The sequence below is a fragment of the Euleptes europaea genome, chromosome 1 (genome assembly GCF_029931775.1).
Source record: "Euleptes europaea isolate rEulEur1 chromosome 1, rEulEur1.hap1, whole genome shotgun sequence".
In the NCBI taxonomy this organism is placed as follows: domain Eukaryota; kingdom Metazoa; phylum Chordata; class Lepidosauria; order Squamata; family Sphaerodactylidae; genus Euleptes; species Euleptes europaea.
This window is the reverse complement of record NC_079312.1, coordinates 89,054,662-89,198,840: the sequence shown is the minus strand read 5'-3', so window position 1 is coordinate 89,198,840 and position 144,179 is coordinate 89,054,662. Positions and strand designations below refer to the sequence as shown.

Sequence of the window (144,179 nt, the reverse complement as noted above, 5' to 3'; positions counted from 1 at the left end):
GAACACAACCCTTCTTTCTTTTATCTTAAAATCTAATGGCAAGAGCAATGCTTAAGGATAGAATTAATTGTCACACTATCATCGTTATTTCATGAGAATCTATTAAAATTATATTTGCATACCTCGTAATGAAGTTGAAATATAAATCTGGTTTCTGGTGGGGGGAAAAACATGTATACTCATTACAGAGAAGAATCATTTACTGAGGTGAGTCAATATTTCACTGGAAAGATGGAAGAGGATTCATACTGTCAGCAGCTGAGGTTGTTTGCCCATTCCAGTGCCACCAGGTTTCAACAGGACCAACAGGCATGTCAAAAAGAAAGAAATGGCAGAATACGCGGTGATGGCCAAGCTGACGAATTTGTTGAATAAAAGACCTTTAGGAAAGTTGCAAAAAAATTGGAAATGCTATTTCGAGTATGCAAAATTGTAATTATGGTACATAGTATTAACCTTTCATTTTTATACCCATAATTTGAAAATTTGTTCTATCTATCACATTTTTAATACTGACCTTCCTCCAAGGTGTTCAGAGAAAGGGAGATATTTCTCCCCTCCTTCATTTTATCCTCACAACACAACTATGTGGACAGCTAGGCAAAGAAAACATGAATAGTCCAAGGCTGCGATGCTGCAAAGTTTGTAGCGAACACATCTGCTGACAAACTTACCATGTTCAAAGGTGAGCCGAACACTTGGTCTGTTTAGTTCATGCTGAGCAGCTGTGAGTGCCTGCCAAACTGATTTGCATTAAGTTTTCCTAAAAATTAGCCTGCGTAAAGATGGTGCCAATTCAAACTGATCGGCAGCCATTAGTGTCACTAAGGACTGCTTCAAAGAAAACCTAAGGGGTGGATTTTTATTGAAACAAAGCATTTATTGATGACTTATTCATATGAGTTGTGAGTGATTTACTTGTCTTTAAACAACTGCCTGCTGAGCAGAGCAGTAACACAACAAGGATGGGGGAATAGAAGAGCTTAATCAGGTTATATGAGAAACTGTATGCACGAGAAGCCAAATTGTGCTGTACTGCATGGTTAATAACGACAATAGTGAAATAACCTGGCAAGCACCTGCAAGCCTAAGTATTGAACCAATTGTCAAAAAGTCAGGTCTCTGTTCACAACTGGTGAACAGGAAGCAAGCTGAACCAGCAGGTGTTTGAGCATCCCTAGTCCAAGGTCACCTAGTAAGGTTCATGGGAGAGTGGAGATATGACCCTTAATCTCACTAGTTTAAATCCAGCTCTCTGACCAGGAGAGCCAGCGTGGTGTAGTGATTAATAGCAGTGGTTTGGAGTGGCGGTCTCTGATCTGGAGAACTGGGTTTGATTCCCCACTCCTTCACATGAGTGGTGGAGGCTAATCTGGTGAACTGGATTTGTTTCCCTGCTCCTACACATGAAGCCAGCTGGGTGACCTTGGGCTAGCCACAGCTCTTAGAGATCTCTCAGCCCCACCTACCTCACAGGGTGTCTGTTGTGGGGGGGGGGAGAAGGGAAGATGATTGTTAGCTGGTTTGATTCTCCCTTAAGTGGTAGAGAAAGTTGGCATATAAAAGAGCCAACTCTTCTTCTTCTAACCACTATACAAATTTGTTCTTCAGAGAAAGTCAGTAGATGAAACAGCTTATGCATATCATATTGACATGGAAACACTTCACAGTCTGGTCATTTGCAGTCACAAGCACCTACAGACTTACTGACATAGTACCACTTAATTTCTGCAAATCTTCATCAAAGAAATCTACAAATAGTATTCAACAAAGCTGAAGTCAGTAGGCTACATTGCTAGTGGTTATTTCCAATCACGATTGTTATTATTCACAGTACAGGTTGAGTATCCCTTATCCGAAATGCTTGGGATCAGAAGTGTTTTGAATTTCGGATTATTTTGGATTTTTGAATATTTCCATATATATATTGAGATATCTTGGGGATGGGACACGAGTCTAAACATGGAATTCATTTAAGTTTTATATACACCTTATACATATAGCCTGAAGGTAATTTTATACAATATTTTATACAGAATTTTTAATAATTTTGTGCATGAAACAAAGTTTGTGTACAATGAACCATCAGAAAGCAAAGATGGCGTCACTACCTCACCATAAATTTTGGATTTTGGATTATTTTTGGATAAGGGATTTTGGATTATTTTTGGATAAGGGATACTCAACCAGTAATAGTAATCATTTTCTTGCATGACTAGACCAGCTAAAATTTCCCATTAACTTCAATATTTCTGTGTTTACTTAGAACAATTTGAAGTCCAACCCTGCTGGCAACAAAGAAGTGTTAATTACAACACTATTGTCCTACTATTCATAGCCAATACAAAAGAACTTTCAACTCCATTCTTCTATCTGCTTCATGAAAATCATGCAAGGCCAAATAGATCAATGGACCATACATGGCGTGTGTCCCTCTTGGCATCCATTTCTCAGGCATTTCACAAATTAATCAGCTGTTTTCTTTCACATATATATTCAATACTTTTAGCATTGCCTGAAAGCCTGCCAATGCATCCTCAGGACTGTGAATTATTCAGCAAATACTCCCATGCCTGGGTGAAAGAAGAGCTGCACTAATTACAGATAAAAGAAAACAATTTTTTAATGTTTGGTAAGTCTATAAAAGTAATTAACCTATTAACCTTGCCCCTAGCCTTGCACAGGTACTAGAAATATCAGGTTGGGTTTCAGTTTCACTGAGTTCTTCTCTGTAACAACATCATAAGAAGCTCAATAGTCTCTGTTCAACTTAATTAATCCCAGGAGTCCAGCATGAAGATAAAAGCTTGGAAACAACTTGAATTTCTTAAAGATAAATAGAAGGATGGGGTGGAGTGGGGTGTGTATTATAGAAGAAGTTCTCCCCTGCCATGCCCCTCTGTATCTGCCCTTCTCATTGTTGTTATGCTTTCCAAAATCTTAGTACTGGACTGGGGCATGAGGAACTGGAAAATTTGTTCACTTACCATAAGTTTCCCTTCTCAGTGGTCCTAGGGTGGGGCAGTCTTGAACCACTGGAAAGAAAAGCATCCCTGGAGCAGGCAAAGTCATTAGCTTTTCTGATGACTCCTGATGGGAGAGGCTTCTCCTTGATTCCTAGACCAGTCCATAAGCAATACAACTCCAATGCCTATACTGCAAAATACCTTCCAACTTCAAAATAGCCTTTAATAGTCAGAAAGATTGCCCTGGGAATACAGAGAGAAATCCCACCATACATTAACTACCAATCCTTGAAACAGATTGTCAGATTATGCCAAGGAGGTCATCTCAAGGTCTCCATCAGGGTTCATATAAAAGGGAAGGGAAGAATGCCCCACCCTAAGACAACCAAGAAGGGAAATTCATGTTAAGTGAACAAAGTTTCCATTCTCTGGTGGTCCAGGGTGGGGCAGTCTTGATCCACTGGGATATAGAAAAGCAGGGTATGCCAGGGTGAGCTATCCTGGTGGTAGACCTGATGGAACCTAATGGAAGACCTCCTGCCTCAGAGGACAACCTATATTCATAATCTTGGGCACTTGCATGTTATGACATCTAGTACGCCCAGGTGGGGCCCCATGAAAGGTAACAAGACCTGACCTTGAGCAGCTTCCTCAAACAGACAGGATAGAGCCAGAGGGATAGGATTGGCAATAGGTTCTATCCCAAACACTTGGAGAAGTGATGAGGTCTGTGATGAGGAGGCTGGCACCCACAAGCTGAAACTAGAAACAAAGAATAAATCTACTTTTCTATGGTTATTTGAAGCCAGCTGGGAGAACCTGTATCCTGGTTACTTGATATAAGCAGAGACTGCTGAGTCAGTCCATTGGGCAACTGTTCCCTCTTTACATGGGCTGCCCGTATGGCCATGAGAAGGTTCACCATCCAAAATAAGCATCAGAGAAAGGAATTAGATTTTGTGAACACCTCACAATCAATATGTGGAGTAAGCTGGAAAAGATGCTCCTGCATCTGAATGATTCAGGTCAGAGCTTCCAGCAGATAGCCTGATAGCTATTCCATTAGGTCCCTCACGGGGACCACCTCCCTCAGAAGACCTCTTCAATGAGGAGGTACCCCCTCACTGGTGTTCATTGAAAACTAGGCCCTTGTGGTGCTCTCAATGTGAAAGAGACCCTTAGAAAATTTAACCCTGGATCTCCCCCTCGAAGGCTCTTTTAGTGGACAATGAGGCCTGATGTACTGGAGGGGGTGGGTAGAAGACTTGCCCTGGAGACAACCTCCTGACAAGAGGCCAGCAGCCACAAGCTAGCACAATTGTTTATTTTCAAAATTTATATCCTGCTTGTCCACTCTCATCAGTGCCATGGAGGCACCTTATTTGTGTCTCCAAGTGAAGGACTCTGTGAGAAGGATCGAAAAAGCATTTTCCCTGGAAAAACCTCCCGGGTGTGATGTACCATAGCATAAGCCACTTATGGGCATTGCCTGTTTGGACTGGCAGTGGCTGAGCAAGATCCTGGGTAGAGGACTTTCACATCACCTAGTATCTGGTCTTTTAACTGGAGACTCCAGGGATTGAACCCGGGACATTCTACAATGCAAAGCTATGCTCTACCTCAGGCCATGTTCTGCTAAAAAATTCCAGGTGCAAAAAGGAATGAATTTCCTTTAACACACTGGTAATTTACTTACTTACCTTAAACTTCCACAACAAATTTCCTGAATAGATAACAAAAGACATTGGTTCCCTTGAAGACTGCTGTCTGCTCTACTGGAAGTACACACCATATTACAGTTACTTGGAGTATATTATACAGATTTTATTTCATCCTTCTGTATTGGTGGAATCCAATTTTTATTGTATTTATAGCATTACTTTTATAATTCTGCAGTTCACCTTGAGTCTCAACAAAAAGGAAGACAATAAATAACCACAGAAGAAGCAGAAAGTCCAGAGATACAGGCTTATTGTTCTTCTTCAAAATGTATATGTTAGCTTAGGACCTTTTTTTGCCCATTATATGATTTCTAAACCAAGATAATCATTGCATAGGAAAATAGAATGTGTGCACATTCATTTATAAAAATTGGCATAGAGATTTATTTTGCAGGAAGCATGTTGATCGTAAAGCTGTTGCTTTCCTTTCCCATGCACTCATAACAAAATAAATATATGACCCATGCTTCGCAAATGACAACATATATCTCTTTTGTTGGGTAGATGGGGGTAAATGGACATTATAGAGGACATTTTTCACCTAAAGCAGCCATTGGAGTATCTGAGACGGTCTTTTCAATCTTCCTCTTCTTTGTGTATACAGGTAAATATTCATGAAGACAAATCTCCCAAATGTAACAGAGACAGCAGCAGAATGAAGAAAATATCTGCTTTTAGCCAGATTTGTAACTAAACTGCCATCCAAGATGCGGTTTTGGAAACTGTCCTTCTGCAGAGATAAGATTTAGAATCTCTGGCTATTCTGAATCACTTTCTTTAAATTCATTTAATTAAGTAAATGCAAATGCTTCACTATAGTTCCTTTCACATGTGTGGGTTTTGTTTTATCCCGAAATTTCACTGCCTAGTCAGCAGAGGACCCAAAGCAGGAATCAGAAAGGATTTGTACAACCACCTGCAAGGTTTAGCTTTTCATATTTTTGAAGCAGCTTCCTTTGTGCATTGCAGTGTGCGCTGTTGGCCTTTTGAATTTGCAATCCCTTTGTAATCTAAATCATATTTGTATTTAAATATGCATCTGTTTGGAAGATTTTCTGCCAGGCTGCCATTTGCATCTGAAATCCAACTTTTCTTCTTTCGGCCATGAACAACTGGCACGGTCCCAGGGTTTAATTCACACTCTGCTCACTCTTGCTATCACTTGCCAGGCGGCAGTCATGGATGAATGTTTTATTGTTTTACACACAGCTTGCCATTTCCTAACAAAGATTCATCTCAACCATGTCCCATTTGGACACATCAGAACTATTATGAATCTGACCCAAATTATTTGGGATTGGGCAGAAGCATTCTAATTTGATGGTTACAGTGGTGCCTCGAGTTATAGTTTTGTGTTTCCCAGGTAGCAAAAATGAACAATGCAGTCCTAAGCAGAGTTACACCTAGGGTTGCCAGCTTCAGGTTGGGAAATACCTGGAGATTTTGGGGGTGGAGCCTGAGGAGGGCGGGGTTTGGAGAGGGGGGTGACTTCAATGCCATGGAGTCCAATGTCCAAAGTGGTCATTTTCTCCAGGAGTACTGATCTCTATCGGCTGGAGATCAGTTGTGATAGCAGGAGATCTCCAGCCGCCACCTGGAAGTGCCCTTGTCCACTTGTCCACTACATGAATTTCTTCTGGTCCTATTTGAGACTGTGTTTCCTCCTTGCCACCTGGAAGATGGCAACCCTAGTTACACCCTTCTAAATCTACTGAAGTTACAGTTGAGGGTTGCTGTGAAAAAACTGCCAAACAACAAGACACACATTTACTAATCTGATTATAACAATTTGATTATATGGTGTCTTTATAGACACAGAAGAAATTATTGTATGCCATTTCTACTGTCATAGAACATATGTAATAGAAAGCACATATAAAAATAACTCCAGGCAATATGACATATTCCAGTTAGATTATTGTAGGGCTTTTGTACCTGGAGCTGCTTTGGAGAGTATTCAGAAACTTCATCTATTTTATAGTGCAGTGGCCAGGTGACTTAACAGGAAGTCACCATAATGAACATATTGTGCCTGTTTTGAAAGGTACACTCTGGCTTCCACTCTTTTTCCAGACACAATTCAAAATGCAGATTTACAATCTAGGGCATTTCCACACTGAGGTATATTGGTACTGTTGCTTTAAAGAGCACTTCCAGAGGCTCTCTAGAAAGGAGAGGCTCAGTTGTAGGGACCATAACTGGAGAAGAAGTTAGAGTTACTGAGGCCTAGTTGTGACCTGTTCTGTCAGTAGGGTTGCCACTTGCCAGGTCCCTCTTCGCCACCGGCGGGAGGTTTTTGGGGCAGAGCATCAGGAGGGTGGGGTTTGGGGAAGGGAGGGACTTCAATGCCATAGAGTCCAATTGCTAAAGTGGCCATTTTCTTCAGGTGAATTGATTATCAGCTGGAGATCAGTTGTAATAGCGGGAGATCAACCTGGAGGTTGGCAACCTTATCTGTCATGTGGCTGTGGTGTTCCAATAAACCACTACTGCCTCCAGCACTGATCCTTTCCCTCCCTAATGTCATAACACACACAGTAGAGCTTTGCTGTGGATACCCTATTGTTGCTGTGACATGGTTGTGCAGCTGCAATGGGATTTCAGATGATGGATTTCCCCAGATTTTCCCTTCCCCAATCCCTGTCATGGCCTCCCCCTCTCCCCCATGCCAGTGATCTTTTGTGAGGATTTTTTTTTAAAAAAACTGGCATTGAAGTAGCAATGTACCATTGCATTAGTCTGTCCAAAAATTAATTACCAATTTAAAACAAAAAAAAAAGCCTCCAGTAGCTTGAGTCAGGAAATGGCTACTGTCGAGACTGGAGAAGGGAAAATGGCTGCCATGTGGGCAGGATTGGGAAAGTCTAGAGTTTCCCAATCATATGGCAGCCATCCCAGCTTTGCTTCAGACTTTCCCAAGACATCACAGCAAAGCGTGTCTGAGAAAGATTGGATAAAAGATGGGGGAAATCTGGAAGGAGGGTTGCCAGGTCCCCCTGGCCAATGGCGGGGGTGGGGTGGGGGATCTTACCAGGTTTAAAATGAGGTTTAGGACTGGTCATTGCCTGCATGGTGACATCACTTCCAGAAGTGACATCATCACATTGATGACATCAAGGCCAAAGCCTCATTTTAAGCCTGGTAAGACACCCACCAGCCAGCTCGACGGCACCAGAGGGAGGGGGCCCACAGCAGGGGATCCCCCGCCCATGACAGGGTCTGGCAACCCTACCTGGAAGGTGCACAAATACAACACAATGATGTGGGGGAATCAGGAAAAAAAAACCACTTCCCAACAGCATAAATCCCAGGACAAATACTCGATGAGGAAGAGCTCCATAAAGCCATTAATGCTTGGAGCAGGAAATCCAAAGGACCCCATCCTCCCATCCACTTATATAATCAATTACTCTGTTCCAGGTGCCCTTAGCTTCTCAGATGATTTGGGTGATGACTAGTATTGCCAACCTCCAGGTGGTGGCTGGAGTTCTCCCATCATTACAACTGATCTCCAGGCGACAAAGAACAGTTCCCCTGGAGAAAATGGCCACTTGGGAAGGTAGACTCTAGGGCATTATACCCCACTGATGACCTTCCGCCAAACCCACCCTCCTCAGGCTCCACCCCCAAAATCGCCAGGTATTTCCCAACCCAGAGCTGGCAACCCTACTGGTGACCACACATAGGGCCTTCTCTGAAGTGGTGCCATTAGAATATCCACTCCAGACAGACTGCTTGGAGCCTATTATGCTATCAAGAGTAGCTATATTTTATATTGTTTTGTTTGATTTTGTTTTTTTATAATATTTGTAAAGGCTCCCATTATATATAAAAAACGAGAGAAATAAATCAAAATATAATAAATGAAATAAATAAGAGGAGTTGAAAAAAAACAAAAACAAATCTAACTGTTGTTAGACGTGAAATGTCGGAAGTAAATTATATTGGTACAAATTCCAAGGATATGGAGGACCCATAGGCACCCAAAGACACCCACAATTTAAAAAATGCAATAGCAAAAATGTGAAACAATGCTCCTGCAGCTGTCCCCTTTTTATCATGGAGCTCCGGACTGCCTGATTGTACTAATTCTAACTCAGTAGAAATGCACACGAACAGAGCCTCCACTCTGTACTTACCTGCATTGCTGCCTGTAATTAACTCAAATTTCAATTGCAGAAAAATTGGAACACAATTCACACAGAGACAATTACCTCTTGCATTTACAACCATTATACAAAATAAAATCCATATGCATTTTGTTGCTTTACTCCAGCTGAATTGCATTTTACAGACAAAAACAAGAAAAGAAAAGAACATCAGTTACCAATGATTTAAACAAATATACCCACTTTATCAGATGGCAGCTATAAATAGCCCACTCCACAGAAACAATTTCTCTCAAGCAGAGTAAGTGGCTGACTACAATTAAGTCTTAGCTTGAAACTTAGCAGAAATGCTGAGGTAAACAGGATTTTTTTCAGTCTTTAACAGGCCATCCTGAGTAGAGTTACACCCTTAGAAGCCCATTGAAATCACTGCGACTTCCCCCTCCCCAACCAATGGCCTCCTCGCCATTTCTATTTTTCCTAAGTGAAATGATATTTAGGACCAGCAGGTTATCCAGGTCCAAATACTTGAAGCTTAAACATATATGGTTGGCAGTTGTCTGGGAGAAAGGTAGGCTTACAAATGGGCTAAATAAATCCATACTTAAAAAAAATGCACTATGTACGTCAAAATCTTTATCATGTTCATTCTCACAACAGTGGCATGATGGAGATCACCATCATCCCTATTTTACCTGGAAGATTGACCTATGGAAGGCTACTCAGCAGGGCGGTACATGTAAGGGACTTCAGCCAAGGTCCAATACTCTGTCCGTTGGACAATGCTTTCCCAGTTGATTTTCCTTAAATCCATTGGGTTGGATTCAGTGCAAAATTTCTTTTTGCACTAGAATTTTTGTACAGGTGGAAATGCAAGAAAACATCTCAGTAACCACTTGCACTAAGAAAACTTATTGTATCCACTTGCGTTTTCACTTGTGCACGATCTTGTGCAACTAATTTCTGGGCACTACAATATACACTACAATATGCTAGGTGTACCACAAGATCTTGCACAGGCCAAAGTGTGCTAAGTCTGTTTATATTTTTTCTTACACATCACTGTATCAACACCCTAGTTTTAATTAGCCTCTTCCGTGTACACTTCCTAGAAGTTACTTCGTACAAGTCTTTGTAGTTGACTTCATCCATTGGCTTGCACTCTGGGAAATCAATCTCCTTCATGCTTTTCTGAGTGATTGGATATTTTTCAGTGTTCCATAAGCCCAATGATAAATTCCAGGTGGCTGTCTATGTTAGTTTCTACAATAAAATGACAAAGAGTCAATAAAATGACAAAGGGAGAAAGTCACACTCTGCAGGTAGAAATCCTTCCACCCAGAGAAACATGGGCTGGACTGAATCTAGCACTGTAAGACAGAGCTGAAGGGTGTTTTTTGTTTAGTTTTTGTTTTTTGAGGGAAAAATTAGCCCTAGTGTTAAATCATTTCCATTGTGGATTGACTAGATTTAAGTCCCAAGACCAAAGATATTTTTAAATACCTTAAGTAAGTGATTTGAAGTAAATCCCATTCCATCCATGCTGCTGGATTTATGTGTATCAGAGAGATTTCATAGTGATTTTCCATTATTTGTAAACTACCTATATATACATTATATGGAAATACAGAGAGGACAACAATGGTGAAATATTAAGTATGTGATAACTAGGCACACACTTATACGATTCTGTATGTTAAGCAATAACATGAGACATGATTTCTATCCTGGAAGTTGTACTCCAAATCCTAACGTGTACACAGACTCTAGGAATAAAAACATAATGGGCTGTAGGGAATATTTCTGAATTACATTGTCTTCAGTGTGAAAAATGCTAGTTTAATGAGAAAAACACACGGTTGGTTTATCTGTCGGTGGTGTTGCAAAACCTTTATAGTAGATAACAATTCTTTCCCTCTACTCCTGTAAGAAACCAGGGCTTGTTTGCTGTTTAGGACTGTCAAAGCTACAAAAAGTAAATTTTGGATCATGAAACTGGCATGCTGTTTGACACAAACTGTCACATCTGCCAGAGAAGCAGTTTCTTTAAAAAAGCACACCCTCATATTTAGCTGAAAGAGTGGGTATTAAGCACATTTTCAAAATGTAGCATGCAGTGGTTTTGGGCAGAGATCAGTGCTTTTCATGTGGAACGAGGAGAGTGTGCCCTGCGTTCAAGGATAAATAATGAATGAAACAGCTGCTGCCAGTCCTCTGAAAATATAAAGCGAGTGACACATAGGAAAATGTTTATTCTGGAAATGATTGTTTCCCTCAATTATTCTGTTTGCTCTGTAATCACATAAATACAGACAATCTTGCCTGAGCAACCCTTCAGCTCACCATGCTGATGTCTTAGCAAACTGAGCAAAAAAATGCCGAAAGCAAGGAACATGTGGCTTAATTTTTTTCCTTTTGCACCAGTCCTTATTGATTAGCGAATCATAGCACCAAAGATCTAGAAGCGTCAAAACATCATATCTTCTGAACCTCTGACACTAGACTATCAGCATCTTCCTCAAATCAATAGACATAATCCACATCAAATCCCATATTCAAGACACATACTACTGGAGAATCCAGCCATTCCCCCAGAGTCCTCACCCATCTCTACCCAAAATTGATCTGAGGAAGAAGTTATTTCTATCTGAAAATCTGGGGGAAAGTTAGAACAGGTTTACACGAGGCAGCTGCTATACAATCCTCCAGGCCTACAGTGGGCTGGATATACATGGAAGTATCACTTTTATGAAATGGGGACTTGATGTGAGTGGTAGATTTCAGCACTGGCAGTAGTACATATGTTTCACCATGTTCATGTTTACTGCTGCACAGACATTAAAGTTGCATTTCAACCAAATGGCACTTCCATGTGAACATTATAACAGTTTTTTCCTTAGCTCTTTCATAACGTTGCCTTCTAAGGAAAAAACTGTTATAATGTTCACATGATTTTACCTTATCAAATTCCTATATAGCTGATATCTAATAGCTCTTTCATAACGTTGCCTTCTATTAGATATCAGCTATATGAGAATTTGATAAGGAAAAATAATTTCTAATTGACTTATGTTTGCCTCAGTAATGATTTTTAATATTTTAATACATTAAGCATTGATTTCACATATAATACATTTATATTAGGATTAAAGAGCACTTACTGAAGAAGTCATTGTATGAAACAAGTTTATACCTGGGAACTTGTTTGAATTTGATCAAAGGAAGACTATATGTGGGTAGTACAACTTGCATAAGCTCACCACTTGTGTGTGTGTGTGTTAAGTGCCGTCAAGTTGCTTCCGACTCATGGCAACCCTATGAATCAATATCCTCCAAAATGTAAGCTCGCCACTTAGTATTGGTTAAATTCGTATAATTGGAAATTTGAACTGATTGTGATAAGACTGTACTTTATATTTCGAATTTATTTTGAAATATTTTATTTGACTTGTGGTTCGAATGGTACAATACAGAACACTATCTGTAACCCAGAACACTACCTGTTGAAGGTTTTTTTTTTTGTATATTTGGTTGGGACTACCACTGTATTAACTGTGATGTGTCATTTGTAAGTTTTCTGTTTCAATTATAAATGTAAACAGTTGAAATCTAAGTTGTATATGATTTGGAACTTTCCCTGGTGAATTAGCAACCTGAATACAGGTAATTTCATTTAAAGAGATATGTGTTAGAAATCATTAACAAATAATACTTCCAGACAGAGGGTACTACTTGACAGAGGTTTGTTTACTGGACATTTTAGTACCTTCGTTCCCCTTTAGGATTATTGGTTTGCACTTTAGGGACCAACAAGAGTTTAAGTGTGGTCTCTAAGGTGGTACTGGACTCGAATCTAATTGTTCTACTGCAGACCAACATGGCTACCCACCTGAAACTGTGAGCATTATAGTTGGGTCTGCATGAACCTATTAATAAGAACCAGAACATACAGAAATGCACACATTCTGTCCATTTCCCCACCCTTCACATACCATTAGGAAAAGAACAAGTTCATTGTGGTTTTGGTGGTCCCAGAGAATAAGAAGTGTGAAATAATATTTTTACTGGGCAAGGTTTTAGCTCCCTGTGCCTAGGAGAGTAATGGTGCTATCTTAAACAGAGATATGCCCTTCTAAGACTTACATGGATTTGGAAAGGTATAGCTCTGTTGAGGACTGCACTATTGGCCTGATAAAAAATGCTGCTATATGTATTTTGTATTGACCGTAGGAGAGCCAGCAGGGTGTACTGGTTAAGAGCGGTGTACTCTAATCTGGAGAACTGGGTTAGATTCCCCACTCTTCCACATGAAACCTGCTGGGTGACCTTGGACCAGTCGCAGTTCTCTCAGAACTCTCTCAGTCCAGGCAGAGACAGGCAATGGCAAACCACCTCTGAATGTCTCTTGCCTTGGAAACCCTATAGGGTCACCATATGACATATGTCATGCACGCACACACAGGAGAACACTGTGCAAAGATCTGCAAAGCCATGTATAAACAAGGCAGCGTACCTCTCTGCTTTCAGGTGCTGGGGGAATAACAACTGCTATGAAGACTCGGGAAATAATGAATTAACTATTCTATGTCATTAAGTGTAGTTTTCTGAACAGGAATAATCTGAAAAGGAAGATGCCCTGGGGCACTTGTTTGCATCCCGTCTTCTTTCAGGACTAGCTCACAGCTATTGGGATGGCAGTCTCCCAGCCAGCTGGACAAACACCACACCATGCCAGATTAGATTAAGCAGTAGGTAGCTCAAACTGCCAGCCTCCTGTCAACCCAAGATAGATAATTCCATGAAGCTAGGACTTTTTGCTTTTCTGTATAATACAGATTGAGGCATGATAAATAGAACTGAAATGGTCACATACTGAGCATTTTTCAACTGTATAAAGAGAATGCATACACAATACCTCTTCGTTCATTTAAACTTTGCTCTCCATTGTTGAGCATGTGTTTGTGCAGTGAAGTACAATTATATTAATACATATAATTCTACTAACTCATAATATGTAAGAAGTTCTTAGGTGTCCATTGCTGTGGGTTCCCATAATCTTGAAAACATTTTCCAGCCATGGAGAGGTGCCACTGGTGAGCTGGTGTGGTACAATGTTACCATGCTGGGTTAGGGAGAGAGAGATTGGAGTTCAAATCCCAGCTCAGAACAAATTTATGGGGTGAGACTGAACCAGTCTCTGTCTCCCATTGGTGTCTCTCTGAATGGCACACAGTAATGGGGGAAGCATTTCTGTTGCCAAGGAAGAAACTCACTACCCCTAGACAGATACCTAGAGGCTGGTTCAGGGGCTGTCCTGTCCATTGGCACCTGGACTCATGACTTCCACCAGACTTACTGCTGTGCTGCTGCCACCTTTGCTGAAGCCCTTGTATGCTGGCCTGCTAATGGGCACTGCACTTCCATTCCTATCAGAAGTGGAGCAGTCCAGTCCAGACCAAAGGAGGCTGAAGAAAACACACACTGGGAAGCCAGCCTTACTACCACCGCTACAAGCGCCTTGCTGTTCCCCAAACACAGATATGTACAAGGCCAGCTGACGTGAAGCTACTGGAAAGTCGATGTTTGTGCTACTTCTGTAGGGTTGCCAGGTCCCCCCCTCCGGCGGGAGGTTTTTGGGGCAGAGCCTGAGGAGGGTGGGGTTTGGGGAGGGGAGGGACTTCAATGTCATAGTCCAATGGCCAAAGCAGCCATTTTCTCCAGGGGAACTGATCTCTATCAGCTGGAGATCAGTTGTAATAGCGGGAGATCTCCAGCTAGTACCTGGAGGTTAATCCATTAGTCTTTGCTGAGGGCAGCAGAAGAGAAAGCTGGGGGGCGGGGAGGAAGATGATGAGGTGAACCTCAAACCCACTCTCCTTTCCTGCACCAAGGCCACAAAGGAGCTGGCAACCTGCTCACCTGTCAGGGACTTCGACTGGCGGAGGGTAGCTCAAGTGCCGAACATGACAGTATTCTTTTATTGAATAAATGTTTGTGCCATTGCTCCAGAATCCTGCTCAAAGCATCTTACTAGTAAAAGCAATACCATAAAATCATAGCAAACCATCAATATGAAAGCAAAACCAGATATTAAAAACAAGCCAGGAGCATTAAAAACAACATAAAACAGACCTGGGACCAGAAGCAGACCATAAAATACCTAAAAGGATAAAAAAAAATCTTAGCTAAAAGCCTGGGTCCTTTGATGTTCATGAGCACACTGAAATCACTGCATTTGAATTTTTCATTACCAAAAGATTTGGATTTTCTCTTGGCCATTTGGATAAATGAAGTCATGTTGCATTAGTGTTTTTCCCTGCTGTAGAAGTTTAAATCAGAGTAGTAGCAACATTTGGGAAGCACTTCTTGCATTTCTGCAGCAGCAAGCCACCCCTTTGAATGCTTCCAGGAATGGGGCCGGATGTTACAGACGTGCCATCCAGGCAAATTCCACAGACTGTATGTTCAAAATTAGGGATGGGGTGTGTGTGAGGAGGATGGCCAGGAGGAACTTGGAATGCTTTCAGCCAAATAGTAATGGAGCAGAAATACTTTCAAGCTCTGTATTAATAGGCACATTACTTTCTGTTTCAAACACAGAACTTGCTTTTGAAAACCCGGGCCTTTAATGACCACCATGTTCCATCATTTGCAGAGATTTGGATCCTTGCCAAAGCCTGCTGATGTAGCTGGAAATACTTCAATTGACACAAATGGCCTCTGGCTCTGAAATCCTACGAGTGGAACAGTCATGTTTAATTGAATGGGCTTGATTACCCGTGGCAGCAATGCTGGCTCCTTTGGTGTTTTAGATAATGCCTCATAACTCAAAACTCCTTGCAGTTGTTTGCCTCTATTTTATGCGAAAGCCACTGTCTTGGCTACAGTAGGGAATAAGCCCCATGCCCCCATGACTAAACCAACAAGCATTGCTTCCGTCCCATCAAGATCTGGTACAAAATGGACAGATTCCATATTTCACTGTTAACTGAAGAAGTGCACCATTGTCCATACTCTGGTTGATCCAATGAAAGAGCTCAATCATACGCATCCTTGAAAAATAACGTTACCCTTGAAAATCCTTTTGATGTTAATTTGAATCACCTCTCACCGATCTTTCCCATCCCCCACCCCAGACAGTTTCAGGTCAGGACAATGGTGCATGAGGAGGCTGAAGCCCCTACCCTACTGTGCCATAGTGCTGATCTGAATGGGCAGGAGAATTGAGGAGAACTTGCAACTCACACCCGACTGTTACTCAAGAGAGGGATCCCAGATCATCAGCACAGCATAAATGAAGTTTGAACCAACATAGCACTACTGTTGCCCCACCGAATTTGGAGATGTCTTCCTCTAACGACTCGAACTGGATCTCTTATATAGAATCAAAAATAAGGTCCATCGGCATCACTATAGATTCCCTCTTTCTACTTACTGAATCTGCTGCCTTTTCAATTATAAGAGCCAATTTATTTTAACATGAGCTCCATTTATTATGAGTCTGCTACTAAGACATGCTCACCTCTCCACCATGAAATATTCCCTAAATCTGGTGAAACTGCCACGTATTTATATCAACTGTATACTCCAGAAATGTGCAGGGCTTTTTCTCTAGCCAGACTTAATGTATTACCATCAGCCTTACTAACTCGCCGTCATACTGGTGTCCCCCTTCCCGATAGACTGTGTCCTTGCTCTACGGAAGAGACGGAAACTATTCAGCATGTTCTTCTTCGGTGCCCTCTGTATCACAGATTACGATTAAAACTCTGAAATGCTAGTCTGATTCAGTTGGAAGGATTTTCTAACTGTTCAAAGGTTCTCACCCTTCTTAATAACCAGGACCCTAAAATCATAGAAATTGTGGCTAATTTTTTTGTTGGTGTGATGGCAATTCGCTCTTCCTTTTAATAAGTTATGTTATGTCCTTACTGTACTTGGATGAATGTTGGATATGCCAATAAAGGTATCTGAACTGAACTGGAGATGTCTTCTGTGATGCGGACCCAGTGACATTGCCTGCCTGGCCCCGTCCACCATCACTTCTTCTACAGTCCCATGCCTCTGCTATGGAGTTCCTGCCTCAAGTCCCACTACTGAGCCCAGCTTGCTGGGAATGAGGGCGGGCTATAAACAGAAGGGACAAATTAATAAAACAAATGCCTACTCGAGGCAAAAAAGGCAGCGACACAGAGATGGCATTTCTCAGTATCATTTGCATTAGACCTTGAAGCTAGATTGAGACTTTCTTGCAAAGGGAGGTTCTAAGTATCCAGCGAGGTATTGTGATTAGACATGGAATGGCAAAACTAGATTATGAATTCCTGTTTGGGCTATGAAGCCTAACTGGACAACTTGGGGCCAGTCGCGCTCTCTCTCTGCCCCTCTCAACCTACCCTACCTTTCAAGACTGTGAGAAAAACAACAAAAAGCCCCTTCTCCCAGTAGCTCTCTGCAATTAGTCCAGAATTGTGCTAATACTTCATGTGTATATGTTTCACTCACTCCATTTTTGGTTTGCTGTCTGGAAACATTTTTTGTTGGTGTCTCTTTCCTCCAAGTGCAGGCCTCTAGTTCTTTTTTGGCATTAAGGATGCTGCATGAAAAGCGAACCTACCCTGAGCGAGAGGAATTAAAGTGCAACTGGAAATGTATTTTTTTGTCTTTATGAACACAAACCATTAACGAGAAATTGGGGGATTTTCTTCGTTTGCCAATCGTTTCTCCTGAGTAGCAGCTGCTTTCTTTAATTAATAGTCTTCGGTGCTTCTCGCTGCTGGCTGTTGATAAGCTCTGGGCAGAAGACCTGAAGCGATGAACACACTATTGATTTTATTATTGATTGCCCTCTTCCTCCCCACACTGCTGTTATTGCACATGCAAATAGATGGTAATGGCTCAACATTATGACTGCTCTATTTGAGTGACATAGAGCCATTGTGCCTTACCGGTGTCTGGTCTCCCCCAACTACCCAAGTGCCACAGAGCGGGGTAAGAGCGATGGAGGTTTTCTTGAAAGAAATTTAGCCCTGCCTCCCAGAAGACTATTAGAGAGATCGCTTGCTCACAGGACCTGGAAGAATGATAGCTCTGATGTTAGCTATTGTGACAAGCTGCCTAAGGGCATGTCTGCTTGGCAGCTTCCGATATTATCAGATTAGCACAATAGCACAAGAGAAGTGCTGAAAAAGTCCCTTGGTAAAAGAAAGTACATTTCTTCCACTTTGAAATCAGAGGGTTTTGCATATTCCCTCTGTGGTGTGGTACAATGGGCACATAATGCAGATCAAAGGAATACAAGTAAGCCTCCAACAAGTGTGTTAATCTGTATTAGCAAGAGAGTCCTATGTTATGGTACAGCCCCCAATGTATGAGATGGTTTGGAAAAGAGCAGGAGTTTATGTGAGAGGCGTGGAGGGACAAAACACTGCTCCCAGTGCGCACAGAACATATATTTACCATGCACAACACTATCAGGCCAAGAAGTACAGTTTAGAGGAAAGTTTAATGTGGTGGGCTAACAATTTTTGTCACTGTGTTCTACTCTGACAGTCTCCAGAGGGCACAGATGCACACTCCGCATCACTCCACCCGCACGGTTGAAAAGTGGAATAAACTGGAAGTAAACTGTATGTGACAAAAACAAACCTGATCAACCCCTTCCCTCTTTTCTCCCTATGGTAAGGGGTTTTGCCTAGAGCCAACAGTCTCAGGTGGCCTGTTGACATACGCAGCCCTCCCAGAGATAAAACACATTTAAGCTGAGGGTACTCATTGGATACTCACTCTCAGGTTCTTTTGTTTATATGCTTTAGAGAGCTTCCAAAATGTAGGCTTTGCCCCTTCCTATTGCCACAATGCCATCTGCAAGATTAAACCATGCTCCCAAGAGCACCCAGCTTGACAGCTTGGCTTCAGTTCCCCAGTCCCATTATTTCCAAGGATAATGTGCGGACAAGAGACTCCAACCACAACAGGAACCCAAGAGTCACAAAAGATAGAACCTATACGAATGCTGCAATGTGAGAACAGAATTGTATAGAAAGAGGTAATGTCAAGACAGACTGGAAGAATTAAAATAAGGTCTTCCTACACAATAGTTTGCCATTCACGCTAGTAAAACCCTTACAAAGCGAGAAATGTGAACAGAGAAGAAAACCAGCTTAAAGCAACTGGTGAAGTGGGGGGGAAACCAATATATAAGCCTTCATCTGTTTGATGGCAACAAATGTAAAACACACTGTCATTGGGGTGGGGAAAAATGTATTTCAGGGTTATGCACTACTGATAATTGAACCTGATATCTAAAATCACAGTTTATAAAATTGCTATCTTTGTATAAAACACAGATGTGATGATATTGTAGCAACTATAACAGGTACCTGGGCCACATGGCGCAAGCCGATGGGCTGCTGGCATCCTCATGCAAGTATGAAAAAAAGCCTCGTTTTCAACACTGGTAATAAGTCTCCTTTTATCTTCTTATCTCCTATAAGAAAGCCTCTGGTACGCAAGGACAGCTGGTCCCTTTCACAGCCTCTGTTCAAGATACTGGGCTACACAAAGGCTTGCCGTAAGGGAAAGAGAACAGGTGCTTTCATGGCATGACTTTATATACACTCCAAAGCATCGTGACTTTTTATATAAGGCAACAGTAACATTTCTGGGTGTGTTGGGGGAAGATGAAAAAAATGCATTATGCATTCATGAAAATCAGCTGCAGGAACTCCACATAAAAGAGGTTTTGGTGGGGAAGGGAATTCCTAATGACTGCCAACTTCACATGTGAACTCTTCGAATGAATACTCTTTTTACTACCCCATCTCACCTGGTGCACAATGAGCAACATTTGATTAATCACGGACTTAATTATTGTAATCCTTTTTCATAGCACCAGATTGGCAGCCCAAACGCCATCCTCAGACCCCTGTTGCACTGCTGATGGTGGCAGGGTGCTCCCACTGCTGGACAGTAGCCTACACCTCTTCTGCAGAGGAGATACAAGTGAATGAAAGTCGAAAGAAGGACCAAAGAAAGCACCAGCACTTATAAGGACCACCATGGTATGGCCGACTAGAGCGGTGGAAGGAACACAAAAGGGATTACCCCAGGAGCAGGTTCAAGTCTCCTCCTGCAATGAGCTCTCTCAGCCCCACCTACCTCACAGGGTGCCTGTTGTGGGGAGGGGAAGGGAAGGTTTGATTCTTCCTTAAATGGTAGAGAAAATTGGCATATAAAAACCAACTCTTCTCGCCTTATGCTCCAACCATCGCCAATATACATATGGCAGAATTTGAATGGCTGCACTTATATAATAATAATCCATATAGTGAAGAAATTTTTGGATACAGGAGATATATAGATGATATGATTTATATTCTATCATCTGATCTGGACTTTGGTGCATTTTTGGATTGGCTTAATAGCCGGTCTGTTCTTAAATTTACTGGACAGATGGATCCATGGCAACTTCCATTTTTAGATACTTTAGTACATCACAATACCTCTAATGTGCTATCAATCAGCTCTTTTAAGAAACCTACTGACCGAAATGCCCTATTGCACTTCAACTCCCATCATCCCAAACATCTTAGGGAAAATTTGCCTTATGGCCAGTTTATTAGGTTAAGACGGAACAACTCCAATGATGCCAATTATAGTACAGGAGCTAATGCCTTATCTGTAGCATTGGCTAATAGAGGTTACCCTTCCACCATTATTAGAAAGGCTAGAGAGAGAAAACTGAGTCTAGAAACAGGAGAGATCTTATTTATAATAATTCTAACAAGAATACATGTAATACCTCTCTCACCTTTGCATTTCAGTTCACTCACCTTTCCAATCATATTTCAGGCATCATGCGGCAACATTGGCATTTGCTTTCTGACATATCTGGCTGTCAGGACATGCCCAAAATAGGTTATCGCAGAACGTTGTCTATTCGAGACAAATTGATACACACAGACGATTCGGATCGTACACATCATGCAAAAACCATAAGTCATTTTCATTGTCATGAATGTGCTGCTTGTAAGTTAGAGAATTTAAAAGGATAGACTCTGATTTTGTGTTAAGACTTAGGGACTTTTCCTCCCAAGAAGAACTTCAAATTAAGGATTGGTTTATGTACTATAAATTAAGGGATGTATTTAGTAAAGATAATAGGTTGGGTTTTAATCAAACCAAATCTAAATTTGAGATTATACTATCTAAGGGAAATAAAGGATTGATAGGAAGGATTTATAAAGTACTTATAGAAATGAATTTAGAACAGCAAAGGATTAAACCAGTGATGGTGAAATGGATGAGGGATCTAGGTTACAATATAGATTTGGAGATATGGGAAAATCTGTGGAAAAAGGAATTTAAATTTACTATTACGAATGAAATAAGAGAAAATTTATATAAAATGTTTTATAGATGGTACATAACCCCAGTATTATTAAGTAAAATGAAAAAAGATGATAAGGCTCTCTGTTGGAAATGTGGAACAGATATAGGTACATTCATGCACGTTTGGTGGTTTTGTAAAAAAATTAGGAGGTTTTGGCGTTTGGTTTTGAATGAAACTAATAATCTGATTAAATAAAAAATAAAAAAAGATCCTGCCTTTTGTTTATTGGGTATTCAAAAAAAAAAGATTTAGATAAAGGTGACAGAGTCATATGTCAATATAGCTTTGCCGCAGCAAGAATTACTATTGCTAAAAAATGGAAGCAAATAAATAAACCTTCAATTAAAGAGTGGAGAGAAAAACTATGGATGTATATGCGGATGGCCAAAATTACAGATTCTTTACATGGTAAAGATATGGATGAATTTAAACACACGTGGTTAAAGGCCGCCTCATATTGGGATAAATTGGCAAAAACGGATTTTAAAGGTATAGTTAATGAATTATAGTTCAATGTGATTTTTAATTAATGATTATAATAATAGGTTTTTATATACTGTCATAACACTTCGCCGGAAGTCCAATGGTGAAGGGCACATAGGTGGGTGGTAGGGTATGGGGCACTATAGGCCTTTTTAAAAAAAAGAAAAGATAGTAAATATTAATGTATTAGCATTGGTCGTAATAGTGCACTGTATATGTTTTTGTGTATTTTATGGGTTTTTTGTGTATTGGATTATGATTTTATTATTATTACTATTTTTTTCTTTTTGTATGTTTTATTATAAAAGCAATAAAAAAATTATAAAAAAAAGACAAGGACTTTTCCAATTGTGAAACTAAATATTGTGTGTACTGCCTTATTTGTCCGTGCCAAAAAATTTATTTGGCTCCAGTACACGCCCCATTAAGGCTAGGATCTTGGAACATTGCATAGATCCAGAATATGCGCTGGCAATTGTTTGGCTCCTGTTGTTGACCATTTTCTCAAATTTCATCATGATGCAAATGATCTCCGCTTTTTTGTTGTTTGGAGGCAAATGTTATGATAGAGGCAAATGTTATGATAGAAGAGACACTGAACGTTTACTTAGACAGAAAGAGGCTTATTTTATTCATTTGTTTAAATCCCTGGTGCCATTTGGCTTGAACCAGGATAATGATTTATCATGCTTTATATAATTCTGTTATGTCTCTTTAAGAACCTCCTGCAACATTGCATCACACCTGTGAAACATCTTACACTTAAGCTGCTCTGTTGTGGAGTTAGGGCTGCTACTCATTGTATACTATTTGGGAACGTTGTTAATTATTGAACTTGTCTGTGCAACCATGTACTGGAGAATGAATATCCTTGTTTGGAAATCATAAGATATGAAATATTAATTCTACATGGTATGCTTCTTTTCTTCATCCCTATGGGAGATTATTACCACTGGCTTTGAAAGCTTGCATTGAAACAAGTGTACTTGTTAAGACTCAAACTGTAAATAAATCATTGTTTAATATTTATGAAATATTGCATATAATTAGACTTGGTTGTTCTATATATTTTAATTTTTTTATATACAGAAACGGGACTGAGGAAGACTTGAAACGATCGTATCCCTGTTTAACTTCTCTTCTTTTGGACTTCCAAGCTGGATTGACTGTGACTGATACTCTTTTGTAGACATTCACCTTTGGATTGATTGTTACTCTCTTGTAGACACTTACCTTGGATTGATAGTTACTGTATATTATGTGATGTTTGCTTATGCTTATTACACTTTTTGAGTATTTGGCTATAGTGATTTGTTCAGTACCTGGAGGTTGGCAGCCCTAATGAGGCCAGAGAGATGTAGTTCCATGCCACACTTCCTGTTGTCTGACATGTGGGTATCTTGGGCCAGCTATGAATGTCACAACCCCCACCCCTCAACACTATATACCTCCCAGCCAGGGAGGGTGTAATTGGCTGCAGACTTTGTAGGTGTCCTAAACTGTGCCAGGATTTGGTGTTTGAGGGAGGGGTGAACGTGGGGGGGGGGTTGCATTGTATTGTCACTCTCTTCATAAGTGGGACTTGTAAAAAACTGGGTCAGCATTGTGTGTGGGGGGGAGGTCATGGGAATGGGGAGGCTTAAGATGCTGCTTACAGCTGAGTCTGCCCTCCAACACTCACTTGTACACCAATGCTGGAGTTGCATACGCCTGACACAGCTTGGTACCATATCTTCCAGGTTTGCCAACGTAGAGGTCAGTTGCCATTCTAAATTGATCAAAGGCAAGATTGAAGATGAGGCTCCAAATTGCTTCTAGACCTTAATGTCTGTAAAATAGAGGAAAGGTGCTTTTTATAATAGTCTATGTTCCCAGAGTTGAAAGCAAATTATGATAATTTTACAGATTTGAAATGCATCTAAATGCTAATCTTTTTGAGACTAGGAACTAGGAATTTGAATGCTCCTGTTTATTAATATTTAGTCAACACACATTTTCTATAGCTTTTTTGTCATGCATATATTGTTTTACAAGATTCAGATACATCCGAAATGACAAAAACAAGTCTATAGAACTCACAACATTAGCTATATCCACTACGGACTTAGTTACCAGCTAATTCCTCTCTCATACCTCTTTGTCCTTCCCATACTTGCTTGATCACCAATGCAACTTGGAAACACCATTGTTAGGTTATTTTCAGGGTAGGGTTGCCAGCTCCATGTTGGGAAATACCTGGAGATTTGGGGGTGGAGCCTGAGGAGGGCGGGATTTGGAGAGACTTCAATGCCATACAGTCCAATTTCCAAAGCAGCCATTTTCTCCAGGGGAACTGATCTCTGTCGCCTGGAGATCAGTAGTAACAGCGGGAGATCTCCAGCCACCACCTGGAGGTTGGCAACCCTATTTCAGGGAATACTGCTTTTGTACACCTGCTAGTTTATGTTATTTACAGCTTTTGCCACAGTTGTATACATACTCAGGCAAGTATTGAACCAAGCATGTAGGCCTATGGTGTCCTAGTAGAGATCTATCTGACTTTGATTTCACTAGAAGAAATGAAAGAACAAAAGATGAATGCAAATCAGGCAATTTGATATGAATTCACATTATGGCATGACATAAATAACTAACCCATAAGTCCAAGCAAGTAGGGAAGTATGAGAATAGGTCAGCAGACATGCTCACTCACACATCATCTTACAATATAATGTCATAGTAAGGTCAAAATGTATGATGTGTGGCCATTGTAGTTATATATAGTTTTTGGTGCATGTGTGTGAATCTTGATGTAGAAAAAAGTCATACTAGCTCTTTACATGAAATCCAACTAATAAATATTTAGGGTGGTTTCTTTGTAACTTCTAAACTAGCAAGCGTTCAAAACTAGCAAGGCATTTTCTAGTTCTCGACATCTTTTGAATATGGATACAACTGAGATAGTTTTCTGTTTCCTAGCATATACGGACAGCGCAGCTGTATAAAAAATGCCTAATTTTAGGGACGGCTCAAGAGACCAAAGGCAACGACATACCATGTTTTGCTTCACATTCAGAATTGGAACTGGATCATGACAATGAACTGTTGTCTGGAGATAGAGTCCCCGTCTCTCACGACAGCTGCAAGGAGTCTAGCACCAGAGCAATTGCCAATATTTCCACAGAGGCAAAATAAGCATGAGCAATAACGTTCACGCCTAGCCTGCTCACAGTGAAGAATGAGGATTGCCAACATGTGCACCTTATTGGAGAGAACAAAAGCACAACAGACCTTGAGAAATAAAGCACAGGAGGCTGATTATTTACTAAGGGAAAGGTCAGGAGTGGGAAATACATTTATTGAGTCTTAATAGTTTCCCCATTTGATTGGTCGTAGATGGAAGGGAAGCCCACCTGAAAAGTAGTGCCTTAAATGCAAATGAAGATGTTGGATTAATTTTTTTTAAGTGGCAATGCAAGAGGAAAAAGTGTATTTTGAGAAAGCTGGTCTTGAAAAGTATACACAACAGGTGAAAGTTAACATTTAATATTATTTCATATGCCATTTTAAGCCACCAATTGGACTGTTTCCTCTCTGTTACTTACATAGCACTTCTTATGGGAAGAAAACATCACTATTAGGACCAGTCTGTGCTGTTGTGCTACATGTATTCTAGATTTTGGGTGAATGCCTGTCACACCTACGGACCATGCTTAAGGCACAACTGGGAATCCATGTGACCCCCTGAGTCAGAGAATTTCTTATAATTTTGGATTTAATTATAGCACCTCACTTGCAGCATATTCCTTACATTAAATATATATATATATGCTCCAGCTCAATGATATTCAGTGGCTTGTGACTCTTTGACATGCTACTTGTGGCTCTTTTGACCACTGTTCCCCATGGTAGCATCTCTGTAGGCAAAGCCCTTGCCTAGTGGGGCTTGTGGATTGCAGTTGGTTCCCACTTTGAAAGAACTGGTAATGGATAAACAGATAAGCGGTGAGCCCCCCTGCAGTGTAGCCCTCATGCCAGGGTAGGGTTTCCAACCTCCAGGTGGTATACAGTACCAGAAGGGGAGTGGTAGCTGGAACACACAATTATATAAAGTACCACTGATACACTGATGTTAAGGACTGGTGTGGACTGATGTTAAGTTTTAAGGCAGTAATGTATTAATGTATGTAATTTTTTGTTGAAAATTCTGTTTTAAAGCCACAGGAGCAAAATCAGAAAGTCAAGATTTTCCTGTATAGCAGCAACAGACTTCTGATGAAGCTAATGCAATTAGCGGAACAAGGATAAGATTTGCGAAACCTTGTAAACTTGCATCGATTGTTTTGTTGCAACTCGTATAGATTGTTTTGTTGCATAACTTGAACTATTTGTTGGAAATCATATTTTTGAAATTATATAAACTGTTACACTGAATCTATCAGTGGTACTTTATGTATATATGTGTGTAACCTCCAGGTGGGGGCTGGAGATCTCCCGCTATTACAACTGATCTCCAGCTGACAGAGATCAGTTCACCTGGAGAAAATGGCCGCTTTGGCAATTGGAGTCTATGGCATTGAAGCCCCTCCGTTCCCCAAACCCTGACCTCCTCAGGCTCTACCCCAAAAACCTCCCGCCGGTGGCGAAGAGGGACCTGGCAACCCTATTCCAGGGATGGCAGTAAATGAGGCTCTTTTGGCTGATGGTAAGTGCAAATGTGGCTCTCCATAAGCTGCAGAGTGAATAACTGTAAAGTAGGTAATGATTAACTCTAATCCACAGATGATTATGTCTCTGCCTTCTGTTGCCTGGTCTGTAACGTTTAACATGTATTTATTTTCTTATATGACTTTTTAGCCAACTGGTGATCAAGGTGACAAACTATCTTTCTAAAACTATCATTAAAATTAGCACCATAAAGCTAACACAGAGAATTTAAAAATCAAATTTGCACAATCAACAGAATCCTGTGAAAGCCTTTACAGATATGAAAATAATCATAACACTTGGGACCGGTCCAAGGGCTCTGTGTACCCTTCCAAGGCAACTTGTGCCTCACTTGCCCACTGATGCTGATCAACACAGCAGGAGAAAGTGGGTGGGTGAAAGTGATGTCACTAAGATGAGAGTGGTGTAACTTCCAGGCAATGCTGTAGGAATCCCCACAAATCTCTATGGTAAAGACCATAGAGATTTGGGAGTTCCTAGAGTGTTGCCCTTCACTCTCAGGTTAGCAGTCATCCTCATCTTCTCCCACTGAGCTGTCCGCATCAGTAGACAAATGATCCCCAAGCTTCCTGTCTAGTTGGCCAGACTGCTAGCAGCTAGGGTATATGCCTCAAGCCACCCTTGGCCTGGTGACCCCAGTGCACTCTGAGCCAAGTGGCTGGCCGGGTGACCTGTGCATGCCCTGAGCCACCAGCTGGTCTAATGACCTGGACAGCAGCGCTGGGTCTGGGGGGTTCCACAGGGGTGCCAACTTTCAGTGCCCTTGGCACCATAGGGCTACCTAGTGGGCAGACCACCCCTGATAACAGCTGAGCAGATCAGCTGAACTGAAAAACTTGAGACAAAGGAAAGGGGCTTGGAAGACAGAGCAAAATTATGCTGCAACAACAATCAGTCTGAGAAAAGACAAAAAATGTGAATAAGAACTGAAAGCGCGTGAAAGGAGATGAAAGAGATGAAAGGATGAATTCCATCGGAGCTGCCAAGGTGAAAGCAAACACAGTAAATATGTGGGAACAAATAAAGGAAAAAAATCAAAGGTTTAAACACTGAGTTTATGAGCTGCAATGGCAGAAGAGTAGAATTATAAATAGCCATATTGTAATAGGTACTTCCTCCAATTTGTGACCAAAAGTAGAGACACATTTTCAAATGAGAATTGTACTTAAAATCATTAGCTAGGTATATGCCATCAGAACTGTGGTAAATATGTGTGCCTCATTTTATTTTTCTACGCAAGCTATATTTTTATACTGATAACAGTATATACGCCAACATACTATTTTTAGAATGTTCCTTTGATTTGACTGAAGGATCTTATTAAAAAATAAGTATGTAGAGAGGCTGCCAGAGGTAGGGCAGGAGGGAGAGGTGAAGATAGGGGAGGGAGATATAGGTAGTTTGGTTGGTAGGTGGGTAGGAAGGAAACAAGGAAGCAAGAAAAGGGAAGAGGCTGTAGGGGCTTTCAGGGAAGGGAAAGAGGAAATAATGGGGTACGGCAAAAATGAGATGCTGCTCACAAGTCCGTTGGGTTCCCCACTTGTTCTCTTATAAACGTCCTGTACCTTAAAACGAAACTACATGTGACATAGGGGTTGTGGGGTCTCCTGATATTTATTTTTACTGTAAGGTAAGCATGTGTGTGCGTGCACATGCGCACATGCATGCACATGCACAACTGTGCATGATCAGAATTTAATTGGAGCAGTGACATTGAAAGCAGGAGGTTTGACTCTTTCTTGTGCATCTTTTTTCTGATTTAATGTCAGAATACAGCTGCAATTTTTCTTTTGATCAGGCAAATAATGGGGAGGATTTCCTTCCTCTTCCAGTGCATCTGCTCTGATTAAATTTGAAATCTTCACTTTAAAAGTAAATTTAAAAACTGAGAAATTTGATCACAGATCTTCACCAATATATGTAGTTGTTATCCTTAGTTTGAGAAGAAAGTTTCAAGTTTGAAAAGAAACTATTAGGTAGACACAAGAAAAATACAAGCTGGTTACTTGTATTTTTCTTGTGTCTACCTAATAGTTTTGTGTGGGAGAGAAAACTCCATTTTATTACTTAGATTTGTCAAGGTTAAACCTAAAGGTTAATAAGCTATACCATTTTAAGTTGTACAATATTAGAAATTAAAATCAGGTCCCTTCCCAAACACATATGATCTGAAAGGGCATATGATACACGTGGGAAAGGCAGGAAATGTGTGGGAAAGGAGAGGGAGGATGAAGGGGATCTAACAGCAAAAGACCCCAAAGAAAGGCTGCAACCTGATCCAACAGGAAACACAAACAGAACTGGTCCTTGTTTTCCAAGCCTGAAAAGCTGATCCCAGAAGCCAGGGCTGCACAAATGAAGCTCCAGTTAGAGTTTCTACAGTCTCCCTGTTCAGGAGGCAGAGAATGGCAGGGACCAGAGATCTGGATGCAGTCTCTGTTTACCTGTGAAACGGATGCTGCTGCTATTTCAGATTCTGATAGGGGCTTGAGGGCATGCACCCCTGCCTCATGGATGAGTTTTTCAGTGAACAGGCATATTTCTCTTGTTGGACTGGCACAAATGGCCTTCAAGGACCACTTGAATAATGTAAGTAGGGAAAAGGTATCTGTGATCTTGGGAGGTATAGTGCTCAACAGATATGGAACAACAAAAAGTACATATTCACTACTAACTTAAATTGTTTATATCTATTTGGCAGAACTGAGCTGGCCACCAAAACTTAGAAATGCCCAGATTTCAGTAGCAGTTGCTTGAATCTTTCCCTATAAATGTACTGATGGCCTCTTGGAGAGGAACTTTTAAGACTTGATAGAGGGCCCAGAAAGAAATATTGTGTGTGTTAAGTGCCGTCAAGTCGCTTCCGACTCATGGCGACCCTATGAATGAAATTCCTCCAAAATGTCCTATCTTTGACAGCCTTGCTCAGATCCTGCAAATTGAATGCTGTGGCTTCCTTTATTGAGTCAATGCATCTCTTGTTGGGTCTTCGTCTTTTCCTGTTGCCCTCAACTTTTCCTAGCATGACTGTCTTTTCCAGTGACTCTTGTCATCTCATGACGTGACCAAAATACAATAGCCTCAGTTTAGTCATTTTAGCTTCTAGGGTCAGTTCAGGCTTGATTTGATCAATAACCCACTCATTTATTTTTTTGGCAGTCCACAATATCTGTAACACTCTCCTCCAACACCACATTTCAAAGGAATCTATTTTCTTCCTATCAGCTTTTTTCACTGTCCAGCTTTCATACCAATACATAGTAATAGGGAATACGATGCCATGAATTAATCTAGTCTTGGTGGCCAGTGACACATCCTTACACTTCAAAATATTTTCTAGCTCCTTCATGGCTGCCCTTCCCAGTCTCAATCTCCTTCTGATTTCTTGGCTGCAGTCTCCCTTTTGGTTGATGGTGGAGCCAAGGAATAGAAAGTCGTGAACAATTTCAATTTCCTCATTGTCAACCTTAAAGTTGTGTAATTCTCCTGTAGTCATTACTTTTGTTTTCTTGATGTTCAGCTGTAGTCCTGCTTTGGCACTTCCTCTTTTAATTTTCAGCAGTAGTCGTTTCAAATCTTCACTATTTTCTGCCGATAATGTAGTGTCATCAGCATATCTCAAATTATTAATGTTCCTCCCTCCAATTTTCACTCCACCTTCATCTAAATCTAATCCAGCTTTCCTAATTATATGTTCTGCATATAGATTGAAGAGATAGGGAGATAAAATACATCCTTGTCTGACACCTTTGCCAATTGGAAACCATTCCGTTTCTCCATATTCTGTTCTAACTGTGGCCTCTTGTCCAGAGTAGAGTACAGGTTGCGCATCAAAACGATCAGATGTAGTGGCACGCCCATTTCCTTTAAAACCAGCCATAGCTTTTGATGATCCACACAGTCAAAGGAAATATTACATTTAGATTAATACCTGTCTTGACTTCAGTTCTGGTGTGAGGCCTCATTTAGCTAAGGTTGCCAACCTCTAGGTGGAACCTGGAGATCTCCCAGAATTACCATTGATCTCCAGACTACAGAGAAAATGGCAGCTTAGTAAGGTGGACTCTAAAGAATTATACCTATCTGAGGCCTTTCCCCTCCCCAAACTGCACCCTCCCCATGCTTCACTTACAAAGTCTCCAGAAATTTCACAACCAAGAGTTGGCAACCCTTCATTTACCCCACATTTGTGATTCTTACTATAGTTAAACTTACTACAGTAAGTTTAATGGGTCATATTAGAGATACAACAGAATGTGAAGCTAGGTGTTAGAATACAGGAGGAGGAAGAAGACAACCACCACCACCACAGGCAAATCATGAAAGGGACGATGACCTTAGGCAGATCATGAGAGGGAAGGCTTTACAGAAAGGAATCTTCTGGGCATGGAGTAGGGGTAACTGGGGGTGTGGGGGGAATTGTGAATTTCCTGCATTGTGCAGGGGGTTGGACTAGATGGCCCTGGTGGTCCCTTCCAACTCTTATGGTTCTTCTATGATTCTAAGAGTTGGTTTTTATATGCTGACTTTCTCTACCTTTTAAGGGGTCTGAGTGTTAAAGCAGCTGCGGCGATGCAGCGCTTCCAGGAGTAAAACTGGAAGTGCTGCCATTGTGTGCGTGCACCGGCATACACCCACGGCCACCCCAGCCCCGCTCCCTAAAACCTCCCACTGATTAGGAGGGGGGCTCTTTGAGTAGGGTTGCCAGGTCCCTTTTCACCACCGATGTGAGGTTTTTGGGGTGGAGCCTGAGGAAGGCAGGGTTTGGGGAGGGGAGGGACTTCAATGCCATAGAGTCCAATTGCCAAAGCGGCCATTGTCTCCAGGTGAACTGATCTCTGTGGGCTGGAGATCAGTTATAATAGCAGGAGATCTCCAGATAGTACTTGGAGGTTGGCAACCCTGTCTTTGAGGGGCATATTGGAGAAGGCAGTCTTGAAGGTAAGAATGTCCCAGACTATTCAGGGCTTTAAAAGTAAATACTAACACCTTGAACATGATCCAGAAAACAACTTAGAGCCAGTGCAGCTGCCAGAGCAGCTCATGAGGACCTGTGCAGCTGCATTCTGAACCAGCTGCAACTTCCAGAGCAGCCTTAAGGATAGCCCTGCGTAGAGCAAAATGCAGTAATCAAGACTGGAGGTGACCATTGCATGAATGACTGTGGCTAGATCCGGGTAAGACAAGTAAGGCAGGAGTTGCCGGGCCCAACGAAGATGGAAGAAGGCCATTTTGGCAACATTACTGACCTGGATCGCTAATGAAAGAGAGACATCCAAAGTCACACCTAAGCTCCTGACAGAGGAAGATGGTATCAATTGTACTTGTCAAGAGCGAGGAGTTGGATTGCCTGACTCGGGCCTCCCTGGCCCAGCAACAAAACCTCAGTCTTAGATGGATTTAGTTTCAAATGGCTCTGATTTAACCATCTCACCATGGTCTCCAAACACCTGGCCAGGGTATCCGGTAGAGTACCCAGCCGGCCATCCACCAACAGAAAGAGCTAGGCGTCATCTGCATATTGATGACAACTCAGCCCAAAACTCCAGACCAGCTTGGCGAGGGGGAGCATGTTGATGTTAAAGAGGAGAGGATCGCCCAAGATTGCCCTTGCCCAAGAATGGAACGTCGGCCACCAGGCAGAAAGTTGTTTAGGTCTGTGGGGTCCAGGGATGTGTTCTTCACCGTAATCCTCTATTAAGAAGACATGTTTCTCCAGGCCTGGTGGCAACCCTGTATGTATCAGTGCAGCTAAAGGTGATAGCCATGACCAGTTTTTAAATATATTTTAAAAACTATTAATATGCAATTTCTACTCCCTTAAAATGTTTTTTTGAATCTCTATGGCTAGTGACTTGTGGGAAATAAAATGCAGCAGTGACATCTGGTGATCATATTTAGTAATGCAGTGAAGAAACCCTTTTGACTTCAGCATGGTGAAGTGATTTGATGGTTTAATTTTATAATATAACTTTTTTTTTAATTTATAAGCAAGATCATCTCATTTCAGGACTTTTCTGCTGTGCTACCTTTCCATTGCCCTCTCCCCATATGCTACAAAGATTTGGTAGGCAGTTCAATTTGCCCCAGATTTCATGTTCTGTATTTATTAATTTGTATTTATTAAAATATTTATACCCTGTTTTTCCTTGTGGTTCAAGGCAGCTGTAGGACTGCAAGGCCTGAATTGTAAGTTGTTGTGACACCTCATTCTCAAATTTCTTAAAATCCTACATTTTCTCCAGGTGAATTGATCTCTATTGGCTGGAGATCAGTTGTAATAGCAGATCTACCGCTAGTACCTGGAGGTTGGCAAGCCTAGCATATACAGATACGTTGGGCCCAAGGTTTTTTTGAAAAATGACTGGCAAGAAGCTCCGTGGCCTCAGTTTGAAATTGCAGTGATGTGAGAGCTGCTCTAAGTCTAAAAGTTGTTACATCTACCAGATAAGAAGCTCTGAGATATTATGTTATGTAGATCTAGTCTTCTGAGCAGGTCTGCACCAGTTAGGTAACAATTATAGAAACTAATGGAATAAAGCATTTCAGGGATCTCCGAATTAGCAAAGTTCTGTACTTCCATGGATGAGCAGGGTTTACACCTGGAGCAGCCTGACAAGAATCAGCAGCTGACATCACTATTGTTGTATCGGGTTCACTGCCCTAGTGCTTTCCTGTTGGCCGGGCCCCTTGACAGCATGACTTTCCCGCAAGCTTCATCATTCTAGTATGGGTAAACCAAGTCTGTTCCAGCTATACAGGTTTGTAGTTGACGCAATGGTAGCTGGTGGTGGTAGATCCTGATGTATGTAATGCAACTATCGGTTATACGTGTGTGCATAAAATCAGTAATTTGGTTAGCAGAATTGTTTCCAAGCCCAGTTGTTCCACTATTTCTTCCTCATGATAAAAGACATTCCTAGTCCTTGGCATCCAGCCTGCCTGTCGCTGCGTTGGTATGTTATTCTGTCCTTGTTACTGCTACTTGTATTGGCAGAAGGGTGACACATTAACTTATAAGTCCTACTGGTTTAATTCCAAGTAAAATTCTCTAGGATCAAGTTATTCGTCTAGCCTCCTCTATGGCTTCCGCCCTGTTGATATGCCTTAACGCATGACTTACAGTTTCTTTATAAGGCTCTCTTACAGAGCAAGAGTGTTAAGTATTAAGAAAGCCTTGGGGACTGCTTGGTTTAAGGGATTTCCTCTCTCACCCAGAGTAGGCAGAACCCCTTTAAAACTTCCATTCCATTCCTAAATTTGCATGGCATGCCAGAACACTGAAGTCATATTGATATCAGTCCAAATGGCAAGCTCTTCTGAAAGTACTGCTAAATGGCTTGTTTTTAAAAATGCTGTTTTTGCCAAGGCTTCTGAAAAAGAATGCGTCCAGAAGGTCTACTCCTGAACGAGAACAGCCTTTCCCATACATGCAAGCAACAGCTGGTGATCTTTGTAGTTAAGTCTTTACGCTACTTGGAAGCTGATTGACGGTAAAGACAGGATTTAATTTCTCTGTGCCTTCAGACATCTGTCAAGATTAGTTATGATGCAAGGGTATAAAGCAAGGCCACGAATCCAACAACTGTGCCTCAGAATATTAGGCATTGTTTCTGGTTTTGTAAAACTCATCAGGGCACTTTCATACAGCCGAAATAATGCACTTTCAATCCTATCTCAATGCACTTTTGAAGGCGGATTTTACTGTGTGAACTGGCACGTCCACTTGCAAACGATCGTTGAGGTGCAGTGAAAGTGTATTGAAAGTGCATTATTTGGGCTGTGTGAAAGTGCCCAGATCTCTCAGTCTGAAATAACATCTATGTAATCAGAGGCATGTGAGTCTTATGTCCCAACTTTCAAGTCTTTGACTAAACATCATCATGAAAGCAGAACAGACCCACAACTACCGGAAATTTTCACTTTTCCAGGCAAACTTTTGTGACATATGTAGAGTAGAAAATGTGTAAGGTTTCCACAAAACCTTCATAAATATCTTTCAAGTGGGTATTTAGCAATTCAAGTCTCAGCTGTTCTTCCCTCCTATACATTCCTGAGGCACAGATGAAGACAGAAAAGGTACTTGTGCAAATCGTATTTGAGGAAAGCAGTGGGAAAGAGGGATTCTAATGACAGTGTATTCTTTAGGAAATCTACCCTTACATAACATGCCTGGCAGTCCCAGTTTGCAATGTGGTTGCTGCTCCCTTCCATGATCACATTAGTTCTGTATCACAAAAAATGGGCTGGATTTTGCAGTTACTTCTGAACTCCTTATCTGCATCCCAGGGAAAGGAACTGTTGCTGTGGGAAGTACCTATATGATGCAGAACTCGCAAGCTGGATCAGAAAGTGAAGAGATGTACAGTTCCCATCATCCCCAGCAGGAAGTCATGCGGGGGAAACATAAAACAGTCATTGCGGGATTACATTTTAACGTCCTTCCCTCCCATTGGCTACTCCTCCCCATAAAGGTAAGGTAGGGAGAGACAATTGCCTAGAATGGCCACTTGTGCATGTATGCATGTGGACTTGCCAACCTCCAGTCCTGGAGTCCTGGAGATCTCCCACAATTACAACTAGGGTTGCCAACCTCCAGGTAGTAGCTGGAGATCTGCTGTTACAACTGATCTCCAGCCGATAGAGATCAGTTCACCTGGAGAAAATGGCTGCTTTGGCAATTAGACTCTATGGCATTGAAGTCCCTCCCCTCCCCAAACCCCACCCTCCTCAGGCTCCACCCCCAAAACCTCCCACCAGTGGCAAAGAGGGACCTGGCAAGCCTAATTACAACCGATCTCTAGACTACATAGATCAGTTCCCCTGGAGAAAATGGCAGCTCCATAGAGTTCCATGGGGCTACACCTGACGTTTTGCAGGCGTAACTCGGCGCCTGCAAAAAGAGGCGTTCCTGGGCCAAAAGGGATTAGGAAGCTGACTCAGCTCCGCCCCTGGGAATGCCCCTTTGATACCAGCACGAGCCCCTGCACTAGGAAAACGCCGCTGGTGAGGTTGTGTCAGCGCCCAAGCATGGTGCTGCTGCACAGCTTCCTGAAGCTGGCCAAAGTGCCCCTGCGCCAGAGTTAGTGCCACTTTAACTGGCACAAGTGGCACTAACGCCAGTGCAGAGGTCATGCCAGCTCCTATCTCCTTTCTCGTCCCCCCTCCTGTTAGTATTTGGCTGCCCTTCTGAAAGAAGCAAAGATTCTTACATGACATCTGTTACAGTAAATCAGGGGTGGGGAACCTCAGGCCCGGGGGCCGTATGTGGCCCCCGAGGACATTTTTTGTGGCCCTCGGGAGCTCTGGGGCCCTACTGCAGAGGCGGGGCGCAGGGCGGCCTTCCCAGAGGGTGCTTACAGTGGTGCTGTGGCGCCCTTTGGACCTCCTCTCACCGACTGTCGGCTGTTGAGCAGCGAGAGGGAGGGGGAAAGAGGCTGGCGGCTCCCGGCGGCAGAGCATGCATGCAGGAGCCAATTGGGCTTCGGGGGGGGGGCCTTTTGTGGACTCAGGGGAGGAAAGGGCATGGAGACTGGGGCCCAGTCGCGCGGGGCTCTGTGCGCCGCCGGGTGTGTGTGTGGGCAGGGGAGGCTGGGGCCCGGTCGCGCGAGGCCAGCGGGTGTGTGTGTGTGGGGGGAAGGCTTTTCCCTCTTTTTCTTTCACTCTTTCTCCTTTCTCTCCCTCTTTTTCTGTCTCTTTCTTTGTCTCCCTCCGTCCTTTTGTCTCCCTTCATCCTTTTCTTTCTTTCTCCCTCTCTCTCCAATTCTTTCTCCCTTTCTCTCCCTTCCTCCATTTTCCTCTTTCTCTGTTTTCCTTCCTCCCTTGCCGATCGACTGTGGGCTGTGCCCCCATGGCACCTCGTTTGCTCGGGCGCACTGCTGGCTGCCCTTCCGCCTGGGAGGGGGGAGGGGGGGCACCCTGCAGGCCTTCTCTGTGTGGCCTCCCCTGGGGTTGCCAACCTCAAGGTGGTGGCTGGAGACCTGGCAACCCTAGCCTCCCCCCCCCACCGGGAGATCTACACCTGGTATGGCCCCTGAATGATGTCATAAATGTGCAAATGGCCCTTGGCAGGAAAAAGGTTCCCCACCCTGCAGTAAATATTTCCAGTCCATGGAATTTCAGTATTTGGTGAAAAGTTGAAAAGCATCAATAGTTTTTTTTTTTTTTAAAGCTCTGCAAAATTAACACAGCAAGTAGCAAGGAGGCTCAAACAAATTAACTCAGAGGCTAAAATAAAAATTCTGATAGGTTGATATGAAAAAAGAAAAAATGAATGAAAATTGGGAGACATTTCATTTTCTAGAAATGCTATTTGGGAAGAAAATGAATGTGTGGCTAGATCAAAGGATAAAACAATATTCTGGAAGTCAGATACCAGAAACCACCAATGAGGCAAACCGTTACTGATAGAACAGTTTGGGAGAATCTTTTCTGTACGGCCTTTAATATCATTGTCAGGTTCTTCCAAAATAGATCAGAAAGCATGGTATTTTTATCCTCCCAAACCTTAGAGGACATAGTCACTGAATATCAGCATTATTATCTTACTTAGAAATAGAAATATCTTCATTGCTGGCCACCGTTTATGTAAAATTCTTACTTTACAAGTTTGATGAGTGGGCCAAGGTAATATCTTTGCTGAGGAACAAGAGGTGCTCATGGCAGATTTTTCAGAAAGAGAAAAGTGCTTTGTTTTAGATCATTTCTAAATATTCCAGATGCAAAAAGGGCCACTTGTATGTTTCCTTTGTTGGTTAAGATAATTGTTTTAATTCAGATAACAGGGGATACACAGTTAGGACTGCAGGCTGTTGCATCTGATTAATTTTTAAAAATATATATTCAATTTTTCTTGTTAAAAATCTGCAAGGTTGCTCAAAACCTTAAAGTAAAACTATACTAATAAACAACAAGAATAAAATTTTAAAAAAGCAACACCAGCAGTACAAATTGAACAGTCAAGCAGGTACAACAGACAATTAGATCACTATTAAAATTTTGGACAAATGGAATGGACTTAGTCTGGCACCTAAAGTATGGCACAATGGTGCCAGGCAAATATTTCTGGTGAGGCAATTCCAAAGCTGGGTACCACAGAATGTCTTCTTGGCCAAGTTCACAGGATAGTCCTTCATTTGGGCTTTTAAAGGTCAGAAACAGTATCAGAATTGTGCCTGGAAACAAATTAGAAGCCAACATATTGGAGAAGTATGAACACTACAGTAAACCCCATAGTCTGGCTGCCTCATTTTAAAGGGCAGAAACAATAGATAATTAAGCCAGGATGTTACTGGACATAGATAGTTCCTCAGTGGAACAGGCTTCCTCAGGAAGTGGTGGTCTGTTCTTTGGAGATTTTAAAGCAGAGGCTAGATGGCCATCTGACAGCAATGCTGATTCAGTGAACCTAGGCAGCTCATGAGAGGGAGGACAGGAAGGGTTGCATCAGTGCTTGGCTCTTGTGGCCCTTTCTTACATGCCCAAAGTAAAGTTGATTGCCACTTCAGGGTCTGGAAGCAATTTTCCTCCAGGCCACATTGGCCAGGGATCCCAGAGGAGTTTTCTTGGGGCATGGAGCCGGGGTCTCTGGGGGTGTGGGGGGAGGTAGCTGTGAAATTTCTGCATTGTGCAAGGGGTTGTACTAGATGACCCAGGTGGTCCCTTCCAACTCTATGTTTCTATAGATAATCATGGCCAGACAATCTCTTTCTAGGGGGAACATGGCTAGTAAGTAGGTAAAAGGCATCTAATACTACAGGTGTCAGCTAAGCAATCATATGTGAAGCTGAAACTAAAAGCACCCATAAATACATTGATCATTATGGAGGAATGTAGCGCAGCTGCAGCACCGTGTTAATGCTGAGCTTTAATTAGCTTTATAAATCAGAACAGGGGAATCAAACTACTAGACATCTTACCTAGTGGATGGGTGATACAGATGCATATTGGCTCCTTTCCTTTATATCTTATGTATGTGATGTACAAATGAGTTAAAGGAGAATTCATTTTTCATCCACCTACAGTGAGCAACAATTTTTTTTCACTTTTTAAATATGTTCTGTTTTTCTTTGGAAAAGTATGACAGACATTCACTGTTCTCTGAGAAATTACTGCATAAAGAATAATCAGTCTACACATTTTGACAAACCTAAAATTAGTATTTTAGGAGAAAACCCCAAAAAAATTCTGATCAGAATACTGAATAAATTAAATTTCTTATTTTAGGGTTCATCTCTCAGAATATAGCTAGAACTACTTCCAATTTACCAAATTAAAGGCCAATCTGAAACCAATGGAAAATCTGCAGACATGATGAGATAAACAAGCCCCCCCTCTTAAAATCCTGAAAGCAAAGATGAGGGTAACTATAGTTCATATCTTGATAACTTCTCAGAATAGGGTTGAGGTCAGCTCTTGGTGTTTCCAAAAAGACCTCTGATATCTCCTTAGAGCATAAATTAGCAAAATTACCTGTGAAGATGAGCGTGCATTTAGATATTTTTAAACAGCTTAACGGCCTAAACTTGGAAGCCAAGAATCCCCTTCCAAAATACTTTATGGTTTGCTCTTTGAGACAAAGACCATGCCACTTGTGTAGGGTTTCTTGTGCAAATTCTAAGAACAAAATGCCAGTGGCAGCTAAAGGGAATGTAAAAAACAGACTGAGAGTGCATCTTCAATCTGGCCTATCTAAATTTGCAGAAGTGAAGGCTCTCCAATGCCATTTTGACTTAATCCAGCTGACTTAAAAGCCAGGTATTTCTAAAGAATGATAACTGACACTTCTATAGCTCCAGAAGATGTCTGTTGTACTCTTAAATGGCTGTTAAAAGGAAAGTTCCTTTCAATTTGAGATTCTGAAGAATGAGTAGTGGAGAATTTACTACCTTCTTTATTCCAAGGATCTTTTTACAACGAAATAACACCTAATTCTCTGAAACCACATGTCCTTTCTTTTAAAGTACCATTGACTTAATCAGCAAACAAAACAAAGGCATTTTTAGGTGGTAATACGAGGCATGCAACAGAAAAGGCGGGATTTTTTGCTGCAGCAAGTGCGTGTCAAAATTTTTAATGTGCATGAGTTGTTTGTTTTTTACTTTCTCATTATATAGCTGAGTCCTCAGACACGTTATATTTATATTGTTACATCTGTCATATTGGTATAAACGTGTTGTGTTTCTTTTTATACCAAAGTCTTCAGAAACTTGATCATGATATGGGAATAATAAAATCCAGAATTGTATCACTGGAATAACTGCTCGACAGATAGGCACCGTGAGAACTGACATTGCCCATTATGCAGAAGCTGTTTTTCATTCCCACAGCTTCCTGAAGCTGGTCCTGTTACAGCAAACCCACAGACTTCGCAACACTTCTTCCATTGTCTGTACAAAAGACACAGAGGACCTTGTACTTGATGGCCCAAGTTTTCCTTCCTCTCTCTGCCGCCCCTTGACAGCCAGAGCAGCTCTAAGAGAAACTTTAACAGAAGAAAGCGGCTACCAGTTAATGGGTGAGTGTTCCACCCACCCATGTCAGTCAAATGGCACAGAAAAAAAAGAAAAAGAAAAAAAGGAGGGGTGGCAATAAAAGGACAGCGTCTCTGAGGGAAGGAGCCTTTACAGCAAGAGGACGTGTGAAGCACAGCAACTCAAGGCGTTTCCCATTCCATATCAAAAACAGACTCTAGGGCTGAAACACTATCCGGGCTCCGATAAAATGGACTCCATCCAAGCATTTGAGAAGCTCCGGACAGCTGCGGCCAGGGTGAGAAGTCTCACAGCACAGCGTTAAACAAGAAAATGTTGTCTAAAATCTAAGCCAGCTCTTACCTAGAACCGAGTTGAACAACCCTCAAGGCCATGAACAATGTTGGCGAGATCTCTCGGAAGAGCGGCCTGGACAACTCGAAGCTTGAAGAAAACCCGGCTCCGAGGCTTTGTATCATGCCTGACTGTGTAGAAGAGTGTGAAGAAATCAAGAAGGCCGCCTCAAATATTGTGGGGGTTCACGTCGGCTTGGAACAAAGCCAGACGAGCAGCTGCAGTGAAGCTCCTCTCTCCAGCAAGGATACCTCAACGAGTTCCCTGCAGTGCCACTTTGCCCGTCTAAAGCAGCAAATGGCCAGGCAGAAGGCAGAGTATGAAGCTAAGCTTACAAGGTAAACATCCAATCTGTGAACGTTCTACAACTTTCCTGTTTGGGTTTCTCCGATGCAGAATTCCGCAATGAAAAGTAAGGCATACTGGCTCACAATTTCCAAGTACATCTACAGTTTGTTTATTAAAATTCTAGTAAGAATTAAAATAATTTTCTCTCTTCTACTTTGGGTATAAGCTACAGATTAAAAAAAAAAAAAAGCCCTAGCCAATTTAAAGGACCAATTTGCATGATTGCATTTTGCCCACTGGAGGCAGGGATAGATGTACAATTAAACTACTACAGCATAAACATGAAAGCCATATGTACTAGGGGATAATATTTACATTCAAATGAAAGAAACTGCCTGAGTAAATGCTTTTTGGAGCTGGCGGGGGTATAATCAGCAGGATAACATACTCTTTTGTTTCACTTTTTTTGTCTTCATTTACCACCATCTCTTAATTTCTACTGCTTAAACTGGGCTAGTGGCAATGTACCCCTGTGGTCCACATGGTTATACCAAAGTGTTTGCAATAATGGAAATTTATTCATTTCAAATGGTGATGAGCATGGAGGTCATAAAAACTTTGCTGTCATAGATTATCACTCTAATGCCTTTGGAGCATGCTAGACCAGGGCACACATATTCTTTTTTGAAGATAAGCTGCCTCTCCTGTTTATATTACTCAGAGCTCAAAAGAGCATTTGAAAAGCACTATGCTTGAAAAATTACTGTATTTCAAGATACAGCTGAGGAAAGAGGGTTGCACAGCTACCACATCTGTTTTTTCCCCAACAGCCTGGAGCAGCGGAACAAAGAACTGCAGTTAGAGATTAAGGATCTGCATTCAAAACTGGGTCAGCAACGGAAGTGGTATCATTTGGTAGAAATTAAAATACGCAGTGCAGAAAGAGCTCGGGAAGATGCAGAGAGAAGAAATGCGACTCTCCAGAGGGAAATGGAACAGTTTTTTGATACTTTTGGAGAATTAACAAATGAACTAAAGGCACCCGAGCGAAATGCTCAGAGTTTTTAGAAACAAACTGGTCTCCATCTTAATTGAAGAAAATCTGTTTTATAACTGTTTCAATCTATATGCAAAGTTAAAAATCCTTCCCCCCCAAAACAATAAAATCATAACATTACAGAACCCTTTCTCTTACTTACATTTTAAAATACAATAAATACTTAAATAGTCTATTGAAGAGTACAATATGCAGATACTTAATTTGCATTCTTATTGTAGAATTCAGCCTGTAGAGAAGTAGATTTTTAACACTAAGATTAACATGGAAAAAAGAACAGGGGAGACTGGGTATGAAGGAGGAATATGAATGATGAGGTGCATTTTGGGAAAAGAAGAGTTGGTTTTTATATGCCGACTTTCTCTACCACTTAAGGGAGACTCAAACCAGCTTACAATCACCTTCCCCTCCCCTCCCCACAACAGACACCCTGGGAAGTAGGTGGGGCTGAGAAAGCTCTAACAGAGCTGTAACATACAGAAATGGTATATTCTTCAAAGGAAGGCTCGGAAGAAAGCGATAAAGGATGCTAGCAAAGAAATGAAGTACTTGGGGGGGGGGGATGCTTAGGTTTCTGCAATGCTCCTGTCAGGATCTCTCATCTGGAGAAACTCCTTTGCTACAAAATAGGCTATATTAATGACTGCTTTTGGTACAGACCCCATGTAACAATCCCAGCCTTGTCAGGATACCAAACCATTACTTCACACTGCACACTTTTAAGCTTTGAGCCAGAATGACTTAAGGCCATGCTGCATAAAGACAGAGGTCTGTTTTCCGCCTCTCTGTAGAAGTTATGGAAATAGTGCTGTGGGACAGACAATGCCACTATTATATATAAAAAAAAAAGTACTCATGGCAACAGTTTGCTGCACTTTGAAAGCTGGGGGTGGGGAAGACATCCAAATGTACTGACTTATTTGTTGTGTGTGTGTGTGTGTTTTTTAACTAATTGTAAGCTGTTTTGAACAATTAAAACAAAGTAATAAGATTTATCAAACTGAGCTCACATTTCCCAAGTAGACAAAATAATTCAAAACGCAGAAACAACAGAGACCTAAACAACCCCTGGGCCTAAAGGAAGCTGTCCCAGGCTCCAGTACAAGAAAGGAGGTCCACAGCTTTCCAAGTTAAATGGATTCGGAAAGAGAGTTGACCCCCCATTAAAGCCCCTCTTGAACTGAGAATCCTGGAAACTAAAAACTCTGATTTTCCACAACCAAGCTCACTTTCACAGTACAAAACCTGAAAATTTTTACAGAACAAGTTATCAGTGGTTTTTTTTTTTTAAATAGAGTGCAAGCATAAACTTCGGTTGGGTCCTCAAGTTTGAATCCTGAAAAACATACTAAGAGTATTAAGACTCTAGATGCAAAGGCTTATCCTCGGGTTACCATGAAGGTTTGTAACTCCCTATTAAATGAGAAGTGCGAATTTTGGGTTATTTTCTGAAATGAATAAATATTTTCCATTTATAACTGACTGCCATGCTGTAGACCTGCCACAGCTACAGAAACTGGAGAAATAAAAAAGATCAATCTGCATTCCCACTCTCTCATTTTGTACTTTTTTTTGTGACAGTCAAAGAAAAGGGTTCTGAATGTATTTTTTGAAATATATGCAATCCATCAATGTGAAATATATGCAATCCATCAATCCATCAATCTATTCCAAACACTGAATGTTACTATTCTGCATAAATAAGAACCAGTGAAAATAATATTGTCCATGGATCATGTAGTCCATGCCTTTAAATACTCAATACCATTATTGCAGCATTGGTATTCTTGTTTTGCATGATCTGTCTGGAAGCTCACACCATGTCTTGAGTTTTCTGATTTTTTGAAAACCAAACAGTTAAAGTTGATGAGAATGTCCTCCAAAGCCCCCTAATATACTTTTAAAAGCATGAAAAGTTTTGACTGCAAGACACAGACACCAACAAACCAGAATTCTTACATACACTTTAAGTCCACATTTATTTCATTTTTACAGTGGTTTTATTACTGATGTTGTAAGACAAGACTATTGGGGAAAATGACAACCCAAATTTAAGTAAGGCCAGAAGCTTTCACTTAAAAGTTTACTAACAACAACATTCTTTTTTTAAAAAATTGAGTTCGGTTGGGGGAGGCCACTCATCTTTTCGAAGTGACCATGATACACGTCCATTTCCCACAGAACATTTCCTTATTGCACAAGCATCAAGAATGAAATGTCAGAGCCTCGTTTAGTAGGCAGAACAGGCCACTTTATATATCTAAACATTTAGACTTCAAAGGATTCGTCGGAAAACACATCTCAAACTGACTGAAAATAAACGGCCAGAGACTCCAAACAGGATACAGATATTAGGGCTTGATGCTAATTTTCTGTGATAATTTGTAAATGTAATAATCTGAATACAGGCACATACATTGTAACACACATTTACAGGAAATAAGCAATACTGTAAAGATGAAGGCTTATGAAAAAAAATCTGGAAAAGATTATAAAATGCAGGTATGAGGAAAAAATTTAAGGCCATTTTTAGAAAACATTTTAACACACAGTATTGAACAGGTCACCCCCTTCAGGTTACAGGCATTATGTACTGGGACCTTCTATGTAAGTACCCCTGTAATGAATGAAAGCTACTGAAGTTAGTGTATGTGGACAGAAGTTACACAGCACAAGACATTCTGATGATTTATTTCCCAACACATGGAATCAAATTATTTTTGGAGTGTCTAGTGTCACTGGAAGCCAGGAGGAAAATATACAGGAAATTCTAGTGGCTGAGGTTTCTATCTATAACTAATATGGCTATCTTAATTTCTAAAATGACAATCTTTGGGCTGGCTCACATAATCACTTTTGATGCTTCTTTTCAACCCACAGAAATGTTTTGGGGCTTACCGACTGAAAATACCCAGTGAAGCGATTGCCTGGATGTGCTGCCCACTAAGGATGTAGTCCCTGGATTTAGCACACCACAACCAATGTTCCCAAAAACATGCCAGTACCAACTTTTAAGGCCATGTGCATTGACCTCTTGAAAGCCCTAGAAACATTTCAGAATAGTCACCCAGGCCATGACCATGTGCCACTATCAAATATTTTAATTTTCCAGAAGATAAATAATTGGCATAATGCTCAAATTCCTCTAAAAACCCTAGAACAGTTTTACTGCACTGAATGGCATTGCATATTGCCTTTAAGTATTTATTGACTTTAAAAAAGTATAATACTTAAATTTACTAGTAATGCCTGGCCCTTGAAAGTAAGTGTAGTACATTACACAGCAAAAATCTCCAAAGAGGCAACAGCCTTCTGTAGAAATCTACCCTTTCTGCAATAATCCACATTATTTTTTTGAAAAGCAAAACCCCCAAACGCTGGAAAAGCACAACAGCTAAATGCAAATGACCAGCCATTTAAAAATACATGTATATAAAATGTCAACCATATTGCTATGCCAACTCTTGTTGAAAAATTCATCTAGGCATCAAAAATTCATTTAAAAAATTGTGCACATTTTGTTTTTGTTTTAGTCACCACTTGTTTCCTCTAGAAGATGATAGCACCTCATTGTATTATCTGCTATGATAAAGCCTGGAAGTACACAGCTTCAGCAACCAGTGAAATGTGGTCATCATTAACACATATAGTTCGCCGCCATTGTGAATGATGAAGGATGACTGATCTGTTCTCTGTATTTCAATCTAAGGCACACAGTGCAGCACTAAAGCCCTATCTGCAAACATGCACGTGCACTTGTAACAGCAATACCACCACTGGCAGGACCAGGGCTTCTCAGGAAGATTAGATCCTCTTTAGACAGGTTTGACTTATGCAATCTACAGTGCATATACAATAAGGGGCTGGTTCTCTAGGTACCTCTACACTATAATAGCAAAAACCTAACTTGTTGATGAATAGCAAAACAAAGTTAGTTAAATAAAAAGCAACAAAACTACAATGAAGGACCTGATTGCTCAACTCTACAGAATTTGAAATGTGCCTTTATAGTGGAGAAAACAAATATACCCCAGCTAATATTTATAGCATGTTAAGTTTTAATCTATTAAAATGTATGCCCAAAACTTTTGAAAATAGTTTCATTTTTAAAAAGTAACATGCTGGCTAGAGTACCTCCCATCCCCCCAACCCCACAAAGGGCCAGATGCAGTCCACTCTGTGTTCAATGCCCACTGGTGCAGGGATCCTCCCCCATAGGAAATATGAAAGTCCAATTCCCCCCTCCTCCACTCCATGGCATGCATGTGCATTCAGTATGTCAGGCTTTTACAGACAATGGGAAACTTGAGAATACCTTCTGCATTCCCATCCAGTTTTACCCCTCTGTTCAGAGAAGGAATGGGAGCTCACAGCTGGTTTTCTTCATAAAGCTGAAGGAACAAACTAGATAATACAGGAAAGGTGCACAAGCTTCTTGCTTCCATAATAACCTGGTGCAATGCTTATGATCATGTCCATGCATAAACATCAAGGGCAGATGGGAAAATATGGCTCTCGTGCCCCGTGTGGATTCCTCCATTCAGAGGCATCGCATCTGCAATGAACTGAAGTCTATATACTTTTTAATATGTAAAAATAGTGTTAACAATAGAAAGGAGGCATGGTTGTGTTTAGAAGAATCCTAAAGTGCTTCAAAAATAAGAAATGAAACTAATTGCTGTGCAAAAATGCAGGCACTCTTTCAGAAAAATTAAGCAGCAGCATGACAAAGTAAAAAGTTTTTATCTTAAATACATACACATTTTAAAATCTTAAATACATTTTCAGTATTTCCTTTTTTAGTCAATTCTGAATATGGGAACAAATTGAATTTGGGAACCAACTTAAAACAATCCAAGACAGACTTTCTTATTTTACTTTTTAAAAATTCATATAGGTATTAAAATGGATGACACAGGCTTATCTATAAAACCCACAATGGGACTCAACATTATAAATATAAATTATAATTGTTTTATAGCTCAACAACGAGAATGTGGGGTCTCCTCTTGTCTTGTAAAGATATTAAGAGAAGATGGCTTATAATTTTCTAATATAAGAGATTCTCAACATGCATAGAGGCCAAAACACAGCAATTATTACATAAACGTTTCTTTATAAAGAGAACTTAACAAATTATCTTAAATTCTGGTTCACTGTTCATCAGACCCAACATGTAAAAAATGATGTAAGTAACATTCATGGTGAAGTAATGAATTTAACGATCAGGTAAGTCAGCTGTGAGAATTTAAGCTGAGTCCAAGTTCTGTACCTGGAAAGAGATGCGCACATCACATTCATTTCAAGTAAGATATTTAAGTGTGCACATCGCCAGAAAAGAACTTGGCTCTAACAGTATCACTAAGTGTAGCATCAAGCCCTGATCAATTCCATAATACATACATTTTCATCTATTATGTGTGGAATTTACAGACACCATCAATATTGGATTTACAAAGATCAATCAAGAATTTTTTTAACAGTTCTGCCTCTACGTGTTTTATGCCCCGTTACGCTCTATATTGCTGCAAGACTGAACCAATATTCCATGTAGAAGGGTCAAGAAAGGCTGAATCTGCACTTGAAATTTTTCAGACACTTATAAGAAATGCTATGCAGTATACATCTTACAAGAAGTGCTATGCAGTATACATCTGTCATATTATAAGGGCCATCAATTTTGTTTGGAAAACAGTCTCAGTCTAGAGACGCTATGGCTTGGTGAGCTTAACTCAACCCAGCACAAGGTCACAAAATACATACATATTTTTCTTTTTACACTCAGAGCGCTGAATTGTGGTCCATACATCTTACATACCCAGGAAACTAGATCCAAAGAATTACCTTGGCTAGCTCTAAATGCCCAAGGGAGCACCGGACTTGCATTTGGAAAACTGCAGCTCCCGCCCCTGACAAATCTTTTGAGACTGAAGGGAATTAAAAAAAGAAAAGAAAAAGGCTGCGATATGGCCAGGGGGAAAGAAATCTGCTTCTTAGGTTGAGAAACTTCTGCAGGCACACCCAAGCCTCAGTTAGTACTTTGGATCCCGGTCTCTCCCTCCAAATTCATATAAAACCAAGAACAGCAACAGAAACTGATTTAACGTTAAGCAGCCTATGCTGCAATGAGGGACTTGAAAGGATGAGTCAGTGAGGGAACAGGACTCTTTTTTTTAAAAAATCATGCACATGGGTACTTTGTCAATTTAAAAGCAAATGATCAGGTTCATAAAGGTACCCTTTTAACAAGGCTTAACCACCCTGTGTTCTTTAAGAATTTGAGTTTCTCTGAAGTAAGACAGCAATATTCCAAAGGTTGTGTATAACCTAAGGACTCAGAGCTTTCCCACACATTACAGGAAGCTGCAACAATAAGAACGAGTGACTTACACGCTCTTTTAGCGCTTCTTCTGTAACATGCAGCATGCATCTCCCTACAGAAAGCCCTACGTGAGCCCTTTTCTGCAGCTTCCTGCAATTTACAAGGAAAAGCTATATTACCCCTGTGCAGACACCTGCTTCTCATAAATAAGCATGTTCACACTGAATCATTTCCTCAAAACATATTTTGCAAATGGTTCACACTGAGAAATGGATCGTTACTAATTTCTGTAATATTTCTGAGGAAATGACAAAGGCACATGCAAAAACAAAACAGCTTTTAAATTTACTCCATTTCTGCAATGCCATTCAACTATGTATGTTTTATATATTATTTTAGAATATAGAAATTGAACATTTAATAGCCAATTATCTTCATACCCCTTTTCAGGTGAGCAGTTAAGTACAGGAAGTATAGCTATTGACAAATTATGACTATTCAAACATTTCACTGTAATGTCAGAATATACTGTACTAGTCAGGCTCATGATGGGATGTTAGTACTTAAAGACTATATTCATTGACATACACAAATCAATTCTTTTTAGAAATGTGAATATTTAAATCTCAGACATACCAAAACAACAGGAGAGGAAAATACTTGGAATTAATACACTTGATCCTAAAAATAAGAAATGCTCTAACTGAAAAATATTATAGGCCTCAAGGCTAGACGTTTAAAAATAACATGGATAAGTTAAAATCCATTTTACATTAGTGCTTACATTCTCTTTGTGGCAACAAGATCAGTTGTGCAAATTTATGCTTCAGGCTTAGACCTCAGTCTTAATTCTTACTCATCAGTAGTCCATTCAGTCAATTATAAATCCAAACTCCGAACTATTTGATGAGTTAGCTCTAGAATTGAACCATCATCTATTCTTAGGAACAGTGCAGATGCAACACACTGCAAACACTAACTGTATTGAAAAAGCCAAGAGTGGGCCACGGTGCCTCATACATTCTCAACTCTATGACAACTGTCTTATCACTTCAATTCTCTCCCTTCCTCATCTTTCCTAACCACTGTTCAGCCTTCGTACGAACCAGTCACAAGAATCAACATTTGCTGTAGATAATGTTCTACAACACATCACTGTGTTGTAGAACATGATCTAAACCAGGACACAGTGATTTGCAAATCTGAATTGCCTATTCATCCACTGAGTCAAAACTCCTGGCCAAGATGCTATTCTTCAAAACTGAGAGAACAAGGTAATTAACTTTTAAAATAAGTTTATATAACCAAGAGCAGAGACGTATACACAGCCTAAGTAGTAGGGGAATATATAGCTCTGAGCTGTTACGGAAATTGTTTCAGCTGAGACTCCTACAGAGTGAGAGTGCATGAAGAGAAAAAAAAAATTACCAACTGAATTCCTGAAATCGAAATCGAAGTCAGTGATGTTGCCTCCACTCACATACTTAGCCCAGAGCTTACAGTGTATATACACAGTCTTTTCTTGCCTCAAAAATATCCACTCTTGGTTTCCTCTTCCCTCCACAATCTGCAACTTCTCTCATTTCAGCAACGATTTACAAAATTAGATGTATTAAATAAAAAATAACTGTAGCACAGTGGAAGAAGGCACTTTATGTTACCCTTTGATTTAGTTTATCAATAAATGCTGGGAGCAAGTTGAGAGCTGACCTTTTACATTTCAAGGGTGATCTGCTCCCACCTTCCATTTTCTGAATCTCGCTGCCTGGCAAAGAACTAGCCAGTAATAAAACCATCTAATGTTAATTTAGCACTGAAGCTTCGGGAAAAAAATGTAGAAGGTGAAAAATTAGTACAGGCGTTTAAAGCAGAACAAAAACTATGGCAGTTTCTTTGCTTACCTCTGTATGAACCGAAGAGCTGTCTGCTCATCAATTATAGTTTTGGGCATTTTCAGCAGGTAAAATACAACAGGGATACAGAGTTGTAAACAGAATTTCTGTAAGCAGTTACCTTGCCATACCTACTTCTTGGGCTTCAATTTCAGCTAATATAACCATGTATAATGTGAAGAATGTAGCTGCTTTTTTACAATTAGAAAGACTAGAAAGAAACAGGGCTCTACGAATCATGGCTGTCCTGGCTAAATTGGGTCATGGAGTCTTGTAATTCAAACTAGCTCTCTAACAGCTTCCCCTTCTCTATGCCTCAAATTGTTACACTACTCTGCCTTTTGCAAAGGTGAAGCGTTTGGTTGAAGTGCTGAACGGAAGGTGATCAGTTCTACATGCCCTAAACCCCAAGGGCAGGAACCAGAGCAGAGAGACACAGCAAGATGGTGTTTTGGAGTAGAGTTGGAACACTGCTGAGTTGGCACCTCCCTCCTCGGGTCTCACAGAAGGGAGGTGCAAACCACACAGCTTGGCTTTGCCCAGCATACCCTAAGCCCTTGTCCTCATATATTATACTATTTTAATGGGCTTGTACGACCTGACACTCATACTGTTCGCCTCGCCTTTCATGATGTCTCAGTAGATACCAGGGTAATCCCTCCTTCAACTGCTCTCTCCCCAACTTAACCCAAACTCTCACATGGTACTTCTATTTCAATGCTGGAGCTATTAGAAGCTTCCTTTTTCTATTAGGGATCAGTGAAAACTCTTATATTCTGTTGCTGCTATGCAGGGCAGCACAACACACAGAGAGAAAGTAGAATAATAGAGCAGGGCAGCACAACACACACAGAGAAAGTAGAATCATAAGAGTTGGAAGGGGCCATCTGGTCCATCTACCTGCTTAATGCAGGATCAGCCTAGAGCATCACTGACAAGTGTTCGTCCAGCTGCTGCTTGAAGACTGCCAGAGAGGGGGAGCTCACCACCTCCCTAGGCAGCCAATTCCACTGCTGAACTACTATAAAAAATGTTTCCTAATGTCCAGCCGGTACCTTTCTGCCCATAATTTATAAGTAACTATGTTTCAATTAGATTGTTTCAGAGGGTAGCTGTGTTGGTCTGCAGTAGAAGAGCTAGACTCAAGTCTTTGGCTTTCTTCATTAATTTTGTCATCTGAAGCCAGCTGGTGGCACACACTTTCAGTTCCTGCTTTCTATCTATTTTTCTGATTTCAGTTGTGCTAATTAGATAACAAGAATGGTTAATATCTTTACTAAAAAGTTAAAGTGCTCAAAGCCAGGGCATGGTTGGCCGCCTTTAAGTTACAACTTAAGGTGCACTTTAGCACTGAGGGGCTCTTAGCTTCTCGGAAGTATGACCCTTTTAAATCCTCATGGAAAAACATCTTAGATGAGAAATTGTCATTGTTGAGCTTCTCGCAGGATATGTTATTAGATCTTGGGAAAACTGAAGCTTTCACCAAAATTAAAAAGCGCATTAAAGAGCTTGATTATAACAGCACAAATTTTCGTGCTCACCGCGTTTGTTCATCTCAGTTTTTCGGAATACCACCACCACACGGTTTGCCCGCTTATACTTACTATTTGACAACTCCTCATCTTTCTAGAGCCTTCTGTTTAGCTAGACTGAATGCTAACCCCTCTGTGGTTATGCAGGGCAGGATTTTGAATATACCATACCCAGACAGGACCTGTCCTTGCTCTTCTGGCTTTATTGATTCATTAGCTCATGCCCTCTTGGAATGCCGTTTTTATGAGGAACTTCGATCACGTTATATCTCTCCCCTTTTAACATATAAATCTAATGCCTCTTTCTGACATAATGCCTTTTTTTAATTAAGAGACAGGGATCCCTAGGCTACATTGTCAGCGGCAAGATTTATTTCAGTCCTTATATCCCTCAAACATTAGATTTATGCTGCTCAAGATCAATGGATCAAGGAGCTTCTAAGGGATAAAGGAAAGGAAAAGGTTAAAGTTAAAAAAATGCACTGCCATGTTAAAAAAAACATACATGGCCATACATTACTCATCTTTCCTACAGTGGATAGTTTTACTTCTACACTGTCTTCAATGCATTCAAAATTTAGTTTCGTAGCCAATACACATGTGCCATTAAGCAGAATCAAAGTGATAAGCTTTTCACTAGAACTTTAAACAGAAAAAAACACGTCAAACAGGAATGAGTGGAGGGTTGCATTTTTCATTCAGCATATTCTAGTTTTCACTGAAAACATTACCATCAGGTAACGTCAACAAATTGGGGGGGGGGAGTAGTTTTTTCTCTGGTTGGTTTTTAGCTCTGAAACAATGGTAGTTATAAGCAAACTATCTCCATTCAGATATAGACATTTTTGAATCAAACCTTCGGAGCCGAACTGTCAAGCATATTGCTCTTTCATTGGATTTTCTCATCTAGCTCATCTCCATTATCTTTTTCTCTTTTCCTTCTCTTCTTCCACTGCCAAATTTAGGTTTGGGACTTGAGCCTACATTTTGTACTTATGATACTTTGAACCATAATGCTTACAGATCCGTCTACGCAAATACAAGGAAATAAACAAGGATGGGATACAAACAGTGAGGCTTCCACAAATGTACAGGAGTTTTTCAGCCCTCCTCCTTAACCCAGTTTCTCACACTCCTAAAAGTTAGTGGACCCTCAATATAGCGTTGGATGTGATGTGAGGGGGCTGCAATCAGAAATGTACATGAGGCTATGAGGATCCCAGCTGATAAATTCACAAGGGCTCTTTGAAATATTCAACTGTTACTATCATTAAACACATTTACTTGGAATCAAGATCTATAGCAATTAAAGATATGTCTATATAAATATGTATGAGAACAGGACACTCCATTTCTTTGGAATCACAATAATCTAAGAACAAATTTACAGATGAACACACTGCTTACTGAAGGCCAACAAATGATGTTGCATATATCAAAACAGCTTTCACACATACAGCACAATATTTTCAAGAGAGGCAAGTCACATGTTCAGCTGTGCATCAAGCAACATGATACCAATGGGTTTACATGCATATGTGAAATAGCTTCAAGATTCAATAAAACTCTAGAGAAGAAATTGTGTCAGCTCTGCAGTGGCAAAAACAGAAAAAGAATGCAGCATTGTATTAGATGTGATCTGGAGGGTATTTGTTGAAGTCACTATTGCCCATGAAAGTCACACCACAAAGAACTAGTTAGTTTGTAAAGTGCTGGTGCCAGAGAAGAAAGGTGGCATATGCAATCTGTCTTTGGTTGTTGAGAATAACAAAGATATGCCAACCTTTTAACTTAGAGACACACACCCTTTCCCACACACACACACACACACGATTTTTCAGCATTCAGGAATAACTGGTTAAAATGCATGATTGTTTCACCATTTTATTCCACCTACCACACCATCTCCAACCCACGCAAGCACAAATTCTTTGTAAATACTTGCTGGATGGGTTTTGTTCATGATCAAGATGTAATTGATTATCATTTTTTGAGCTAGAAGTCTCCCCCACCAACCCTCTCCAATAAACTAGCTAAAAAGTTGACTGTTTTCCCTTGAAATTTGCAACTGTGGAGGGCAGGGGGGGACAACACACAATTATGTTTTAAGAATTGCCCTTAAAAACTTAGTCATTTTTTACGTGGTGCAGTACTTAAAATAGTATTTCTCACTTTTTGCAATAATAGCGCAGCCCTTCAATTTATTCTGGATGTATGTTTAGGAGTATTTATATACTGTGTAATGGTCCCTTTAACACACAACAGAAGCAAGTACTTGTAATGTTTACTCCAAAACCCTCTTCATGACCTTCATAATCGATCAGCTTTTGAACTGCAACATCACAGTAGGAAAAAGAGGGGCCATCCCAGTAGGATATAAAAAAAATGGCAAGGATTTCTACACATGAGAATGGATTACTTATAAAAAGGCAAACAATCTTAATCAAAAAACATACACTAAATGCATAGATGCATGCAAGAGTTAAGAAAAAATCCTCCATGACATACTTTTGCTTACTCTACCTACTCCCCAAATAAAAGAATTAAAATGCACATTCAGAGAGTCACATTCAGATGTAAAGACAAAGCAAAAATTCACAAGCTTGCAATTCTTCTATGGGAAAAAGCATACAAAATTATTGAGAGATGAAGAGCAAAAGGCCTCAAGAAAAGAGTGCTATGCATAAAAACAATTGCTTCGACATTTTACAGTACTGAGAATTCCAGTAAGATACACCAATATGGCAAATGTCTGTTATCACACATTTCAGAAAGAGGATATACATTCAACAACACCTACAATGGCTTTTTTTTGTGAATCTGTATTAGTTATGGGTATATTTCAGAAGTCTGACAAAGTATCCATGAACTCATCAGTTCATGAGATATTTAACTGCTCACCTGATATAGGTCAAAACAGAAATCGGTTACAGTAATGTGCATATTTGTGTTGCCTCTGAAATACAAAGTTGCTTTCATCTTATAATATTAAGCAGACAGTCTTATTGCAACTGAGTGAAATCACAGGCATTACTTTAAAGGAACATGCAGAACATGGAGTTTTTCTACTTGGTTCCATACACTTACAAGCAACTCAGGACCAACAGAAGCAAAAGTTGCTTTGCTAATGTTGTATCTGCAAAACTGATCACCGGCATCCTTCAAGCGTTCCTGTCAGGGCGTCGAGGCTGCTGTCTGTATCTGAAGCCAATGTTTGTTCTGTTGACATGGATGAAATGTCATTGATAGATGATGATTGGGAAGGGCTGGTGTTGCTATTCACTGCTGCATCTGTGCTAAGTAAACCAAGCATAAGAAAATCTGAGGCAAGACATGGTTAAATACACAGGTGACATTGTTAGGATCTATAATACATTCCAACTCCCACCGGCATGGCTTAGGACTTTATTTATGAAAATAACATATGTGAAGATACACTGAAATACTGGAAGGTTTTTCCTCCAGAGCAAACAGCTGCGTAGCTTCCAGTACACATAGGAAGCAAAAGCCCTATGATTTGAACAAAGCTAGAAAAGGAAGCCTGTATGTTGTGAATGATTTAGAGGCATAATTTAAAAGTGGTACATTTCAGTTTTTTTCTTTCTTTCGAAGTCTTCATAAAAATTTACATTGTCAAAATATGGTATTTCATATGAGCAGACTTCTTTTATTATGTTAAAAGTAAGGCTGTCTGCACTTAATGTTCACAACAGAAAAGATAGAGTTATGCTTCTGTTCAAATGGTACTGCTACTCATATGGTATCTGTTGTATACACAAGTTTCTCAAGGAACCTTCCAGACTTGGACCATGACACATATTTCTCCTCCCTTTTTGGCTAGAAGCAGCTCAGTCAAGGGGTGGAAACAGCGCTTCATCCCCATTGTTCTAGAAACCAGACCGGGCAAGACAAGCTGACATTCCACTGTGGAATGAAGCTGACAAACCTTGAGCCATTGCAGAATGGGCACGAACATTCAACAGGCACCACTTCTTTTTTATAACACATGAATACTGGGCATGAATCACCTTGCCAGGATCTGGGAAGAAGCTTTCCATCGCTTTTTGCATGACAGAGGAAAGGGCACTTTTTTCAGGAATGCTTGTACCCCCCATGTAAGTGAAAAGTGCGAGCTCTCTAGCCATCTACCAAATGCAAGGCTTGCTCATTTGCATCTTGGAGATGCATGAAGACACTACCTCCTTCCCTGGAGGTTTTTAAGCAGAGGCTAGATGGCCATCTGTCAACAATGCTGATTCTATTACCTTCAGCAGATGATGAGAGGGAGGGCATCTTGGCCATCTTATGGGCATGGAGTAGGGGTCACTGGGTGTGTGGGGGGGAGGTAGTTGTGAATTTCCTGCATTGTGAAAGGGGTTGGACTAGATGACCCTGGTGGTCCCTTCCAACTCTATGATTCTATGATTCAACCTTTTGTTTCGTCTAGCATTCCCTCAGTGATTCCTCCTCCATGCCCAATATTTCAATTGTTGTTTTTATATGTATTTTAGCTTGGGTTCTAATTGTTTTGTTAACTGATGAGCCAGAAAGCTAGCCAGATGGTCAGTTTCCTGACAAACTGCTCCAGTGCCAATGCTGCATCCCTCCCAAGGCACATTAAAACAGAAGGGATACCAGTCTGTTTAAGAATCCTTGCCCAACTGTGCTTTTTCCCCAGTTGGGTCCTTGTGCTTCAATCCAGTCAAAAATTAAAAAGTAATTCCCTGAAGGATCAACAATAATATTACCATGAAGAAGTCCAATCCAGGCAAATTACGCTGATGAAAACATTGAGATCACTCCAGCTCCAAAGAACAAGAAGCTAGTAGCTCATCATTCTACAATGGCCAAAACCAAAATTATTTAAATAAATGAGGCTGTCTCAACTCCTTGACTGAAGTACGTCACACTAAAAAATTAGCTGAGAACAATGCTTCAAATTAGAAGTTCTAAAAGGTTCTACAAGTTGATCTACCCATGGTAAAGTCCATTTGTTGGACTGCGCAGAGGCCATGAAGGGAAGAACACATATCAGCTACTTCCATTCATGTTGCTTTAGTACAATGAAAACACCTTTGTAATTTTAATTTTCAAGTCCACCTATGTGTAGAAGACCATGTGGACTTATCTATTACCCACAGCATTCCCCAGAAGATCAATCCCAGAGAAAGAAGGATAGTGCTTCCATTCATCATTGTTATGGAGATGCAAAATCCTGAGAAAACAGTTAACTTCTTCCTCCATAACACTGAGGAAAGCAATCACACATTTTCCTTCTGTTATCATTAAGGATCTGTTCATTATGGACAAAGAGCATGCCTATCCACACAATACAGGTTCATTCGAAGCAAGGTGAAAAAGCTTTCTGTTTTCTCCCAAGCTCTCTTCCTGACACCTCAAAGCAATGAGGAACAGCATGGGTTAACCAGTGTTAGAACAATACTTAAACTCATAAAGAGTAACACATCTTTTCCTGCTATCCAGGATTCCCACTTGAAACTTGCTTAATCGTATGGACGAGGCTATTTCAATCATCTCCCAGCCCCATAGGTCTTAACTCCTCCAATCCTCTTTCCTTAATCATTATTAAGATTTCCACATACTTCAGTAACTTACTTTATGTACTGCAAGTACTTGTGTACTCTGAAACCAAGAAAACTGCAGGAAACATAATTTTAATGATATCATTTGATAAATTTCCATTATTAAACAACTGGGGGCGGGGGGGGGGAGAGACTATTACGTCAATGACTAACCTGAAGGCTGTTCTTTTACCAAACCATTCTTATTTCTTTCTTCCCAATCCATTACTTCTTTATATATTAATTCTTTATTTTAAAAAAAGGAGAGAAAAAGAAATATTATAAAAGTACTTTCAATACTAATCTTGAGTCAAAACAGATTAAGACAAGATACGACTGCATCTTCATTGTCATGTATCTGTCTGCAATGTTAACAGAGCTAAGAGGTTTAGTTTTTTCTTGTTTATTTATCACCATCAAGTCACAGATGATTTATGATGACCCATGGGGTTTTCATGGCAAGGGACGTTTGAAGGTGGTTTGCCACTGCCTGCCTCTGCATAGCAACCGTGGACTTCCTTGGTGGTCTTTCATCCAAATGCTAGCCAGGGCTGACCCTGCTTAGCTTCCGAGATCTGATGAGATTGGGTTAGCCTGGGCTATGCTGGAGAAGGCTAAGAGGTCTTATTATGTATAACTGAATAATCACTAACATTATATAATTAGTTTTATTTTCAGGCAATGCTAAGAAGAATATCCTTTCAGCAATAATAAAGGAAAGAACAAGACTAAATTAGAACATTACCTTTAGCTGTTACACAAATTACTTTATTAAGACGTCTATTATGATTGCTATACAAACTTTAACCTGCAACTGTCCAGTTTTCAATATCAGGTACTGGAAACTTCAGAAAGGAGACAGAGGTTTCCCATAGCTACTTTGCTAGGCCCATCCAGTCAACTAGCCAGTAAAAATTCCTTGTTAACTGTGCAAAATTGATAGCTAAATTTCAAATGAAAACTGGGACGTATGTTAGAAACCAAACCATACAGCTTTAGAGCTTGCTTTGTTGTCCCAGAATAATCATAGACCACTAGGGGAAAAAAACAGGTTGTTCACCTCTAACTGGTGTTCTTCCAAGTGGTCATCTATGCAATCGCACTACTGGGAACTTGCATGTGCCCAGAGAAACTTCCAGAACCTTTTAACGCTAAGCCAAAAGGTACTTTCAATGATAACTCTGTCCATCTTGGGAGAAGGGCTCTACTTTGCATATCCCAAGTAAGCACCTGCCCACACTCCAGTCCCCAGTGGTGTGGCTGCAGAGACCATGGCAAAAACACTATACTGCAAGTAATAAAATACGCAAACCTCATCAAATACAAACAAGATACATATGGTATAGCCATTATCTCAACTGGCCTTCTACTTGTTTGTCAATCCAGTTTTCATGGGACTGGGTATTCACAGAATTCCTGCTTAGTGCAACAAATACCACTCTTACTGGTTTCCTGATAATTATATAATGTAGTTTTCAATCATTTATCATGTAGATGGTAGTATACCAGTAATATTTCTAGCCCTGAGGAGAGACTGCTGCCATCAAGAGCAGAGCTATTACCACCCCCTCTGACCCCCTGCCCACCCTGTGGATTAGTCTGTTGATGGCAGTTTTGTTGTTAAATAACCTGGGTTAGAATATTCCTGGTACTTATTTGCTTTGTTTTATTTACTTCATTTATAGCTTGCCTGTCTCACCCAATAGGGACCCTAAGCAGCTTACATTGTTCTCTTCTCCTCCATTTTATCCCCATAACAACCTAGTGAGGAAGCTTAGGATAAGAGTATCTAAATGGCCCAAGATCATCCTGTGACCTTCCATGGCAGAGTTAGGATTCAAACCTGGCTCTCCCAGATTTTAGTCCGACACTCTAATCAATATATCACATTGGCTCTCTTCAGTAGTTTTACCGTTGTTTGACATTGTAAGTGGCTTTGAGTCCACCTGGAATGGGAAAAACCTGGTTAAAAGTATCCACATAAATGAAGTGTGTATCATAAACTTTGGCTACCTTTCCATTCTTCAATGGCATGTTCTCTTTCTTCCAACTGTGCATCATAGATCTGAGGTGGTGGCTACAGAAAGCAAAGTTTACAATATAAGTTTTTCCATTTCAACAAGAAGAAGATAAGATTCTGTAAAGAGAGAAGAGTTGGAGAACACAGAGGAAACTAGAGGAATATTCCTTTGGAAAGTCTGCCTGTGCAAATTTGACTGCAATGAAGGGGAGCTCTGCAAGATCCTGTTCTTCCTCATGCTATCAACATTCCCTCTTTACTACATTTGTAGAGTCATCATGGAACAATTTTTTTTTTTTTAAATTCATGGTCGTTTTTAATGAAACACAAACTGAAAATGCCTTGGACCCAGAGGTGCACAAGCAGAAACATATCTGGACTTAATGCAGTTCCACTCACACAAGATCTTGTGCTTTGCTCCATATATCATACAGTGCCCTGAAATTATTTGCAAAAGGTCTTACTCAAGCACAAATTCAAGGTAGGATACAGTAAGCCTGACTTAGTGCAAGCAGCTGCCACAGTCTTTTTCTGGCACTTCTGCTTATGCAAGAGCTCTAGCACAGTTGAATTGCATCAACAAAATTTCTCTAAATATAAAGATAAATTAACTCGCAAAGATTTATACAAACCTGGTAATACACTGTATTGCAGTTACTTTAGCATATATGCATAAATGTGCTAATACGCGAGGTAAAAATCCAAGTAGCTATGCTGATTTCTGTTATGGTTACCTCTAGGTTTGATTACTGCAATAGTCTTTATACAGAGTTGCCTTTAAAGACACCTTGGAAACTTCAATTAGTGCAAAATGAGGGCGTCCATCTTTCAGTTAAGACAAGCTGATCTGATAATATTACATCTTGAGGACAGATGTAATATTATCAGATCAGCTTGTCTTAACTGAAAGATGGACTAATTGAAGTTTCCAAGGTGTCTTTAAAGGCAACTCTGTATAAAGACTACTACAGTAATCAAACCTAGAGGTAACCATAACAGAATTGAAAGCTAACTGCATTTTGGGCTCCCACCAAGGTGCTGGTTCTTACTTGTAAAGGCCTTATTGTCATGTAGCCTACACAGCTGAAAGACTGCCTCTCTTTATGAACCCATCCACCAGTAGTATTCTTCTCATCAGTTCCCACCATAAGATCTATAAAATCTGCCAAGGCTAAACACAGGCTTCTTCTGACATGGCCCCACTTTATGGCAGGGTTTGCCAGATGTAGCGAGGAAGGCAATATCATTACCATGTCTCAGACTCAGGGAATTATACCTCATACCAGTCCTTTCTTTGCTCAACTCTTCCACTTCTGTAATTTATGATAGACTAACATGGCTACCCCTCTGGATGTTTTTCAAAGGAAGATCGCCAAATTGATGTTTTAGTATGCTAAAAATTTGAGGTTTTCTGAAGATTTATGGAGCTGTTTGAACTTATGCTATTTGAATGTTGGCTGTCATGTTTGTCTTTTAAAGTGGTTTTTTTTTGTATACCTTTAGACATCTAGTTTCACAAGCTACTTTGGGCCTGTTAAGGTAAGGTAGGATAGAAATATTTTAAATAAATAAAGTATGCCATTAGTTTTCCATCAAGACAAGTAATACTTTTCAACAAACTTACTGCTTCAGCTTCAGCAGGATCATACCAAACTGTGATGTATGGATGTCGCAGAGCTTCATCTACTGATATTCGTTTGTCTGGATCTACCACTAGCATTTTTGATAGCAAATCTCTAGCTTGACTTGCTAGAAAACAAAGTGGAGAAAGATGTGATGGGAGCTAAAGTCTTGAAACACAGAGACAAAGTACAAAACACGTATTAATGAGGAAGACATAGTATAATTAAAAAATCTAAGCCATTAAGAGGGAAAATATAAAATCTTGAAAATATCACCATATCAAATACAGGCTGAGTATCCCGTATCCTGACTGCTTGGGACCAGAAATGGTCCATGTTTTGGATATTTCCATATTTTGGATTTTTTTGCATATACATAAATGAGACATCTTGGGGATGGGACCCAAGTCTAAACACGAAATGCATTTATGTTTCATATATACTTTATATACATAGCCTGAATATAATTTTAAACAGTATTTTTAATAATTTTGTGTACATTGAACCATCAATGACACTGCTGAGGACCTGTGAGTAATGCCTGCATGCCGGCTCAAAAGGTCTGGTTTTTGGATCAGTCCGGATATCGAATGTCTGGATAAGGGATACTCAACCTATAATCACAAATCTAATATAAGGAACAAGCGTAATATAACAATACAGTATCTTCCTAGTGTATACTCAAATAGTAAAATGGCACACAAAACAAGATGCAGTATCAAACCAGAAAGATTTAATTTTCAGTATCAGAGGCCTTCCACAGAGGTATAGTGATTGGTTTGCTAATTCATAATCAATATTATTAACTAGCTAGATTCTGAAGTCTGAACCTTCAGACCCTATTAGTACAAACCACTACAAACCACTATTTATTTCACTAGAACTTCTTCAAGAACAGAAGCATGATTCAATGACTACTAACACCAACACCCATTAATTGAAAGCTAAGGCATAAGATTACCACCTCTGAAATGCTCTAAGGCCATTTTCACACAGGTTATTTGCCCTGGGCCTGGTGCTGTTGCGAAGCAGGTTTTTTTTCCCCTGATACCCCTCAGCATCATGATGCATTTGTGTACCTCTTGGGGTTTCTTTGCCCTGCAGCAGCCATTTTCTCCCCCAAACACGGAGGCTATTTATTAAAATCAGCAGTTGAATATCAATTCAATATGAATATCAATTCAGCTGAAGGACATATCTCCCCCCACTGCTGGGGAACTGGAGCAGGAAACCCGTGGGGAAACCTGCCATCTAGAAGCCCTGTTGCTGTTGTGCTGTATAGGCAACCACAGCTGCAACAGGAGAACCACAAAAGCTTGTCCTTGTGTGGAAAACACCTAAAACAAGAGTGAGCAATTCCCAGTCACTAGCATGGTAACCTCAGGGCCGTCTTAACAGCATTATAGGCCCCCAGGGCAAAGCAGTGCACTGGGGCCCCTGCCTACACAACCACTCACAGGAATAAAAATGCAAATGGTCGATAACATTAAAGATATATTTATTGGTGCTTCCATAATGAACAAATCCTTTCTTACACTTTACTTCAGTATTTATTCTTAATTCCAACCCAAATTAACATTAATATTGCTCACATTAATATTTAGGATTGCCAACCTCCAGGTACTAGCTGGAGATCTCCTGCTATGACAACTGATCTCCAGCCAATAGAGATCAGTTCACCAGGAGAAAATGGCCGCTTTGGCAATTGGTCATGATGGCACTGAAGTCCCTCCCCTCCCCAAACCCTGCCCTCCTCAGGCTCTAATCCAAAAACCTCCTGCCAGTGTCGAAGAGGGACCTGGCAACCCTATTAATATTGTTCATTATCTTTAGTAGAACACATGATAAATATGCAAGTCACAGCATACATAGATTAGCATGGGGACCATATGTTTGTGGGGGCCCCAGGCAACTGCCCAGCGGGCCCATGCATTAGGATGGCCCTGGGTAACCTCAACTCTGTTGCAATCTTAAGTAGAAAAAACCTCTACATAATATCTGCCTAACAACAATGTGAAACTGGCAAATATATTTTCATGCTGCACACACTTTAAGTGAATAGATATTTAAAACACATACAAATGAAATCTTACTTTTTAGTTTGTCACGGTCAGATTCTGAAGGAAATATCCAGTCTGGGAAGAGCTCTTCAAATTTGATACCTGGATATTTTGGCCTGTTTTCTACATAGTTGCGCACAGTAGGTTGTAGTTTTTTCATAAAGTCTGCTGAAGGTGTACCTAATTGTTCAATAACTTTATTCCACTGGTCAATGTCTGTAATGTCTTGTTTAGGAAAATAAACTTTCTTCCAAATCTGTTTAGTACAAAGATTTGGAATGCAAGACTGCAGAGTGGTTGTCTTAAAACATAGAGGGTCTTTAAACGTTTTTGGAAACACTAAGTCTGGAAAGTTCTTAGATTAATTGCAATTCTTTCATCAACATACACTAAACCAGATATTGGGAACTCAAGTATTCCTTAAGTAAGAAAATTTGGAATTCAGCTTCACATATGGTAAAGTTAGACACAGCAATTAATGACATACTTAAAAGTGTTCAGAGGTTAAATATTCAGAGTTTGATAAAAATTCATTATGAATTAGAATTTTTTGAAGAGTTATTTAGAAGAAATAGAGAAGATGCAGGTTCAACCCAACAATTATATTAAACTGTCAACATTTAGATCCATCTTGAACTATTTCCAACCTTTTAAACTTTCAGTAAATACAGTCATGACTTCCGGCTGGGCAAGATGGCGGAGTGACCGCACCTTCAGGAGCGGGAGTGAAATTACCTGCATTGTGGTTATAAACTACTGACTTTAACCCCGGGTTAGAATATTTTCTTCAAGACACCCACCTCTCAAGACAGAGGAGGAACGTCGCTACCCATTACGGGTCCTGGACGTACCAGCAGGCAACTTCAGGCAAGTCCTAAACAACTCCGACCTCCCAACCGACTACCCCCCCTCTCTTTTTTTTCCTTTCCTTCTTTTCCTTTCTCTTCCCTTCCCCTCCCTCCCCCTCCCTTTCCCTAAGCGATAATACCCTCTTTGTATGCAAAAAAAAAACTAGATATAAGGTATTGGATATAAACTGAAAAGAACTCCACTAACTTTATTTCTTTTCATTTTTTCTGAGGGATCGTTCGGCCGAGAGTGGAAAGGGGTGGGGACCGACTAGCGCAAGCCTCGGAGCGGAGACCAGTAAAGCCGACGGCGGCGCCTGCTCACGAGGAGGCGGTGTTTGGAGCGGCATAACAGCGGCGGCAGAGCTTGAGAAGGCATTTCAGCGGAGTAGAAGGGAGCTCAAGGGCAGCAGAGACGGCGCTGACTCTCGCCCCAGCGGCACTTGTAGCAGTACGGCGGCAGCTCTGGAGGAGCTGAGGCGTTACTGGCAGAACTTGGGCTGATAGACGGCGGCACCCGAGAAGCGGCTTCATAACCAGAGACTGAGTAGGAGGCAGCAACAATTGCGAGGGCATACTAACTGCTTTGTATTTTGGGAACTTCCGGGGAGGTAGAAACTACAACTCCCAGAAGGCTTTGCGGGCAATGTTGGTCCAGATCTAAAAACTATAGTTAGAAGAATCCAGCCTTGCCTACCAGATCATATACTTTCTATATTTGTAAAGACCATAATGACAACAAAGACCTTACTCAGGATTAATTAGGGGTAATTGATTGACTGTATATTATTTATTTATATTAAGACTACAGCAATTACATTGAACCAATTGGTACAAGTTAAATATTTAAACTAGGTGGAATAATACTTTAACTTCTAAATAAGCTCAATTAATATTTAAATTTAAAGTTATTAATTGTTATACAGATTAACTGTGCATGTCTGGCACCTACACAGAATTACAAACTAGAAGGAAAATATATAGGTATAATTTAATGAAGAAAAACAGAAAAACGGAAAAAAACACTACTCCAACCCCAAGAAAAGACCAAGAAGAGGAAGAGAAGGAAGAAACATCAGAAGGCCCTGACGAAACTGTCAGCCATAAACCTCAACAAAAGAAATACAGTCAAACACAAACAAACATGGAAAAAGCAATGGAAAAACTAGCTATCCAACTAACGGCCCTAACAGCTCAATTGACAGGAACGGAAGAAAGATTGCAGGCGAAAGTGGACCAGATAAACACCAAGATGGACAAAGTAAATAATGAATTGGAAAGGTTGACTAAAGAGTGCAACTCTGTCAGAATGGATGTCAGGAATGTGCAGATGGAAATGAAGACAGTAAAACAAGAATTGGTCACAGGATTCCAGGATATAAAACAAAAAATAGAGGAGAACACTAAGGACATTCTAGATAATAGAGAAGATATAAAGAAAATTAAAGCAAGACAATTGAGAACAGAGAGATCACAATCAGACCACAAGATATGGAAAGAAGAAACAGAAAATAGACTAGCTACAACTGAGTTGCAAGCAAGAGAGAACAATCTTCGCTTTCAAAGCGTTTCTGAAGATATGCCACAGGAAAGACTAGAAGAAGAGATGACCCAACTGCTCGCTACATACCTGGAGACTGAAGAAGAGGCTATTGATATTAGAGAAATATATAGAGTCAATTCCAAATATAGTACAATGAAGAAAATACCAAGAGAAGTCTTAATAAAATTTGCGGACAAAAGAATAAAAGAAGACATATTAAACAAACAAAGAGTGGAACCATTAATCTACAAGGGAAAAGAAATTCAGACCTTCCCAGACTTACCTTTTTCAGTAAGAAAAAAAAGACGTGACTTTGATTCAATACGCAAATTCTTACGCGCACGGGAAATCAGATACAGATGGGTTGGCCCATATTTTCTAAGTGTTCTACTCCCTACTGGCAGAATATTGATTCGAAACATAGAAGAAGCTGAAGAACTAGAGGAAGAACTAAAAATGAAAAAAAAGACCAAGGACGATAGACCAGGCAGGTCAAGTTCACCCTCAAATAGGGATAAAAACTCGGCCACAAATCAAGAAGACTTACTGGATGAGGCGGCGGATTATAAATGAAAAACAACATAATGGAAGGTCTAGAAATATTGTCCATCAATATAAACGGCTTGAACACAGCATAAAAAAGAAAGAAAACATTCCACGCACTTTTTAAATTTAGTGCAAATATAATATGCCTTCAAGAAACCCACATAAAAAGAAAATATAACCATTTACTGAATGATAGGCGTCTTGGAACTGTTTATACATCTTCAGCATTGGAAAAAAAAAGAGGCATAGCAATATATATTCGAGATTCTACTATCAAAGTACTGGAAGTAATGAAAGATACAAAAGGCAGACAATTAACTTTGAAGCTACAATTACCAACAGGAGAAATAAAAATATTAACGTCTATATACGCGCCCTTGACATCAAAAGAAGAATTCTTTACAGACCTCTTTACAGCATTAGAGGAACAATCAGAATACGAGATCATTGTGGTTGGGGACATGAACGGAGTCCTGGACAGCAAAATGGATAGGTCAAAAAATCAAAAGAGCGGTAAACTCCCAAAAAATGTCAAAATAGACATGCAACGTCTTAATTTACAAGACATCTGGAGAATCAAGAACCCAAACACCAAAGACTATACATTCTATTCTGATAGACACAGGTCCTTCTCGAGGATTGATATGTGCTGGATCTCAGACACCCTGGTAAAGAACTTAGAACATATTAAAATACTTCCTAGAACTCTATCAGATCATAGCCCAATAGTAATAAAATGGCGAAAAAAGATGACGACAACATTCCGGTGGAGACTAAGTGATACATTATTCAGCAAGAAGACAGAACTAGATACATGCCGTACAGAACTTAAGGAATTTCTACAGAGAAACGAAACCCCAGGTATGAGCTCAACTACGATTTGGGAATGTTCAAAGGCCTATATGAGGGGCATTTTTATATCTATAAATTCCAAAAATAAAAAAGAACGAGAAAAGGCTTTGACAGAACTGCAGACCAACCTGGCACATCTAGAAAAAATTCATCAACAAACAAACAGTAAGAAAACTTTGAAAGAAATTAAAAAGATCAGACATGCAATCGATCTACTTTACACAGAGGAGATGGCGAAGAAACTAAAATTTGTAAAACAAAAGCACTTTGCACATGCTAACAAACCAGGGAAATACCTGGCATCCATGATCAAAATAGAAAATCGGAAAAGAGCAATAATTTCAACAAAAATAAATGGGAAGATAACACATAAAGAAGATCAAATATCACAACACTTCCTAGAATACTTCAAAGAACTCTATAAGAAAAGACTACAGAATGAACAAACGGAGGACATAACAAATTATATTCAGCAGAACCATCTTAATCAACTCTCTAAGGACAATATAACTCTTTTAAATCAAGATATTACAGTTGAAGAGGTACAACAGGCAATTAGGAAGTTGAAGAACGGGAAGACACCTGGGCCTGATGGGTTTACAGCCATGTACTATAAATCGTTCATAGAAGAAATTGCACCACTATTAGCAAAAGTAATGAACGGTATATGTAAGACAGATAGAGTCCCTGACACTTGGAAAGAAGCATATATAACACTTATTCCAAAAGAAGGGGCTGACCCAATGCTACCTGCATCGTATAGGCCAATATCTCTTCTTAACACAAACTATAAAATATTTACAACAATAATAGCACAGAGACTGCTAACCTATGCGGATATCTTGATCAGTCCGGATCAGACTGGATTTATACCTAAACGTCATATGGTAGATAATATTAGGTTTCTGATCAATGCGAGAGAGTTGGTAAAACGCAGAAAAGAAAAACTGGCATTTATATTTGTGGACGCAGAAAAAGCTTTTGACAATGTGTCATGGAAATTTATAAGACAAGTAATTTATAGTATCAGTAATGATGGCAACCTACTCCATTGGATTTCCAGTATTTATACAGATCAACAGGCTAAGTTGTTAATAAACGGAGCACTAACAAAAGACATAAAAATAGAGAAAGGAACCAGACAAGGATGCCCTCTATCACCACTACTATTTAACTTAACACTGGAAATATTAGCGAATAAAATTAGAACAAATCAGAAAATAACCGGCTTACAAATACAAGGAGAAGAATTTAAAATAAAGGCATACGCAGATGATGTTCTATTTACAATTGCGCGACCAGAAATAAGTATCAAAGAGCTTATGACTGACATTCAAAAATATGGAGAGCTGTCAGGTTACAAACTGAATAAAGTTAAAACAAAAGTTTTTCTGGAACATACAACCAAAGAAGAGGAAGCAAATATAATTACTCTCTCAGGATGTACGATATCAACTAAACCAATAAAGTATTTAGGGATAACATTTCCAAAAGATAATCAAGACCTGTTTACGCATAACTATCAAACGGTATGGAATAAGATTGAGGTCGATCTTCAAACCTGGACTAGGCTAAAAACTTCCTGGCTAGGTAGAATAGCTATAGTTAAAATGAATATCCTGCCAAGATTAAACTTTCTATTCCAGACGTTACCCATCAAAATTGCAGATAAAATACTAACATCCTGGCAACGAAAAATCAATAGATTTGTTTGGGACAAGAAACACCCCCGAATAAAATTTAAAATCATGACGGACGAAAAGAAAAGAGGGGGAATGGCACTTCCAAACCTAATTATGTATCACCGAGCGGCAACATTGGTATGGATCAAAGACTGGATCATGCAGATTAATGAAAGAAATACTAAACTGGAACTTGCAGGACTGCAATGTGGAGTACACTATCAGCTTTGGGGGAAAAACTGGAAGAAAAACCTAGAAGAAATTAAGGGTCATCCAACTGTAGAAAACATGGTGACTACCTGGCAGAAACTTAAACCAAGATTGAGTTCTAACGGATCATTGTTGATAGCACCCCTTAACGTATTTGGTACGATAATGGACAGAAAACAATACGGGACAATACAATATCAAGACCTGGTGAAAACAGATGGTACAATTAAAACGTTGTTGGAGATACAAGAGGAATATCACCAGATGCCATGGCTAACCTATCACCAACTAATCTCAAGATTCAAGGAAAATTGCATAACCAGGGGAGCACTGAAGCCAAAAACAGAGTTTGAACAGATGATAAGTAAAACCTCTCAACATCTACTAGGTAAAATCTATAAGCTCTTGGTGACATACGATACGGAAGATGAACAAGTGAAGTCATGCCAGGTTAAATGGATGGAAAATCTGAATGAAATTATAACAATCGATGAATGGGAACAACTATTTCGCAGAAATCTCAAGTTCACTCTATGCCAAGGGATTCATGAAAACTGGTTGAAAATGTTACATAGATGGTACCTGACGCCGAGTGATATTCAAAACATGAATAGCTCGACATCTGGTCTATGTTGGAAATGTTGCAAAGCCAGGGGCACTTTTTATCATTGCTGGTGGACTTGTAAATCAGTCCAGAAATTCTGGAAGAAAATACACAAGAACATAGAAGGCATTCTCGGTTACAAAATTATATATGACCCTAAACTATACCTACTGAATAAAACTCCAGACAGCATCGACAAGGACCAACAAGACATGTTAAAATACTTAGTTACAGCTGCAAGGATAGTTCTAGCATCGCTATGGAAAACTAATAGAATTCCACAAATCGAGACTTGGATTGATAAAGCATACGAATATATCACAATGGCACAATTAACTGAAACACTACAGAAAGAAACTCAAAAACAAAATAGAGATAAATGGAAATCCTTCTACGAATATATTAAAACCAAAAAATGATAACAAAACTTTATAAGACACAGCAGATTCATAATGGAGATCGAATATAACCTATCAAAAAGTTAATGTATTATTACAACCTATCAGGGGGCGGTATTAGATATGCCAACGTTGTATAACATTAATACACGTATTTATCTCTCTTTCTATATATATATATATATCTTTTCTTTTCTTTTAATTTTATTCCCCTGCCCCTTTTTCCTTCTGTATCCCATTTTCTATTAAAAAACAATAAAAATATTTATTAAAAAAAAAAGTAAATACAGTCATACATACGGAAGACGGCACATGACCACCAATGATGGAATAAGGAGGCTGCCTGAAATTATGTCCCCTTTTGTGGCTTTTTGTGTAGATCAGTGGTTCTTAAAGTGGCAGTACCCCCCCTGGGGTGGTGGAATTAACTAGGGGGCACTAAGAGGCAAGGGGGCAGCAGGGGGGCGCTAGAGGGGGCCCCTTCAACTGTGTTGTTGGATAGGGTAGGGGGCGCTGGGGTTGAATTTGTGGAACCAAGGGGGTGGTGGCCCAAAATGTTTGGGAACCGCTGGTGTAGACCAACATCTAGGAATGTGCTTGTACAATCCACAGCAGTAGGATCTTTAGATGCACTGTGTTGGGCCTGAAGTGTGAGATCCCTCAACAAAGCTGCAGATCTATTTCTAATGCCACTCACTGGAAAACGGTTCAGTGCCCTTCATGCTTGGTTACCTTTTGGTGCTCTGGAAGCATCACAATGAAAAAGGTCTGACTTATGAAGGAGAAGGGCCACATAACAAATCATACCGCTAACTGAAAAAGCCATGACATGCAATTTACTGGCTAGTCCTCTTAGCGGTTCTGTCTTTGTAAGATTAGCAAACCATTACTGCTGGAAAGCCTCAGAATGGCTTCACTAAAACTGTCAACTGGTTTGATCTGTAGATGAAGATACAATCACTTGTGTCTAACAAAGATTCTGTCCATCCTAAGTTCTCACGGCCATGAGTACAGTCTGAAAAAAGTGTGGGATTCCTAACAAGATCAATTGATGTTATAACAATTAATAATAGGTTCTCTCTTGATACTTTTGTGGGGCTAATGACAGTGTTGAGGAACCTACAAAACATGATGATTTATTAATTAGTTCAAAAGAGATTGAAAGTACCTGAAAATTACTGACTAATTTCATCCAACAGCTCATATGAGGTCACAGCAAAATCAGTCATCCTAGGTTAGCATCTTAAGAAAGGCTAAATGGATGGACCAAACTTCTGACAGCATGTTTTCACTAGAGCCTGATGGAATTCTGAAGAGCTTCTATTGCGTGCAGTGAATTGACCACATGAACAACTATCTAACATATCTTACTATCACTATGTGAGATGCGGTAAAATGATGCAAGAAGAATGTTGGAATTTGCACAAGGTGAATGCTCAGAGGTTAAAATTAAGACACACCAACTGGTAGTAAAAAAGTTGAACCACCAGGTTCCGCCCCCCTTCTTTCTCAAATCCTTCTAAATTCTAAACTGCAAAGGCTAGCAAGCTAGCCTTTCTTATGTTAATAAATGCGGCCCACTGACCTGGGAACATAAGCGATTACAGCAACCAGAATTTTCCACTTAGAACATGAAAAGGGTCTGTGCGATATACAGAGGAATACTTCAGCAAACTGGGTAAAATAAAAGCACATGAAAAGAGGCCATCAAAATGGCAGAGAAGGGGGAAAAGATACTACCAGCAGCCTGAACAAGGAACTTTGAAATTTTAAGATTAACCTATCTCTTTTATTTATCATCTTAAATTAGGTAAGTTTAGAATTAGAAAGAGAGAGGAGGATGTTTTTACTCCCATATTATTTTCTTTTACTCAGATATTGTGGCTCAACTCTACACTTTTTCTTTTTGTAACCAATAGCTATATAACGAAATATTTTTTTAAAAAAATTCTGTATACAAATATAAAGCCACAACTTGGCTCTCACTTACAAAGACACAGATGGAAAGCAAGGAGTTGCCTGTCAAGAGTTTTAATTTCCAAAGTTTCCCTACTTCCAGGGTGGAACAGAAATTATTTCTACTTTGGAAAAAATGGTCTCTTAACAGAGACTGCAACAGTGGGTCTGGGGGTCCAGGTTACCAGACAAATGCCCTGCTAGCTAAATACCTGGTGGTGGCAGCAGAGAGTATTCTTAGATGTGCTGTGAAATGATGCTTAAGAGGAAAACCACTCATTGTGGGGACTGCTTCATCACACAATATACTCCAGGTCAATCCTGAACATTAATGAGGTGTAGACAGAAGTTCTAAACTTCATTACAAACCTTGTTTCATTACAGCACCAAGTCCCAAACCCAAATATCTGGGGACTTGTTTTCACTGGTGTAGTAGTTCTTGGAACTTTTTTCTTGGGTCTGCTATATTTACCCTCTACTAACTGTTTCAGAACTGAACTACTTGGCAGGGAGTCTCTCTCTCACACACACACGGTACCCCTGCCAGATAAACTATTATTTGAAGTGCTTGCCAACTCTGCAAGATAGCTTTTCAAGGAACCGAGGATGACGATCATCCTGAATCAGCCAAGGATCGTTTCATAGTAGGAATTGGGGCAGCTGAAGTCATCAACAGTGGTTTTCCCCTTTAGATTGAGCTAAAGTACCAGGTGGCCCATTTCAACTTATGGAAGTACAGGCTCTGCTATCAGGATCCTGTGACAATGCGAACATTTTTTTCCTTACCTATTTGGATAAATGTTATGATTCAGGCAGAGGCTACTTAAAACTAAAATCTGAACACCACAAAGAGAGCAATTTAAAAAAGTAAATTATTGAGCCATTTGTAGAATGCGAAGTTTTCTGTCACATCAATAAGTTAAACTGTTTGCAACATGTTTTCTTCCTGTGCATTAGACCAATCAACAAGTAATGAAAATTGTGTCAAATTGGGTGAAAAAGAGATGCTTTTAAGTGTGCATGCCTGAAACTTGAGTAGCTAGGCCACTGATGGTATATTTTGGCAAAGATATTTAGTGCTAGTAACGTGAGCACCAGCAGAGTCCAATTGGTTGCATCCACTATGCTGCTGTAGGTTTTGCAGATCTAGGACTACACAGAACCCACAATGAACTAGATACACTTAGAACTTCCTAGAACCATAAAATCATAGAGTTGAAAGGGGCCATGCACGCCATCTAGTCCAACCCCCTGCTCAATGCAGGATCAACCTAAAGCATCCCTGACAAGCATTCATCCAGCCACTGCTTGAAGACTGCCAGTGAGGGGGAGCTCACCACTTCCCTAGGCAGCTAATTTCACTGCTGAACTACTCTTACTGTAAAACTACGTTTACTGGATGCTTAGCAGCGTTTGGCTCCCGGGACACATCAAGGAAGTTGAAGTCACCCATAACTACAAGGTCATGTTGCTTGGATACACTGTCAAGGTGCTCAAAGAGGGCAGCATCCACCTCCTCATCCTGGTCAGGCAGTCTGTAGTAGACTTCAACCTCAATACTGTTTGTCCTTTCATCCCTTATCCTCACCCATATACTTTCCACTGGGCTATCCCCCGCCTCCTCCAGTATTTCCTGACAAGTAAACCCCTCCTCACATACGGCACCATGCCTCCTCTTTGGCCAAAGTACTGCTGTGATCAACTTTTCCATATAACTACGAATTATGAAGATTTCTTATTTACTATTAATAAAATGCTTTCAGATAACAAATGATATCGTAAAATAAGCACATGCTAAACAGCACACACAAAGACAACTTCACACACACACACACACCAGGAACTTTGTATCCACACCAAAACACATTATTACTGAAGAATTCTTCAAATCTAGATTCAAAAGCAACTCTGTTATTCAAGGAACTCGGCTTACACAATTTAAGAATTTTTGGTGCAAACCATATATTGTATTACTGAATTGCTATACTTTTTTCATAAAAGCTTTCAGTTTCTGCTGTCAGGTGCCATAACGATTCCCTACATACAGGATGGTCCTACTTCCAGAAAAAATGGCGAAATTCTTCACGATGGGTAGCTGTGTTAGTCTGTCACTAGCAGTGGAAAAGGGTAGGAGTCCAGTAGCACCTTAAAGACTAACAAAATTTATGGCAGGGTATGAGCTTCCGTGAGCCACAGCTCATTTCTTCAGATATCTGAAGAAATTTCCCCAGCAGGCAAGATTCAAACTGATGTATGAACAAGAGAAGTCTCTCACCTGTTTCACCTTCTCTATTTAGTCATGAAAGTTAATGATGTATGTAGAAATCTATACATTATTTACTCATAACAGAGATGTGACTGACACTGCAGTTCCATAGATCTGTTATTTAATAATACAAGTGAATGAGCAAAGCAAGAAAGAAGTAACCATTAGACTTATGGAACTCGAACAAGCAAAATTCATACACTGCACAAAAATTTATTAAGCATGGGGGAAATCCCTTGATTTTTATGTGAGAAACACCACATGCATAAAAACAGCAAATATGGAAACTAGTATCACCATGCAACTAAGTGGAGACACACATACATGAAGAATTGTGTTAGGTTGGTCATAAGGCATTTGCGGGTAAAATAATACATATGGGAGAAAATTGAAAAATGAAAATCAAGATTGTTTTATTACTTGTGTTATTAGGTTAACACATGATCAACCATTATTATTTCATGAAATCAAGCATTGTGAATTATATTTTTCTAACCTGTATGCCTTTACTATCCACTTGAAAATAAAACAGGATAAGAACTGACAAAACCATTGTTTTGAGCTTATTTCCATTGTGCAGAGAAATGCAACAACCACAACAACAAAAGTCAAACAGTATAAAGTTTGAGCATTAAATTTTGTTGAATTTTCAGTTTAAACTATAACCTAATCATGGCAACTAAGTTAAGGAAATTTGCAGCATAGTTTTAAGACCGCAAACTGATGGTTCCTAAAAATAATACTTAATGTTCAAAAAGTGAGGTTAAATGTGATCAAGGACAAGAATAAAAGTAGAGGTGCTTGGTTAATATAACAAATTTCAAACACGACTGGCATATCTGTTCAGGAAAGAGAAGTATTATGTAGCGGGCAGGGGACTAGCATCTTTTACGTCCACAAGTAAAATAGCTCTTTGGTGAATGTGAAATTAGGATTCAAATATTATTAGGGAAGGATACGATCAGTGCCTTGGAATATCACACAACCTTTCACCAATTCTCCCATGATGCAACCAACTGACCAGATATCAACTGAAAGTAAAAGTGATATGATAAAATTATGAAGTGTCATGAAGAAAAGTGAAAAACAAAAAACACATTTACATTAAAGCACAGCAATGCGGAAAATGAAACTGCTAACACAGGTATTTAAACAATAATAACAACATTTAACCTTTACTGAATATCAAAATACTAGTGTTCAAAATACTACAGCCTCCTATTAAGCCCCTCAATTTGTCAGTACTTTGCTTAATGCTATTTTATCATTTGTACATCATGCTCCCTGAAAGCACGGTGAAGGATACAATCTCTTCCTGGGAACACGACCTTATGGAGGACCATTTCGGCCATTATGCACCCAACAGACCAGATATCCACTATCAAATGTTAAGTGTAATAGGGACAAAAATTAAAGATTTACAAATGCATTTTAATATGGTAAACACACATTGAACATTTAAAGCTATACAAGGTAAACTAGTCATCTACAATCTATATGAAAAATTTACCAGATTTCCCTATAAATTATACAAACGGCTATAAACTATGGGCCTGATTCCAACAAAACTATGTTTACAAAACTATGTTCTATTGAAATTAGTGGGACTAAGGCTGCAATCCTAAAAACTTTCCTGGGAGCAAGCCCCACTGAATAAAATAGGATTTATTTAAGATGACTCTTAAATTAGACAGGATTAATTTATCCTGCTGATTTCAATGGGAGTTTTGCAGTAACTTTCTCTGGATCAGAATCTATATCTATAGAATAGGTTTACTCAAATCGGTACAGTGCTTCAGATTCTGAGTGTTGTAGTAAAATATCCATAAACGATCAGAATTTGTTTTCTACAAGAATGTCTACCTCAAGCCTCATTCTTTGGGTAACTGATAACAATCATGGGGGAAAAACTGATCATGAAACCAAGCTGGAAACCTGGAAGCTACAAATTTGATGGGGCAGTGAGTAATATTCTGTTGCATCCACAGAGGAGGAGGGGACCTTTCCATTCTTTCCAGAAGGGACTGACAGGCAGCATTACACAGCTGTTCAGTGACCAATCAGCATCCCTGACACTGACGACACCTCTCGATAACCACTGCAAAGGGGATGAGGGCCCCCTACCTCTTTGTGGATGATTGGCAACAGCACAGTGATTAAGTACTACCTGCAGTCCTACCTCACTGGTTGCAGATTTTAAAATAAAGCCAATTATCCAGATTGCCATTCCAGCAACATTACCTCAAACAATCATCCCACAGTGGCAGTCAAGCTGGAATTAGTAAGCCTAACAAAGTTGGCACTCTCAGGCCACTGTGAGATGACGAAGAAACACTGATCATGTAAATCACAGATAAAAGTAACGGAATTTACAGCCTGTAACTTACCATTCTCTTTGTATCCCATGCCAAGAATAACCTCTGGCGCTCTGTAATACCGTGTTACTACATATGGGGTCATCATGAAATTAGTACACGCTGTCCTTGCAAGTCCAAAGTCAAGGATTTTGAGAGTACAGTCTGATTTTACTACTATATTGCTGGGTTTTAAATCCTACAAAAATAAAGTGTATCAATTAATGCAAAGAACAATACATTATATGACCCACAAAAATCAGCAGTTTGAGTGATTTGTAAGTGAAAAGACTGCATAGGATAAAAGAAACACCCTTCATTGGTTTTATTGTTTCCTGCCAGCAAAAACAAAACAAATAAAGAATTTCCACAGGAGATGCAGAGTAAGCTAGTTGGGACCTGATGACACACAGTTCCATTTTATCCTAAGAGCTCTTGAATCTTTGGCCAAAATCATGAATCTGGTTTGGGTAGTCATCAACAAGTAGATGATACCCAGCTTTATATTTCATTATTTAAGCTCAGAGCAGCTGTGTTGGTCCGGGGCCAGTGTCTAAAGGCGGTGGTCAAATGGCTGAGGGCAAACAAGCTGCAACTTAATCCAGACAAGACTGCGATGATGCTGGCTGGGAAGGCAGAGGATTTGGCTGGTACTGATTTTCCTGTTTTAAGCGGGATTAAGAGTTTGGGAGTGCTCTTGGACCTGGCCATGTCGATAGATATACAGGTTGGCACTGTTACTAGGAGTACCTTCTCTCGGAAGCCTCAAAATGCAGCAGCAAGAATCGTTACCTGTAGCTAGACAATTGGAACACATAAGTCTAGTGCTGTGTCAACTGCCCTGGTTACCTGTGTTCTTTTGAGCCCAATTCTAAGTTAACAGCCTAGAGCTCTCATAATTTTTGAGCCACATCTGCCAGCATACTCTCATACCCCAGCTGCACTCTTCACACACAGCCTCTTCTCCTTTCAGTGCCTTCTCTCAGACTGTTCGTGTCAAGAAACTGGTCTTTTAATGCAGTTTCTTGTTCCATTCAAACAATGGTTCAGGCTGGGGCCTAGCAAAGAGGGAAGTTTATTTTACAGAAACACAGCAAGTTGTTGATATTGCACAGCCTTAGATAAGGGAGATGGGATCCCAGGTGCTATTCACACCGAATGTAATCAGCTCCAAGGACACCGGGGCTGGGAAAGAACATTCTAACTATTAACGCCTGAGATCATCTAGTGAAAGAGAATCTTTGTTGAGGGGGCTGGGCACCGCTGCAGAGTGCCCAGTCACGCTGGCTAATTCCTCTGACCCCAGGTCACATGGCCAGCAACAGTTTTTGTTGGTCAAGTGACACTGACCATATATATGATTGGCTAACCAGGATCAGGCCAATGTACATCTTTGAGCATATAGCTTAGATTCTTCATTCTAGTTTTGGTCCTTGCTCCCTGCTTGGACCGGAGCTTTGGCCCAGCTGAATACCCTGTGCCTTGTGTCTGGTCTTGCAAGCCGGAAACCTTGTTTTGGACTTTGATTCCTGAAAGAACTCAGCCTTTTGGGTAACATCTTGGTATCTGAAGCTATGCTTATAACTGTGTAGTCAGTTTTTTAAAATTGGCTTTGTTATTTTATCCTCACTGTTCACTGCTCTTTTTATTCTAATTCTTGCACAATTTTAATAAATCACTTTAATTATATTTTCTGGTGTCTTTGAATTCAGGAGGCTTCACACTGAATCCAGTACTTTGGCGTTTATTGGCTATGGCTACAAAATTAATTGTTTTCTGAAACTCATCTTGTAAGTGTCCTACCTTTCTTGATCTTAGCTCCAGGAGGGTCAGAGGCTTTCCTTTGGTCTCTGGCTGACTGGGGACAGGCTACCTACTGAAGCATGTGGAGTCACCCTTCAGTTTTTTGTAATTTGTTTAGTTTAGCTGCACCATCCCGAGGCTGTCTTGGATCAGACACGCTCAACAGTTCATTTGGCAAAAGTCATGTTGCAGACTGTTTCTGCGGAAAGACCAGTCCTTTGGAATGGCTTACCAGTGACTGCAGAGGGCATTCTCATGTTCTACATCCAGAACCAGCTTGTTTTAAAGGGTAAATTGTTTTGGCAGATATGGCTGCACTATTTTATCTGGAGTGCTCTTTTTTATGTTGCTGATTGATTCTGATATGGTGCTTTACATGTTTTCAACTTGTTGCTTTATTAGCTGCCTGAGTCCTAGGAGTTAAGGCAGGATAAACATTTTAAATAAACAAATAAATGGAGCAAGCATTGAATTCTGTCCATTTTGCATTTTTATCTTGCCCTTACTCCAGGTAGCTCAGGCTATTAACTTCCTAATGTTATGGGGTAACAGTTTATCTTAGTCAAGCATGCTAGTTCCCATACCAAACCACTTCTTATTCTCTGCCATGCAATTTAATGAGAGCTAGAGAACAACTTTTCCACCCAGCTACTTCCTACTTACGTTGGTATTGCTTGGCAAGTCTGGTCACTCAAGAAATGGTGGGAGAGAAAGAGAGGTCTCCTTTTTCAGAACTGACATATCAGTGTTTTTGGTGCTGGGAGTGGAGAACCTTCCCTTCCTCCAGTACCAGGGCATAGTTTCCACCCAGATGAGAAGGGGATCTGAGGGGAAAATTCAGACTCCCTTGTACTTCTGATATCATCAGTAAAAAGGATGATATCCACCTTGATTCTTAATAGACTTGGAATAAGGTGAACTATTTTCCAAATGTTGCTTTGGAAAACAGTTCAATTACGAAATGAAAGTGGGGTGCAAAGGAAGACTGCCCATCCACTACTAGAAGGAAGGAATGGCTGAACTAAGTTCAGGAGGACCCTTTCCTCAACTCCTGACCTGTATAAGAGCTTATCAAGAAGCTGTAAAATGTTTATTTTCTCTAGCCCTGGCCACTCTGTGGTATGGTACAAAGTCCTAAGATTTCTATAACACTTGCAGCATATGCTATGTCATTAAATCAGTATATTTTTTCCTAGCTAATTTCTCTAAGGGGAAAAAATAATTACTCTGAATGAATCAGACAGAACAAGTCATAAAACCCATTTACAGGCCTATGAGGTAAAGGTAATGGCAGGAAAGACTTTCTTCTCTGCCACCACTGCATCAGCAGACTCTCATCCAGCTCAACTGTTCAAAGTGGTGCATGCCTTGATAATATCTGTGAGCTGTAGCAGAACATCTGCTTGGCATGCAGAAGGTCCCAGGTTCAATCCCCGCAATCTCCAGTTAAAGGGACTAGGCAAGTGGGTGATGTGAAAGACCCCTGATTGAGACCCAGGATAGCAGCTGCCAGTCTGAGTAGACAACACTGACTTTGATGGACCAAGGGTCTGATTCAGTATAAGGCAGCTTCATGTGTGTTCATGTGTGTACCTAAGTCTGACCCTGCAGGCGATGAAAATTTCGCCCCTGCTGTGATGTCTTGCAAGGTTTTTTTTCTGACAATATGTCTCTCATTTGTTCTGACCAGGAGACCAAGCTGAGGGCAAATCTGGTACCTAAGGTGTCAGAAGCACCTGCTTGCCCTTTTGTTATGGATAATTTCTGATTGAGCCTCCCTATGGAGGCTAACAGGGTCCTTGGAAGTGTGAGGGCCACCACGTGTACTCTAGACCCATGCCCATCATGGCTGTTAAAATCCTGCCAGGAAAAGGTATTGGAGCCCATTTGTGAAAATCATCAACTCAACTGATAGAGAAGGCTCTCCCTAGGTCTTTGAAGGAAACAGTTATTAGACCTCTGCTTAAAAAAACTTCACTGACTAGGGACGAGGTCACCAATTACAGGCCAGTCTCCAATTTGCCTTTTCTAGGGAAGGCAGTAGAATGCTTGGTGGCAGAGAGGCTCCAGGGTTTCCTGAATGACACATCTGCCCTTGACCCATTTCAATCTGGTTTCAGGCTTGGGTTTGGTACCAAGACAACTCTAGTTGCACTTTTGTTCTTATGAGTGGATGATCTCAGTTTAAAGTTGGATCTTCCCTGTTGGTACTGTTGGACCGCTCAGCCTGACTGCTGTCAAGTGCTAGCCATTAGGAACCTATGTTGCCCATTTCGAAAAGCTACATTGGCTACAGGTCTGTTTTCAAGTTAGTTTCGTTTATTTGATTTTTACCCCGCCCTTTCCTGACCAAAGTCAGGCTCAGGGCAGCTGACAACCAATAAAATATACAGTTAAAATACACTACAGAGACATTTAAAATCCTTATCAACGTTAAAATTCAAGACAGAACTCCTACAGAACTAATGCTAAAAATAATTATGGGGAGAACAATCGAGGAAGTGGAGGGAGAAAAAGGAAAGGGAAAAGAAAGAGAAGGGAGGAGGGGAAGGAAAGAAAAGAAAAAGGAAGGGGAGGACAGGGCAGGGGAGGACGTTCAATTCAAGGTGCTGGTTATGACCTTTAAAGCCCTTCACAACCTAGAACCCTCGTATTTGAAGGACCAACTCCTTCCATATGTCCCTGTGAACCAACTATGGTCATTAATCAGCCATCTGTTGGTTGTCTCACCACTTAGGGTGGCCCATGAGATGTGGAATGGTATAGCATAGCCCGAGCTTGTCAGATCACGGAAGCTAAGTTGGGTTGGTGCTTGGAAGAAAGACCTCCAAGGAAGACTCTGCAGAGGAAGGCAATGGAAAACCACCTCTGCTTAACCACCACACTTGCCTTGAAAACCCCACCAGGGGTTGCTCTAAGTTGGCTGCAACTTGATGGCACTTCATATACACACAGGGTGGCCTATCTGGAATCAACAAAAGCCCAGGCCTTTTCCATTGTGGCTCCAGCTCTGTGGAATGGGATCCCTGAAGAGGTGAGAGGGGCCCCCTCCTTGGAGATGCTCAGGAGGCATTGCAGGGCCTGCCTATTTGCCAGGGCATCTGAGCAATTATTTCAATTATTATCATAAGCTGTCTTTAACCAATAAATAAATGAAGAAAATAAAATGAAGAAAACAGCAACTTTGGAGATAGATTTTTGAGTTAGCCCCCTTTCCATCTGTCCTTTTTCATGCTCTCTTCAAATTCCCCATCATCCTCTATCCCAACATCTAGCTCAAAGAACTCTTTTCATGTCCTAAAGGGCAACTTAACAGTGCTGTAGGGTTTTAGAGCCCTAGGAACCCTGATGATAGTGACTGTGGGCTGTACAGAGTCCCATCATGCTCTTCTTGCTCTCATGTTACTTATCTCATTCCTTAAAAGGTCAGTGTTTAAGGCCGCGAATCGTAAATGTTCACCTCACTTCTTCCAGGTACCCTTTAAGAACTATTTCCTTGCCAGATTATTTCCGACGGTTAGAAATCCATAAATTTTATTGGCAAGGTGTAGTGCCTCAGGCTCAGCCAAGACACAAAGGAGATACAATAAAATTATTGCAGAAGAACACAAATGCCCATTTTGTCTGGAACAAGCAGACTCTCTAGCCCACATTGTTTAAGCTTGTTCACAAAATAATATTGCATGAAATAAATATATAACTCCCTGGATAAAACAGCTAATGACACTTTCTGAGAAGCAGATACTGCTCTATCTGCTATCAAGTAGACCGGTGAATTGCATGAGAGATGTGGCAACTTTTCCTTTCATAGTGTCAAGAAAAAATTAATCTTCATTTCCCCTTTTTTTTTTAAAAAAGTGTGAAATGGCAGATGAATAGCCAATGGCTGTTCAGTCTAAGGAAAGGATTTTTTTTTTAAAGGTCAGGAGCAGCAGAACACTATTGTAGTAACAAGTTTTCTGCTACTCTCCTGCAGGCTATTGCCACATGTGACTACCGTATATACCCATGTATAAGCCGACCCGCGTATAAGCCGAGGTGCCTAATTTCTCCCCAAAAATGGGGAAAAATTAGGCACCCGCGTATAAGCCGAGGGTCGGTTTATAATCCCTCCCCCCCCCTGCAGGCTTACCTGACAGGGCTCCCGGCGAAGGCGGTGGTGGCGGCGGCAGGCCCCCCACAGGAGGCTTCCAGGGCGGGGGGAGGCAGGAGCGCCCGGCAGCCGGCTTCCCCTGGCCCTTCCAGGGCGGGGGGAGGCAGGAGCGCCCGGCTGCCGGCTTCCCCTGGCCCTTCCAGGGCGGGGGGAGGCAGGAGCGCCCAGCTGCCGGCTTCCCCTGGCCCTTCCAGGGCGGGGGGAGGCAGGAGCGCCCAGCTGCCGGCTTCCCCTGGCCCTTCCAGGGCTGGGGGAGGCAAGAGCGCCCGGCAGCCGGCTTCCCCTGGCCCTTCCAGGGCGGAGGGAGCCAGGCGCGCTCGGCTGCTGGCTTCCCCTGGCCCTTCCAGGGCGGGGGGAGGCAGGAGCGCCCGGCTGCCGGCTTCCCCTGGCCCTTCCAGGGCGGGGGGAGGCAGGAGCGCCCGGCTGCCGGCTTCCCCTGGCCCTTCCAGGGCGGGGGGAGGCAGGAGCGCCTGGCAGCTGACTTCCCCTGGCCCTTCCAGGGCGGGGGGAGGCAGGAGCGCCCGGCTGGCGGCCTCCCCTGGCCCTTCCAGGGCGGGGGGAGGCAGGAGCGCCCGGCGGCGGCGGCCGCGCGGCCTTGCAGCGGCCGCAGGAGGCCCTCACAGGGCGCTCCTGGCCGGGGGAAGCCGCATGGGCCCGGCAGCGATGGCGGCGGTGGTAAGTTGCCCCCTCCCTCCTCCCTCCTCCCCCACCCTACCGTATTGACCCGCATATAAGCAGAGGCCGGCTTTTTCAGCCCTTTTTTTGGGCTGAAAAACTCGGCTTATACGCGAGTATATACGGTAAGTAACAGTCCAGGATCAATAAATAAAAAGAGGCACTACTTATGAATAGTACAGCGGCAAGTATTGGGGGTGCAAAGAGATTCTATTTACTGTTATAACCTGTACATTTAATTTCTTCTTCACCTATCATTACTCAGATGAAAGATTCCCTCGTCACAAGAGAAAGGACATACGTTTAGTAATGACAGAAAGAGGCTGGCTCTAAAGAGCAGTGATAAACAGGAGAGAACGGTATCAAATTTACACCACTTCCAAGATTACTTAGATTATCTGGCTGGTCAGTGCTAGAGACAGCACCTTTCCCCTGAACTGCTAAGGCAATTCTTAGCTGTTATTTTATCATCAACACTAGGTCTCACATACAGCTGATTATGAATGAAGTTAAGTAGTAAAAGGCAAAACGTCTTAACTGTAAACAATTAAATGTGATCTTTATAATACTACCTACTCTGTGGATGATACCAGCGGAGTGAAGATGTTTGATTCCACACAACATCTGGTACAGTAGGTAGGACATTCGTTCATGGTCCAGCTCCATATGAATAACTTGGCACAAGTTAGCATCCATCAGTTCCATAACCAAATACCTGAAGCATTTAAAAAACAATCTATTTTCATATGTATTGTGAGTCTCATAAACACTCAGAGTGCAATCCACTAGGAATGTTTTCTTCTTTGCAATGAATGGAAATGAAGTAGATTACAATTATACTACAATTATACTTATATACAACTAACTTGCAAAGGAGATAATGCCTATAAATCAAGTCTACAGTGATTAATATAAATCACTATTATCATAATTAAAGGCAAAACTTTGTGACAGTAAAGAACACAAGAAAAAAACTTTTCAGAAATTGAATTAAAACTACAGCATACCTCCAAATATGAGAAAATTATATAGTCTTCCTTTATTCACAGACACAGTTTATGGGAAAGTAGATTGTTTTGTTTATGTACTATGGACAAAGTTGAGATTCACTGACCATATATTTCATTTTTAAGTAAAAGTTCCATTAAACAATCAGTTTACAGCTCTTTAACATTAGTCTATTCACAGCTTTAAAGATAAGCAAGTTCAGTTATTTACACTGCTTAGCAGAAATATCTGACCAATCTATATGAGGCCTCTGTTCAATATATAATGTTGAGCAAGAACCTCCCACTGAAGTCAGCAGGCATAATTCTCACTGAATTTAAAAGGCTGCCTTACATCAAATCTAAAACGTAATCTGGTTTTAATTATTGGTTCAATTGCCCTTTTGGAAAAGGGAAAACCACCAATTAAAAATCAGTCACATGGTCAGTAAGTCCAACATTTTAAAAGTTTAAAAGAAAGAGGTATTTTTTTTTAGATTTTGTATATGATCTTGACTCAACTGGATTTCTTCAGGAAATGCTATATTGTAGATCTAATTCCAAATCAAGACACAGAGCATGGATTAACAGATCTTCAAACTGGAGCTAGGGACAGTTGGGAGATTTCTCTACAAACCAGGAAGAATTCCCACATTTGTACAAAAATCTGAAACCTTAAAAAAAGGGGAGGGATTAAAACTCTTCAAACTAATAAAACACTGGCTGTAGCTTTAAGAAAAGAATGTCCACTGAGCTCTGAATCATGATTTTGGTGGTTGAAGACAAAAAAGAGTTGGTTTTTATACGCCAACTTTCTCTACCACTTAAAGGAGAATCAAACTGGCTTACAATCACCTTCCCTTTCCCTCCCCACAACAGACACCCTGTGAGGTAGGTGAGGCTGAGAGAGTGTAACTAGCCCAAGGTCACCCAGCTGGCTTCATGTGTAGGAGTAGGAAAACAAATCCAGTTCACCAGATTAGCATCCACTGCTCATATGGAGAAGTTAGGGTTGCCAACTGCCAGGTAGTAGCAGGAGATCTCCTGCTAATTCAACTGATCTCCAGCCGATAGGATCAGATCACCTGGAGAAAAATGGCCGCTTTGGCAATCGAACTCTATGGCATTGAAGTCCCTCCCCTCCCCAAACCCCGCCCTTTTCAAGCTCCACCCCAAAAATCTCCCGCCGGTGGCGAAGAGGGACCTGGCAACCCTAGGAGAAGTGGGGAATCAAGCTCGGCTGACAACCACAATATTGATGAGCCTTCCAAAACTTGATTTCTGTAAATCAAAGCAGGAATGGATCCTGAGGCCAAAGCAGCCCTGGAAAGGGTTCCACCTCTCTCCCCTGTCATGTCCCTTGATGGAGGAGGACTCACCAGGGACAGCAGCCGCTGTGTAACTGGGCCCAGTCCAGCAATCACTGACAACTAAGTGGGAATTTTCCCAAGGAGAGGCTGCCATGGGTAGGGAAGGAAGGAAAGCGGATAAAAGGAAAGCAGATCAATATAGGTTGGCTGGTGGGCGGGAAGAAAACAAGAAAGCAAGAAAAAGGGAGAGGCTATGGGAGCTCCCAAGAAAAGAGGAAGTAGTGGAGGAGGGGATAGGGTGGGAAATGAGATGTCCCAGCAAGTCCTTACAGGTACCCTTTTTGTATTCTAGACTAATTCTCATTATGGATGAGGTGCCTTCCATCAGTGGGCTTCTTGGGGCCGAGGAAGCCATGCGGGCCATTTTGAGGCGGCTCATCCGAGCGCGCCTTCTTTGGAGCCGCCGGTCCCTCAGAGCCGCGTGCCATGGAACCGCCGTTCCGGCCGCTGGCATTCTCCCTACGACATCACCCTGTCGAGGCGACGAGGTCTAAGTCGTGATCTTCCTCGAACAGAAGGTCCGAGTCAGAATCCCTCCTGCCGTCCGCCATCTTGCCCAGCAGAGCGAAGTGGGGGGGGGGGGCGGAGATGGAAAGTTGAGGAGATTGGGAAGGGGAGGAGGCGACCGCGGCCGTGATCGGCAAGCGGTAACAAGGAAGGGAAGTTGGACAAACAGGAGGAATGGGAAGCTAGATGCAAAGGTAAACACACAAAGAAATATTCTAAGGTAAAACGGAGTTCACTAACGAAGCTACCACCCTAACCAAGGCAGGACGGAAACTGGAGAAAAATTTTAGTCCTGCCTCCCTGGGAACATGATGGTAATACCCGCGATTGACAAGATGCCCTTCCACCCAGAACCGAGAATGGGTGGTTTTCAAGAAAACTCAATTAACAAAAACTTACACATCTTGAAATTCTTCTAGTGACTTCTGTGGTGTGAATACATTTAACAGACTAATTATCTGTAAAACCAGAAGTAAAACAAATCATGATCATCACCACAGATAATTGCAGAAATGAGTAAACAGTGTTACATAACCAGAATGTACACAATATTTTGTTTACTGACTTTGTACCTTCAGTTTCAACAACAGCAACAAATAATGACTTTAAAATAATGATTCTTAAATATTTTAGAACAAATTTACTATCACAAACCTGCAGTGTTTGCATGGTGTTACTTATTTATCAATTACTGTAGAGATCAGTATTGCAACAAAGAGGAAGATTTATAGTGCAAACCTATGCTGAGGTACTCCAGTCTAAACCCACTGAAATCAATAGGTTTAGACTAGAGTAACGCTGCACATGATTGCGCTTAGGTTCTTAGATAAATAGATAGATTAGAAACTGCTTTATCAAAAGTCCAGAACTTAATTAACGATCAGTGAAAGGAACTGAGAGTTTTAGTATAGGGCTGATTCTTTCATTAGGAAGGAGTAAAGTGTTATTCCAGTAACCGAACACAGAGACCACATGAAGTCCAAACTGACATGGGAAGTAACCACATTATTTCTCCTCTTTGTTCAATATTCTGAAACAATATTGTTCAATATTCTGAAACAATGAGCATGCTCAGTCCTCATCAAGACATTTCTTTTCTTTTTCAGCAACTGACTAACACAAATTTCTCTTTTGAATTTGAGAATATATTATTTTAGTAATGTTAAATTAGCTAACTAGATGAAACTGGACAACCCTTGTGATTTAGCCAACTGAAGTAAAGCCACAAAAAAGAATAATTTTTAGAGGCTCCCATAATGTAACAGTAAAGTATGGACTATACTTAAGAAAGGGACCAACTGAAATATGTTATATTTATTTTATAATGTATATTTTATAAAGATATATAACAAACATAGAAACTACGTAGTTTTTCAAATACTTAAATTTAGATATATTAACAAATTACAGCTGACTTGGCACCCACTATTACTTTACATTTAATTGGTTCTAATATATGTTCAGTTAAAACTACTCACATTTTTGTGATTGACACACTTTAGAAGCACAAGTTCTCTATAAGCTCGTTTGGCGTGTGTTTGGTTCTGAAAGGGACGACTCAGCTTCTTTACAGCAACATTGATTCCAAGGACTGTGTCAAATGCAGCACTGAAAGAGAAAGACAGAAGAACACTGATTCCAGCCCTTTAAAATGAGAAACATGCTCTGAAAGGCTCGCAAGGGTACATGCCACTGCTGTCTCTGTTCCCTGTTCTTGCAGGCAGAACATGATAAAATAGCCTAACAAATCTTCAGAGGACTCTTAGTCCCTTCTTTCTCTCTTCTCTGCCCCTCTTCCGACTTCATATGAATCCCTTCTCCTTTGTTGCCTGCCACCAATTCTGCAACTCATTTATTTATTTATTTTTCAAATTTGTAGACCACCCTCACCCCCAGCAAGCCAGGCTCAGGGCGGGTAACAACTGCTAAAATGCATAAAATCCTCAATATCATTAAAACCTCAACCTCAAACTTCTAAAACAGGGGTCCTCAAACTTTTTAAACAGGGGGCCAGTTCACTGTCCCTCAAACACTGTTGGGGGCCGGACTGTTTCGGGGGAGGAGGCGGCGGCGCGAGGGGGCTCTCCGGAAAAGCTCCTTACAAGCCCGGTCATTCCCTCTGTAGTGGTTAAGAGTGGTGGTTGGGAGCAGGGACTCTAGAGAACCGGGTTTGATTCCCCACTCCTCCACGTGAGAAGCGGAGGCTAATCTGGTGAACCTGGTTGGTTTCCCCACCCCTACTCACGAAGCCAGCTGGCTGACCTTGGGCAAGTTACAGCTCTGTTAGCGCTCTCTCAGCCCCACCTGCCTCACAGGGAGTCTGTTGTGGGAGGGTATGGGAAGGGGATTGTAAGGAAATTTGAGTCTCCCTTTAGTGGTAGAGAAAGTTGGCATGTAAAAACCAAGGCCATTTATTCATGGAAGGGTTTGCCTTGGATTTGCCGCTCTCCAGATGCACATTTTCCCCATCCGAATTCTCCAAACTCTCCCCTGGGGTGGTGGTGGGGGGATTTACTTTTGAGTTCTGAGAATTCGGATGGGGAAAATGTGCATCTGGAGAGCGGCAAATCCAAGGCAAAACCTCCTGTGCATAAATGGCCACAAGTCTTTTTCTTCTCCCTGGAGATATGCCCAGCCCCCCCAAGGGGCCCCTACAATTACCTCCAGGCCACAAGGATACCCCCAGGAGGAGAGAGAGCCCCGAGCCGTGAGAACGCTGCCAACTGTGGCCAAAACAGGAACGCCAGGACAGGAAGGGGGCGACTGGGTGGCGTGCGAGGCAGCAAGACGCCTTGCGCACCCAGGAAAGGAGGTTTTGGGCCTGGGAGGGAGAGGGGGAAGGGGGTGACCGGGCGGCACGCGAAGCAGCAAGATGCCTTGTGTGCCCAGGAAAGGGGTTTTGGGCTGGAGAGGGAGCAGGGAAGGGGGCGACTGTGGCGGGAGGGAGGCTTCCAGTTGTGCGTACACAGCCAGGAAGCCCAGAAAAGCTCTGGGGAGGGGGGCAAGGGGGGACTGGCTTCCTTGGTCCCCGGGCCAGACAAAAGCCCTCCGGGGGCCGGATCCGGCCCTCGGGCCTTAGTTTGAGGACCCCTGTTCTAAAACCTCAAAACATCAGTAAAACATAATACAATCATAAATAGGTGGCCTTAAATTTGCCTGGTGCCACCGTGTAACAAAATTAGCAGGTCAACCCCCCACAGTTGTCAGGAGTTGGGGGAACAGATGGGGAGGCCAGTAATGTTGGATTCTCTTGCGGCTGTCCTCAATTATAGGTCTGGCGGAATAGTTCCGTTTTGCAGGCCCTGCGGAACTCCTTAAGATCCTGCAGGGCCCTGATGTTACCAGTAAGACTATGTCCCCTTGTCGAGGACAGCCACACATTCTTCGGGCCGGGGACCACCAGCAGATTACTATTAGTAGAGAGTAAAGCTCTTTGGGGGGCATACCAGGAGAGGTGGTCCCGCAGGTACGATGGTCCCAGATTCATACATATTACATTCCTTGCTTATTACCCCAGATGCTCGCTTCAATCCTTTAAAGTCACAACCAGACAAAACAGCACAGCAGTTTCTGGCTTAGGGAAGACAGTGGTATACTATGGCTGCTCTGTACATCCACTCTCTGCTCTCCTCCAGCCTTACAACGAACACATATGCACAGCCATTGTAACACTGTGTTTTCCTGACTGGAAAACAGAAAACCCCCGTGGTTATCTAGATAGCCTCCTTGGGTTTTAAAAGGCTGGAAAAGCATCTTCCAGGAGATGATGTCACTGGGGGGAAAGGGAGGGAAAAGGCAAGAAGTCATTTGACCACTCCTCTGGGGGGAAACTGCTTCTTGCTTCTGGTAACAGGCATCCTACGCAGATGAGTCAACACACCTATGAGTGGTCTCAACAGAAGAACACTTGGTAAATATTTTTTTCTCAAAACTTTAGCTTTATTCCACCAAATACAAATCAAAGCGCCAATTTTGGTAAGAACCCTTCTATAAACTATGTTTCGGCAAATTCTTCTCCAAAATACAAGTTATTTTGACAGCTACTCTGCTACTGACTTGACATACCGTATATACCCATGTATAAGCCGACCCGCATATAAGCCGAGGTGCCTAATTTCTCCCCAAAAATGGGGAAAAATTAGGCACCCGCATATAAGCCGAGGGTCGGCTTATAACCCCTTTCCCCCCCCCCCCCCGCAGGCTTACCTGACAGGGCTCCCGGCGAAGGCGGTGATGGCGGCGGCGGGCCCCCCACAGGAGGCTTCCAGGGCGGGGGGAGCCAGGCGCGCCCGGTGGCGGAGGCCGCAGCAGGCTTCCCCCAGCCCTTCCAGGGCGGGGGGAGCCAGGCGCGCCTGGTGGTGGCGGCGCGGCCTTGCAGCGGCCGCAGCAGGCTTCTCCTGGCCCTTCCAGGGCGGGGGGAGCCAGGTGCGCCCGGCGGCGGCCGCAGCAGGCTTCCCCTGGCCCTTCCAGGGCGGGGGGAGCCAGGCGCGCCGGCGGCGGCGGCCGCGCAGCCTTGCAGCGGCCGCAGGAGGCCCTCACAGGGCGCTCCTGGCCGGGAGAAGCTGCATGGGCCAGGCAACGGTGGCGGCGGCGATGGCGGCGGCAGTAAGTTGCCCCCTCCCTCCTCCCCTCCCCTACCGTATTGACCCGCATATAAGCCGAGGCCGGCTTTTTCAGCCCTTTTTTTGGGCTGAAAAACTCGGCTTATACGCGAGTATATACGGTAATTTTTTAACACAGGCGCCCTTATCCCATAGACAAAATTAAACAAAACATTCTACTCTGGAACTTCAGCAGTATAATATTTCATAATTCTTAATTACTGTGAATAATTTATATTCTGACAATATGCAGTTCGCCTTTTTTACTGCACCAAGATTGCTTATATTTGTTTTGGATAAAGAGTACTCACCAAACAATGCCTTGAGCCCCAGAGCCAATCGGCTTCAATTGCTGGTATCGTTTAAGTACAGTGAATGTGGAGTCTGCAACCTGAACGCTGTAAAACTGACTGTCACATTTATTCTCGGTCATGATGCAGTGTCATGTAGGTTGCCTCCCAACAGTTAGCACGCTTTTCAAGATCTATATAAAAAAGAGAACCCAAAAAGTCAAATATGTATATTTACTGGAGAGTGATCATTCTCTTTATAAATTAGATAGCCAGGACAGAGAGGAAGCTGGAGGGGACTTTGCATTTAGCTGCCTATCTAAAGGCTTAACTAACATGATGGACCATTCAAAAAGGAATTACTATAATGATTGATCATTGCAATATAAGACACATGATTATCCAGACGCCATAGTTTTTCTGGGACACATTAACAGAGCAATCCTGAAGAGGGGGCGAAAGGGGTTTGGAGCTGGCGTGACCCCTGCACCGGCGTTAGTGCCACTTGCACCTGCTAAATTAGCACTAACATCGGCACAGGGCCACTTACGCCACGGCAGCGTCTCCTCAGTGCCAGGGTTTGTGCCGGCACCAAAGGGGGTGTTTCCGTGGACGGGGTTGACTTTAGTCAGCTCCCTGAGCCTTTCACCCTGGGAAGGCCCCCTTTTGCTGGCATGAACTTGAACCAGCAAAACGGGTGGCGTAGCCCCATGAAACCGCATGGAGCAGTTTCACAAGGTTTTCTAAAAATTACATTTTCGGCTTGCTGCACCGAGGCAGCACCTCTACTAGCTCCCCTTCGGATTGCGCCGCGAGCTACTCAATTATGCATTTGCTACTTTCTGTATGAGCAGTGAAATGGTAAATTTACATCAACAGCCACCTCATATGGTCCCTTAAAGTAATATACAGAGACAAGTTAGTAGACTGGTTGCATACATCTGCTTTTCCCCTCTTTAGGGGTCTCTAAAAGCTCAGTCATGACCTGGATGGCCCAGGCTAGCCTGATCGCATTAGTTATTAGAAGCTAAGCAACATCAGCCCTGGTTAATACTTAGATGGGAGACCACCCCAAAAGTCCAGGGTTGCTACGAAGAGGCAGGCAATGGTAAACCGCCTCTGTTCATCTCTTGCCTTGAAAACTCTACAGGGTAGCTACTAGTCAGCTGCAATTTGACAGCACTTTTCACCCCCAATTCCAGACACATAAGCAGCTCTTACACAGAAACAGAAAAGCCATTCAAATTGATAAACCAGAAACAAGTACCTAGTTCTTCAGAACAGCAGGTAGATGCCTTGGAATTTTCCAGGCCTACTTGTGTGTTCGTATCATTAGCCACTACTGAAAGTCTCAGGAATTCTGGGGCAGGCAACTCTAAAAGGCTTACTACGTACATCTCGCCAGCATCAAACCCATCTACTCACCCTGTTCTCTGTTAAAGCATACGTAGGGAAGAAGTCAGAAGAAAAGGTCTTGTTGAAAATGTTTTGGGAGATGTAAGAAACTTCAGAGCAGTGGTATTCACTCTGAGACTCATGGAAAAGATGCATCTGCAACCACCATTAACCAGGAGGCATTTGACTACTGCATGGCCTATACACCTCCCCGCTTCCAAATAATATTAAATATGTAAATATAAATACTTAAATTATTTGATTTTCTTTTGTATCTTTGTATCTATTTTATCTTTTGTATTTTTGTATCTATTGCGTGCATTATTATTTTCACCTTTCACCATGTTTTTCTCCATCTCTTGGTACAGAGAAGCATTCTCCCACTTTCTCCCAGACATTCTCTCTTTATTTCCTCTTTCTGGTGTCCTTTGGCCCTTTGAAGGTTTGTCTCTAGCTCATCACTGGTCCCACACCACTTCTGGGGTGTCTGTGCTTATAGGGCATGGAGCAAACCCAAAACTGAAAGAGCAACCGACAGGGGCATGTGAAAGAGGCACATGTAGCTTGCATGCCATGGAGTAAGTATCACTGCTTTCAGGAGATTTCTATGCCACAGGTAATGGAAAACAGGCCTACAAATTTTGACTTCTACAAGCCAGATTTCCCCCCCAATAAATAAATAAATAAATAAATAAATAAATAAATAAATAAATAAATATTAGCCGGTGAAAAAAAATGCATCATTATATCTGACAGACTGCACCTATATTCCCTGAATTTTTCGAAGGAAAGATGAGATGAATGTGTAACAAACATAAAAAACACTCACGTTTGCACAAAACAGCAAACATAACATCACTAAAAAATTGTTGTTAGCAAACACAGCCATAGTCAAGGGTTAGATGCATTAGATATGTGTTCAGATTTTGGTACTTAAAGCTATGAAAGAGACACAGCAACTGTGTACAGAACAAGTCTGAGCATCAGTTGTCTCATTTTAAACACACACACACATTTCCATAAGTGACTGAATCAATCAAAACATGTCATATCCATAAAAGATCAAATGTTGGATTTCTACTCTATTGTACCATATTAAACAACGGCTATTTTTTACCAAATCTAAAGGTGCAAGTAAATCAAATACCGATGTTCACTTTGTAAATATTGTCCAATTTGGGAGATTTCCACTGACAGTAATTTTTTTGCTGCTGTGCCCCGCTGTACAAAATTAATTCCACATCCATATTTCAGCTAGAATAATATTTGCCGGAATAATATTTGGGGCATTTTTATAGCCACGTTAACCATGGAAAAATATTCTACTTATAAGTACAGTAAATAAGTGGAAACAAAGAAAACATTGTGATAAAAAGCCAGCAGACATAAAATAACGTAGCTTGAAAACAAAAAAAATAAACTTTACTATGGTCTTAAAAGGACTTTTAGCCAGACACTTACTAAACAACCTTTTGAAATGGCCGCACCCATGAATCACCATGGGAGCCTTTTGCGGCAACAGGGCAGACTTTGTAGGAAAGGGGAGCTCCACAGGGGCGTTTCCTCCTTGCCCCCTTCGCGTGGATGAGCATTCCTTGCCCACCCCTTCTAATGTTGCAGCCTATTGCTGCGTCTGGGGCGGGCAAAACAATGTGCCGGCTTCGGGGGCTGATGATGCAGGCACCCCCGCATTGCTCTGCCCCCGTCGCCTATTTAAAGCCGGTGCACCCGGCCAGCCGGCCTGTTCGTGCCTGGCAACCGTAACCCTAACTTCCTCCCTCTATTCATGGTTTGTTCTTGCTTTTCTTTCAGCACAGCTTAGGCGGTTTTTGGCATTGGGATGGATCCAATTGGGGGAAGAAGCGCCGGCGTGCCTGCCTTCCCCCATTTGGGGACTCCCTTAAGGGGTCTTGGGATGGAGTACATCATTGATGCCCAGCTCGGGGGCTGTTCATAGCTCCACTCAGAGATTTATGTCCTCTGGAGCCACTTATACGCCACGCCGGTTGCTACCCCAACAGGCGGGTTGGGGTCGGTTTATCGAACTATTGATCTACTGGATGACAGGGTGGTCAGCTGATGTTGTGGATCCACTCCCTATGCCTTGCCAACGCTCCATCTGTTGTAATCAATGAAGCTGTGTCCTTTGTTTTCCCAATAAATCATTGTCTGTGTATTTATTGTCCTCCGTTCTGACGGGGCCGCTTTGCCCATGGGGCCGCAATAGTTTCAACATCCTGAATATTTCACTGAGCAATGCAATGGAGACTATTTCAAGTAGCTCTCATTACTGCTGTGAATGCAGAGGCCTTTGTAGAGGCGCAGTGGCAACAGAACATACAGAGCTGTCTCTTGCAATTTTTGTTGTGAAGTTGTAAGTGGAAATGTGCAGCCTCCATGTTTCCCCTTATCACTCCACAACAAAAAGGGATAGAGACTTAACTTCTTTAAAAATGAAAGCTGGAAACCAGTCAATTGTGGCAACATCATTATAATGATATGGCGAAGTAGCTATTTCTGATTTTTTTTAAGCCCTCTGATCAGGACAAAGAGAGGATGATGTCAAGTGGATACTTCCTTATAACCATGCTACTGATACCAAGCCAAAGCAGAGACAGCCTCACTGTGCAAATCACCAGTGCTGTAATTTTAAGAGCTTTTTAAGGGCTTACTAACAGCATTCTTAAAGTAACAATATTATTTCTTTCTCTACGTTTCTCATTTAATAAATATAAATATGGCAAATACATTCTGGTCTGCTAAGAGAGAATAGGGGATCAGAAGTACAAAATTCCAGGGGCATGGGAAGCTTAGCAAGCTGCTGCTGGGGGATACTGTACATGCCAACCAAGCATCTCGACTATGTTGGGGTTTTTTTCTGAATGTGAGGTGGAACAGCAAGATCTTTTTTAGTCTCAGTATGTGCAAAACCAATAGAACGAGACCCACTGTCCACAAAACCAACACATCACATTAAGCTCAACGCTTTTTTTCTGTTTTAAATACTGAGCCTTCTACACTTGTTGAGAATGTCTGAATGTAAAGTGCATATTCCTCTCCCCTGCCCATATGAAAAGTTATGTGCAGAAAACAATGCATGTTTGAAATATGTGTGGGTTCTAATAGGAATACTCAGATTCACTCCCATAGAAAAGTGGCAAGAGGGTTGTGAACCTCTTGTTTGTTGTATTCTGGCCATATATTAGCTAAGAGTTACTCCATTTGCCTCCACAGCAGGCAGAATATCATACAGAACAAATAGCAGAAGAATCTAAGCCAGTTTGAATGTGCTGATGAATATGAACAATGGGCCTCAGAAAGTGCCTAACATCACTACCAGCCCTAAACAGAGATAAGTAAAGTTAACTGGCTATTGTAACTGAAAGTGGCAACAACAACAACAAAAACCCTTGGGATTTGAATAACACAAGGGCATTTCAGGGAACTACATTAGAATGAAAATCATTTTCTCTAAAATTGCTTTCCTGTGTAATTGCAACAATGCTGTATTGTAAATGTGTGTGTGTGTAAAGTGCCGTCAAGTCGCAGCCGACTTATGGCGACCCCTTATGGGGTTTTCAAGGCAAGGGACTAACAGAGGTGGTTTGCCAGTGCCTTCCTCTGTATAGCAACCCCAGACTTCCTTGGTGGTCTTACAACTATGTTATAATAGATTTGAACTTGGTTATTAAAGTCAGTGAATATATAGCACAGTAATTACCAAGGAGCCCCGAGTAGTATGCTGCAGTACTGCAGTCCAAGCTCTGCTCACAACCTAGTTTGATCCCGATGGAAGTTGGTTTCAGGTAGCTGGCTCAAGGTTGACTCAGCCTTCCATCCTTCCGAGGTCGGTAAAATGAGTGCCCAGCTTGCTGGGGGTAAAGGGAAGATGACTGGGGAAGTCACTGGCAAACCACCCCACAAAAAAGTCTGCCTAGAAAAGGTCGGGATGTGATGTCAGGAATAACCCGGTGCATCAGCACTGGCAATATGCACATAATTTCAAGACTGAATAGAGGCCAATTACTCCTTTTAACAGCGAACTTGACGATCCTGTCCCTGAAAGTAGTAAAAGCACTTCCTCCAATCCTAATTCTAATGACAGGGCCTCCAAATGTTTCTAGCATCTTGGAATGGTATGTAAGGGTCAAGGGATGCATGACCAATCCCAAATCCTACCACCCCAAGAAAGTAAGGTAATTACCTCACCCCTTTTGCTGTTTGCTCAAGTTCAGGGTTAGATGATTAGCTTGCTGTTCATTAGTCAGCACTAAAGAGCAGAACTTCTTGAGATTTCTGATTCAGTGAACAAAAACAACTTATTTAGCCCCAACGTTCCCAGCCAGTTCTCAATAATCTGTCACTGCAAGATTAATAACAAATGGGGACCACCAGAAACTCATGGGGAAGGGGCCATCTCCTCTTCTTCCCTTTCCCTGCCCACCTTCTCGCTCTTGCAAGGGGAAGAAGAAAAGAAAAAAGGAGCAGCGGTGAACCCACCTACTTTCCCCAACTACCGCTGCTTGCCACTTGCCTACTTTCTCTCCTGCAAGGAACAGGAGTTTGGGAAAGGAGGAAGCAGCAGCAACATTTCTGCCCCAGCCTAGCCTGCTTTCTCTCCTTCTTTAGGCAGTCGCTAAAAAAGACAGCAAACAGAAGCACTGCCACCATCTTGTTGCTCATCCAGCTCCTTTTCTGGATTGCGGTGTCTCCCGCGGCCCTCCACCTTGTTCCTCTCAGGCTGGCTCCACTTGCCCATCAACACTGTGGAAAAATAGCACAATACTAATGGCAGCTGTCCCTCCTGTCTGTACCATGTCTGTAGGAACTGGAGAGAGGAATATTCAGAGAGGTTGTTTGTGTATGTACAATAAAATTATTCTCATATGTTCTGGGAGTGGGGAATGAAAGATTTGTTCAACTGTCTACTGCGGATCCTACATGTCATACAAGGGAAAGCTGCTGTGGGTTGGCTGGTAGAGTAAATTGATTTATCCATTCATTCAGCTCCCTGATTATTTGCAAGGCTGAATGAACGGATACTTCAACTTACTCTACCAGCCAACCCACCACAACTTCCTCTTGTATAGCATGTAGATTTGCAGTAGACATAAACATTAGACCATAGGTTCACGAAGGGACAAAGATACAATTCAAACAACCATCCCAACCATAAATCACAGGACCATGAACAGGCTGAGGACTTGTATATTCTCTCCTGCCCTTCATGGGTGGTCATGGGTAGCCACATTCTGAAGTGGGGTTCTGATTCTAGTGTGGAGACTAAATGGTAGCCATGGTTTTCCAATTCGAGCATCATGGCAAACTGGAATTAGTGCTAAACATAGAAATTAGAGGATCATTTACAAATTCCAAACCATGGCTTGGATGATTTCCTAAACTGAGCCAAATACCCTAAAGTGAGTCCATGAGAATCTCATAAAATTCTCAAATGTTCTAAATTATAGCACAAAATCTTATCTTTATTTCTGAACACAGCCCTAAAGTATGTATTTTTAAAAAACCTTGAACATTGGAGCTATGAACAGATGCAGGAACGTTTCTGCAATCTTGGGGGTGGGGAGACGACCCAGGTCTAGAAAATAGTCTGAAAAGTTAAAAAACCAAACCACAAAACCAGGGAAGCATCTACACTGGAACACACATTGCAAAACAAACAAAACAATGCTTACCAAGACCCCCAGGACCACAGTTGGTGTTACAACCAGGCTTTTTAAAAACAGTTACACTGAATAGAGGGAAGAGAAAGAACCAGCAAGGAGAGGACATGGTGAGGAGAGGTGACAGTGGTGGGAGGGTGCAGTGAGGAGGAAGAGTCAGCAGCAGTGGGGAGAAGAAGAGAAGACAGTGAAGGTGGTGGGGGAAAGGAATTTTCCCTCTTCCACAACTCACAACATGTCTATGTTTTGCAGCCACCCTCTAGGTTTAGAGAGAAGCAGCTGCTGGCATCATCCCAGCCAGAGTTCTTTAACCCCCGAGAGTGGCAGTAGGGTGGAAACAGATCCACCACTGAAGACATCCTTGGGATGTTCCACAACATTTTGCTGTGGGTCCCCTCTTCCACTTCACAGGATTTGCTTAAATTGATTCATAACAAGATACTGCACAAGTAATTCAGTTATTATGAAGGTCAAGAAATAACTGACTAGTTAAAGGAGTCCGGGCTATTCCTTTTTCTTAGGCCACTGCCAGTTCTCAAGTCATTAATGTATCGCATCAACTACAAAGTCCTCATATTCAGGACCAAAGCATCTTTTCTCAAGGCCTAGTACCTTCTGGTGCACACAGTCCCTTCCTATACATACCATCTCATGAAATATCAAAGAACATTTCCTGTTCCTGAAATGACAGATAATTATATCATGACATTGGCAGTTCAGACCATGCCTCCTCCAACTCATGGGCTCTGGTAAAGTGTACCCACCCCAATGCTTGTGCACTGCTCATGCTTGCTGTATGGTTAACAATACTTTTTCTTAACTGGGTTTGTACCTTACATTGATATTCCTTTGTCATTCTAGTGGGATTATCCTCTACAAAGTGGCAAAATTACTCTGTCACTAACTCCTATTCTAGACACAAAAGAATGGATGATCATTGTAGATGCTACCATCAATGTGAGCCTACATCAGTCCATGCAGCAAGTCTACTTTCTGTATAACTAAATGATGGACAGATAAACCACTTTAATTCAAAATTTCTGATAACTATGTTCTTCTACGTGCTTCCAGTTACATAAGAACAAACATAAGAACATAAGAAATGCCCTGCTGGATCAGACCAAGGTCCATCAAGTCCAGCAGTCTGTTCACACAGTGGCCAACCAGGTGCCTCTAGGAAGCCCCCAAACAGGACGACTGCAGCAGCATCCTGCCTGTGTTCCACAGCACCTAATATAATAGGCATGCTCCTCTGATCCTGGAGATAATAGATATGCATCATGACTAGTATTAATTTTGAGTAGTAGCCATGGATAGCCCTATTCTTCATGAACATGTCCACTCCCCTCCTAAAGCCTTCCAAGTTGGCAGCCATCACCACATCCTCAGGCAGGGAGTTCCACAATTTACCCTCCAGAACATACCACACAAACCACTGGCTACAGGCAATGTCAAAGATACAGCTGTATCTGTGCCAGTCCTTTTGATGGGGACAAATACCTACAGGATATACATTAAATTTCCTAAAACTACAGTGGTTAGTGATAGAAAGGAAGAGACAGCTTGACAAAGCTTAACACATATCCAGTAGCCACCTTCTACAGGACAGGCCCAGCAGGGAACAATTTATTTATTATGACAAAAAGGTCTTGGGGCAGTATGCAAATTTGGGCATATCTAGATTACAAAATCCATACAGAAAAACCATCAGAATGCAGAAACAGCAAAACAGACAACACAGAAAAATCAAATTATGTACTATCAGGTAATAAAAGCAGCTGCATAAACACAGAAATGCTGCAAATATATATACAGGTTTAACTGTTAAAGGTATTAAGATCAGCAGGTGATAAAACAGTTGTGGAACTATGATGGAGAGAGGAAAGAAGCAAATAACAACATTCAGATGTAGGCCAGTACAAACAGAGGTGCCCTCACTTATGGCTCAAAAAGCAAAATAGGATCAGGACTGCAGAAAGGAGGATATTCAACATCTGACAACTGAACTGGAATTCATGAGGATTTGATACTATTAGACTGAGACTCAATATGGACTGGAGGTGATTAGCTCACTACAAAAAGTAATTTACGCTCCTTACATGTTTATACACACTATTCAGATTAATTTGCAAAACTGAATTAATCAATACCTGCTACAATTGGACCATTTATTCCTTTGACTGGATCCTTTCACCCAAACCCTGCAATGTAATATAATTATTACATTATATCTCAGTTTTTCAGCCTTTTCTTGTAGTCCCCCCCCCAAAAAAAACCCCTTTCTTCCAATTTCCATTCTGTGTATCTCTTTGCAAACAGAATGTAATGGTGCATGTATCTGATGAAGTGGCCTCTGGTTTGTACTACAATAACTTAATTTGTCTTTAAGATGCCACCACACAACTGTTGTTTTGCCTGCAGAAGACTAGCACAGGCAGCCCACTAAATATCTATTTTTTTCACAAAGCCATGGTGAGGTCAACAGATCATAAAGTGCTTTGCACATTGAGTACTTTATAATACATTACCTTCACAAGTTTATTTAATGGCTAGTTAAATTCACATTCTCAGAGCGGTTAAAGAACAGCAACCTGGTTTAATTCTTCAAAAGATACTCAAGAGGTTGAATGACTTAATTTTTACAAGACTGCATATGATTGTTTCAGTTTAATTCATGCCGAAGGCAAGACCAATTTCAATGTAAAATGCATTAAAACAATCCCTAAAAAATCATGCGTATTTTTTATTATTGTAACTGAGGAAACAGAGCATAGTTATCAGCCACAGATAAATTAGCAATTTCCTAGGCTGTGGTTTTACGAACAAGGCCACTTTGTAGTAATTTTTATTTATATTATATAAAAACACTTCTATATAATGAACAACATGTAACCCAGGAGCAAGCAACCCCCGCACATGTGCCAACAGCAGCATACCAGGCCACTCAGCTAGACACCCTCCATCAGATCTCTACCCAAGCAACAGACACACTGGCATCACTGCTATGGTCAGTGTTGTGGGAGAAGGCAAAAAACATGGCTTATGCCCCCATCACCTCCCAGACCTGCACAGCCACCAACCAAGTCCAACATGATACCCTGAGATGCTGGTAGCACCAGTGAGGCTCGACTTGCTCCAAGCGTGCTTAGCCAAGGGCAGCCTTTCTTTCTGTCCCCGACCCTGCCATTTTGTTTGCCAGCACGCCAACATCTTCACAGGTAGATGTTGCATTTTCCCCCAACACTTGGGCAAAAAAAGCTGTCTACCCTTCAAGCAACCCATTTATAAATTATCACTTGCAGTGATCCCCCATAATGTAGTCTGAACAGTATACAGACATTGGAAAGCAACAGCCACTTGTACTCACCCATGCATGTTCATACCATTACATAGACATGTGGCACCATCACAAATGGTAACTTATATAAATTTAATTTTGTTGCCTATGTAAGTACTTTCTATGTAGCAAAATCATAATTTATAAAGCAGCTCTAGGGCTACAATTCTACATAAGCTTGAGAGTAAATCCCACCAAACTTACCTCTGAACAAATATGTATAGATATGGGCTGCTTGTCCCACATTCTCAGTGAGATTTTCCTTTTTAAAATGTAGAAATACAGTTCTAGAATGTATCTCAGCTGTTTACACTATGCCATGGATTTATCCAGTGGGAAAGCACATTGGATTTGGATGTCTACATTCAGCCATGCATTTACATATCCTAGCATTATTTCTCCTTCTATAAAAACTGGAGTAATAGTGAGAAGCCTCAGCAATGAATGTGAAAACAATAAAAGATTATAATGCAGTTTTCAAATTCTAAGTGTGTTGTATAAATGTCAGCAGTAATAAAAATGCTGGAAATGAAACACTCAAAAACAAACACTGTCCAAAAATCCTTCAAATGTGCACCTTCCCTACTACCAAAATAAATTCTACCAACAGTCACCTACACTTTTTTTAGCTAGTATGCTTAATCTTTTCAATTCTGCTTTGGCAAAATGGAATGGAAAATTATATAGCAACCAAATTAAATCTCTTGGTATTCTCTCAAGCACCGGTTACACTGCCTTCTCCGGGTGGTACCCTTGACTAGCATTGTACATATGGCAACAGTCAGATCGTGGACTTTCTCTGTGGTAGGTCCATTCCTCTTGAAGAGCCCAACACAGTAGGTGTGGAGGCCACCTTCATCTGCTGCATTCAGAAAGTTTTATTCCAGAGGGTACATGATTGAGGGTAGACTGTTTTGGAAGATTTGGCTCTGGTTTTTATTTATGTTATTTATAGTTCTTTATCGCAGGGACTCAAGGCAGATTACATATAGTGAGTCAGTACAATCAACAAAATGGGACATTCAACAAACAATGCATAACAATTAATTAGGATTGCAGAAGTCTGGGACCACAAGAAAGAACTGAAGGTAAGCAGAGTAAGTATTAACATGACACATTAAACGGCACAAAAATTACATAAAAGGATCCTACTTACAGTAAGCTATACACAGCAGTGTAGCAGTATACTGAGGTCCAGCCCTGACCTGGATAGCCCCAGGCTAGCCTGATCTTGTTAGATCTCAGAAACTAAGCAGGGTTAGCCCTGGTTAGTATTTGGATGTGCAATCTCGAAGAAGGTAGGTAACGGACAACTACCTCCTAACATCTTTTGCCATGAAACCCCTACAGGGTCGCCATAAGTCAACTGTGACTTGATGGCAAAAGTAAAAAATACATGGCAGTATAGACCGCAGCCCCTAATTGTTTATCCAAGTAAGTTTGCGGACCATTTTGTATAGTGGACCCCTATTACCTGCACAGAAAAATTCTCTTGAATAACTCAGTTTTGCATAGTTTGCAGAAAGCCAAGAGAGAATGAGCAGCTGTTGATTTTGCCCATTTGCCAGTTGGTACCTTCAGAAACCCCTGCTCAGATGAGCAAAGTTGTTGTGGCAGATATCGGGGAGAAGTGGTCCTATAGATAAAAGGGACAAAAGCCATGAAGGGCTTTGTATGTGATAACCAATATGTTAAATTGAGCACACTAACAAATGGGCAGCCAATGGGAGTAATATGCATGCTGTGTCTAGTGACCAATAACAGCTGAGCTGCATCATTCAGCACCAACTGGAGTTTCTGAGTTGAGTTTGAGGGGAGACCAATGTACAGTGCATTACTGTAGTCTAGTCTTGATGATACTATGGCAGAGATCCAGGTGGCCAGATCAGCCATATCAAGGTAAGTATATTGCTTATAATGAAGCATTTTAATTGTGCGTAGTTTTTCATTGTAGATTGATTTTCACTTGTTACTGGACACTTACAGTATGATGTTTTTGAGTCCTTGCACCTTTTGCTGTTTCAACTTGAATATACACAAATAACACTTTTCTTAAAAGGTAATTTCTATATGCAAAGACATTACCACAAAAATCAAATAATTTGGGCTCCACAAATGTGTCAGACATTGTATACCACACTAATCTTAAAACACAGCCTTCCTGACACAGAGAAACAAGTGATCTCAAGGCCATTTACAGCCACAGTGCCCTACTGCACTTAGAAATAATACTGTTTGGAATAATCATTATCAATCCTAGGGATACTTAAAGAACAATACAATTATGGCTGATTTGAAGGAAATGCTGAAAGAAATCCTAAGCATCATTTTCAGGCTGGCTTCATGCCATGGGACAGATACAGCCCTGTTGGCTTTAGCTGATGACCACTGTCTGAACACTGGTAAAGGCCATGCCTCTTTGTTACTTCTAGTGGCCTTATCTGCAGCCTTTGATTCAGTGGACCATGCCATCTTGGAGGTAGAAGTAGGAATCACAGGATGTACTTTGGACTGGTTCATATCATTCCTCACAGCCTGGATTCAAAGGGTTGCCATCACAGAGCAGTAGTCATAAGCGTGGGACCTATACTGTGGAGTTCCACAGGGTGCAACCCTCTCCCTCAGGCTGTTCAACCTCTATGTAAAGCCTTTAGGACAAAGAATTCATCATTTGGGAGTCGGCTGTCATCAATATGCTGATGACACCCAGCTCTATATCTCCTTATCCAAATCTCTTAGTGATGCAGTAGAGGTCCTGACCTGCTGCCTGTCTGCTGTGGTTAAAGGGCTACGGGTAAACAAACTGAAACTAAATTGTAACAAGACAGAGGCAACGCTGGTTGAGAAGGAAGAGGTCTTGAAGGACATTGTGCTTCCCACTTTTGATGGGGTTCAGCTGACACTTGGTGACTCAGTTAAGACCTTAGGAGTTATACTGGATCCAACATTATGGCTGGAGAAGCAAGTTAATGCAGCTGCAAAAAAAAAGCTTTCTTCTAAATTAGTTTAGCTCAGAAGATGGATTCCTATCTTGTCTCTGCCACTTCACAAATCTTATCAGAGCCTTATGCAGGTACCACCCTGTAAATGGGCAAGATCAATAACTGCCTGTACATGTGGTCCCCACCTTATGCAAATTATTCAGGGCATTTTTACAAAGGTAATATAATATTGCCCTATTACCTGTGGTTCATGAAGATGCTTTATTTAAAATGCTTTAATAAAAGGAAAGGGGGAGTGGACTGTGTATAGCATATACAAGGGGTGTCAAATGTAAGGCCAGAGAACTGGATCCAGCCCCTTGGAAGCTCTTATCTGGCCTGCGAGCCAGCCACCCCCACCCCCCCACTCTCAATCTGGACTGGCGAGGTATGGCCTGACCTGAACAAGTGATATTTATGTCATATTTGGCCCTCGTAACATTTGAGTTCAACACCCCTGGTATATACTGTATTTTGCTGTGTGTATTATCCTACTATGAAATCTCTGCATGGTTTAATATGCTTTGTTTCAGAGTTTCACAATCCCAATCATATTACATTGTTTACTGGATGTCCTATCCTATTGATCATATTGATTTACTGTGTAATCCACCATGAGTCTAAGTGAGTATGGTAGATTATAAATATAAATCAATAAACAAATGACTGGAGGATGACAGTGCAATCCTAAAGACAGTTACACCCTTCCAAATCCACTGAAGCCAACAGGTTTAAAGGATATAACTGTTTAGGATTGCACTGTCAATCTCCCTCACTGTTCTTTCAAAGAAATAAGCTTTTCATATATACCAGCTTGCCCAGAGATGCTCATCTGTTGCATGAGAGGAACAATAGAGCAGAGGGTGTACATGTCCAGCCTTTCCATAGCATTACTCTTCCTAGTCTATGAATGAGACCTTGAGAATTCTGCAGTTGGATCCCTGGAGAGGTGTGCCCCACCTGGCTGCTCAAAACCAGCATCCCATGAATAAACTACATCCCAGCCTCTTTCCCTTATCATGCATTGTAAAGGAAAGAGCCCTTGGGACTGACCCTAGCACTGGAGGACAACGGAAAAGGGAGACAAACCTGCACGGGCTATGCTACCTCTTACCGGTACGTCGAGCACGGCATTTGCCTGCTCTGACCTGCAGCACCTCCGCAAGTTTTCACGAAGAGGCGTTTTCAGCCCTGCTATCTGAAAGGTACCAGGGGGGTCTTGCCCATGCAGAACACACGCCGTGCCCTCGAGCTACACCCGCCCCCTCCCCACTAAAGATTGCTCCCTGCGGCTGAGAGGAAATGGTGAGGAAGGGGAGGGCGGGAAGCAGGCTACGGCCTGAGCATCAGCTGCACCCTCTGGGCCCGGGAGGCTGACAGCCCTGCAGAGAAAGTTTCCAGCCTCCGCTGTGGGTGGGGGAGGGTACCTGGAGCCTCCTCCACGCAGCCGCCCGTGGCCGTCATCGGTCGCCGCCTCCTACCTCCTTCTCCCTGCCTCCCATCTATGTCCCTTTACGGTACCCTCGGCCACACCCGCTGCCGGTTCCCCAGACACGCGGCCCGCTCCCGCAACCGGCTCACCTTCCCCCGGGCCCTGAGGGCGAGTGGCTCCGCCGCTCCGACTCCTCGTCGAGCTCGGCCAGAAGGACGCTCCAGCGGCAATGGCCTCCTTCAGCCGCTCACAGGCCGCACCAGGCCCGACCGCGCTGACGGGCGCGCGCGGGAACCAACCGGCGCTGAGATTCGCCCAGGGTTGGCCAACCAGCCTTCGGAGGCGGGTCCTAAAGGGCACTGTCTGAGGTAGGGGGACGGGTTCAACGGCCCTTTTTTTTCCCCTGGGAGGGGGGGGGGAACGTTCGAGGTAACGTCACCTGCCTGCGAGGGAGAAAGCTGTGGGGTTCAAAATGCCACGCCACGGGAGGGTGGGCTCGGTCAACCGCCTGCCAATGCGGTCCTGCCAAAAAGTGGCAGCATTTTTGACGTCAGAGCTTCGCACCGTTATGATGACTCTTCTCCCGCACCCTCACCTCCGCGACGCGGACTGTAGTGACGTTTAGCGCCAATGAGTACTCCGGTCACGGTGAGACGTTGCTTGACAGCCAGAGAGGGAATGCCGTAGGCAGACATCAAAACGTTAAGAGGAAAGTCACGGGCGCCGCGCCACTCAAATGTCAGTCGTCATTTGAAGTGTATTTATAGGTATATGCATTCGTTAAAGCACGAATGGTTGCTTTAAAGGCGATCTCCAGGGGCTGTCTCTGAACGGCAGGCCATCATTTCTTTTCTGCATTGGAAAGGCACTTACAGTATATTGTCGAAGGCTTTCACGGTCAGAGTGCATTGGTTCTTGTAGGTTATCCGGGCTGTGTGACCGTGGTCTTGGTATTTTCTTTCCTGACGTTTCGCCAGCAGCTGTGGCAGCAGGCATCTTCAGAGGAGGAACACTGAAGGACACAGAGGCACTGTCCTTCAGTGTTACTCCTCTGAAGATGCCGGCCACGAAACGTCAGGAAAGAAAATACCAAGACCACGGTCACGCAGCCCGGATAACCTACAAGAACCAATGCACTTACAGTACTTTTCAAAACCTTGTGGAAAATACAAGAATACTGTATTGTGGAAAATACAAGTACCACCATACAGTATTGGACATTCATTTCCATCTTCTAGCCTGATGTTTCCATTGGTGTAATCTGCAGTATAAAGAGGGTAGCAGAAAGATTAGGTGCTCATGTACCAAGCCGCCTGTATTTCTTATGTTTCCCTGGCTGTAAGGAGAAGTAGGAGTGTTTCACAGGAAGAAGAGTTGGTTTTTATATGCCGACTTTCTCTACCTTTTAAGGAGACTCAAACCTGCTTACAATCTCCTTCCCTTCCTCTCCCCACAAGATACCTTGTGAGGTAGGTCAGGCTGGGAGAGTTCAGAGAGAACTGTGACTGGCCCAAGGTCACCCAGCAGGCTTCATGTGGAGGAGTGGGGAAACCAGATTAGCCTCCGCCGCTTATGTGTAGGAGTGGGGAATCAAACCCGGTTCTCCAGATTAGAGCCCACCACTCCTAACCACTACAGCACGCAGGAGACCAATCAGGGTGTTCACTGAGCATGACTATATCCAGATGTTTTTCTTTCCACAAACCCTTCCTTCCCAAGAAGCAGAAGGCTTTGCCCCCGCCTTATGGAATGGCCTGCCTGAGTAGGTCAGGAAGGCTCCCACACTCCTGGCTTTCTGCAAACTATACAAAACTGAATTATTCTTTTCTATATGAACAATAGGGTTGCAGTGTAGAAAATGTTTTACAAAATAACTCAGATAAATGATTAGGGACTGTGGTCTATACTACTGGGTAGCTTGCTGTTAAGTGGTGGAAAGTGCCATCACATTCAGAGGTGGTTTGCCATTGCCTGCCTCTGCGTAGTGATCTCAGACTTCCTCCAAATTATGACCAGGGGCAACTCTGCTTAACTTCCAAGATCTGATGAGATTGGGCTAGCCTGGGCCATCTGGATCAGGATAAATAGGATCCTACTAGGGCATTTACATCATTTAATGTGCCATGTTAATACTTGTGCTTTGCTTGAGTTTTTTGTTTTTTTTTAGATTTCTGGTTGGTTCCAGACTTCTACATTCCTAATCCTATTACATTATTTACTAGATGTCCCATCCTGCTGATTGTATTAGCTCACTCTGTAATCTGCAGTGAGCCCCAGCAAGAAAGGCAGACTATAAGTAATGTAAATTAAAATAAATTAAATTTGCCAGCAGTCCCATTAGGGACATTATAGTTAGCTGAGGCATTTTGGTCAGCAATTTTGAGGCAAATCTGTAAAGATCGCCTTACAAGTAACAGTTCACCTGTGTTTTAATGGTTTCCAGTAGCTATTTAGATTCAAATAATCCTGTAGTCATTCAAAACAAACCAATGGCTTTGAAAACCATTCTCTTGGTTTAATGTGTCCCTTTTCAAGGCTGTCCCTTGCTCCTGCAAGCTTAATCCCGCAGAAGAGAGCAAAGGCCCTTCCATTCACCTGTATTCATCAACTTTTACTTAATATCTGTCCATCACCTTGTTTTTTTCATTTGAAAAAGGAAATTTGAATATAAATATAATGAATAATAACATTAAGCCTCAATAAATATACCTGTATTGAACCTTTGGAAGCTTTCATAATCCTTCCCATCCAACAGCCAGCCTACCTTTATCAGCCCCTCTGTTTTAAGATTTTAATTTCCTCCCCCCTGCAGCCTCTACCTTGGAAAACTGCAGTCTTTCTCCACAGTGGGGACCAAAGCAGCTTACATTAGTCTCCTCTCCTCCTTTTTATCTGCACAACAACCCTGTGAGAAAGGTTAGGCTGAAAGTGACTTGTCTGTAATCACCCAGTAAATTTACACAGTAAATTGGGATTTGACTCAAGCAGGCTGGCTGAGTTGAGTCATGCAAGTAACCCGAGCTGCTGCTAGGCCTCAGGTTGCCAACCTCCAGGTGGTATCTGGAAATCTCCCAGAATTACAACTGAACTCCAGACAATAGAGATCTGTCCCCCTGGAGAAAATGGCTGCTTTGGAGGGGGGACTCTATGGCATTATATCCTGCTGAGGCCTCTCACCTCCCCAAACCCTGCCTTCCTTAGAATTCACAAAATCTTCAGGAATTTCCCAATCTGGAGCTGGCAACTCTAGTCAGGCCTGGCCTCAAGGTGCCTTCCCTCAAAGGCCAAAACAGGCCTGGAAAGGGCTCTGCCCCCCCAGACCTTTTACTGGCAGAACCAAGCCTAGAAACCGGTTGCCTAGCAACAGTCACTGAGGGAATCCATTGGTTAAAGCTACAGGCACTTGTTTTATAATTGTCTTCTTTTTAAAACTCCCCAATGTATTTTTTTTTTTCGATTACAGATTTTTCTGCAAACCTGGAGCACTTTTCAGGTTTGTAGAAAGATCGGTCTTGGCCATTCGCAGTTCCAGTCAATGGACTTAAGTAACCAAAGATTTGCCAACTTCGCTATTAGAATGTAAAATAATATTCTAGTCATCTTATTAGAAGAGAAAGTAATCAGGTAAAATCCAGGCACACTATCCTTTGTAGTCAATATTCTCTTTAATTGCATAGCATTTTGATTGTACAACAATTAAATAGAAACATATTGAGCTCGAACGATATCCAATAGTCTTAGAGGGTTATAAACAATAAAAATTTAAAATGAAGATAGCATTTTATGTAAGTGAAATTAAGTTGACCAAAGCCTATTTTCAGCAATGTACAGTGAAATTTGAGCTCAGAAATAGTCATGAGAGGTATAGCAGATGGAAGAACTGTGGAATTACATATAAAAAGCATAATTTTCTCAATGATAGATGGGAAAAGGAATAGTCATAGAATAGAATTCCAATTAAAAGTACAAATACATAATAGAAGTAACAGAATTTTTACACACAGATTTAAGTGGGCATTACAACTACTATAGGCAAGCAATGTACTAAAAATAATTTAAGCTATACAGTTGTGTATATATAAATACTTTTCTTTAAAACGAAAGCAGCAATCCTATACGTTCTTAACTTGGAGCAATTTCCATTGACTTCAGATGGGACTTGCTTCCACACAAATGTGTATAGGACTGGACTGCATATAGTGTTGTCTTATTCACAGTGACTTAGAAGAAAGCTATACATATATTGCACAGTAGTAAAAAACCATTCATTAACCATATGTAAACCATGATTTTCTTCCTTTCTTTGGCAATGTTAGTATTTATAGGATGCTATAGCCTTATAAGCAAGACCACTTAGGTGCAAGGTGTGTAACAAGTATTTAAAGGCACAATAAACAGTTAAAAACACTTTCCCAGATACTTTCCAGTTAGCATTATATCTGTTATACTGGCTCAAGCGATCCACCATCAAAAACTCCACAGAAGTCAATGGAATTATTTTTTGTAGTGGTATGTATGATTTGAAGATATGAGTCAAAATCAATCATTCTGCTGAAGATTCATTAGCAGAAATATAAATTAGGATTTTTGGTGAAAGATATTCTAGGATACATTGCTTATTCCACAGTCACAGATTTGGCCAGATTTCTAGGAAAATCCACCTGCAATAAATAAGAAACATTTGTCTATAACAATTGTAGGACACTAAATTAATTAATTTTTAATTTACATTATTTATAGTCCATCTTTCTCACTGGGACTCAAGGTGAATTACAGAGTGAGTCAATGCAATCAACAAGATGGGACACACAATAAACAACGAAATGGGATGGGGGGCACATCCAACAATAAGTCTACAAAACAGAACTGAATCAAAGCATAAGTGTTAACATGACATATCAAATGAAGCAAAATGACACAACGGGAGCCAACCCAGAGCAAGCTATACACAGAGTAGTACTGACCAGTCCCCAATAATTTATCCAAGTAACTTTGTGAAATCTTTTGTAACTGTGCTACCCTATTTCCCTGCATAGAAAATACCTCTTCAATCATTCAGGTTTGCATAGTTTGTGAGAAGCCAGGAGAGTGGGAACCTTCCTGACCTCCTCAGGCATGCCATTCCACAAGGGGGAAGCCACAACGGAGAAGGCAATTGTATGGGCAGATGTTGATTTCGCTGTTTGCAGGTTGGCACTTGCAGAAGGCCTTGCTCAGATGAGCGAAGCTGACATGGCTGAGCATGGGGGAGAGACGGTCTCACAGATATGAGGGTCCAAGGCCTTGGCTTTAAATTGAGCCTGGTAACTGATGGGAGGAGAGTGTTATGGATACCGTGGACTGCCAAAAAAATCAGTGGGTTCTAGATCAAATCAAGCCTGAACTGACCCTAGAAGCTAAAATGACTAAACTGAGGCTATCGTATTTTGGTCACATTATGAGAAAACAAGCGTGACTAGAAAAGACGGTCATGCTAGGAAAAGTTGAGGGCAGCAGGACAAGAGGAAGTCCCAACAAGAGATGGATTGACTCAATAAAGGAAGCCACAGCCCTCAATTTGCAAGACCTGAGCAGGGCTGTCAAAGAGAGGACATTTTGGAGGACATTGATTCATAGGGTCGCCATGAGTTGGAAGCGACTTGACGGCACTTAACACACAACTGATGGGCAGCCAGGGGAGTGAGTGGCTGTAGAATGGGAGTAATATGCATGCTCCATCTAGCTGAGGTGCAGCATTCTGCACTAACTGGAGTTTCCGAATTGATTTTGAGGGGAGACCAATGTACAGTCTGCTAACAATCCCTTTTTCAGACCGGCTATGTCCCTGCCCTCTTCAGTCAACGGAACTCCTTGGTACATATCCTTTTGCAATGCCCTTATGTGTCCCAACTTAGGCTAAAATGGATTATGCCATGTTTTAATAAATGGTCTGTGTTTTCTCAAGTAACTTTAGAGCAAAAAGTTCCATTCCTCTTAGAGGACTCTGACTCTGTGTACGTATTTTGTTGCTCATTTTTAGAGGCTGCAGAAAAGAGTTGAAGGGAGTTGTTTTTAGAGATGGGTCTTATTTAAGTTTTATGGTTTTATTGTTCAAGACCTCGGTCTAAGAACAGGGGGTTTAAGTAAAGTAGGGATTTTTTTTTTAAGTAGCAGATGGATAACTGCCTCTTTGAATTGTCATTGACGTTTCTTTTTCTCTTGGCCCCCTACAGGGAGATGTGACTCTGCTGCTTTATTTATTGTCTCTGCTTCCTCTACTTGTTGCCTTCAATCCAATTCAACTACAGTCCATTCCTGTGTCCGTGCTGGTGAGATGCCCATCAAATGCTGGCAAAGTATATGAAAACAGGTCCAGATTGTATGGAAATTATGGTACAATCAGCTACACAGTATATGATTAATGCATGTACACTTGTAGCCTATTTCCATGAGCTGGGCACAATGTCCGACCCCTGCCCCTTAGTCATAGCCCTGCCCTCTTGGCCTCAAAGCTTCTCCTAGAGAGGGGAGGGTCCCATTCTCCAATGTTTTTTACATCAGTGGGGCTACACAGGTAAAAAAATGACTTATTGAAGTGTATATAACAATGGTTTATACCATAGAGCTCTACATGATCATATAGTAGAGTAACTATATCATATAGTATAGTAACCATAAGGATACGTTGTGCACACCAATACCCTTTATGGTAACTGCCATCACTAGTGTGGTCCAGACTTTACTTTTTGTATAATGGGAATATGTATGTTCAGAAAAATGGCATTTACTCCATGACTGTTCTTTGAATTCTGTAAAATGGTTTCAACAAAACTTAAAGGTAACTTGGGATATTTGCACTGAATTCCCATCTTAACAGAGAGCATAAATGCTATTCAACTGTTCTTGCTACTAGCCTGAACAAACGGAGGAACTGTCCAGATGTCTTTGTGTAAGTGCTTAAATTGGAGAGCCTAAATATAGAAGACTTACATCATATCCTCTGAGAACAGCCAGGTGGAATGAAAGCAGCTGTAGAGGGATAACACTCAAAATTCCTTGCAGACAGTCCACTGTTTGTGGAAGCTCAATAGTCTTGTAAGCAAATTTTGAACTCTCGGTATCTTCTTTAGAACATAAAATAACTGGGTGACCCTGTGAAGCAAAAAATGGAATCATACAGATTAGAAGTTACATTTTATTTATCTGTATTGATGGCCATTGGCTTAGATCAGGGGTGCAAAGATTAGTTAGGTCGGGCATAAGGGATCTTGACTGGAACTAAGTGCCTTGTGACATCGTATGGCCCCGCCCTGTGATGTTCTTGGCTCCATTATGTAGCACATGTAACTTTTTGGAGGAGATCAGAACACTGCTGCTCAGATGTTCTGGGCTGACAGTTGGTGTTCTAACCTCCCTGTGGGAAATTTTAGAATTGGGTCAAAAACTCAAAAACTTTGGTATAGTTTGAAATAAAAACAAATGCCTTATTAAGCATCCTAGATTGTTAGCAGTAATACTGAAAATATGTTCATGGAAAAGGGAAGTGGAGGGTTGGGTTCAGTACTCCTCGTTTCTGCCTCAGCTAAAACAAATAATCATTACCACTACCAAATGTCAGAGTGGCATGAGAATATATGTATTATAAGTTCCTAAATGGGACCTTTCATCATGGAGATACGTGCACACAAACCTGTTTGTGCATGTGTTCTCTGGCTGAGTACTGCCATATAGGGAAGACTATGATTTTGCAAGTTTTACAGTAATGTTCAGGAATGAATTCATGATGTACCTATAATTATAACACACTTTCTAGTCAGATTACCTGGCGAGCAGTGACCTGTTGCAGAGCATTCTGGCATTTGGTGAAGCAAGAATCTTTCATGATGATCATGATAACTGGCATTTGTTTATCTATAAGAGCCAGTGGTCCATGCTTCAGTTCCCCAGCCAAGATTCCTTCAGAGTGCATATATGTAATCTCCTTGATTTTCTACAAAGCAAATGAGGGGAAAAATCACAGTCAAAATATTACATAGAAAGGATTCCTTAAGCTTTTCAAAATAAATACATGCAGACAGATAATTCATAGTGTTTGAGATCCAAAAGCTACTTTCATTAAGTTTAAGAGCCTGCTTGTTACCAGTGGGATTTCTGACTAAAAAGCAAGAAAAAAGACCTAGTTGCAATATGAAAAAGTGCATTTGAAATTCCCCTCAGCTTCAGAAGTAATTTTCCACACTGTATAAGAGGACGGTCTGCTCTCCAGTAAACATATCCAAAGTCCCACTGGCATGGGATACTTGCCCGCATGCCTAATACAAAGCAAGTAGATGTGAAGATGCTTCAAGATGATAAAAGGCAAGCTCATCAAATACTGCTGTTGCGCTTTGTCTATACCTTTTAAAGGGGTTGTATGAAAACTGAATGTCCTCATTTAATGAATAAAAGCTGCACAGCAACAATGTTCCATGAAGTGCATGAATAGAGAAAAGAAAGTGAAAAGCCCACAGAGGGATTATTTCACAGGTTTTTAAAAACTCTAATCCAACCTTCTCAAATCTGCTTGGAACTAATATATACAAAATATATATACAAAGTATATATACAAAGTAATATATACAAAAACTATACATGCACAAAAACTAATATATACGATGTATTTCTACTTTGTATATTATTGTTATATCTACAGCAATAAATTGCATCTGCACTTTTGAAATAATTAAAGACTTTCATAAGGAGGGGGGATAGTAACTATGTGTTGAACCATTTTATTTCATGGACCAGTTAAGAGAAATGGGAGTAAAGGATACATACCAATGCCCCTTCCAAGCAAGTGGCATAGTTGTAGCCACGACCCATAACCAAAAGTGATCTCTGTTTATATAGCTCACGGGCCAAATCATGTATCTTCTCATCCAAGGATAATACTTCTTTAATCAGTGCTGTACCAACAGATCAAAATTGAGAATTACTTTGATTCTTTTATGGCAAAAAAGTGCTGGTGAGATATCACGAAAGGTAGCCATGTTACAGCCCATTCCTGAAATGATGGCGTGCGGAGTCGGTGGGGAAGAGGCACAGCGGCGCCTCTTCCTAAGCTGATTCACGCACGCCATAAAACAAAAACAAAAAAGCAGTTTTGTGGCTTTTTGGTTTTGTTTTACTGGGGCTAAAAGCCCCATTGAAAACAGTGAGGTTGCACCTGCTCAAAAGCAGGTGCAACACTGCCATTCCTGGCATCGGCGTAACCAACTGAACTGGGATAGGAAGCTGCCTAACCGGCGGCTCCTGCCCCCGGCCTCCCCCTACGCCAGCGCAGCCTCTCTATGCTGTGGCCTGCGCCACGGAGAGGCCGCGCTGGCGGAGGGGTGAGGTGCAGTCCCATGGTGCTTGGCCGCCGACAGGATTGGCCTTGCCACCAGCGTAAGTGCGTGTTATCACTGTTTTACACGCACTTACGCTGGCAGCGGGGTCACGCCGCCTCCTAAAGACTTTCAGCCCAGATTTTCAGGAATGGGCTGTTAGTCTGTCACTAGCAGTAGAAAAGAGCAAGAGTCTAGCAGCACCTTAAAGACTAACAAAATTTCTGGCAGGGTATGAGCTTTTGTGAGCCATACCCTGCTAGAAATTGCGTTAATCTTCAAAGTGCTGGTGTTAATCATTGAAGCCCTAAAAGGCTTCATGGAAAACTGTTTATTTCCATACAGGCCTATTCACACACAGATATCCTCTTTTTTCTTTTATTTACAGTATTTCTCTACTTCATTTATACACCTCTTTTCTCTTCAACGGGGACCCAGAGTGGCTTACAACATTCTCTTCTCTATTTTATCCTCACAGCAACTCTGTCAAGTAGGTTAGGCTGAAAGTGTGTCACTGACCCAAGGTCACCCAGCAAGTTTCCATGGCAGAGTGCAGATTTGAAACTGGGTCTCTGAGATCCTAGTCCAACATTCTAACCACTATACCATGCTGACTTGCTTGGTCCTGCTCTATATACTCTCACCATCTGACATGCAGAGAGTGGCTGGCTGGGACAGGTGGTGGCTCTTCTCCAAGGACAGCAGCCCTGCCCACTGCAGTGAATAGATCAAAATCAGGCCACTCCATGGCTGTCTTAAAAAGAAAATGAAAGAAGTCTAGACATTCAGTCATAGATTTCCCACATCTTCCATGGTTACACCCATTAATTGATTGGTTTCTACTGTTTTGTTGATCTAGTCTTTTTACATGGTTTTACTGTATATTTTGGTTTAATTGATTTTGTTAGCTGCCTTGGAGATTTGTATTAAAATTCAGAATATAAATATTGTAATAAATACATTGATTTACAGATGTAGCCACATTTGCTTGAATTCAGATTTCAGTAAATAGAGACATCACAAATCATCCTCGCATGAGATGTCATAAGTAACTTGTTCATGAGGAGATTGAACTGGGAAGTCCTGAGCTGACCCCATGTGTTCCCTTCCTCCCCTCAACCTAGAAGTGTGACCTGATTATGTATACTAATTATTATTCTGATGTATTGGGCATTCACAGTAATTACTACATTGTAAGAATGTGGCCAGTTTGCCAAACAGACAAACCAAGCGTATGTTATTTCCCTTCACCAAGGTTTCATACTATTGTGGGAATAACAATACATTCATAATTTTCAATGTATACATTTCCTTGAATTGAGCTGTCCATTTTAAAATACTTTTTATTTTGAAATTCAAGTTTTACCATGCTAACATTGTTTCATACAGAGATCATTATCTTTAAAAGCAAAAAAGAAAATACAAGTTAGAACACATTTTGCTATGTTAAAAGTGCAGTGAACCTATGCAGTTACACCCTTCTAATTTCCTTTAGCTCTCAAATCACCCCCAAACTGCTTTTACACTGACTTCTCTAGTCTCTAGGGAGTTTCAAAGCAATTAACAGGTTCAGTAGAGGGATCTGCTGAAAGAAAATCTCATCAGACATATGCAACTGTACAAACTGCACATCAGCTCTTCAAATTTAACCCTCTTACATGATATCCTGATATATTCCACAGTAATTTGAATAGTAAAGAAATACATACCAGGCAAAGACCGTAGCCCACTTATGATCTCTTGTCTCCTGTGTTGCAAGGAAATTCTGTCTTCAGACATCATCAAACCAAACATTACAAGCGATACAAACTGGCTAGTATAAGCCTGAAGATCAAAAAAGCACATCGGTTACACTGGCTCCCTGCTTTCTGCCAACACAATGGTTCATTCCGATGACACACCAAACCTTAGCTTGCCTCCCCCCATATGCTGGGATTCCCTCCCCCATTTCCTTTTTTCTGGCAAACCATAGTTTCTTGTTACACTATAGCCAGGCAAGTTATTGTTTACTCAGATTATAGTTTTCCCAGTTCGAATGTTACAGCAAATTGTCGTTTGTGACGAAAGAAAAAGTTCAAAACGATTCAAGTGCATGAGGAGGGAAAGAAGAGTATGTGAGCGCGAGGCCAGGGTACAATCAACCAAACTGTGGTTTGATGTTGTAAGTTAATCAACCCAGTAATGCAAAACGTGATGCCGTGGCACAAGACAAGGATATTATGCTGGCAATGCAATGAAGATATGGCAGTGCATACGTTTGGGACTAGGAGAGAAAACCCCCAGCTACAGCTACACCCAACTTGCCTTTGTGCTTGCCACTCCAATCTCAGGTCCTGCATTGATGTGTACACCACAGTCTGTCTCCCTGGATATTGAGCTTCCAACAGTGTTCGTAATTCCAACAGTCAAAGCTCCACGATCTTTACAGTACCGTAAAGCCATCAGTGTATCAGCAGTTTCCCCTTCAATAGAAAAACACAATGACATTGACTCTTAGCTATGAATTGTTCTTGGACAGTTCAACAAGAAAAGGGCACATGGCTGAAAAGGTGCTATTCCTCCCTACGTGAGAATGCCAAATGGGCTGAGGCTTCTGTGCTACTCTCCCCATCTCAACTTATTGTTTCATGGGGGGGGGGGAACAGATGGCATTTTATGACTATATGCTTTTTTTGGTGGCAAAAATTTGAATCGATCATGGCAACGATGAAACTTAGTGAAAACTTTGAAATACAAGTTTAAATAGGTAGAATGGAGTGTCTGGGAACAACTGTAATGTTCACTTAAAATGTAGCTCCTATTTCCTGGAACATCCTCATTGTCTAAACTGTAAGAAAATGTCCATTGTTAGTACTAGCAAAGAGAAAAGGCAGCAGCAAAAATGACAGAGGCATAGGCCATTTATGCAGGGCTGTTTCTCTTGTGGTAACCCCACTGACTGCTCTGGTGCTTCGTTTTGATTATGCATGCCTTTCCCAACCTTTGGAGGGCGCCTCGCTCTCCCTGTGCGTTTCTGCGCATTTTGCCCATGTTTTAGTGAGAATCAGGAAAACCCGAGCAAAATGTGCAGAAATGCGCGGACAGAGCGAGGCAACCTCTGACCGTCGAGAAAGACATGCATAATCAAAACAAAGCACTGTAGTAGTCAGCAGGGATGACCACAGGGAAACAGCCCTGCATAAATGGCCATAAGAAGAGAGGAAGGCTTCAAATTGGTGCCAAACAGACCTACTGTCCATGAATCGGTCTAACCTCTTTTAAAGCCATCTGCTCTTGTGGCCAAGAGGGAATGTATAGCTTGATCTCAACAGATATCAGAAGCCAAGCAGGGTTGGTCCTTGGAAGGGAGATCACCAAGGAAGACGCTGTAGAGGAAAGCAATGGCAAACTACCTCTGCTTCTCACTTGCCTTGAAAGCCCATTGCTGGGGTCGCCATAAGTCAGCTATGACTTGACAGCACTTTACACACACTTTCTCATGGTCATCACTACTTCCACTGGCAGTGAATTCTACAATTCAGTTACTCATTGAGTAAAGAAGTGTCTCCTTTTGTTATTTTTATATATAGACAATTTGTAGAGCATAAGATATTTATTAGTATGTACCCAGAAATCAACATATAAAGAAACGGGTGAGCTCACAGCAGCTACATAAAATAAGCCCCAGTTCGAAATTACACCGGCTTGGTCTAGCTCATGAGAGTAAAAAATGTACTCCAAACTGGTTCTGAAAGTGACAACATGCAGGATTGCTCAGAGCAGTTACTAAACCATGAGGGATCCAGAATAAAATGACAAGAAGTTTTCATTAGTGACCCTTGCTCTTTCTATAGAATTAGCTTGGGCCAAGATGAACAATATGAAGCAGAATACAACTCACCTGACTGGCTGGTAAAAAAGCACACATCATCTCTAAATACAGGAGTATTCCGGTCCATAAAATCACTAGCAAGTTCCACCATTACAGGTAGCTCAGTCAGCTCTTCCAACACTTGACGAGTCTATAATGATACAGCAGTCAGCTTCAGCTTTAAAATCTTTAAGGCATGAACAAAATAAGGCAAAAATTGGTGAACTAACTGCAAAGAGAGAAATTAAAACTTTGAATGTGCCTTTCAGAAAAATGCAAAACCAATCACTTAATGGCATCTTCAAATGACTTTTTATGCTTGCAAGATATTGTCAACATGTCTGCCATGGACAGCTATATCCAAAAGCTGCATATCAAGCTGTTGATTTTACAAGGGATGTTGGGTTTTATTTTTAAACTGCTGTTCTGGGGGTATTTTAGGCTGCTTATTATTTGTTTTATCTGGTAAATGTAGTTTATATGTCATTTTTATTTTGTACACTGCCTTGGGAGCAGTCTGCTGAGACGTAGTCTAAGAATATTTTGAATAAACAAACAAGATGGGTTTGCAGTGTGGCAATATGGCAAGGAATATAAAAAGGTTCAGAGAGTTTTCCTAGACATATGTCAAATATTCAAAGCATATTGAACTTACAGCCACAGCAGCATGATAACTGGTCCCACAGCCAATAATGATCAATCTTCTGCACCTTTTGATTTCTTTCAAGTGGTCCTTCAAGCCTCCCAAAAGAACTGCAGTTTCCACACAAAAGAACAACAGAAAGATGCGTTTAGAGCAGTTAAGGTTTCTAATGCAAAGTGAAGGAAATGTTTTGTGGAATTAGAACTAAGCACTTCTTCTGCCCACCAATTTACCTGTGTTGGTCTCAAAGTTCACCCTTCCTCTCATGGTATTGAAAATAGACTCGGGTTGTTCAAATATCTCCTTCTGCATGAAAGCACTGAAGTTGCCTATTTCCAAAAAGAAATGAACTGTGAGTTTCTTAGTGGATTTATTATTACATCTTAAACAAGAATGAAATTTAGAACAGATCACCAGGGATGGGAAGTCAACAGGAAATAAAATGGCTGCCAGTGGAAGATTAGAGGAAGGGCGTAGAAGGGGTTAAACAGGAACCATGCTTAATTTAAAAAATTCTTAAAACCTCAATTGTAGTTAATATTCAAAATCTTAACAATAACTAAATTGGGACTAATGATATTGCTTGAAGTACATATCCCATCACATGTAAATCTGATGACTCTAAGATGCACAGGGCCATTTTGCAGACTTGGAAGCACCAGATTTCAGCAGTTTAATATAAGTATTTGATAATGTAATTTTTTTCCTTTCTGCCAGGTTCCAGTACGGTTTTTACTGTGGTTATGGTGTGAACTGGAAGATATGTGGGGTTTTTTTTTAGAGAAACGATGTCTTTATATGTTGTTGAACTAGCTAAATTGCCTGCCTGCCTTTACCTTTCATGATCTGCTGCAATTCCATCTGCAAGGTCTGTATGGCTCGAGATGAGTCATCGCTAGCTGAATGTTCAAGCCGATGAATAGAGAGTTTCCCTTCAGCCACTGCTGCAATGTCATCATCTTCCAGAAAGATGACTCTGTTGGTGTGCTCAATTATAGCACTTTAAAAAAAAAAAAAAAAAAGCAAACAGAAGAATCAGAGACACCTTTTCACAGTAAGGCACTTTTGTCCGTCTTTCATAGAATCACAGAGTTGGAAGGGATCACCAGGGTCATCTAGTCCAACCCCCTGCACAATACTTTTGGAACTAGTTCCATACGCTTTATATAGCACTATATTTCCTATATAAATTCAGCAGTGCCATTCTCACAGGCCGAATCCTACTATACATGTACTCGGAAAAAAGTCCTACTCAGCACGTTGCGCTTCTCACTGTAATTTCCCTTTTCTTTCTATGTTTTACAGCCAAATTAATTATTCTGTTCTCTATGGAAGAACAGCCATGGAATTCATGACTCAATTGTTAACTATCAGCTCTTGAGTTTTCTAGGTCTCCCAGATCTTAGTCCGACATTCTAACCATGACACAACATTCTAACCACTACACATAGAAAGCATTGACTGATGATAGAGAAAGCACTGGAATGGGAGTGTACTGCCACCAATGTCATCTGAATTCTCTGGTGAAACAGTTTACAGATGATGAGAGTGCCAAATTGAGTATAAAAATAATCAGGATTTCCAAGAAAATAAATTTGTTTTACTTAAGTGTGAATGATTAAGGACAGATAAGGGCCAATTTGTGTACTATGCAACCCCTGACCACAGCTTAAGGGTAGAAGGGTACAAGGTTTCAGTGCATACCAAAAGACTAGGTGGCAAAGTACACACTCATCCACTGTGACCAGTGTGAAAATGAGCTCCCCGCCACAACACATGACCATGCTAAATATGTCCCTGAACAGAAGGACATAGCATGGAAGCCTCCCTGGCCATCCAAGCTGAGCATCGAGCTGCAAAAGCTAAAACAGCACACACAGACTTCTCCAGCTCGGACTGCCCAGAAGCTTTGGCCAACAGCAGTCCAGCAGTTCCCACTGGAGTATATTTCTTCACTGAATTACAAGGTTAGGGTGAGGAACCAGCCAAGTGACCTAACATTATTGTGAAGACAACAGACATCTCTCTCTTCAGTTACCTTGCGTCTGAAGCAAAGAAAAATTCAACCGCTTTATCACCAACGGCATGAAGGCAGGTAGAACTGTCCAGTCTTTTCATTCTTGTTTTACATATGTTCTTTACATTTTCAATGTTACCTGTCAATTAAATCACAAACATGCATGAGTTTAAAAAACAAAAACAGAATGCCAGTAGCTAAGAACTGGTGTTTGTTTTTTTAACAACCTTACATGTCACATGATCACAAAGAAATTACCATAATTACCTCACTAAGGAAACACTGATTCAGCCAAAATTAAGCACTTCCATTGATTTCAGTGGGAGAAAACTATGCACAGGCTGAGACTCCTTATTGTTGGCTCAAATATGCCCATGTACTTTTCAGAATATCAAGTTAATTTTTCTTTAAGATATATTCTTATATACTTTAACTTCCAGTCCTTATAAACTTGAAGGTTTATAAATTCAATCAATAGACTGTTTTAAAATGAACCATGCTTTAATGTAATCTCAGCCTATCACTTCCACTAGCAAGGAACCATTTTCTGTTGGTTGATGTATAGTATGAAAGTAGCTCAGAGGCTAACTCTCGGATTTCTGGTGACCTGAATGTTATATAAACGGCCCTATCTTTTAATCATTTCTCTTTTGAAAAACAACAACACACATTTATAAGTGTAAAGCTTTAACAACTTACATGTTCTGTACAAGACGGGAATTTGTTCAGTGGAAAGCTTAGATTCACTGCGAACACCAATAAGCAAAGGGCTCCCCCTTCTGTCAAATAGTGGAATCACAGACAAGTTAGTTGCAAATGTTTTATGAGGGATATTTATTAAAATATTTGTACCCCGCCTTCCCTCTTGGCTCCAGGTAGTTACTGGTGGGAACTAAAGCTACGGCTGTTTCAGAGAAAGGAGCCCAATCCACTGGGGATCTTTCCTGTGCCTATCCCATGTACTGGTAGAAAAACAAGTTGTACAGACTAGTCCTTAATTATGAAAAGTCATAGGCTCTGCATACATCCCCCCTTTTGTATTACACACACACACACACACACACACACACACACACATTGTAGTACACAAAACACCTTTACCAACCTGGTAGCAACAGCTTCTCCAGGGTAGTGGATACTTTTGAAAACCAGTGCAAAAGACCCTTCCTGAAGGGAAAGAAAAAAAGAAAAGAAAGAAAAACACTCTGCATTAACAAGGGAAAAGATGGGATGGTGACAACAATATTGAAAGAATGTATATGTTCACATCTTAGCCTGCTGCTCTCTTCTCAAAAACTCTCTCTGTCAGTAAGTATTGGGTGAAAATAACTTTCAGCAATAAAAGAGAGCAAAATAAAAATTCAAAAATACATTCAGCCTGCCAATCAGCAATCTGATGTACATTTATGAGAAAAGTTGGTTTTTATATGCCAACTTTCTCTGCCACTTAAGGAAGAATCAAACTAGCTTACGATCACCTTCCCTTCCCACAACAGACACCCTGTGAGGTAGGTGGGGCTGAGAGAGTGTGACTAGCCCAAGGTCACCCAGATGGCTTCGTGTGTAGGAGTGGGGAAACAAATCCAGTTCACCAGATTAGCGTCCGCCACTCATGTGAAGGAGTGGGGGATCAAACCCAGTTTTCCGGATCAGACTCCACCGCTCTTAACCACTGCTCTTCTGAACTACATGGTCATTCGTCAATGCAGGTCCCCACCCTGGGAATAACCTCAGAAAAGACTGCTAGGGGAAAGGGCATGTAGGAAAGATCCACAACCATCAGCACCATTTTCTGATAGCTCTTGGGATCCAACCCTTCATACTTTATTTAACACAATATTGCTTTAATCAATATTACAGAGGGAAATGTTCCCCACTCACCAACTGCTGAATTACTCTCTCAACCAAGGCAGAAAAACTTATGTCTTCCGTCTCCCTGTTATTATACAAATACTTGATCAGCTTTGGAATCGTTTCAGTATCAGTTTCAGATTCAAACTCATAGCCTTTGGTCTCCTGGAATGTTTTAAAGGAGATATGTAACATGAATTCTACTTTGCTCAGGATATTTAAATTCACAATCTGCACCCCAAAACAAAAAGATACCCACTAACATTATCCTTCTGACCATCTTCAAAGTGACAGTACCAAGCTACATATAAATTTAAATATATGATTTAAATATATGATTGCAGCAGTACAAAATTAATGTTGCCTCATAATCAGATATCATGGGGCTAATTTAAGAAATATGTTGCATTACACACATATACACACCCAATTAGTTATTTCTCCTAGTTTCTGTCATCTGGCAAGGAGAAAAGGAAACTGGATGAGAAAAAAAGGCACTGACTAGTTGAGGAAGTATCTGGAATTCATTTTAACTATGTTCAAGGACATGCAGAGATAGATAGATCTTCCCAAAAAGTCCCATGAGAAAGCTGAGACATGAAAGACAACACTGAAATGATATACTGACATTGTTGAGTAATTCAGTTGTTATACACTTACCAAAAACCTCCTCAAGTCTTTGTAATTTGTAATGATCCCATTATGAATAACGACAAACTCTGAATGTAGTAAGAACAATAAAAAGAATTAGGTGACAATATACCACAAGTCCATAGTTCAATGAATAGCTTAAAGGTGTAATTTCTTTAAAAAAAACACCTGACTGTTCTAATAGCCCAATTTAATGTGTAATTTTTGCAGTCCATTTCTAGTTTATTTCCCCAACAAGTCTGTCACGTAGGTCACCATCACTACAACCAGGATTCTGGCTATGCAACTCACAGTTTGTCAAAGGTTTGGCAAAATTCTGTACAAGGAAGCCTGTTTGTAAATGGCACTCTTGTGCTACATGATTCTGGTTTCTGAACCCAGACTGTCATGTTTCAGGTATGCTGGGGCCGCACCTCAGGGAAAATGACATTCCATTGTGTTAGCAAATGAAGTCACTGCTGACCAGTCCCTCTCTATCTAAAATGCAAATATTTCAGAAGTAGTTCCTGGGAATTTTGATTCAAACACAACTCCATATTTCTTTTTAACATCATCTACCCACCATTACTTTTATCTGATCGTTGCGGGTGGCAGTTCACAGCATTTGGTACTCCGTGGGTCGCCCAGCGAGTGTGGGCAATGCCAAAATGTGTCTCAAAATCTGCCTTTAAGTCCAATCCACCTTGTTCTGTGTAAGAGAAAACGAAACAAAGTTTAAACATCTTAATGATTAAACTATAATTCGAAGGGATATGATTAACAAAGTCTTAATATTCTCGCTCTTTGGATTGTAAAGTATAGGGAATTTGTAAAGTTAGAACTCACAACAAGTAACTGCTTCTATATTTGTAATATGGACTTATATTCGTAAGTCTGAAAAATTGGGCAATGCATGTTAGCTGTAATTAGTTCAGCAAAAGCAACTTTTGGGGAGGTAGTTGTTAATTTTGGGGGGAGACTGTTGTTAATTTCCTGCATTGGGCAGGGGGTTGGACTAGATGACCCTGGTGGTCCCTTCCAACTCTATGATTCTATGAACAAGAGAGAACTGTGATGACATCACACACACTCATACAACCACGTTCAACACAGAAACTGCCTTTGTGACGGATGTGATAGCTGGGAAATGATTCACATTTGCCTAGCAACAAAACACAATATATCCAATACTGGGAAAAATTAATATCCAAGTAACAGGGGAGTTGTCTGGACTCTGTATAGTATGTGGGCAAAAGTTGTACATCTGATGTACAGAAAAGTGACTGGCAAGCACTTTAATAAAAGAGAAGTTATAAAAACGCATGATTTTGTGCTGTGAAGCAAATGGGATGCAATACTGCTGTTTTCCGCATAATGTAAGAAACATCTTGCTTCGGGGAACTCATCATGCTTCAAAGTTTGTCCTTTCTCCAACCCATTGTTTACTTCTGCAATGCATACTACACAGTACTGGCCAATCTGTGGCATTACACATGCCACAAGTGGAACTGGCAGCTGTGGGCTGTGGTATATTTGGACAGACGCACTCTCTCAGGCTTTTATTTATTTATTAACAAAATGTTTATAAGCTTATATTTGCTATATATTTTATAACTGGAGATGCCGGGGACTGAAATGGGGACCTTCTGCATGCCAAGCAGAGGCTCTACCACTGAGCTACGGCCCTTCTGCCTTCACAAGGGCCTCCAAGGCAGCTTTCAATTTAAAAAATACATGATAAAACTACATTTTCAAACCACTAAAATCCACACACACCCCAAAAAAATCCACATATCATAAAAGCAATTATAAACAGAGTTTAAATATGTACAAAGATATAAAAACAGCAATTAAAACATTGGTCAGGAAAGAGGGATCCCTGAGGGAATGCCAAACAAACAAACAAAAAAGGCTTCATCCACTGGCAGAAGTTGGCAGCAGAAGGAGACGGACCAGAGCTTTGGTGCCATGACTGACAAGGCCCTCTTCTGGGATGCCGCCCACCTAACCTCAGAAGGCAGGGACACCCAAAGTAGGGCCTCCAAAGATGACCATAATGGTCGGGTGAGTTGATAAGGGAGGTCCTTCAGGTATGTTGGCCCCAAACCATAGAGGGCTTTGAAGGTCAAGACAAGAACCTTGAATTGTGCCTGGAAACAAACGGAGCCAGAATAAATGGGTCAAGACTGGAATAATATGGTCCCTATCACCCACTCACCAACTGAAGTTTCCAAACACAGAGCATCCCCATGTAGAGTTTATTGCAGTACTCTAACCTGGATGTCACCAGGGCACACACCACAGTGGCCAGATCTTTTCTGCCCAGGAAAGCCTGCAGCTGGTTGACCAGTCAGAGTTGGTAAAAGGCACTCCTGACCATAACTGCCACTTACTTGCTTGTCCAGCAGTAGGCCCGGTTTAAAGAGCATCCTCAGGCTACAGACCTGTTCCTTCAAGGGGAGTCCAACCCAATCCAGAAACTTAAATCCCAGTCAGACCTTCTGCCCACTAGTAGCACTTCTGTCTTGTTGGGATTAAGCTTTGGGCGTCTTTGTGGCATGCACATATAATTTGTCTTAAACCAGCCCAAGAACTCTACTGAATGCTTTGCAGTAACAATGTACAGTAACCTTACTAAATCAAACCATTCTCAGGTTTAGATGCTAAAAAAAAGATATAAAAGGGAGGGGAGGGGAAAATAGAGGAAACAGATAAACTGGAAAACAAACATTGATTTACTAACAGCCATTTACAATCAATCGGGGCCATGCTGATCTGGGATGAAGGGTCCAACATTCAGCAGCTCTGAGTATTCCAACACTTAAATTCTAGGTTTGCAGCCCTGGATCATAACTACCACTGATATGGTGGCCCTAGGTAAAAATCTGTAAAAATATGCTTATGGTCACTCTGAATGTCAGACCTACATGACTATTTTTGTACTTACTTTGTAGTTCCTCATCAAGAGCCTTGACTTTTCCTCTTTTCTTGACTAATTTGATGTACCTTTCCTTGTCTTCATTATTATTTCCATCAATTGCAACACCTGAAACACAACCTCATGTAAGATGTATGAGAATTACGTGGCAGTGGCACTGCTATTTGCACCATGTGATGTATGTTTAGATAATAAATTTTCTAGGTAAAGCTCTTGCCTGGCTTTACATAAGTCCGCCTAAAATTAAATTATGCCTTCAATAGTTTTATTTTTGCATTAAGCCAAGTTAAAAGTTGCCGTTCAAATAAATAAACTTTTATTTCCTGTTCAATCATTGTTATTAAATGCTGTGGGACACGTCACCTTCTGAAGTCCCCTAAGTAGAAGCTACAGGAATTACCTTTAAAAAATTAAATTAAATTGTGCTTTTTATAATCACCTCCAAAACACAGCAGCAATGACTGCTAGGAAGAAGAGTTGGTTTTTATATGGTAGCTTTCGCTACTACTTAAGGGAGACTCAAACCGACTTATAATCACCTTACCTTCCCCACAACAGATACCCTGAGACCTTGGAAAGTGGCAATACTGGGCTAAATGGCCCAATTATCTACCGCACTGATCTCCATCCCACAGGTTGGGACCCTCAGGTGGCCTCAGGGTCCCACCTGCCGGGTCGTGAACTCCTACAGAGCTACTATTTTTTCTCTCTCTTTTTAGGAGGTTCTGCAGCTAAGGCACGTGTGTAGAGAACAAGTGTGCCACACACCTTGCCTCTTTTTGCACCCACGCCAAGAGTAGCACTCGGACAGTAAGTTCCATATGATCATTCAGAGGTGCAGAGGTTTCCTTTTCTAGCACAGGCGGATGCAGATACTCTGGCTCCCCCTCTTCCTGTCATATGACTCAGATATCCTCTCTCTGCGCTTGCAGCTCAGTGGGTCCCCATTACTGCACAGACCCTGGTCTGAAAAGGTTGAAGGCCCACCAGTCTAGCACGACAAAGACAACTCATACATTATTATGTTTAAGGACAACTAACAATGTGAGGCAGGGGCAGGGCAATGTAAAACCTATGGTATATCATCATGCATTGTGATCATGAAGAAGACAGGCAAATGAGGGTAACAGCTCCAAGTCTCTCATAATGTCCACCCTCATGTGCTACAGAAATGCTTGGGTTGGAAGTGGCAAAAAGGTAACTGCAAACATTAAAGATAGTTTACATACCTGCAGAGTCATAGCCTCTGTATTCTAGTCTTTGCAGTCCTTTTATTAGAGTCTCAAATATCTCCTTCCTGGTCCGAGGCACTCTGTAGTTCAGATAAGCAAAGATTCCTGTTGGAGAGGGAGTGGTGAAGAGAAGAATGAAAAGCCTGTGCTTTAATAGGCTTGTGTGATACATTCAGAAATTAAAAATAAAGTACTGTGACATCAAGTGCTACATAAATCTTTCCCCAACAAATAATTCACATTTGGGTCTGGATTTTTTCTTCTTGTGCTCAGAGGGAGTTTCTTGCTTAGAGACAACATCCTCCTTCAATTTTGCCTTCTTGGCCCAGTGGTTAGGATGCTGGTCTTGGGTATGGTTTCCAATTAGCAAAGGTGTCAGACAAGGACATATCTTATCTCCCTGTCTCTTCAATCTATGCAGAACATATTATAAGGAAAACTGGATTAGATTTAGATGAAGGTAGAATGAAAAATGGTGGAAGGAACATTAACAATTTGAGATATACAGATGACACCACATTACTGGCAAAAAAATAGGGAAGACTTGGAACAACTACTGATGAAGGTTAAAGCAGAAAGTACCAAAGGATTACAGCTGACACCCAGAAGTCAAAAGTGATGACTGTTGGGGAATTACACAACTTTAATGTTGACGGTGAAGAAATTGACATTGTTCAAGAATTTCTATTCCTTGGCTCTATCATCAACTAAAAGGGAGATTGAAACCTTTTTTTCCCCCAGAAGGAAATTGAGACTGGGAAGGGCAGCCATGAAGGAGCTAGAAAAGATTCTTAAGTGTAAGGATGTGTCACTGGTAACCAAGATCAAAATAATTCATGTCATAGTATTCCTCATTACTGTGTGTGGGTGTGAAAGTTGGACAATGAAGAGAGATGACAGGAAGAAAGTGAATTCAATTGAAATGTGGTGTTGGAGGAGAGTTTTACAGATACAACTGACTGCCAAATATACAAATAAATGGGTTCTAGATTGAATCAAGCCTGAACTCTCCCTAGAAGCTGAAATGACTAAACTGAAGATATTGTACTTGGGTCATATTATGAGAAGACAAGAATCACTGAAAAAGACAATAATGCTAAGAAAAATTGAAGACAGCAGGAAAAGACACAACATGGCATGGATTGATTCAATAAAGAAAGCCATAGCCCTCTATTTGCAAGACCTGAGCAAGGCTGTTAATGACAGGACATGCTGGAGGTCATTAATTCATAGGGTTGCCTTAATTCAGAAACAACTCGGCAGCACTTAACACGCACACAACAAACTCAATTTTATATGTATTTAGTTTATACCTTGAGACTTTATATATTGCATAATAAGGTATTCTACATTTTCACTGTCTTTTCCAATATACATTATAAAGATATCACTGGTGTATAAATAAATTTTACATAACACCATCATATTTTAAAAGGTACATCCAATTCAATCATTTATAAAGAATCGTGTCACTTCTATTCAGTCCTGAGGGTTTAGGTCAGGGGTGGGGAACGTCAGGCCCGAGGGCCATATAAGGCCGGCGACATCATTTGGTCTGGCCCTTCGTGGGTCCTAGCAGATTTCTAGCTCAGAAGGATCTAAGACTGGCGATCCTCCTTCTCCCGCAGACAGGAATAGCCTCTATTCAATGCAGATGTGAGTTTGTTTTGCCAAGAAAAGGAAACTTTTTCCCCCTTGCAGAAGAGTCGTTAGCTATGGAGCTGCTAGGACCGCCCTTTCCCACCCGGGCCATGGAGAAATGTATTCCCTCTGTACTACAAGAGGGCTGGGGGCAGAAGTGGCGACAATGGAGGGGTTAAAGGGGGTAGGGCAGGAATGTGCCGTGTGTGGGGAGTTTTAGACAGTGTGTCCCCATTTCACTCCTTCAGGCGGAGGTAGCAGGAGCCGGCTGTAGAATCAGGTGGAGCAGGAGCAACCATGCGGAGCAGGAGCAACTCTGGCATGTGGCTGGACGGCAACGCCCGGCTGGTGCAACAGACCATCCTGTGCCACCAAGTAGGCGAGTGTGCCACCGGTTGGATGCCTGCCTGCTTGCCCGTGCCGGGGGGGGGGGTCATCTAGGGCAGCTGCCTGCTTGGGGCTTGGTTGGCTAATTTTTAAGTTGATAATTTGGGTATGGCCCTCGAATGATGTTATAAATATTCAAATGGCCCTTGGTGGAAAAAAGGTTCCCCACCCCTGGTTTAGGTGATACTCCTTGCTAAGGATACAAATTAACACAAACTCCCCTCGAGCAAGCAAAAGGAAAATAAGAAGCGATTTATTACTTAATGAACACATGAAGCTAGGTTATACTGCGTCAGGTCTCAATCTCAAGGATGGGAAAAGTCAGAAGACACTTGCTAGATTTTTGGAGGTAAAATACAGTTTTAGACAGACAACCTATTCATAATGAACTTGATCCATGAACGGGAAATTCTGGAACATAGCTGGAATTTCACAGATCTGTCAGGAAGCTACACTTGCATGTATTGTCCATTCAAGGCATGTTTTTGCATTTCTGGTAAAACCTATTGGATTTAAACCACGCCTGAGAAAGTGAAATAAAAAGCTGCCCAGCGACAGCTAGAAAATCCCCTAAGGTTATGTCTGCTAACCATTTTTCCATGCACTCAGCTCAAATTGTTTGCTGCTTTTCCAGAGCAGCACTTAAGCTTTTTAAAAGGGCCTTTTGGTTACTTTCTGAGCCAGTGTTTCACAGTGTATATATTCTAAGACCAACTGGATACCCGTGTTACAGTATAGTAGCCTTATGCCCATACCAGTCCAGGAAAGGCCTCTGTGAGGAATCCACCCACAATGCAGCCAGTGTGCAGTGATTGGTAAAGGTTCCTTGTTAATATTGCACTCTAGCACTGCTCCTATTTATGCATACTAAGAGACTCAGAGCCACTAGAGACTACTACACTGAAAATGATAGCAGTAGCATCGGTTGCCAAATAATATATTAGTTTCTTTGGGTCATGTGAAAGAAATCAGACTTTCATTACATGCATTCTATAGTGGCATCATTTACAAATTTAAGCAAGCTTAAATTTGGATTATTAACTACTCACTTTCAAAACACAAAGACCATAATCCAAATTTAAGCTTGCTTAATCCCATTTATTTTAAATGAATGGCCCCAGTACTTTTAAATATTTTTTATAAATTATTTGGATGAGGGTGTGGAAGGACTACTCATTAAATTTGAAGTTGACATCAAATTGGGAGGAGCACTGAACACACCAGAAGATATAGAATTCAACAAGATGTGAACACACTGGGAAAGTGGGCAGATGTGAACAAGATGCAATTCAACAAGGACAAGTGCCGAGTTCTACACCTGGGTAACAAAAATGAGGGATATGCATACTGGATGGGGGATACACTTCTGGGCAGCAGTGTGTGTAAACAAGATCTTGGGGTATGGGTGGACCATAAGTTAAATATGAGCAGCCAGTGTGATGCAGCAACAAAAAAAGCTAATGTGATCTTGGGGTGCATCAACAGAGGTATAACATCGAAATCACAAGATGTCATAGTTCCACTGTACACTGCATTGGTCAGGCTGCACCTGGAGAATTGTGTGCAGTTCTGGAGGCCTCACTTCAAAAACGATGTGGACACAATCAAGCAGGAGCAGAGGAGAGCGACGTGGATGATCAGGGGCCTGGATACCAAGCCCTGTGAGGAAAGGATGAGGAAGTTGGGAATGTTTAGTTGGGAGAAGATGAGGTTGAGGAGGGACATGATAGCTCTCTTTAAGTATTTGAAGGGCTGTCAGAGGAGGGCAGGGAGCTATTCCTGTTTGCAGCTGAGGATAGGACTCACAATAATAGGTTTGAATTGCAGGTTGAAAGGTACCAGCTGGATATTAGGGGGAAAAATTATAGTATTGTTCAACAGTGGAATCAGCTACCATTGGAGGTGGTGAGCTCCCCATCACTGGCAGTCTTTAAGCAGAGGCTGCACAAACACTTGTCAGGGATGCTCTAGGCTGATCCTGCGTTAAGCAGGGGACTGGACTAGACGGCCTGTATGGCCCCTTCCACGCTTTCACAATGTGCTGGTTTGTGGTCAGTACAGTACTTCCTGTTAAATGTATATATTTCCTTCTAAAAACAAATTATTCAGTCTTGCAAATGAGTTTATCAACTACTCAGAAACTGTGGATATTAGAAACTGTAATTATGGTTTTATCGTATTTATATATTAATACTTGTTGGTAGTTGCCCTGAGCCCGGCTATGGCGGGCAAGATAAAAATCCAATAATTAAACAATCATGTATTTTACAATAAGCCATCTTTGAATGTTTATATTGTTGTTGGTGTTTTGTAAGCTGCTTTGAGTTTGGCTTTGCAGGAGAAAAGATGAAATATTTTGAATAAAAGAAAATAAAGTCACTAATTGACCCAGGATCTGCACTTAAAATGTTAACCTGATGGAGAGTCTGGCAATGCTGAAATAAGTCTCTGTAACAGACAGAAATCTTTTTTAAAAAAATGCTGTGTCAACCACAAATATTCAAAATGTGAACTGACCAATTTTCCTAAGATAATCAGGAAGCATGTACCGATGATGGGTGTTTTAACCATACCTCTCTTCAATTATAAAATGCATTTCTGGTTTGAGTCTGAGGATGCATTGCAGTTATACTATCAACTTTTTTTTTCTAAGCTGTTGCTGAAGTTTTTTTTTTTTTTAAGAAATGACAGGATTTCACTACATTCTAGGGAGCAGCAAACAGCATGTAGTGAGACTTTGCACATAATAGTTAGCCTTTTATTGTTCAGTAGACTTTTTGTTTTGACTTCACTATCTTCATTTATTAGTTTACATTCTTTATTTCTTAGATTGATGCCTCACTTCCCAGAAGTATTCATCATGCTGCTGCCTTTATCAGGCAAGAGATAACAGACACCAAGTACTCTTACAAGTGACCTGGTTTGATAAAAATACAAAAAGGATCAAGTTACTTTTGAATGATTACACCGAAGTAATGTTGTACAGGCAGACTCAAAAACAGCTCTTTAAAAACTTTAAAAACACTAAAGTTCAAGCAGAGAGTCAGCTAGAAGTTGCACAGACTAATCTTTGTTCAAGACTCCTTTTATCTCGCATCAAGGCTTTGAAGTTCTCACTTCCCCTTGCAGGACTGTAACTGGCTTGTAAAGAAGGGATCCTTCAGAGTTTTTAGCAGGGGACATTCCACACGGAAGTTGGTTCTTGAATTATCTCACCAGGATCAAGAGATCAGCGTACCATACTTTGAGACTTACGAGTGAGTGACAAAACACATACCCTTGTTTCCTTTTAAACACGAATTGCTGAGAATATTTATATAAAACTGGTCATGAAATATATTTAAAGCTTGCTCCAAAGCAATCTCTCTGTCTTCTGAGATGGAAACAGTGGGTTGGATGCACTGGAGTGTTTCCATGAGCAGAAGGATTTCCTGCTGCAGCGCAAAATTTTGGAGAGCTCAAGCCAGTCTGCCGAAGTATTAACCTCCTCCTTACATAATAACTAGCTTTAATTATTCTTCCATAGAAAAGACTTTGCTTCCATGTTATTCTTAAACATCATTCATGTATACCAGCCCTCTCCCTTTCATACTATATTTTGGGTATGACAAACCATCATTCCCTTGCAATAAATTCAATCCATTCAGCAATCTCCCATTTTTCTCTGCTCACATGTTCTAACACCCAAATATGAGTCTTTTTTTAAAAAAAGGGGGAGGGCAGCAACACACACCCTGTTCCAGCTTTAGGCATTTTGCAAGCTTAAGGCTAGTTGAATGGCTTTGTAAATTGTTCCACAAATTTCATCAACAGTTGTTACCCATGAATGGAACCTTTATTTTCAATAGCAGTAAACCTCGGAATAGCAAATACTAGGGGACAAACATTAGGTAAAAGCCGCTGACTTCAAATCCTGCTTGTGAGCTTCCCAGAGGCCTCAGGCTGGCAGCTTTGATAACAAAATGTTGGCCCACAGGTAGGGTTGCCAACCACCAGGTACTAGCTGGAGATCTCCTGCTATTACAACTGATCTCCAGCCGATCAGTTCCCCTGGAGAAAATGGCTGCTTTGGCAATTGGACTCTATGGCATTGAAGTCCCTCCCCTCCCCAAACCCTGCCCTCCTCAGGCTCCACCCCAAAAATCCTCAGGTATTTTCCAACCCAGAGCTGGCAACCCTACCCACAGGACTTTGGTGTGATCCAAAAGGCCTGTGCTGATGTTCTTAAGTCCCATTCTCAAGAATCCTAATTTGACAAAAGAATCATTGTGACTCAAAGTGCAACCCTAAACACAGTCACACCTTTTTAAGTCCAGAAGGGTGCAACTCTGGTTAAGACTGCCAAGCTAGAAACCAAAAGGAAAGTGTTCACAAAGCCACCCAAACTCATTAATTTTTTCTCGGCTTCAAAGTCTCTTTTTATTCAACTGTCAATAATCTCACATGTGGTTTGTGGACAATATGATTAGGCTGTCATAAAATAAGTCCACCACGTCCAATAAATCTGGTCAGGTGCTTATAGCGTTAATGCTATGCAACTGAAGTAGTAAAACTATCAAAAGCCAACAAGCCACTGGTATGGTATATCTTTCAGAGTCCTTCTAAGACCTGAACTTTAAATAAAGCTTTAGAATATAATGGATTTAATTTTTAAAATGTACATAGCAGACTACCAAACCTTTATAGTCCAGGCTAGCCTGATCTCATCAAATCTCAGAAGCTAGGCTGGGTTGGCTCTGATTAGTATTTGGATGTGAGACTACCAAGGAAGTCCAGGGTTGCTATGCAGAGGCAGGCAATGGTAAACCACCGCTGAACGTCTCTTGCATTGAAAACCCTACAGGGTCCCCGTAAGTCAACTACAACTTGATGGTAAAAAAAGAAAGAAAGCGGAGTACCAATGTGTACAAACTATGTCCATTTTGTGAGGGGATTTCTGCCTGGAATAGAAAGCTTTCCTTTTCCTCTTCCAGTAACATTTTTGGAAGAGAGTTCTGTTTACATATTCTTTTTACATGCACTAAAAATGTCTGGTTGCTATGGGTTTTAGAAAGTCTGCGTTTCTGAAATCACACCAGATTCACTGCTACTTCATATTGAGTCAGCCACATCACTTCTTAGTTAGCACTTAGCAGCACTTGAACTGTGTTCACATCCCTATTTCCCAATCAAAGCACAGATGTGCTATTTTTTGATAATATACTTTCCTGTGTTTATGTGAAAACCTCAGACTGGTAACCAAGAGTAACACATGGCACTTCTGATGGGTTTTTCTTTAGCATAGTAGGGTCAATTTAGGCAGTTTAATAGGCTGGTTTTGCTGGAACAATATCTTATGCAGATGAAAAAAGGTACCTTTTGTTTACTTTTGAAAGAAAGTAAATAGGTTTAATGGAAAGGTTGGCAAACGTCCTGTGTTGAATGTAGATCTGAAGGAGGCCCATCTACATTCAGCTTCCAAATCAATGTCCAGTCTAAATTTTCATGTGTAAATAGAGGCAAGTTGTCCATAACTGCTTTATGAGACCCAATTAACACTGCTAAATTTTTATTTTACTAACAGAGTCATCCTAAGAGTTACACTATTCTAAGCCCATTGACTCCAAAGGGCTTAGAAGGGTATAATCTGTTTAGGATGTCACTGTAAATTTATCTATAAATTTCTAGGATATTTTACCATTTAGTCATTGTGTGTCAAGTGCAGTCAAGTCACTTCCGACTCAGGCGACCCCATGAATGAAAGTCCTCCAAATCGTCCTATCTTTGACAGCCTTGTTCAGATCTTGCAAATTGAGGGCTGTGGCTTCCTTTATTGAGTCCATCCATCTCTTGTTGGGTCTTCCTCTTTTCCTGCTGCCCTCAACTCTTCCTAGCATGACTGTCTTTTCCAGTGACTCTTGTCGTCTCATGATGTGACCAAAATACGATAGCCTCAGTTTAGTCATTTTAGCTTCTAGGGTCAGTTCAGGCTTCATTTGATAAATAACCCACTCATTTATTTTTTTGGCAGTCCACGTATCTGTAACCCTCTCCTCCAATACCACATTTCAAAGGAATCTATTTTCTTCCTATCAGCTTTCTTCAATGTCCAGCTTTCACACCCATACATAGTAACAGGGAATACGATGCCATGAATTAATCTAATCTTGGTGGCCAGTGACACATCCTTACACTTCAAAATCTTTTCTAGCTTCTTCATGGCTGCCCTTCCCAGTCTCAATCTCCTCCTGATTTCTTGGCTGCAGTCTCCCTTTTGGTTGATGGTGGAGCCAAGGAATAGAAAGTCTTGAACAATTTCAATTTCCTCATTCTCAACCTTAAAGTTGTGTAATTCTCCTGTGGTCAGTACTATTGTTTTTATCATGACCTCAACATAATATTTGTTGGCTCAATTGTTCTGAGATAGCAGGCACTAGAAGTTATAATTCTACAAATGCCTTACACAGTTTCAGAGATCTTTTGTAGAGCCTCTCTGTGTGGCTAGACATCCCCCCCCCCCGCTAAGGTGACACTTTGTACAGCAACGGGTGATCTGATTGAACACAAACCCCAGTTTTGCATGCTTCTGTAAACCTTCTGGGTTCAGGTTAAACAACAGTGAATGAAACTTGTGTCCATGCCCCGTGATTCAGATGACCCATTTGTCAGCAATGCAGATAAGACCAGTATACTTTATATTGTGGGATGGATGGATAGATGGGTAGATAGATATGCAAGCACTCCCACTAACCAGTTTTGGCAGTCCCTTGGTTCTCTTTATTAAGACAAGATTCCACCCCATATTTACGTTGTTGCACAGAAGGTGCATTATAGCCTTGGTCCTTGTTGAAAGCACACTGTCCATGTACCATGTGAGAACATGATCAAAAATTAATTAATTTATTTTTTAAATCAAGAAAGGCACCAAAATAGAGTTTGGATCAGAAAGAACAGAGAAATAGAAACCTAGATTTTCTAGAACTTCAGTTCCTCCAAAGAGGCATTTTAATGGGAGAAACATACTGTGAAAAGAAAGAAAGAAAGAAAAATAAAAAGTTTGTTCTTTCAATTCCTGCCGCTTCGTTACCCCCCTGAGAAGATCCGCTGCCTACAGCGAGATCAGGGCTTGACCCTCAAGAAGGCAGGGGCAGAACTCACGCAGGAGGCGAAGACAGCCCAGCGTCGGAGGAGCCAAGCCAGGGGACGAGCGCGGACACAGCAGCCTGGAGCTCAGGGCTACCCGGATGGAAGCAAGGCACGCGAACCCCAAGGGATGGGGAAAGAGAGAAAGCTGGCCGGGCGAAGCGAGGCAGGCGCCTCTCTCTTGGTGCGCGGGCGGAGGCGGGGGGGGGTTCCCTTCCCGGCGCCCTTCGCCAATCCTCGCAGGGTCCCCCCCTCCCCTCATATATCGGTAGAAAAAGCTCTCCTTGGGTTTCACGCCGCAAAAAAAAACACCACCAAAACCGTGCGCCTCCTCGCTTTCTCTGCCCACAGCCCTGCCCGCAGCCTCTAGTCTAAAGGCTTCCCACGGAGCGCCTCGGAGAGTTTGGAGCCCCCGTCCCCGTCGCTCACTCACCGCACATGGCCGCTGCCCCCCGCGCGCAGCCACGCCGCTCCCAGCAATCCGCCGCCCGCTCGTGCGCCTGCCCTTTGTAGTGGGCCTGGGGCCTGCCCCCTCGGCCCACTCATTGGCTGAGAGCGAGCGAGCGCGAGCGAGAGAGCCCCGCGAGGCGCCGGCGGAGGGGGCCCCCGCGCCGCTTTCCCCTTGGCTGCAGCCAGTCCTGGCGGCGTGGTGGGCGGCAAGGGCGAGGACGGCCCCCTTGGGAAGCCTCGGGGCGCGGCCAGCTCTCCGGCGAAGACCCCCCCGAACGGCCGCCTCGTCCCTGGGTGTCCTTTTTGCAGGCTTGAGCAGCTGGGGTCGGCCTCGGGATGCTCGGAGCTTGCCTGGCCAGGGCCAGCGGGTGACGCAGTCATACGACCACCTGGTGGCGCGGGGCTTGTTGATTTCTTTTGATATAGATAGATATAGATAGATATATAGATATAGATATAATATATATATTTATATACATTTTATATATATTTATATATATATATAATGTAATAAATAATATATATATTATTTTTCAATAATTACTTATATTATTTTTAATTACTTATTATTATTTTTCAATAATTACTATACATCTCATTTGACAATACATCCTACATACCAATCTTTAACACAATAAAAAATTAAAAAATTATTAGGTGCATGTCTTCAATTTTAAATATAATTAATTTTCCTCCCTCCCTACAAATATCTGGCGTCTCCTTTGTATTGCTTGGGGCTTGTTGATTTCTTGCGCTTGCGTTTGGAATCTGCCCTTCCCAAGCCTGGCAATAATCCCGTGAGGCAGGGGAAGCTCAGAGCAAGGGCCAGGCAGACCGGCATTCTGAAGTGGGCCTTTCAAGGCCAGCCTGGTGTAGTGGTTAAGAGCGGTGGGTTGGAGCAGTGGACTCTTAACCTGGAGAACCAGGGTTGATTCCCCACTCCTCCACACGAGCAGCGGATTCTAATCTGGTGAACCGGGTTGGTTCCCCCTCTCCAACACATGAAGCCAGCTGGGTGACCTTGGGCCAGTCACACTTTCTCAGCCTCACCTACTTCACAAGTTGTCTGTTGTGGGGAGGGGACGGGAAGGAGATGGTAAGCTGATGAGAAAGTTGGCATATAAAAACCAACTCGCCTCCTCCTCTGTACACATGCCTTAACTGCATACAGCTGTATGCTCAAAGGGTCTACACCAGCGGTTCCCAAAGTGGGCAGCACCACCCCCTGGGGGGCGGTGGGATTACCTAGCGGGGCACTAAGAGGCAAGGGGGCAGCAGGGGGGCGCTAGAGGTGGGCCCCTTGAACTGTATTGTTGGATAGGGTAGGGGGCACTGGGGTTGAGTTTGTGGAACCAAGGGGGCAGTGGCCTGAAAAGTTTGGGAACCACTGGTCTACACTAAGAGTAAATGCCCACAGGTTGGGGCCAGGGCTAGCTTTGTTATACACTGACTGTTGTGCCTTTTTGCACTGCTAATGGGACAGGGTTTCATGGCAAAGCCACTTCTGCCACACTTAGAATGCATAACTTCCTTCATCTTGCTTATGTGTCATTGTACTTGGTTTTGGTGACAGACTTGGGTCAGACAAAACACTTCCTCACTTATTTATGAGTATAATTCCAGAACAGTAGCTATATCAATCTGTTGCAGTAAAAATAAGGAGTCTTGCAGTATCTTGAAGTCTAACAGCTTTTTTATCCCAGCACAAGCTTTTTTGCGGGCTAGAGGTTATGAAGAAAAACACACACAATGTGAACCGAAGGGTCACTGGGTCGTGAAATGTAGGAAATACAGCACTACATAAATCTGACAAAATGGGCTGTAGTTATGCTGGAATAAATCTTGTAAACCTTCAAAGTGCAACATGAGTGTTTTCTATATTTATGGTAGTTATAGATAAGAATTATGGAACAATAACAGTATTGTAGCATCTTTTATTGGGATTTTTTCTTCAGGCTAGATGTTCAGTTATCCATAACCATATTTAATGTATGAATATGTTGCCATGTCATGTGATGATGTTTAGTACCTGGAATGTTTTTTTCAGAGGACTGGTCAAACTCACTATAGAAGATAGGTCTGCCCATGTATATGAGCCAAACTATCCAAATGGAGCCTCCTTGGTTAGTGAGTTTACCTCTGACTGCTGTATGTTGAGGCAAATAACAGACTATAGTTATTACATCTTGTCCTGCCTGTGAGTTCCCATAGACATCTGAGACTATTGGAAAATGAATGCTAAACTAGATGGATTCCCCCCTTCTTTTATTTTCTTCAAAAGAAAAGAACAGAAAAAAACAAAGAAAAGGCTTAAGAAGAATAGAATAGAATGGAATGGAATGGAATGGAATGGATCAGTTGAACTCCATCAAAATTGAGGAGAACAATGTCCTTCCTAACCAGCATTACTGCTTTCTTTTCAGGGTTTTGTTTCAATTTGTTCACTTTTAGCCAGCTAACCACTATGGCCAAGCACCAATTCAGGACCTTTACTGCATCACCAGGACATTTGAATAATGATATATAGAACTGAGTATCATCAGCATATTGATGACAACCAACCCCAAAACTACAAATGATTTGTCCTTACATAGAAATTAAAAAGCATGGGGGATAGAACTGTATCCTGTGGAACCCCACAAGATAGGTCCCACAATGATGACAACTGGTTTCCAACAGCAACAACCTCTTGAGTCCGATCCATGAGGAATTATTTGAACTAATTCAACGCACATCCCCTGATACCTACTTCTGTCTCCAGTTGCCTCAACAAGATAGCGTGATCCACTGTATCAAAGACTGCAGATAAATCCATTAAGAGCAACAGAGAGGTTTGGCCTTTGTCTACAGTGAGATGGAGTTTGTCAACTATTGCTAACGGAGCTGTGTCTGTCCCATACCCTGGCCTGAAGCCAGACAGAGAAGGATCTAGAGCACATGAGTTATCCAAGAAGGAATTGGTTTGCCACCTCTCTCTCAGTCACTGCCCAGAACGGATAGATTAGAGACCGGGTGATAATTGCCCACATCATTTTCCTGCAGGGATGGTTTTTAAAGTAGGGAATGAATAACTGCCTCTTTGAGTGGCCGAGGGAAGGTACCCCAAGTTAGTGACTGATTTATAATAGATGCTAAGGGTTTGTTGATGTGGTCCTTACAGGATTTTACCATCCAGGAGGGGCAGTGATCCAGGGAACAAGTAGTGGCCTTCACAGGTCCTAGGATCTTGCCTATATCCACCATGGAAACTAGGACAAAATGATCCATAAGTAGCCCAAGTGGTGTATTAGTCTCTCAACCAGGGGGCTGGGTTTACATGTCTTTAGTTTCAAAAAACAGTTCCACCCTCCCAGTAAAACCAAAATAGCCTAAAATGTAAAACTGACATCTCTTGAAGGCCTTTCCTTTTTAGAACATTAATTGCATGGAATTTGGCTTAATTAAAGTCTTTTGTAGCTGTGTTGGTTTGATAGAATAAAAATAGAGCAAATGAGGCCTTTTCTTTTATTAAACCAACTAGTGCTGGGAAAGCATGTTTTCTTTAATTGAAAGCTTGCACTTCCTGCTTTTCCAAACTTCAGATAGTCCAGGAAAAGTTGAATGTAGCTTGTGATTGACCTGTATTCAAACAATATATACATACATACATAAATGTATACATTAAAACCCTATATGTTTAGCATAGCTAGGTAGACCTACATTAGTTTCAAATTTCTGTGTTGTCCATATTGTTAGGCTTATGTAACCATTCACTTTTGTAGAACACTCAATTCCTTCTTATTATTGCTGCATTCTGATAAAAGGTTCATGAGCTGGCTACTAAGTGCTAAAATTACTCCACTTGCTTTTAAGCGTTTTTTAATTGACTGCGCTTAGAATAGTTGACCTTGAAATTCTCTATGGTTTTGACTTAGCAGGCATAAGGAATAAATCCTTCACAACTCTGGAGGTTAGGGGGAAAGGGTGTGTAGGAAACCAGAAATGCTGGGACAACTGAATATTTTCCACTCAATGGATGTGTTACCATAGTCTTCAATAGAGTATGGATTGTGTCCTTCAAGTTTCTTTATGCTTTTTAACAGTCCACAAACTAAGGGTAGCCTGCCACATGAGCACTGCCCAGGGACAACCACTGTGTGGTTAGAGTGTCAGACTAGAAACTGTCACTCTCAGCCTAAACTCCTCACGGGGTGATTGTTGTGAGGATAAAATGAAGGAGGGGTAGGTGATGCTTTAAGCTACTTTGAGTCCCCACTAGGGAGAAAAGTGGTCTCTGGTCATTCATGTGTGGCTGTTTCCTCGCGGTCACCCTGCTGACTACTTCGGGGCTTTGCATTGATTATGCATGCATTTTCTGACTGTCAGAGGTCACCTTGCTCTCCCCATGCATTTCCCCCCCGTTTTCTGGATGCTGGCTAAACACAAATCCAGGAAACGCAGCCAAAATGTGCGGAAATGCATGGGGAGAGTGAGGCGACCTCTGAAAATTGAAAATGCATGCTTAATCAAATCAAAGCCCCAAATTAGTCAGTGGGGTGATTTAGTTTAATGAATAAAATTAAAAATATTAGGATTGGAATTATCTATACTAAAGAGTACATAGGCTTATTGATGGATGGAGGAAGATGTAGAGGAAGTCTTCTTTTTTGGGGGGATATATTTTCAACAACAATACAACGTGTTTTTTTATTATTGTTAGCATTTGTAGAAATGTATATGTTTATTTGACTTAGAAAAACAATAAAAATTATGTTTAAAAAAAGATGTTATGCTAATGTTGCATTAGGGATTTTTTTCTAATTGACAAGCATGGCTACCTACAATTTTGGCTGTTGTAAATAGTGATTCTCCCATCAGCTTAGGTAAAATTAGCCAAAATTGCAGGACTAAGCTCTTTTCCGCATGGGTTTTTTAATTGGTTTTGACCCCATACAGCCTTGGTTTATCCCCTGATTTCTGCATTCATTTTTATGCCTTTAGCTTTCACTTTTTTTGTTCCTCGGGGGGGGGGGGGGTTGTCCAGTGCTTTTGAGACCACTTTTACCCTGGTGTTTTTCTTGAAGCCAATTTTGAGTTGGCATTTCCTAGTGTGTAATATTTCTATTGATTTTTTTGTCCCACCCACCTCCAGCCTACTTTTCAATTATCAGACTGTCATCATCCTTAAACCACTCCTTCCCCCACAAAGACAAGTGAGTAGGTTCTCTGAATTCCCAGCTTTCATTTAAAAAAAAAAGTCTCTAGCCCTTTCTCTTGCAGTAGGGTTGCCAGCCTCCAGGTGATGGCTGGAGATCTCCTGTTATTATAACTGATTTCCAGGTAACAGACCTCAGTTCACCTGACGAAAACAGCCACTTTGGAAAGTGAAGTGTATGGCATTATACCACACTAGAGTCCCTCCCCTCCTCCAGCTCCATCCTCCTTTGGCCCCACCCCCAAAATATCCTGGTATTTTCCAACCTGGAGCTGGCAACTCTACCAAAGGGAGATATGCATTTTTCCTTATGTCTCCACAAGGGAATAGGCTAGAGACTTACTTTTTTAAAAAAGCTGGGAATTCGAAGAATCTGCTTAAACTATCATTGCAACACTACAGCATTATATCAATATCTTAGGGCTGTGTTTGTTTTTTTAATAAGGGGTGCTTTAATACCACCAATAACAACACCTCCTGTGGACAGAATCATGTGTGTGTTTGTCTCTTCTAGTTTCAGCAGTCTATTGACCAGCACTTAAATTTCTTGCCTTGTAGTTAAAAGGTTATCTGAATAGATGGCTTACACATTTTCTTAATTGATTAATTAATGATTAATTGATTAACAGTGATGCCAAATCATACTGAAAGTGTTGAACATCACCAGTAAACACGGCAGTGCTTGCATACTTATTATGGTTGACTATGGCTTTGTCATTCATCACTAATGTCCAGTGCACCCATCTATATCTGATGAAGGGAGCTTTGACTCTCTAAAGCAGGGGTGTCAAACTTAAGGCCCAAGGGCCAGATCTGATCCCTTGAGAGCTCTTATCTGGCCCACAAGCCAGCCACGGCAGCCACCCCACCACCTGTCCTGAATGGCCCACACTAGCCTGATCTTGCCAGATCTCAGAAGCTAAGCAGGATTGGCCCTGGTTAGTATTTGGATGGGAGACCACCAAGTCCAGGGTTGCTATGCAGAGGCAGGCAAGAGCAAGCCACCTCTAAACATCTCTTGGATTAAAAACATTGCACTTTCTACCACCAAGCTAATTTAAATCAGTAGACTTAAACTGGAGTAACTGTGCATAGATAGCATTTAAAACCAGTTCCACCCCCATTACTTTGTCCAGTACATTATCTCATTTCTTGAAATTATTTAGCATGCAGAAAAAGTTATCCATGGATTCATAGATCCATAGATTCAAGATGCAACTGTTCCATTGTTCAGAAATATGGTGGTTGTATATTACAAAGATCAAATAAACAGTTAATGTACACCACAGAGATAATTTAAGTAAGAGAGCTGTTACTTGTCACAAAGGTAGCCCAAAGTTAGCTGTGTTTTTTGTAAAGCAACTTTGATCATTATCTCTAAAAGCTTTCTAAGTGGAATGAGGATGGGAAAGACAATTATTTACTTTTAAACTGATCTGAGAAAAAATTTCCATGCCTCTGTGTTTTGGGAAAGCAATTTGGGAAACCTTTCTAATTAGAAAAAACAAGAACAAAAAGGAATCTTAGAGCATCTTACATACTAACAGATTCATTGTGTTTTGTACTCTATGAAGATTATGCCACAACAAATCTGTTAGTATTTAAGGTGGCATAAGACTCCTTTTTTGTTTTTGGTACAATAGATATCCCTCTGGAATCTCTTTCCAATTAGTAAACCATTCTTTTATAACACCTATTAATAGTTTTGTCCGTTGTGTCATAGGAGGGATCATGCAGATAACAAAAAGAGCTTTGGAGGAGAAGTTGTGATGCTCCATTCTGCTTTCTCCACACTTGGTAGCTTAGAACAGGCATCAGTTAACAGGAGA

General features: G+C 41.4%; 3 protein-coding genes across 5 annotated transcripts; 1 reads left to right on the top strand and 2 right to left on the bottom strand.

The window, feature by feature from the left end:
• The first annotated feature begins 40,245 nt into the window (after positions 1–40,245).
• On the top strand, positions 40,246–41,562 carry LOC130475793 (rho GTPase-activating protein 24-like). The gene is made up of 2 exons (XM_056847660.1): positions 40,246–40,544; positions 41,325–41,562. The coding sequence occupies exons 1-2, from the start codon at positions 40,246–40,248 to the stop codon at positions 41,560–41,562; spliced, it is 537 nt and encodes a 178-aa protein (XP_056703638.1).
• A 12,364-nt stretch (positions 41,563–53,926) lies between these two features.
• Positions 53,927–90,413, bottom strand: MAPK9 (mitogen-activated protein kinase 9). 3 transcript variants are annotated; one of them, XM_056867324.1, is made up of 11 exons: positions 90,247–90,413; positions 86,813–86,942; positions 85,734–85,792; positions 83,048–83,186; positions 75,874–76,039; positions 74,793–74,864; positions 62,615–62,797; positions 60,524–60,648; positions 58,893–58,956; positions 57,054–57,125; positions 53,927–54,588 (listed from the first exon to the last, which is right to left on the bottom strand). In XM_056867324.1, the coding sequence occupies exons 1-11, from the start codon at positions 90,366–90,368 to the stop codon at positions 54,446–54,448; spliced, it is 1,275 nt and encodes a 424-aa protein (XP_056723302.1). In that variant the 5' UTR covers positions 90,369–90,413; the 3' UTR covers positions 53,927–54,445. The 3 variants fall into 3 exon arrangements, with proteins under 3 accessions (XP_056723302.1, XP_056723301.1, XP_056723303.1); XM_056867323.1 differs by lacking the exon at positions 74,793–74,864 and adding an exon at positions 74,446–74,517; XM_056867325.1 differs by having other exon boundaries at positions 54,450–54,593.
• A 19,192-nt stretch (positions 90,414–109,605) lies between these two features.
• GFPT2 (glutamine-fructose-6-phosphate transaminase 2) lies at positions 109,606–137,146 on the bottom strand. The gene is made up of 19 exons (XM_056852638.1): positions 137,140–137,146; positions 127,554–127,661; positions 126,334–126,432; positions 123,970–124,095; positions 123,417–123,475; positions 122,787–122,921; positions 122,011–122,072; positions 121,605–121,684; positions 120,927–121,044; positions 119,725–119,888; positions 119,122–119,217; positions 118,901–118,998; positions 118,276–118,396; positions 116,700–116,857; positions 116,105–116,219; positions 113,848–113,975; positions 112,853–113,020; positions 112,021–112,182; positions 109,606–109,712 (listed from the first exon to the last, which is right to left on the bottom strand). Exons 1-19 carry the CDS (start codon positions 137,144–137,146, stop codon positions 109,668–109,670), a joined length of 2,049 nt encoding a protein of 682 aa, XP_056708616.1. The 3' UTR covers positions 109,606–109,667.
• Positions 137,147–144,179: the final 7,033 nt, after the last annotated feature.

Bases quoted from the DNA above. Each gene is read 5' to 3' on its own strand.
- MAPK9 (XM_056867324.1), bottom strand. From the start codon at position 90,368: ATGACCGAGAATAAATGTGACAGTCAGTTTTACAGCGTTCAGGTTGCA. The intron at 86,943-90,246 runs GTGAGTACTCTT...TTTCTCTTTCAG, and splicing joins GGGGCTCAAGGCATTGTTTG to TGCTGCATTTGACACAGTCC. The intron at 54,589-57,053 runs GTTAGTCATTGA...TACTTAGCACAG, and splicing joins GGTAAAAGAACAGCCTTCAG to ATGCAGCAGTGAATAGCAAC.
- LOC130475793 (XM_056847660.1), top strand. From the start codon at position 40,246: ATGAACAATGTTGGCGAGATCTCTCGGAAGAGCGGCCTGGACAACTCG. The intron at 40,545-41,324 runs GTAAACATCCAA...TTTCCCCAACAG, and splicing joins TATGAAGCTAAGCTTACAAG to CCTGGAGCAGCGGAACAAAG.
- GFPT2 (XM_056852638.1), bottom strand. The intron at 122,073-122,786 runs GTGAGTGGGGAA...CTTTCCCTTCAG, and splicing joins AGAGAGTAATTCAGCAGTTG to GAAGGGTCTTTTGCACTGGT. The intron at 113,021-113,847 runs GTATGTATCCTT...TTTGCTTTGTAG, and splicing joins CTTGCTTGGAAGGGGCATTG to AAAATCAAGGAGATTACATA.